Source organism: Schistocerca serialis, chromosome 4, assembly GCF_023864345.2.
Source record: "Schistocerca serialis cubense isolate TAMUIC-IGC-003099 chromosome 4, iqSchSeri2.2, whole genome shotgun sequence".
NCBI classification, from domain to species: Eukaryota; Metazoa; Arthropoda; class Insecta; order Orthoptera; family Acrididae; genus Schistocerca; species Schistocerca serialis.
In genome coordinates, this window is record NC_064641.1 from 689,757,548 (window position 1) to 689,901,726 (window position 144,179).

Here is a 144,179-nt window from a genome sequence, read left to right on the forward strand (position 1 = left end):
ACCGACAGGAAGAAGATGCTGTGATATGCAAATGATTAGCTTTTCAGAGCATTCACACAAGGTTGGCGCCGGTGGCGACACCTAAAACGTGCTGACATGAGGAAACTTTCCAACCGATTTCTCATACACAAACAGCAGTTGACCGGCGTTGCCTGGAGAAACGTTGTTGTGATGCCACGTGTAAGGAGGAGAAATGCGTACCATCACGTTTCCGGCTTTGATAAAGGTCGGATTGTAACCTATCGCGACTGCTGTTTATCGTATCGCCACATTGCTGCTCGCATTGGTCGAGATCCAATGACTGTTAGCAGAATATGAAATCGGTGGGCTCAGGAGGGTAATACGGAACGCCGTGCTGGATTCCAACGGCCTCGTATCACTAGCAGTCGAGATGACAGGCACCTTATCCGCATGGCTGTACCGTATCGTGCAGCCAATTTTCGATCCATGAGTCAACAGATGGGGACGTTTGCAAGACAACAACCATCTGCACGAACAGTTCGACGACGTTTGAGCAGCATGGACTATCGGCTCGGAGACCATGGCTGCGGTTACCCTTGACGCTGCATCACAGACAGGAGCGCCGGCGATGGTGTACTCAACGACGAACTTGGGTGCATGAATGGCAAAACGTCATTTTTTTCGGATGGATCCAGGTTCTGTTTACAGCATCACGATGGTAGCATCCGTGTTTGGCGACATCGCGGTGAACGCACATTGGAAGAGTGTATTCGTCATCGTCATACTGGTGTATCACCCGGCGTGATGGTATGGGGTGCCATTGGTTACACGTCTGGGTCACCTCTTGTTCGCATTGACGGCACTTTGAACAGTGGACGTTATATTTCAGATGTGTTACGACCCGTGTCACTACCCTTCATTCGATCCCTGCGAAACCCTACATCTCAGCAAGATAAGGGTTCAAATGGCTCTGAGCACTATGGGACTTAACTGCTGAGGTCATCACTCCCCTAGAACTTAGATCTACTTAAACCTCACTAACCTTTGGACATCACACACATCCATGCCCGAGGCAGGATTCGAACGTGCGACCGTAGTGGTCGCACGGTTCCAGACTGAAGCGCTTAGAACCGCTCGGTCACTCCGGCCGGCAGCAGGGTAATGCACGACCGCATGTTGCAGGACCTGCACGGGCCTTTCTGGATACAGAAAATGTTCGACTGCTGCCCTGGCCAGCACATTCTCCAGATCTCTCACCAATTGAAAATGTCCGGTCAATGGTGGCCGAGCAACTGGCTCAATACGCCAGTCACTACTCCTGATGAACTATGGTATCGTATCGAAGCTGCATGGGCAGCTGTACCTGTACACGCCATCCAAGCTCTGTATGACTCAATGCCCAGGCGTATCAAGGCCGTTATTACGCCCAGAGGTGATTTCTCAGGAGCTACGCACCCAAATTGCGTGAAAATGAAATCACATGCTGGTTCTAGTGTAATATATTTGTCCAATGAATACCGTTTATCATCTGCATTTCTTCTTTGTGTAGCAATTTTAATGGCCAGTAGTATACGTTCAACAGATGACGTTCCACTATGTATACAAAAACTTGCGCGTATTCAAATGCAACGCCGTGTCAAAATTTCAAAGCAGTCTCTCAGCTTTCGGAGATATAAGAATTTGATCAATCGAAAATTTACTTTCGTATTTATAAGATGATGTACACAACACACAGCTGTAGTCGATGTTTATTAATCTCCATCAGGACATATTGCGTTAACATCAGGTACATGTGCTGACATACTCTGAAATCGCAAAATACATTATTTCATAATCATGAGTCTTGATCAGGTATGGCTCTATGTGAACCTGAAATTTGTCTCTGATGTCCACATTTTCTTCCAGCAAGATTGAAGGAGTAAGACTAAACCGATCTGTTGTTGTTGTTGCAACTTCTATGAACGTTGATGTACATTGGAGCCATCCTTTCGTGCGACCCCCGCCTGTAGCGGGTAGCGGCTTGGCTGGTCGCTGCTCCACCGCGGCCGCGGTTCCCTACACCTGCCGCTGCCCGGTGGACTCGACCGCGCACGCGATCCGCGATCTGCGCTAAAATTATCCCCGCGCTCCGACTGCGGGATGTAAAAAACCTAAAAGTCGGATAACGCTGACGCCAGACATTTCCCATCGCCGCGGCCTCAGTAAACATTTAGTTATTTCAGGGAGTCGGGGAATCTTGAAACCGACCGTAAATCGAAACGTATAAACGTTGGGTGGACGCTGATTCCTCGGCCGGATATCGCTAACCCAGTTTACGAGAGCTGAAGTCCAACCCTCGTTTCACGTGCGATCCTGTGTCAGTTTTGTGCTGCAGATATACACTACGTGGTTGAAAGTATCCGGACACGCCTATGTAATGCGAAATCTAGCACTAGATGTCACGAGAGGCGGACCTGGGAGTATAAAAGGAGGCTGGGAATAATGTCTGGTCAGAAGAGAAGAGTAGGGAGTCAGGAGAGGTCAGTGAGTTCTAACGTGAACTATTTATCGGATACCACCTGAATAACAAGTCCAGCAGGGACATTTAAATCCTTCTAAATCAGCCCAAGTCGACAGTTGGAAATGTGTTTGTGAAATGGAAACGCGAAGTAAAAGAGGCAGCTAAACTAAGACTAGCTAGACCTAATGGTGCTAAAGTAATGTGGATAAAGTAATGCGGATAAAGTAATGCGGATTGTGGATGTGAAAAACTGCATTGTATCAGTGAAAGGGATTGCTCGTGAGCTCCACAGCCTACCACAGTCCATCTAGCACAATGGCTGCGAGTAGGGATTTAAAAAGAATGAGCCTGCCATCTCTGTAGCCAATACTAATCGACGCTTGGGGTGATTTAATGAGGCACGCCACTCGACACCTTCAAACAGTTGATGGATCACACTGTACCCTGTGCCAATCCGATGGCAGGCTTAGGGTTTCAAGATTGCCTTGAGTGCGGTGCGTGCTTTGATGTGTAGAGCCAACAGTGAAGTACGAATGAGGGTTTTTTTTTTGGTATGGAGCTGTTTTTCGCGGTTTGGACGTGGTCCTGCGATTGGGCTTAGCGCTGAAAGCGGAAGTATATGAACACCTCTTACAGCATTATATACCACAGTAGAGGAATCTTTCGGAGACGATGTTTGTATCAACATGACAATGCACGTTGCCCCAAAGCAGCATCTGTGAGGCAATAATTCGTGGGCAATAACATTCCTGAATGGACTGGCCTGTTCAGAGTCAAGACCCAAACACAATGGAGTACCTTCGGAGTGAGTTAGAACGTCGACTTCGCTCCAGACCACACCATCCCACATCACAACCTTCTCTGATTTCAGGAGAATGGGCTGCCATTCTTCCACAATGATTCATTTTGCATGATTCGCTTCGCTACTAGTTTTGGTCAAATGACCATTATCTACCATCAGTTGGCATAAACGGCTGGCAAGTTATACCGTAGTACGAGTAATTTGCTCTTTTGAGCCCACCATAGTAGTAAAAAAGTTTTACAATAATAGCTGTGTACAGTAGATTTCGTGAAGAAGCAAAGTCTACAGCGACATCTACACTCATGCTCATAAATTAAGGATAATGCTGATACATGGTGAAACAACGTTCTGGTGGGCGGTTTGCGGGTTTAAATCACCTCGGGGTATGACCATGCAGTGCATTTGTCCTGCGGTCGTCGCACGGTCCAGCGGTCCACATACACAGAGGTGTGTTGGTGCATGTCAGAGTACGGTGCAGCGAGTAAGTGTGCAGACGTTTTCAGACGTGCTAATGGTGACTGTGTGTTGAAAATGGCTCAAAGAACACATATTGAGGACGTTACGAGGGGTAGAATACTTGGACGACTGGAGGCTAGCCAAACGCAGCAGGTCGTACCACGGGCCCTTCGTTTGCCACAAAGTGTGATCTCAAGGTTATAGCAACGATACCAGCAGACAGGAAACGTGTCCAGGCGCTACGGTACGGGACGTCCACAGCGTACAACACCACAAGAAGATCGATATCTCACCATCAGTGCCCGCAGACGGCCACGGAGTACTGCAGGTAGCCTTGATCGGGACCTTACCGCAGCCACTGGACACACGGTCTACAGACGACTGAACAGACATGGTTTATTCGCTCGGAGACCCGCAAGGTGCACTCCACTGATCCCTGGTCACAGGAGAGCCCGTAAAGCTTGGTGTCAAGAACACAGTACATGGTCATTGGAACAGTGGTCCCAGGTTATGTTCACGGACGAGTCCAGGTATAGTCTGAACAGTGATTCGCGCCTGGTTTTCATTTGGCGCGAACCGGCAACCAGATACCAACCCCTTAATGTCCTTGAAAAGGACCTGTATGGAGGTCGTAGTTTGATGGTGCGGCGTGAGATTATGATTGGTCCCCCCAGCATGTCTTTGACAGAGGAACTGTAACAGGTCAGGTGTATCGGGACGTCGTTTTGCACCAGTATGTCCGCCTTCTCAGGGGTTCAGTGGGTCCCACCTTCCACCTGATGGATGATTATGCACGGCCCCACCGAGCTGCCATTGTGGAGGAGTACCTTGAAACAGAAGATATCAGGCGAATGGAGTGACCTGCCTATTCTCTAGACCTAAACCCCCTCGAGCACGTCTGGGATGCTCTCACTCAACATATCGCTGCACGTCTTCAAACCCATACAACACTTCAGGAGCTCCGACAGGCACTGGTGCAAGAATGGGAGGCTATACCCCAGCAGTTGCTCGACCACCTGAGCCTGAGGATGCCAACCCGTTGTGCGGCCTGTGTTCATGTGCATGGTGATCGTCTTCCATATTGTTGTCGGGGTACATGCGCAGGAAACAGTGCCGTTTTGTAGCACATGTGTTTCGGGACGGTTTTCTCAACTTATCACCATTATTGTGGACTTACAGATCTGTGTCGTGTGAGTTTCCTATGTGCCTATGCTATTTGCGCCAGTTTTATGTAGTGCCACGTTGTGTTACACCACATTCTGCAGTTATCCTTAATTTATGAGCATGAGTGTAGTAACACATATACAACTTGCTTGTATTTCAGCAAGATAATACCCGCGCGCATACGGCAGGGGCGGCTACTGTTTGTCTCTCTGCTTGCTAAACCATACCGTGGACAGCGACGTCGCCGGATGTCTCCTCAGTTGGAACGTTTGGAGCATTATGCGCAGGACCCTCCAAATAGCTATCGATTTTGACGCTAACGCGCCAGTTGGACAGAATTTGCCACGATATCCCTCAGGACGATATCCAGCAACCCTTTCAGTCAGTGCCACGCCGAATAACTGCTTGCATAAGACTAGAGCTGGACCAGCGCGTTAATGACTTTCTCATTTGCGAAGCTCTTTCTCTTGCATAAATCAATTTTTCTGCCGTTGTAAGCATTTGTGTGGATGTACATGTCCATCCCAATTCGCTAATTCCTTCGTGGTACGTCGTACTCGCAGGGCATTAAGACAAATTCTTACATGAAAAGCACAAATTTGTCGATATTTTGCAGTTTTAATTTATTGTGTTCAGACTTTAAATGAGTATCGTTTTGAGTGAGAGAGGACACAATACTGGAGAACAACGCTGAAAACCCTATTAGGTACACGTCCAAAGTGAGGTGCAAATATAGAGTAAACGTCATCTTTGACAATGTAGTGGTACCGGAACTGAAAATTTCGAGGTTAAACTGCAAATATAAAGGCAATAAACTAGATAAAACATTAAAAATCGAAAAAACAGTGTGTGTGTTGTGTGTGTGTGTGTGTGTGTGTGTACTCAAGCGCAAGGATAAGTTGAAACGGAGGAGGGTAACATTAGAGAAGACCGCCCCCGGTAGCTGAGTGGTCAGCGCGACAGAATGTCAGTTCTAAGGGCCCGGGTTCGATTCCCGGGTGGGTCGGAGATTTTCTCCGTTGACGGACTGGGTGTTGTGTTGTCCTAATCATGATCATTTCATCCCCATCGATGCGCAAGTCACCGAAGTGGCGTCAAATCGAAAAACTTGCACCAGGCGAACGGTCTACCCGACAGGAGGCCCTAGTCACACAACATTAGCAAAGAATTGGTAACAAGCTAATAGAAAATGTGACAATTTAAATTAAATTTGAAATCACAATGCAATAAAATAAAAGACAAGAGTACTAAATAATAGTTTGAAGAGGTATGAGGTATGGAGGGTGATGCAGAAAAAGAGTAACAGTTAGAAGTGATAACTGTAATTATCATTTATCAGTGGTATGAAGAATTTCTCTGGCTGTAGGAGAGAGGTAAATGTTAAAAATCAACATATTTTATAGAGCTCATATACAATTGTTATAAAAGAAATAGTACAGGAAAAGATGGGAGACCAGAATAGTGCAGGTAGTATGGGAAATGGTGAAGAAAACTGTGGCTTGAATGAAATTTAGAAGAGGGGAATTATTGGGCTGTATTTCATTATTTCGTATTAAATCAAGCATGCGAACCACATGTTTATCGATTTTTAGCGTTTTTTGCTACGTGGAGAACACGGGACTATGGCCCGCACTTAGTACATGCTCAGAAAACATCGTGTCAGGATTCCGCAACCTTCAGCTGTGCTCGAGTTCAGCCAACTTGACTTCCACGTCTTGCCTGATTGACGAATATATAATTTTTCGTAATGGCGATGGGTAATTTAAATGTCCCTATTTGTTGAGTTAAGTCAGTTTTCTGCGTAGGCTGCATTTAATTTTAAAATAACCGTTTCATGCTTTTGCTATTCGCTAATTGCGTCCCATCGGGCATTTTGAGCTACCGCTGTCTCAGTGACAAACTGCAGTCACAGAACATCTCCCACACGGAGGGAAGTAAGCTCCATTTAATGGCGTCCTTAATAAGTGTTTTTTACGATCATGATATTAACAGGCACAGCAGCCACAGATCAGTTCAGCGTACAAAATAAGAAAAAGAAACCATTATGCGGATTTTATTTCAGTGGGAGAGCAAGGTTCATTAAAATACGTTAGTTTCACATTTCAAATAAAGCTACAGATGACGTGATCAGTTTCTTAAAACCGAATTGCATACATGTCAGCGAATATTCACTGTGACAGAGACAGCTTGAAAATGCCCAAGGTGGAAACTAGCAAACAGCAAAAGCATGATAATGACGTGTTTATTTTAGATATGAAGAGTAGCATACGTAGAAAAGTTACTACCATCAAGAAATTCGAAGTGACTGTGGACCCATGTGTACAAAAGATATAGTTCACTGCTGGCCAGAAATTGGGTCTCCTCTTCGCTATTGAGTACACACTGAAGCACCAAAGAAACTGGTACAGGCATGCGTATTCAAATACAAAGATATGTAAACAGGTAGAAGACGGCTCTTCGGTCGGCAACGTATGTATAAGGCGACGAATGTCTGGCGCAGTTGTTAGATCGGTTACTAGCTGCTACAATGGCAGGTTATCGAGATTTAAGTGAGTTTGAACGTGGTGTTACAGTCGGCGCACGAACGATGGGACACAACGTCTCCGAGGTAGCGATGAAGTGTGGATTTTCCCGTACGACCATTTTACGAGTGTGGTAGTAGACGTAGTAGCTTTATTCTTCCGTATATCTCTTTTTACAAGGATATAGGACATGTCAAAGTGTTCACAAGTTTAGATCAACTTAAAAAAGGTAATTCGTGTACACATATATTTACAGACTTCTAGTTAGAGACAATTACTAGATTTACTCCTGGTATACAAGACTTTTTTTGCAAATAACTTATTAACTAATGTAATGCCACACTATTCACTCATATGTCACTATCAGTCACTGCACACACTATACACACATTGTTTCATAACACTTCACTCACTACACACACACACACACACACACACACACACACACAACTGGTGATCTCTGGGCCATTTTCTCAACCGCAACTTCCCATTTGCTATCCTGAAAAACTGAGTCAGCATCCCTCCATAATGAGTGAAATGTTGAGCTCAGAAAGAGGAAGAGATGTTAGTACTGAGATATGCACAGCTTGGGGGTAAGTATTTCTAGAAAGGAAAAAAGAAGGAAAAGAACATAAAGTGGTGTTATGTGGAATGTTGGATGTTTTATAATCATTCTTATTATTATTTATTTGTATAACATTTTTTTATCAACCTCCTACTCTGTTTTATCTAAGTAATTCTTCAATGTATAAAATGTATTGCATAACAGGTACTTTATAGCTGCCTTTTTAAATAAGTGTATTTTTGCAATTTCTTTAATCTCTTTTGGTAATTTGTTGTATTGTTTTATTCCTTGGTAGAAAATGCTGTTTTGAGTTTTATGTTTTTTTTTCCTTAGTAATTGTAAGTTGAGTCTATCTCTTGTTGCATGGTCATGGACAGAGCTGTTTGTGCAGTAATAACCAATGTTATTTTTGATGTGTATAACTGACCGCTAAATGTATTCAAATGGAGCAGTTAAAATGTCCAGTGTTTTGAACAGATTTTTACAATGAGCTCGACTAGTATTTTTGGTTATTATTCTTATGGCTCTTTTCTGGAATTTGAAAATTGTGTTCATACTTTGTGCGTTTGTTCCCCAAAAAAGAAGAATATCAGGAATCTGGTAAAACACCAAATCTCCGATATCGCTGCGGCCGGTAAAAGATCCTGCAAGAACGGGACCAACAACGACTGAAGAAAATCGTTTAACGTGACAGAAGTGCAACGCTTCCGCAAATTGCTGGATTTCAGTGCTGGCCTATCAACAAGTGTCAGCGTGAGGACCATTCAACGAAACATCATCGCTATGTGCTTTCGGGGCTGAAACCCCACTCGTGTACCCTTTATGACTGCACGACAAAAGCTTTAACCCTCGCCTGAGACCGTCAACACCGACTTTGGGCTGTTGATGACTGGAAACATATTGCCTTGTCGGATGAGGCTCGTTTCAAATTGTATCGAGAGGATGGACGTGTACAGGTATGGAGGCAACCTCATGAATCCATGGACCCTGCATGTCAGCAGGGGCTGTTCAAGCTGGTGGAGGCTCTGTAATGGTATGAGGGGTGTGCAATTCAAGTGATATGGGGCCCCTGATACGTCTATATGTGACTCTGAAAGGTGACACGTACGTAAGCATCCTGTCTGATCATCTGTATCCATTCATGTCCACTGTGGATTCCGACGGACGTGGGCAGTTCCATCAGGATGGTGCGAAACTCTATATGTCCAGAATTGCTACAGAGTGGCTTTCGCTACTCTTCTTAGTTTAAATACTTCCGCTGGCCACCGAACTCCCCAACATGAACATTATTGAGCATATATGTGATACCTTGCAAAGTGCTGTTCAGAAATGATCTCCATTCCCCTTACTCTTGCGGATTTCTCTACAGCCCTGCAGGATTCATGGTGTCAATTCCCTCCAGCGCTGATTCAGACATTAGTCGAGTCCATGCCACGTCCTGTTGCGGCACTTCTGCATGCGTGAGGGGGCCCGACACTATATTAGCCACAAGTACCAGTATATTTGGCTCTTCAGTGTACATTGGGTGTGGCGTGCTTTAAATTTGAGGGAATCATATAGCTATAGGATTTCAGTGTTTTGCTTACTATCAGTGATACCTGTCCCAGTTGGAGAGTAGTACACCACTTTATGCAGACACTGGAAGGGACAGCAGAGGAAGAATATAGGAAGGGTATAATTTTCAGTTTCTGTTTCCTGTGTATGATGTTGTCAATAAGGACGGGTCTATAGCTTTGGTTGAGGTAATACATTTCTTTTGTCTAACTCTGCTTTAAAATTACCTTTGGACACTGGCACAGATACGAGATGGTGCGCTATTGACTGGAAGGATACTTGCTTATGTGCTGCTAGATGTTGTGAGCATGAAGGTATTATTGTTTCTATAGTTGTAGTTTTCTATGTATTTTGAAACAATGTGTTGCCTTACTAATGTCAGTGGTTGAATCCAGAAAGTTTATGGATATGTTGCCAATCATCATTGAGAATTGAATGATTTTATGTTGATCTGTCTTGAGATGCCTGTCCATATATACTACGTATATGAATCAAGTGTTACAACATATTTTGCCAGTGTGGTGTGGCTCACTGTGTACTCAGGCCAGACCACGCATAACGTTGAAGAGTTCCGCGACCCAGCTGCCAACGACCGGCTGTAAACCCAAAATATCTTTGAACATTTTTCAGTGTTTTTCAAGAGTATTGTATCCTATTTGATGGCGATAGTTTGAAGATGGCCTTCTAAAAACGAAATAAATTAATACTGAAGAACATCTACCAATAAGTGACAGAAGAATCAGTTAGAAGAATCTTTAAACGTACTAGCGACCCGCCCCGGGTTCATACGCTTAGCACTAAATATCTACGACTGCACGACTCCTTTGGTGTAGCAGTAACAAATCATATACACACACCTTAATCGTGTATCAGTATATGGACTGGTGAACCCCTTAGAGTGGTCGTCTCATACAGATTGAAAAATCGACGGAGGACTTTAATTTGCGATACGAAGAGCTGAAATGTCAAATGCCACTTTTTCACAAAACACGTTTTCAGTGTTACTGTGTTCTTGATTTTCTGTTGCATATCCCTAGATATGTTGTAAGTTCCTTATCATGGACAACCAGATGGCGCATGGTCTTTGTGCCAAGCAGTGACAATATCTGGAATTCCAATTGCCATGTGTCAGAATCTACACTGTTTAGTTTTTAGTAATGTTTCTGGCTTGCCTGGTGGTCTAAAGAGGCAACACCAAAGTCTTTTGTGAGTGGGCACAGCTTTTTGGGCTGTGACAGAGGTTTTGCAATTACAAAGGAGCGAGAAAAGGTAATCAAGGTCTTTGTTCCACAAAGTTTAGCCAAAATTGTTGCGTCAGCTGAAGCTATGAACCCATATGCATAAAACCGACCTCTCTGATTTTAAAGATGCTGCTGGAACGTTGTTGTTGACACAGACGGGTATTATTTCGAAATACAGTATCATCAATGTGTCTCGTACCCAACCATCTCAAAGAGCTATTAAAACAGAAGATTGGAGAATGACACTGAATTCAAAAGAGGAATGACCGTAGTTGATGTATCCCATGCCCGTACTTTATTTGTGAGACCAGCCATGTTTATGAGTTGCAAAACAGAAAGACCTGTTGACGATGTAGATATTTCTTTGTCAGCATCACAGGGAATTGTATGGTAAACTTTGTAATATCTGATCCAATAGTGGACTTGTGTAAGAAACAGAAGTCGATACTGAGAGATACCTTTCTTGAATTCAAATTTGTTACCTTCTTCTAAAAAATTAAAAGCATGTGACCAACAGTTTTTGTTGACTAGCTAAAACATGACTTCTGTATTTCTGTACACTGTCTCCAACGTTAGCCATTCCTTACGTATCATTTTAAGCTTGTGCCGGCATCTGAGTAAGAGCGTGAATAGCGTGAACAGTAAAATAGACACCTATTACTCCATTCCCGACGTGGCAGATACAACATTCTGCTAATCTTTAGACAACGCCATTAATCGATAAGGACGCTCCTTGCACGTCAAACATCATCTTTCACACTATAGTCCATCAACATTTAACGGGTGATCAAAAAGTCAGTATAAATTTGAAAACTAATAAACCACGGAATAATGTAGATAGAGAGGTAAAAATTGACACATATGCTTGGAATGACATGGGGTTTTATTAGAACAAAGAAAAAACAAAGTTCACAAAAGTCCGACAGATTGCGCTGGAGAGCAAAACGTCAGTGACTGCGCATGACAATCGTGAATCAAAGGAGCTGTAATGAGAGAGAGAATCAGATGCACCAGCAGTCGCAGCATGTTGACGTTACCAGAAAAGGTGCGTTTAGTGAAGGTGTATTATCATAATGGGGAATGTGCTAGTTCAGCGTTACGATCCTATCGCCATAGGAAGGGGATTCGAACGGGTAAAGATCCGTTGACAATGCAGCTGTGGCGAGAATGATTTCCAAGTTCGAAGCCACGAGTTGTTTAGGCGATAGACTCCGTAGTGGCCGACCGAGCACAAGGCGTAATGCTGCTGAGACAGTTGAGGAAGAAATGGAGACTGCAGCGGGTTCGTCTATGCACGGGAAAGTCAGCGCTCGTGCAATCGCACGTCGCACCGGCATTCCATACACTACTGTTTGATTGGCACTTAGGCGTACCCTCCGAGGCTATCCGTACAAAATCCATCGGCATCATGAACTGTTACCTGGCGATTTAGTGAAGCGGAGGGCATTTGCGGTGTGGGCTTTTCGAAAGATGGCGGAAGATGACGATTGATTGAGTAACGTGTTGTGGACCAACGAAGCTCATTTCACGCTCAGAGGGTCTGTCACAACTGCAGAATTTGGGCTACCGAAAATCCTAGATCTGTCGTGGAAACTCCATTGCACGACGATAAAGTCACGGTATGGGTTGGATTTACCACATCTACCGTTATCGGTAGGTGTGGTTTTGTAACTGCTACCGTGACGGGTGAGAAGTACGCCGATATATGTCAGAATCGCATCATCCCCAGCCTGGCTGATAAACACCTGCTGGAACGTACGACATTTACGAGTATGCAGGATGGCGCTCCACCCGATATTGCTAGACACGTGAAAGATCTCTTGCGTGCGTCTTTTGGTGATGATCGTGTGCTCAGCCGCCACTTTCGTCATGCTTGGCCTCCCAGGTCCCCAGACCTCAGTCCGTGCAATTATTGGCTTTGGGGTTACCTGAAGTCGCAAGTGTATCGAGAGTGTCCTCGACCGACATCTCTAGGGATGCTGAAAGACAACATCGGACGCCAATGCCTCACCATAACTCCGGACATGCTTTACAGTGCTGTTCACAACATTATTCCTCGATTTCAGCTATTGGTGAGGAATGATGGTGGACATATTGAGCATTTCCTGCTTTGTCTTACTTTGTTATGCGAATTATTGCTATTCTGATCAGATGAAGCGCCATCTGTCGGACAAAAAAAATGGCTCTGAGCACTATGGGACTTAACTTCTGAGGTCATCAGTCTCCTTGAACTTAGAACTACTTAAACCTAACTAACCTAAGGAATCACACACATCCATGCCCTGTCCGAGGCAGGATTCGAACCTGCGACCCCAGCGGTTGCGCGGTTCCAGACTGTAGCGCCTAGAACCGCTCGGCCACCCCGGCCGGATCTGTCGGACATTTTTTGAACTTTTGTATTTTTTTGGTTCTAATAAAGCCCCATGTTATTCCAAGCATGTGTGTCAATTTGTGCCTCTCTATCTACATTATTCCGTGATTTATTCAGTTTTCAAATTTATACTGACTTTTTGATCACTCGGTATATTAATGGACTGTAGCATCGAGAATGTCGTTTAGTATTATATACGTACACCGGATGTCTCTCCTATGGGTCGTCAGGCGCATTTTCTCTTGTGCTTAAGCATATTTTTGCAATTCCATTTTTGCAACGTGTAGCTGGAGTCAGCCCATACAAACATTGTTCATTAGGTCTCTCATGTGACGCCTGGTTTCGATGGAAAGCGTCACTTTGTTCCCCATTACAAACAAGATGAGTTTTAAATTAGAATTCCACGTGTCCATTCGACAGTGTATTCCCAAATTAGTCTAGTGCGAATTCGTTTTATCAGTATGTTTTAACAGGAACAGTAAAATATAAAGTATAAGCAGTACGCCAGCAGCGACTTAGCAACGCTGATGCATGGCTGCAGCAGCCAGCGCGGACCAGGTCGGTTGTATGAAATATGTGACGAGCAGTGTTTGTTTGGGCTGACTCCAGCTACATTTCGCGAAAAAAAAAAAAACAAACATCTGCTGAAACACCTGGCGACTTTGAGGAGAGACACCATATATACGTATGTTTTCGCTGGAATTATAAAAAAAACTCTTTCGAAGGTCATTTTTCTACGTTTCTTTGAATAAATCGAAAACTACGGGCTTTAGCGAAAATGTAGCCCAGTACTAAATTTAACTACATTAAATTTCCTACAGAAAGGTCCTGCTCTTTTTTTTATAGGACTAATAATATGAAAAACTTGCGTATGGTTTCAGAAGGTGTTGAGGGTTGCATAAAACCCATACACATGGGCAGCTAAATTACCAACTGCCCGTGCCTAGGGATTTTATGCAACCCGGAACGCCTTCGGAAACCACACGCAAGTTTTTCATGTTATTAGTCAACAAAGTAATGCGCAACCTTTTTGTAGGAAATTTAATGTAGTTAAATTTTGTACTGGGAAACATTTTGCTGTAGGCCGTTGTTTACTAACTATTCAAGAAAAACGTAAAAAAGTAACCTTCAAAAGTGTTTTTCTTTAAATAACTCCAGCAAAAACATATCCTAAAAAAAGACCCTGTTCATCTTTTTTGTGGTTTGCGCATAACGAGCGGAAAATGCACACGTGGTTTTTGAAGGTGTTGCGGGCTGCATAAAACCCATCGATGGAATCAGCTGAATCATCCAGCGTGTAGCAAAGAGTAAAAGAGGATCCTGAAACAAGTGTTCGTGTATTTGGAGGTACTGAAGGATGAAACAATGAGCTTGCATGGTAAATTTCTGCAGTACTTCCCTTACCTGTAGCAATTACAGAGTGTGCAAGCTCCCAGGGCACGAGATTACTTTAGTATCTGAGTGTAATTTGTATTTCCCGCCTAGCCTGAGTATCGATACAGGGGAGACGACAGATATACTCGGGCTGCAGGCAATAGCCGCCCGCAGTCGCTCGTGAGGTATCACCGCCCACTGACGAGTGTCGACCAGTATACCGCAGTCCGCTGATTGCAGCCTGCAGCCATTCTCTCGCTAGGCACCGAAGCGTTACCTTGCCTGGTCAGCGTTTTGTGGTTTCAATTCTTCCCTGAATTCTGATATATGCTTAAACAATTTGGCTCCACTCTGTATTTAAGTTGGTTATTAATTAAGCTCGTAATCTCCGCTGTCACTGACATCCGGAACCTCGTGTTTCATTCGACCGGTATCTTCTTTACTACGAGTGCTCATAATCATAAACTCTTTTCTACCTACGCAGAGCAGGGTCGAAAAATTACCATGCCAGATTCAGTTCTGCCAGTGCATTTGAAGACGGAGAGCGGATGATTCGCAGATGACAGATAGGACTTTATTAGTGCCTGCACTAAGCGTCTGGTATTGTCTGAGGTAGCAATAATAAAATCTATGCGCTATCTGATCAAATTAAGTGGACTGATAAGGTAAGGAATGAGGAGGTTCTGCGCAGAATCGGAGAGGAAAGAAAAATGTGGAAAACACTGACAAGGAGAAGGAACAGGATGATAGAACATCAGTTAAGTCATCAGATACTCACTTGCATGGTACAAGAGGGAGCTGTAGAGGGCAGAAACTGAGGAGGAAGAGAGAAATTGGAATACATTGACCAGATAATGGAGATCGTACGTTGCAAGTGCTACTCTGACATGAAGAGGTTAGCACAGGAGAGAAATTCGTGGCGGTCCGCATCAAACCAGTAAGAAGACCGATAAAAAAAAACTGTACAAAAATACCTGCAGACCTGTCAGTAAACATTAATATGGGGCTGGGGACACTTTCCATGAGTCGTCTAGTTTTCTATGGAGGATGGTTCAAATGGCTCTGAGCACTATGGGAGTTAACATCTGAGGTCATCAGTCCCCTACAACTTATAAATACTTAAACCTAACTAACCTAAGGACATCACACACATCCATACCCGAGGCAGGATTCGAACCTGCGACCATAGCAGTCGCGCGGTTCCAGACTGAAGCGCCTAGAACCGCTCGGGTACAGCGGCCGGCTTCTCTATGGAGGAATGGCAGTCCATTCTTGCTAAACAACGGAGGCAAGTGAAGGTAGAGGTGTCCGATACTCGGCTCTGGAGTTACATCGATGTAACAACTCAACCCAAAGGTGTTCAATCGGGTTCAGCTCGGGACTCTGGGAAGGCTAGTCCATTTCAGAATTTTTATAGTCCACAGACCATTGCCTGACAGCTGCTGTTTTATGACAGGGTTCTTTGTTCAAATGTTCAAATGTGTGTGAAATCCTATGGGACTTGGCTACTGAGGTCAACAGTCCCTAAGCTTACACACTACTTAACCTAAATTATCCTAAGGACAAACACACACACCCATGCCCGAGGGAGGACTCGAACCTCCGCCGGGACCAGCCGTACAGTCCATGACTGCAGCGCCAGGTTTCTTTGTGCAAGCAGTCCTTCGTACTTCACTGTTGGTACAACACGTAATGGTAGGTGACATTTTCCAGACATGCTCCAATCCCATCTGATTGGCGCAGATTATAGCGTGATTTATCACTCCAAATCAATCACTCGTTTCCAGTTATCCACTGCCATTGGCGTCGCTGTTTACACCACCTCAAGCGACGCACTAACTTCAGAAATGTGCGAATTATGAGGAGCTGGTCGATCCTTGTACCCAGTTCTTTTCAACTCCCTACGCCCAGGACTGTATGGACTGGTGGTAGCACCTTGCAACTCGTCAGTGATTCCTTGCGCTGACTGCATGCGATTTTTTACGAGCATCCCCGGAAATGCTGGATCGTCCCTGTCCGTCAGTACATAATGCCTGCCTGGTCTTGGTGTACCTGTCGTTGTCTCTTCGCTTTTCCGTTTCATAGTCACTTCATTAACAGGAGTCTTCGGCGCTTTAAAAGGTTGAAATATCCTAATGGACTTGCTACTCAGGTGACATCCAATGACTATTCCACGGTCGCTCGAAGTCACTGAGCGCTCCTGATTCTGCTGTTACTGCTTCTCGATTAACAACACAATACTCCCGCTGCCTAGTATAATATTATGCCTCTCGTTAAAGCTAGTGGACAATTTTGCATTACATAGGAGTGTATGTATGCTTTTAGCCCGCCCGGTTGGCCGTGCGGTCTAGCGCACGACTTTCCGGGAGGGAAGGAGCGCCTGGTCCCCGGCACGAATGCGTTCCGGCGGATTTGTGTTGCGGTCCGATGAACCGGCCAGTCTGTGGATGGTTTTTAGGCGGTTTTCCGTCTGCCTCGGCGAATGCGGGCTGGTTCCACTTATTCCGCCTCAGTTACACTATGTTGGCGATTACTGCGCAAACAAGTTCTCCACGTACGCGTACAACACCATTACTCTGCCACGCAAACATAGGGGTTACACTCGCCTGGTGAGAGAAGTTCCCTGGAGGGGGGGTCCACCGGGGACCGAACCGCACAATAACCCTGGGTTGGGTGTGGGGCGGCGTAGGGGTGAAGTGGACTGCGGTAGTCGTCGTGGGGTTGCGGACCACTGTGGTTGCGGCGGGGACGGAGCTTCTCCGTCGTTTCTAGGTCTCCGGTTAACATACAATACAATACATACAATGCATGCTTTTCACCAGATTGTGAACAAAAACTTTCCTCGTGAATCAGTCTATCTTTCAGTGAAACGCTTATTAGAATCTCTATAGTGCCGGTCTCTGTGGCCGAGCGGTTCTAGGCGCTTCAATCCGGAACCGCGCTGCTGCTATGGTCGCATGTTCGAATCCTGCCTCGGGCATGGATGTGTGTGATGTCGTTCGGTTAGTTAGGTTGAAGTAGTTCTAATCTAGGAGACTGATGACCTCAGATGTTAAGTCCCATAGTGCTTAGAACCAATCCCTATAGTAGTTTCTCAGACTGGTCTTCACAAACAGACAGAAAAAGTCGACGGTAAATTTTAATTTTTAATATCTACTATTATTTGTAGATAGAATACGTGTACAGATTCTGGTCGAGCTTGGCCTCTCTCTGAAGCTGCGGCGGCTGTTTAAGGGGAGACGGAAAGCAAGTGCGCTTCAAAAATTCGATTTTTACATTTTATCGTATTTGAAATGCCTGGTCTTTCCTGTTTTGTATAAATATAACATTTTTTTTGTGAGATATGATGGTTTTCCTGACGCTCTGTGCAATCTGGGGACGGTGACAGCAAGGCTTATGACCGGGTATGTGCAGAACAACCCTATGGTCCTAATGTCACAATTTCTAAATTAGAGTGCATTGGGAATGTCCAGAAATGTTGAAATAGATAGATTACAGAATTATTATGGCCTGGCTATAAGAAGAAATCTAGGGAATTTAGAAAACATGAAAAAGCTGTATGGGCTATCTTTTTCCATAAGCTATCCACAAATGAAAATCCAGTGCACGGTCTTTGCCCGAATCACCCTGACACTAGGTGCAAGCACAGGAGTAGTGCCAGATATAACCACAAACATTCTTTCCCTGCATCAGTAATGAATGAAATTAAACCCATATTTAGAGACCTTTGTAAAGATACCTTGTTGAAGAAATATCTTCATGGTAAAACCAAAAATTTAAATATGTGAATTCTGTCATTTGGAATCGGTACCGGAAACTGTATTTGTTCAGCTTACAACCCTAAAATTTGGTGTTTATGATGCTATTTTATTCTACAATGATGGTGTAATTATAAAACTGTATGTTTTGGAAGTATTGGGCATAAAATCTAGTGGAAATGCTGCAAAATCCTTTATGCAAATAGATAAAGAGAGAATCCACAAAGCAGATATTGCTAATTTAAAATGCACAAAGGAAACCAGACGGAAAAGAAGAGGGACCAAGAGAAGAAAAGAAGATCAGTATGATTCAGATGATGCTCAGTATGGTACAGGAAAATATTAGTGGTAAGTAATTCTTATCAAATAAGTACATTAGAATTGCAATATTAAACTTTAAACGCATTTTTCTCAAAACTACATTTTTTTACTTTCAGGTACCATTATTTGATAAACTAATGGGGTTAGAATCATGAAATTTGGTCAGTTTGTACTGCAGATGGTAATAAGTTATTACAAGTAAATTGAGAACCACCAAACAATCAGAAACTGTTTTATAATAATTAATGTAAAAAAAGTTAAATTTTACTAGTGAAAGAACAATTTTTTTCTTCAAAACCATAAGAGGTATTATGTTCATTTTACTTGTAAATTGAGGCGTAAATGTTATACACTACTGGCCACTAAAACTGCTAAACCAATAAGAAATGCAGATGATAAACGGATATTCATTGGACAAATATATTATACTAGATCTGACATGTGATTACATTGTCACGCAATTTGGGCGCATAGATCCTGAGGAATCGGTACCCATAAGAACCACCTCTGGCCGTAATAACGGCCTTGATACGCCTGGGCATTGAGTCATACAGAGCTTGGATGGCATGTACAGGTACAGCTGCCCATGCAGCTTCAACACGATACCAGAGTTCATCAAGAGTAGTGACTGGCGTATTGTGACGAGCCAGTTGCTCGGCCACCATTGACCAGACGTTTTCAGTTGGTGAGAGATCTGGAGAATGTGCTGGCCAGGACAGCAGTCGAACATTTTCTGTATCCAGAAAGGCCCTTACAGGACCTGCAACATGCGGTCGTGCACTATTCTGCTGAAATGTAGGGTTTCGCAGGGATCGAATGAAGGGTAGAGCCACGGGTCGTAACACATCTGAAATGTAACGTCCACTTTTCAAAGTGCCGTCAATGCGAACAAGAGGTGACCAAGACGTGTAACCAATGGCACCCCATACAATCACGCAGGGTGATACGCCAGTATGGCGATGACGAATACACACTTCCAATGTGCGTTCACCGCGATGTCGCCAAACACGGATGCGACCATCATGATGCTGTAAACAGAACCTCGATTCATCCGAAAAAATGACGTTTCGTTATTCATGCACCCAGGTTCGTCGTTGAGTACACCATCGCAGGCGCTCCTGTCTGTGATGCAGCGTCAAGGGTAACCGCAGCCATGGTCTCCGAGGTGATGGTACATGCTGCTCCAAACGTCGTCAGACTGTTCGTGCAGATGGTTGTTGTCTTGCAAACGTCCCCATCTGTTGGCTCAGGGATCGAGACGTGGCTGCACCATCCGTTACAGCCATGCGGATAAGATGCCTGTCATCTCGACTGCTACTGATACGAGGCCGTTGGGATCCAGCACGGCGTTCCGTATTACCCTCCTGAACCCACCGGCTCCATATTCTGCTAACAGTCATTGGATCTCGACCAACGCGAGCAGCAATGTCGCGATACGATAAACTGGAATCGCGATAGGCTACAATCCGACCTTTATCGAAGTCGGAAACGTGATGGTACGCATTTCTCCTCCTTACACGAGGCATCACAACAACGTTTCACCAGGCAACGCCGGTCAACTGCTGTTTGTGTATGAGAAATCAGTTGGAAACGTTCCTCATGTCAGCACGTTGTAGATGTCGCTACCGGCGCCAAACTTGTGTGAACGCTCTGAAAAGCTAATCATTTGCATATCACAGCATCTGCTCCCTGTCGGTTAAATTTCGCGTCTGTAGGACGTCATCTTCGCGGTGTAGCAATTTTAATGGCCAGTAGTGTACTATCTTTGAATAAAAGTTTCATTTCTGTTCGTCTCATCGCATATTTCTTTCAGTTACCTTCTTTACTGTACTGTATTGTACCATACTGTACCAGTTCTTTCTGTGTATGCTTCAAGTTTCATCGAGCTATGTTACTTGACAATGACATTTCAGGCGAAAGTTAATTTCGTCTTTAAGTTTTCCACACCGGAGTATTTTAAATTTTTTTAATATAACTTAGAATGCACTAAGGGCAGCTGCATAACAATTTTGGATGTGTATAATATCATGGATAATCTTAAAAACGGACTAATAAACGAGAAGCAAGATGTATTCGCTGTATATGAAGTAGACAAAAAAATTAAAAAGTTCTCTTTACCTGTAGTGACTGGTAAAATTCACAGAGATGTATATTATTTACTGATAAAACGTTAGAGTTCCTAAATAAATTGTTGTATGTTTGTGACACAAACTGGCCATTTACACTAACTAACTAACTAAACTACACCGCAACAGGCCATGAAGGCTGAAAGGTACTGACTGGCCGCCGTATCATCCTCTCAGCTCATAGGAATCATCACAGGATGCGGATAAGGAGGGGCATGTGGTCAGCACACCGCTCTCCCGGCCGTATGTCAGCCACTACTCAATCACGTAGCTGCTCAGTTTGCCTTACAAGGGCTGAGTGCACCCCGCTTGCCAACAGTGCTAGGCAGGTCGGATGGTCACCCATCCAAATGTTAGCCAAGCCCGACAGCCCCTAACTTCGGTGGTCTGACGGGAACCGGTGTTACCACTGCGGCAAGGCCGTTGGCCTTATTTACACTAACCAATATAATTTTTAAAAGCAATGTAAAAACTGACAATAGGCTGTTTTCCTATGTTAAAAATGTGCTTCGGATTGTTGTTATTCTGATTTATTATAACATTTAAATAGCATTAACGGTCAATATTCTCACAAAATATCTGTTATTTTTATGTAATTAAAGCTTAAAAAAAAAAATCAAGATCTGGTCACGTGATCGAAAACGCTCTGTTATTGGCTGATGCTCTGGTGACGTCACAGACTAGGAGGAGGACGAAGATATGCGTGTGTTATAGGAGCGTCAGCCAAAATTGAGAGGTTTTCATGTACTTTTTCTGCAAAAAATTTAGCTCTTTAGTGATGGAAACGCAATTACAACTTTTAAGTAAAAATAGGAAGGAATTTTGTGAACCCTGGCAGTGGAAGCCTTGCTAAAGTTGATGCTCTTATGCTCCACATATTTAGAGCGGTGATATTTGCAACGACGGACATTCTTCCCCCTGCTCCCTATAACATCAATAAACGCGCTCAACACTAAGGATTGTATAACGTTTGCAAATGGGACCGGATATTATAACTAGATTGTCGACTATCAGCTAGCCCCCAAAACCACAATAAAATTATTCTTGGTAAAACTTAGTGATGATTCCCTGTGTAAAATACACCCATCAGGGATACTGCATTCTGCAGGCGTTCAGTGTCGCAACGTAATGCACATCCGACTGTATATAAAGAGCTCACATGTTCGAATGCTGTAAGGGTCATATAGTTATAAAAGCTTTAACGAAATACGAAAAACAGCGTTAGCAATGATTTTAGCAGTTGTTTCGATTGTGGTATGTATTATATAGAGCTTCACATTAGTCTTAGCCTGAGAAATGGACAACATAGGATAAATGCATTTCCTTTGCGAACAAACAATTCACTCTTTTGAATGCATTGCTAGCAGTGAAGATTTTACCATACGTCCACAGTAAAAGGAGGTGTTGGGCGAAGAGGCTATACGGAGAGATATTAAGCGTTTACAACAAGCAGGTGTCACAAACGTAAGGGCTCTGATAGTTTTGAGTGTAAACTAACTTTAGCGTCTGACACTGACTTACTTCATCTTTACGTAAGACGATAAAACTGCATATGTTTCAACTATAATGATCCTACCTGGACAGTACGAAGATAAAAAAGTAAAAAGTTAGTGGTCACATTAACTAGAAAATATTATTTTGAACGTGACGTGTCTGAACAGCGATTGCAAATGTATGCGCGTATATACAGCAAGGAAAACAGAAGATTATTCTCTGTTGCTATTGGTTATACGTCTTCAGCTGACAGCAATTTATTAAAAAGAATTACACCAGAAGCGTTTCGCTTTCATTTATAAAGCATCTTCCGTGGTTATTCTGCAAATTGGATACATACGTTTGAACATTTTGTTTTTGTTTTAGGTTGGAAACAGCGTTTTGTTTATAAAGTTCGTGTGCAAGTCACTTACGGTGTTTCTCTACGTATTCTGCTCCTTCCCTCCTTGCCAGTAGCGGTTGACGCCTAAAGGCTTCGATTCACATTTGCCCTTGGCAGTTTTTAATTTGAATCAAAGTCTTTAGGCGTCAGCTGCTGCTAGCAAGGAGGGATGGTGCAGAATATGTAGAGAAACACCGCAAGTAACTTTCACACGAACTTTATAAACAAAACGCTGTTTCTAACCTAAAACAAAAAAAAAAATGTTCAAACGCATGTATCCAATTTGCAGAATAACCACGGAAGATGCTTTATAAATGAAAGCGAAAGGCGTCTGGTGCAATTCCTCTCAATAAATTGCAGTCAGCTCAAGAGGGATTGCCAATATTAACAGATTTTAACATCTGCTGTGGAAGTTGGCCACGCAAACAACCGTACGATAATATTCCGTTTCTGGTCGGCATGGTGAAGTTTTGTAGTTGCCATCATGTGGCAGGGCTGCGACTCGTTTTACAAATAAGTTAAAACGTTCTTTCGTGTTAGATTCGAACCAGCTGTCTATAGACATTATCTTATAAAATTCGACGGTCTACCGCTCTGAGCTACCTAATAATTACGGAGTAGTTGGTGAAACGACAATTTTCACTAACAGTTTAATTTCGTTGAATGACTTCACACCAACTTTATAAACAAAACGCTGCTTTTAACCTCAAACAATATAAAGTGTACAAACCTAAGTATCCAGTTTGTTGTGACAGTGGGACAGCGTATCTCGGAGGTAAGTTAATGTTAACTTCACAGTGCAACACATTTTTAATTAAGTTAGTGAACTTGTGCGTCGACGTGGTGGTAATTTGCCGTTACAGTGCAACCAAATTTTACGTATCTTTTCATCCTCCGAACACTCAAAAACAACATTTCATGAGTTTTTATTGAAGTATTTGTGAAGTATGGTACTACACACCATTTATAACTCATTTTCCGAAACGTAAATTCCAAAACAAGACATCACTATGAATTAGCGTTATGACAGTAGGAGGAGCGAGCTAGCTAGTGACGTCACAGGCATCATGTGACTCGAATAGAGCGTCATAGCGGGCTTTCAGTTGAAAACTGTATTCGTCAAACCAGGAATCCACGTGCACTGTCACCTAAGCATCGGTGTTGTCATCTTGGAATATAAGAGTGTCCCCAGCACACTCATTATGAAGATATAGAAGAAAGGGGAATCGTAACTGAGAATGTTGAAACAAATAAACATCCTAGTCATGTCCACGATTACCTTAATGAGTGGATCAAATACACTGTACGAAAACACCCACAAAACATCGTAAGACCACTTGCGGCCTGAACTACACCCTCCACCCTCCACGCTGTATCCTGCATCAGGCAATATGGCGGTTCTTTCAGTCGCACTTCAAGTCTATAGTTAGCTGATGTCCGGCTTACTAAAGACGTGCAGTTATATGTGTCACTATGAGTAATTGCCTTCTGTGAGGTACTCGGACCCAGATGTCCACTGGAAGCAGTTCCCTTCCCACTGTACACTAGGAAACTCATTGACATGGACAACGGTATTTCCCATCGCTTTTGTAAAAGACTGACCATGACGAGGCGTGACACTCGTCTCCAGTCCTCGTCAGTTAAGATCTTTTTACAGCCATTGCACATACGCCGTATTTCAAGGTTACGAGTGGTACACTATTCTTTAAAGAAGCATTGGGTAACCCCTGGTAGCGGCCTTTCGCGAATATAGAAGCGTATCAATAGACAGACGGTTTCAGCCCACGTACAAAATCGGGACTCCTACCTATTGTTGCGTTCAGACTTTTTCGGCAGCTCAACGAAAACGGCTCAGAGAGTGTCGGTTTAGGTTGATTTTATTTTTCAACATTACATGCACAGTTACTTGGCAGATTTTATAGTCTATAACGATTGTTTTCGCGTTTTATCTATTGACAGTCTGAAAATGAACACTGGCTGATGAAAACCGGTTATGGAATTGTGAAATATTCATGTAACCATTTCGCAAAAATTATGTATCATATTCAAGTTTCGAGCTCAGCTCCTGTGCTTGCAGAAAAGTAATAATGAATTAAGGATGGATGCCCCTTCTTGCAAGTAAACAAATTGTTTGCTTTATCATCAAAACGTGTTTCATCACAGTTTTGGCATCCTTAGTGAATGTTTTTGTTATCTTTCTGATATACATACATACAGGTTGTTTTTAGGTTAAGGAATGTGATAAGTAAATTTTGTTGTCATTTAGATTGTGTGTGCACATTGTCTTCTATTTAACATTGTATGCAGTCTGTGACTGCCAACCAAAATCAGCTACAGGTCTAAATTAGTACACCATTTCATCTCCAAACGTGTGGGATGTTAGAAAACCGTCTGCATTGAACTGTTTGTTTACTATCCAATTTTTAAAATGTGCGTTCTACTAAATGCGTGTTCTGGGAAAAGCCATGGCATATGCCCAGTTTTACCTTTTCCACAGTAGTATTTTGCTAGTCCTTAGCTGTGAGAAGTTTGCTTTTATGTACCAAATGTGTTTCTATGTAGCCCCTTGAGTTTAGCCCATGGGTACCACCAGGAGTTTTATGAAGCTTATTCAAAGACATACGCAAAAAACTGAAGTCACACAATGCAGTAGTTACAAGGGCAGACAAGGGAAGACCTTTGATTGTTATGTATGAAAAGGACTGTACCGAGAAAACATTAAATTCCATAATAGAAAACCAAATAACGAAGCCAAAAATGATGCCACCCAAAAACTCCAAAAAGACATACAGTAACCACTGAGAAAGCCACATCTATACTCTCAAAAAGTCAAATAAAAAGAGCAACACCAAAGAACCCCAGGGCACCCACACTCAGAAGTTTACTAAAGATTAACAAGGCCAATACTGCGATCAGGCCTATGACTGATTTCACAACTGTACCAGCCTATCATTTAACCAGGTACATGCACATATTTTTACAAAAACACTACACTCATACAGACAACAGAAACTTAGAAAACACTACTGACCTAATCAATAAATTAAGAGATGTGAATGTGTTCAACATAGCTACAGTACTCTCATTTGACGTCACATCAATGTACACCTTCATATTAACTGAAGAAACCAGCAAAATACTTGAAAGACAACGAAGACAAAAAAATATTATCCCGAAAACACAGACACAAGAAGTCTGAGCTGCAATCACGGAACAAAATTATTTCAGAATTGAAGATGAATTCTACATCTAACTGGAAGGACTCCCCATGGAGTCACCCATAAATGGCCTGCTATCCAGTATCTTCCTTAACCACGTTGTGAACAAAATCTTCGAAGAGATAATAAAACAAAAACAGTACAAAGTAATATACTCGTACCATTATATTGATGACGTAATTTGCTTGATAGATGAAACACATGACTGGGTACTACAGTCATACAGAGGCATCAGTACTGCTCATCCAAAAAATACGCTTCACCTTTGAAAGCGAAAGAGACAAAAAATAGATTTCCTAGGCGTCACAGTAGGAAACAAAAACCACAAACACCGGATCTCAATGTACAGAAAACCTACATCAACAGTATAATTATTCACAATAGGGTAAACCACCCAACAGTCCACAAGCAGGCCAGCCTCAGATATCCTGCAGAGACTGAACCGAGTTCCAATGGACAAAGATAGCTACACACAAGAACTAAAGAAGATTGCCACATAGAAGGGCTGACAAACTAAATTATAAAATAAGAACATAGTCAGAGGTCCCATATTCCTTTACAGAGCGTAGGGGGTGATGAGGGAGACCCGCACCGCCGTACTAGGCATGGTCCTAGCGGAGGTGGTTTGCCATTGCCTTCCTCCGACCATAATGGGGATGAATGATGATGATGAAGACAACACAACAACACCCAGTCATCTCGAGGTATGAAAAATCCCTGACTCCGACGGAAATTGAAACCGGGACCCCGTGCTCGGGAAGCGAGTAGGCTACCGCGAGAACACGAGCTATGAGAATAAGATCATAACCGACACTGAACACACAGCAGTATTACAACGCAACACACCAGCAATTACAGCACAACATAGAACACACAAAGCACAGAAGGTGAAGAAACCTAAAACAACAGAAAAACATGGCACATCCTGACGTTCGACAGCAAAATAACACATAAAATAGAAAAGATTATGAAGAAGCAAGGCATAAATGTTGCACATAAAACAAACAACACTCTGCAGGAAAGATCAAAAATACATAACAGCATCACAGATAAATTCAACAAAGCAGGTTTATAGCAGCTAACCTGCAATTACTGTGATTCATTGTACATCGGAGAGACATGCAGAAATTTCAGGGTAAGATACTTAGGACACGTAAGAGCACTGCACGCATTCCACATTTGCAGACCACCTAATCAAAAACAACTACCATCCCAGTGGCACAGAAAGAGACCTCCAAATCATAAAAAGCAGTAACCACCTGTACCAGTTTTTAAGAATAGAAGAAAATTACAACATCTAGAAAGCTATCATTCAGGGCAAACATTAATCAATGACCAAACAGTGCTATGTAACGAAACACTGTTCAGCACTCTAAACGAATTATCGGACAACAAAGAAACACACACACACACACACACACACACACACACACACACACACACACAGGCATGCTCGTAATAGAAACAAACGGAACAGACTAAAAGTTCGTGGACGTCAAAACAAAACAAAACAATAAACAAACGACAGTCGGAAGCGCATCAGAGACGTAAATTTATGCAGTGAATCGTTTGTCCAAGTCACAGCAACATAACAAGACACAGTATTTACAAACGAGCAGGAGAAACGTGAGTAAACAAAAATGGTTCAAATGGCTCTGAGCACTATGGGACTTAACAGCTATGGTCACCAGTCCCCTAGAACTTAGAACTACTTAAACCTAACTAACCTAAGGACATCACACAACACCCAGTCATCACGAGGCAAAGAAAAATCCCTGACCCTGCCGGGAAGTGAGTAGACACTGTCAACGAACGAAACGTAATCCATGAACAAAAAACTACACGAAATTTTTTGCCATACCTAAACTTCACAACACTTTTATCGATGTGCATAGATTCACCTCAACTACAAGTATGTTACATATAACCAAAATTGTCACAGCTAAGTACTAGTAAAGTACTGCTATGGTAAGGCCAGAAAGGAGCGCGTGTCATGAATTTTACCAAACATACATTTACTGGAACATACATTTTAAAGATTGGATACTGGACAAAAAAATCTATGCAGACGGTTTTCTAACATTACTCATATTTACAGATTATATGGACGACTAATTAAGACCTGTTCATGATTTTGGGTGGCAGCCACAGGACGCACACAATGTTAAATAACAGGTGAAGTGCACATACAATTTAAATGACAACGTAATGTGATTATTGTATTCTTGAATAATACAACCCACTGAGGATGCGACAACTGTGGTGAAATGTGTCTGAGGCATAAAACAAAACAATAATTTGTGTACTTGCAAAACGGTGGACCCATTCTTAATTCATTAATATAGAAAATAAACAAACATTGGTGATTTACGTCTGCACGTTTTCCTCACTTTGTTGTCTGGTGGATGTCAAGATAGGTGCTTCACATGAAATGTCGTTGTGTTGTGGTTCTAAGTAACGAATTAGTTCGTGCCGCTCGCCTTGGAACCAGTTCCAATCACTCAAACTGTTTTATGGGCAACGGTTGAGCTGTCAGCTATCAAGATGACTCCATAAAATTTTCCGTGTCTCTCGGATTCCTTGTCATGTCGCGGGATGTAGAAGCTACTAGCGAGATAGAAAAAGAGTATTTATTTCCCCTCGGGTTAATATCACAAAATAAAACCGTTACGAAATATCATAAACCCTTCTAAAAATTTGCTCATTTGTTTACTTCTTACATACTTTTCTTATATACCGTACATCGCTGGCCGCGGTGGCCGTGCGGTTCTAGGCGCTCCAGTCCGGAGCCGCGCTGCTGCTACGGTCGCAGGTTCGAATCCTGCCTCGGGCATGGGTGTGTGTGATGTCCTTAGGTTAGTTAGGTTTAAGTAGTTCTAAGTTCTAGGGGACTAATGACCACAGCAGTTGAGTCCCATAGTGCTCAGAGCCAGCCATACCATACATCGACAAACACAATTGGCTGATGTATTACATCAATAATGAGAAGTTAGAACTGGAAGAGAATGACACGCCGATAAAATGGAGTTGATTATAAGCAGCGTAATAATTCTGTATATTTGAGCTGTTACTCGCGTACAGCTTGAGAGTGGCAGTTGCTATGATGGACAGCCTAACTATCAGGCGGGGCACACAGCTTCAAAAATGTGTGATTGTAAACCGTTATCAATGTTAACATTTCTGAAAAAATGTAGTAGTTACATATACATTAAACATATGAAAAGCAACTGTAAATATGAGCAGTAAGTTAAAAATATTGACTTGTAATTCGGAATTTGTTTATACTTCGTTTAACTACCTGGCCTAGAGAGTAAATCTGTAAGCAGTTGATTTCTATGTGTAGTACGAAAGAATGTACCTATAGCAGTTGCCTGTTAGTGACAGGATACATAGCGTTTAAATCTAATTTTCTGTGATGCAAGTCTGCAGGTAATGACGCAGGGATGGCTCGGTAATCGACACGTCTGCAAACTAATCACCTTCCAGAGGTGTTAACACTGAAATTAATAAACTTTGCATGGCATTAGTGAAAGATATTATCTTTGATCTATAAATGAAACATGGACACACATAGCAATTCCGCTTATTATTACCAAAATTCTTATGAATAACTACACTGACGCTTACAATTTTAGCTGTAGCAAGAGAGAGAGAGGCAGAAGAGAAGAGACAAAAAATAGAAGTCGAATCGTGCATCTGCTAAAAGGAATGTCGTAATTAATAGCAGCTATTGCTGCAGGAATGTAGTAGCAACGCCTTAAATTCTCAATCATCTTAGGTTCACAATCTTTAGACGAAATGTTTACATACATTAGGAAGGCTGCAAAGATCCATTTATGACAAAATAAGGCAGGAATAAGGCCTTATCATGCACGATGTTAGACAGCGCATTACGTCTTGTAGTGAAACTAACGTCTCGATTAGCGGACGGGCGGATACCGATTTCCAGGGTTCTTATGGAATAAACGATAATTTTTCATTGTATTTTGAGTCAAGATTATCTAATTATGATAATGAAGTTTTGTGCAGTTACTATACGTACGCTAAATATCCGAAAGGAAGTAATATCTAGTTGAACAGCAAAGTGGTTTTAAAACAAAGCAATTGTACTGACGCGATTTTCGAGATCAATTCGTTAAATTATAGGATGAACATATGATATGACATAGTTATCGACCAGATGCGCATGGTTTTCTGTTTTTCATTTATAAAGAGTAATTTATGTATGAACGTTACGAATTTATTGATGAAGATCATTATATATCGACATAAAAGTTTAATCGAAAATGTATTAAATATAAATTAGAGTGCCTTTCTTTTTCTCTATCCGCGATAAGATCTTCGCAACATCAACACTGATTACAGTTTTCTCACTGACGAAGTACGAAAATTATTTCCGTTCTTGCTTTGAGAAACTTATTTTTAATATGAACGACCACGGGAAGGCATACATATTTCTCCAATATGTCTTGACAGTGACTGCTCCGGTGCAGAAAGAATACTAAAGACAAATGTCGTTCCAAAAATTATTAGTTGTCGAGCAGAATCGTGACTACACAAATAACACTAATGCAGTAGCTCGCTCAGTTACGAGAACAGATTTCAGTTAAAAGCGAAAAACTTTGAGACTATCAACTCCATTTCGCACAGCACATGGGGACAGGAGTCCGGCCCTATACTACTTGTTGCGACGGACGAGTGTAAACTACAAGTGGATGATGCAGCATAAGATGAGATGATGCTGTAGAAGATGATCGCTGATTGCAGCATGGAATTATTATTATGACAAAACTTTTGTTCCTGTTATTCTTTGTCTTAGTTGTTTGTTGATTCGTTACAAGAATAAAGTACGAAAAAATTACTCACCTGTTTCTTTTGAAACATCCGCTTACAAAAATTTATAAATGACAGTGCTGGAAAACCTCTACGTTATTTGATTTTCAAACAGCTGAACAAAACTGAACGTACTCAGACATTTCTCTCTTTACTTATTCTGATCAACAGTAAACTGACACACAATTTTTTATTTTTTATTTTTGCGCAACGCAATCTGACTTTCAATAATCCCTACAAAAGAATGGCCCTGACTAACAATAACATATACCTTTCATGAATCACTTACCGCACAAAAATCTTCGTTACTCAAACTACTGCAATACAGCGTGCTCCAATACTGCCAGCTAAATAAAAGATTCTAACTACTGATAGGCATCATTAGCAAATGAAAGGTTTCGATGGAGAACAAACAATGTATTTACCTTAATAGTGTTCAAAAGTCATTATATATATATATATATATATATATATATATATATATATATATATATATATATATATATAAAATCAGTTCATGACATCCAGTCTTACAAATTTCCTTTTCCTGACGGACACACGTCCTGATCGTCCGCTCTGAAAACTCTGCCATCTCTCTCCCCACATCCACCAGTGCTGGCGGCTCACCTCCAACTGCACAACGCTACGCGCTGTTCACATCCAACTGCCCAACACTACAATAGCGAATATTCTAACAATGCCAACAAGCCACAGATTGCACAAAGCACAGTCAGTGATTTTCATACAGAGCGCTACATGGCGTTACCAACATAAAACCTAAACAGCCTACTTACACTACATTCTTCGTCGTTCGCACAGCTACAACATCGTGAGACTTTTAAATGGCAAAATATAACTAGTATTGTCATTACGTAGGCTTTACCGACGTAATAAGTCTTGAAAGTCTCTTCGGGTTTGCTGCCGGATCCTACAATCAACCTGACTCGATATTTCGGCGATCCAACTGGTTGCCATCTTCAGGAAAATGCTACTTCTGCTGATGAGTCCCGCTGAGAACACAGAGGGGACTCATCAGCAGAAGCAGCATTTTCCTAAAGATGGCGACCAGTTGGATTGCCGAAATATCGAGTCAAGTTGATTTTAGGATCCGGCAGCAAACCCGAAGAGACTTTCAAGTCTATGAATAATATTGTACAGGCATTACCCAGTTGCTTTCCTTTCATAAAGTGTGACTGACCTGAATAATAACCTGCACTAGTTAAAACTTTTGGGGCACTTGTGTTGTCATTACTCTCAGCTGGATCCCTTTCCTTTCCATGCAGTCACCGAATGTCGTAAAAATGTGAAAATTGATTAACAACTGACTGCCAGTTTTGTCTGTTTGCCAATGACCAGCTGCAGTCTAAATTTTCTGCCTCAGTATCTGTTCATTCTTGTACTGCATAACAGAGGCTTAACTAATTTGCTATTCTGAGTATTAAATTCACTCACTTAAACTAACGTACAATTTCACTGGCAAAACTAATAACTAAAGGTACAGCACAAATTAAGAGTGCGAAATTTCAGTTATTCTGTATTTAGCTTAGCAAGTGGGTTTTGATGGCTTGGTATGTATTTTATTGCTGTTATATTAAAAGTAAAATCATTTGCTCAGATACAGGGCACCACGTGGCGTTACCAACATAAAAACCTAAACATCCTACTTGCACTTTCGTTCGTTACTATACTCACGCTAAAGTGGCGACCCAGACGAAAGAGGCGAGAAAATTTTCAAGATAGCACACCTTTCCTTCTCCGAGATGACGGCAGAACGAGACATGCAAGAGGCAGAAGCCGACGTAAAAATGAGCTACCCACGCCTTCGACATCACCGCGTCAAACCATTGTGGAGATGATTCAATCAGAAAGACGTAAATAATACTACCCTCATCAAACTGACACCTTTGGTCGAGCCGACCGCTAACGCGATTTACAAAGGTTGAATGTATTTTTCAACAGCACGGTATGAGTACAGGTGAAAATAGGTGTATCACCACTGTGATGCATTTAGATGGAGCTGTTACAGAAATAGAAGACGTGTTATCACAGCGATGCTATTCGGCTCTAGAGGAAGCGTTGATACATTGACATACTTGTCACTGGAACTTTGGCTTTAGAAAATTTTCGAGGATGAACCTTCTGACGATAGATCACCGTCGCAAATGAGACAGGATGTGCGAGCCTTAGCAGGGCTTGACATACCACAACAGTCTCTAAAAGTACTGTGGCTACGAAAATTACCAGCAGACATTCGCGTGGCGGTTGCCGTCTATCAAGACCTGATACTACGTGAGTTACCACACGAGGCTGCAAAGTGCCTGTCAGTATTGGCAGGAATGTCAGTTTTCGCGGTGTTAGAGAACGCAAAGACTTCAAAAGTAGCTCATTAGCTATATCACGGTGGCGAGGAGACACAGAAACAGGACCAAAGGGTACAAAAGCTGTAACAACAAATAACACAAATTACACTCCTGGAAATTGAAATAAGAACACCGTGAATTCATTGTCCCAGGAAGGGGAAACTTTATTGACACATTCCTGGGGTCAGATACATCACATGATCACACTGACAGAACCACAGGCACATAGACACAGGCAACAGAGCATGCACAATGTCGGCACTAGTACAGTGTATATCCACCTTTCGCAGCAATGCAGGCTGCTATTCTCCCATGGAGACGATCGTAGAGATGCTGGATGTAGTCCTGTGGAACGGGTTACCATGCCATTTCCACCTGGCGCCTCAGTTGGACCAGCGTTCGTGCTGGACGTGCAGACCGCGTGAGACGACGCTTCATCCAGTCCCAAACATGCTCAATGGGGGACAGATCCGGAGATCTTGCTGGCCAGGGTAGTTGACTTACACCTTCTAGAGCACGTTGGGTGGCACGGGATACATGCGGACGTGCATTGTCCTGTTGGAACAGCAAGTTCCCTTGCCGGTCTAGGAATGGTAGAATGATGGGTTCGATGACGGTTTGGATGTACCGTGCACTATTCAGTGTCCCCTCGACGATCACCAGTGGTGTACGGCCAGTGTAGGAGATCGCTCCCCACACCATGATGCCGGGTGTTGGTCCTGTGTGCCTCGGTCGTATGCAGTCCTGATTGTGGCGCTCACCTGCACGGCGCCAAACCCGCATACGACCATCATTGGCACCAAGGCAGAAGCGACTCTCATCGCTGAAGACGACACGTCTCCATTCGTCCCTCCATTCACGCCTGTCGCGACACCACTGGAGGCGGGCTGCACGATGTTGGGGCGTGAGCGGGAGACGGCCTAACGGTGTGCGGGACCGTAGCCCAGCTTCATGGAGACGGTTGCGAATGGTCCTCGCCGATACCCCAGGAGCAACAGTGTCCCTAATTTGCTGGGAAGTGGCGGTGCGGTCCCCTACGGCACTGCGTAGGATCCTACGGTCTTGGCGTGCATCCGTGCGTCGCTGCGGTCCGGTCCCAGGTCGACGGGCACGTGCACCTTCCGCCGACCACTGGCGACAACATCGATGTACTGTGGAGACCTCACGCCCCACGTGTTGAGCAATTCGGCGGTACGTCCACCCGGCCTCCCGCATGCCCGCTATACGCCCTCGCTCGAAGTCCGTCAACTGCACATACGGTTCACGTCCACGCTGTCGCGGCATGCTACCAGTGTTAAAGACTGCGATGGAGCTCCGTATGCCACGGCAAACTGGCTGACACTGACGGCGGCGGTGCACAAATGCTGCGCAGCTAGCGCCATTCGACGGCCAACACCGCGGTTCCTGGTGTGTCCGCTGTGCCGTGCGTGTGATCATTGCTTGTACAGCCCTCTCGCAGTGTCCGGAGCAAGTATGGTGGGTCTGACACACCGGTGTCAATGTGTTCTTTTTTCCATTTCCAGGAGTGTAATTCAGGGTTGTCTTCGTCACGTAAAAGTTACCGACGAAAAGAGGAGCGTGTCCCAAGAGGCAGGGTTTGTTCCCAAGGAAAAAAATGGAGAACAGTGGTATTGGTATCACCCAAGATTCGGAGGAAGTTCGCGTTGATGCACGCAAATGCTATTGGCAGGGGTTAAAGAGAGCCGACGTCCACCAACGCTTCTAGATGCGCTCAAAGAAGAATGAAATAAAAGTGTACGTTAACGTGACGCTATCAATGATACGCAGAGCATTCGGACTTTTCGTGTATAACTGGGACAAGAATTTTCTGACCGACTCAGAGTCGGAAGGGAGTGTGTGCTCTAAAACGAAATCCCCGGTCGTACCGGCACAACATATTCTCGCTGTAGCGGATGGATCAAGAATCGCCACGTTACGAGAGCAGGAACGGATTGTAGACCTTGGACTTCTGCACGAACTTAAGTGGGACTTCATCATCCCTAGTGCCACAGATCCACTAGTCGGAGCTGATTTTTTGTTGCATTATCCGCTGGCACCAGATATGGTCAGCATAAAATTGGTCACAATTGATGCAGCATCTCAGCAAAGTAACGCAGCGGTGGGTATGACACTGCAAAAGCCTCGGGAAATAGATACACAAATTAAAACGCCAAGCAGCGACAATCAATTCAACAATCGCTGGCACGAATGTTTGGGGACGATACAACCATTTAGTACGGAAGATAATGCAGACACTCAGCGGTGCACATCAACCCGACACCCGGACAAACAGTAGCAGGCAGACTGTGGGGATTGCCACCGGACAAGCCACGAGCAGTACAAGCCGTTTTTAAAGAACGAATCACAACAGGTACCGTATCGCGTTCCAATAGTCCTTAGGCTTCACCATTACATATGGTACACAAGAAAGACAGATCTTGGCTGTTACGTGATGACTACGGGGCACTTAACGCACGTATGATTCTCGACAAGCGCCTGATACCTAATGTCACATACTTTAATAGAGCTATTGCACAGGCAGAAGTATTCAGAATAATATTCTGACGAAGGCATATTTAAGATACCGATAGCCAAAGAGGATGTACAGAGAACCTCAGTAACTACACACTTTAGATTGTTCCAGCATAACTTCACACCGTTTGGGTTCAGAAACGCACTTCAAACGTGGCGAAGATTCATGCATGAGGTACTGCGCGGTTTTTCGTTTCTCTTCTGCTACGTGGGTTACATATTCGTTTTCTCGGCGTCAGAGGAAGGCCATAGATCACATTTCAACAGCTGCAGGAGTACGGAATAGTGGTCGATGTCTCCAAATGCATACCAGGTAGGCTATCAGAAAATTCCGAACCGACTAGAAGCAATGCGAAACATGCGGCTACCGGCAACTTTCAAATAAATATGCAGATTTCTCTGAAAGGTCAATTACTACCAGTGCTACCTTCCGCGCCTAGCATAGCAATAAGTACCGGTTAATGCATTATTCACTGGCAAACAGCCATCAGGAAATCACAAAATTCCGTAGACTCCAGCTGGCGGAGAGGCTTTTAACATAATCAAATCGTGTTGAGCACAGGCTGCAACTCTACCGCACCCTCATAGCGTGGCTCAATTACCTCTCAAAGAAGACGCGAGCCAGACAAAAGTCGGCGAGTTGCTGCAACAAAGGGGTGCATGACAGCCGTTCGCCTCTCACAGCAACATACGAAACCGAGCGCAGTCGATTGCCAACTATGGGTGATTTTTGTGGTGATCAAACACTTCCGTTCAGCACTGGAAGCGACAGTCACCCAGCAGAGAAAACCTCAGGACAGGAAGAAGACATTCCAGCGCAGCAACCAGAGTGGGCCGTCGTATCAAGCACCAGTACCCCAATATACTTACAAGGGAACCTCCCCATCGCACCCCCCTCAGATTTAGTTATAATTTGGCACAGTGGATAGGCCTTGAGAAACTGAACACAGATAAATCGAGAAAACTGGAAGAAGTTGTGTGGAACTATGAAAAAATAAGCAAAATATACAAACTGAGTAGTCCATAGGCAACATAAGCAACTTCAAGGAGGACGGGAGCACAGGATCGCCGTGGTCCCGTGGTTAGCGTGAGCAGCTGCGGAGCTAGAGGTCCTTGGTTCAAGTCCTCCCTCAAGCGAAAAGTTTACTTATTTTATTTTTGCAAAGTTGTGATCTGCCGTTCGTTCATTGACGTCTCTGTTCACTGTAATAAGTTTAGTGTCTGTGTTTTGCGACCGCACCGCAAAACCGTGCGATTAGTAGACGAAAGGACGTGCCTCTTCAATGGGAACCGAAAACATTTGATCCAGGAAAACACGTCTGATATATTCTATACGACACTGGTGACGGCATGTTCGTCACATGACAGGAATATGTTGTCGACCCACCTAAATGGCACACTTGGCGAATGGGTGAAACGATTCTTCTACCTTGCCCGATTTAGGTTTTCTTGTGTATCTGATAATCACTCCCAAAAAAAAATGAAAACATAAGTGTGTGTTACATAAACTGCAATAAATGAATGCAAAGGTTTCACAGTCGCACAGTTTTCTCTGTGCTCTGTCAAAACATATGTTTTTAACGTTTTCAAATTTTTCCGTGTGTAGACCGTCAAATCCTGCATATCTCCAAGCAAATGTGAACATGTCCTGGAATTTTGGAGAGCGAAGTTGATTATGTGTGAGTGCCTGAACACTGAATTTGTCAGAAAACAAAAATTAAAATTTTTTACTCGAAGGAAGAGTTGAACCGAGGACCTCTCCTTCCGCAGCTGCTCACGCTAACCACCGGACCACGGCGCTCCTTATCTCAAATTGTCCTTGTTGTTGCATATGTTCGACGTGGACTACTCAGTTTGTTTATTTTACTTATTTTTTTCATAGTTCCACACAATTTCTTCCTGTTTTCTCGATTGATCTGTGTTCAGTTTTTCAAGGCCTATCCACTGTGCCAACTTATAACTAAATCTGAGGGGGGTGCGATGGGGAGGTTCCCTTGTTAGCACTAGTTTTTTAGAAGAAGGAGGGGATCGTGTAACCCTGGACGAATTGAATGACAAGTGGATGGCTCAGTAGAACATGATTGCTGGTTGCAGCATATCCTAGTTGTTTATTGGTTGGTTAAGTGAATCAACTATGAAAAGGTTACTTACCTGTTTCTTTCCTTCACTATTATTATTCACGGTAAACACTCGTTTCAACGCGCTTAGCGCGGTAGAAATAGGGCATGCTCCTGGCTTTGTCTATCTATGTTTTAAGGGGTTAAGAATTTTAATTACATCTCTAATGAATCAGCATCAATGCACTTTTCACAGTCAAGAGTACTTATAGGTAACTAAGTAACAATCCATCAGCAAATCGCTATGTAATGACTTCATTATTAACATGTACATATTTGAACGTTTCATTACTTTGTCTTTTCCTGTTTCCCTCTTAATACAACGTATATTAATTTGTCAGATCAGTTCTTGATACAATATGTAACTTACTATGAGCAAACTTTTCTGTAATTTTCAGTTACTTTTTGAAGAATGCAGTGGTTGTTACTTATTCCTTGTCTTCAAAAAATTATAGAGTATTATGTTTAGAAAGTACTGTCAGGTTTTAAAAGAACGACTGGTTAATGAACGTGCAAAGTTATCTTGTCCGTTAAAGCAGAAGAGACATCAGTGTCTTCTAGTAACCATAATTGTTTATCATTATTATTTGCAACCAAAGAGAGAGAGAGAGAGAGAGAGAGAGAGAGAGAACTTAGTAATATTTATGGCATTTCAACGGATCATCACCATACTTGAAATGTTATACCACCACTGGGAAGAAATTTATGCCAAAGGGTATATCCACTAAGTGTCTGAATATTCCATTTCAATTATTCCAGCTGGTAGATTTAGTGCTTTAATGATCACATGGTATTCGTGCATATACACTGTCTTTTAAATTAATTTTAGGAGACCGGAGTACCTCGGTAAATGTTGTAACGCCGCGAAGATAAGTTAATAAAGGATGACACGATCACTATTCGACTTTGTATCTAACTCCAACTCTTTATCATCGACTGTGTCTTTGTGAGTAGTAGAAAAACATGTATTTTGTACTTCAAACGACGTTGCCTAACGTGCTGGTAACTCAGTGTTCACACGTAGTTAGGTACTCCTCAAGATATTGCACGTTGCATGTCGGAGGATGCTTTGCACTACCAGTAATATAACTCAATACGTGTTCTGTTCCATTCGAACTTTGGGCTAGACAAAACTAACTACTTGCCTCGATAAACAGCTTAATCTCTCTCATCTTCTCTCCTCGTCATACAACACTACCATGACACGATATACACGTGCACACACACACACACACACACACACACACACACACACACAAACACACACACATTACACTAAAAGAATGAGACACATTAGTGTTTAAGGTTCCGTCCACAACGCGAGGTCATTACGAACGAAGCACGGACTCAGGTTATGGAAGGAAACCAGCCATGCCTTTTCGGAGGAACAATCCCGGCCTTTACCTAAAACTGTTTACGGAAATCACGGAAAATCTAAATCTGGATGGTGAGACCCCTCGTCCTTACGAATGTGCCATCATGATCGGTCCTTAAATCAACAAATACAAGTAAAACTGATTAGCTGTGATGAATGGGTCCATTCTGTGCGGAGGAAGAAAACCCTCATATTAGGTAGCTGAATCACACTTGCTGCCTGGCAACCAACAATCACATAGGACTGATTCTTTTTTGTATTGCTGTAGTCTTTGCTGTTGTTGTTGTTCCTGCTTCTGCTGTTGTAGTCTTTAATCCGAAGTATGGTCTGATACAGCTGTCTACACTAGTCTATTCTGTGCAAGCCTCTGAAACCTACATCCATATGAACCGTCTTACTGTATACATCCCTTGGTTTCACAGTACAATTTTTACCCTCTTCCCTCCACCCCCCCCCCCTCCACAAAAAAAAAACTTTAACTCGTTACCAAATTGATGATCCCTTGATGCCTCAATGTGTGTTCTGTCAACCGATCCCTTCTTTTATTAGGGTTGTGCCATAAATGTATTTTTTCCTAGTTCACATCTCTTCATTAATTACCCGGTCTACCCATCTAACCTTCAGCAATCTTGAGTAGCACCACATCTGAAAAGCTTCTACTCTCCTCTTGTCTGAACTGTTTTCCTCTTCATACTCGGAAAATTACCGTTGCGCAACAAATATATACGCCTATCCATTCAGATGGGTACTAACTGTCGTTGGACACACACCGAGTCTTATATAACGAGCTCACATTTCTTTCTCATATACAGTTCAAATCTGTTTACCTTTTTCCATTTCTTTTGAAAGCAATCACAGAACATGTTTGCAGTTATGACTTTTCTCTTCCATCCATTGGCTATCTTCTTAACCCAAGTGTCTTAAGAGTCATATGGAATTTATTTGTATATGAAAGCCGACTTCGGAATTTTCCTTTATGGGAGACCGCGAGTACAAGATTCGTTTGCAGATTTGAAGTTCTAGATTCGCACATTTCACTGTTCACGTCGCTTCTGCATAATATTTCATTGATTGTATTAGTACTCGTTTGTATTGAGATATATTGTGAAATTTCGAACATTCGCAAGTGTAGCGATAAACATGTGCTATTATTGTCAGCTTAAACATACCTGTGATTTTAAAAAAAATTGAGGATTGTAGGCCTACTCTCGTTCCAACAATCGTTCTCTAATTTCACTGTATAATTACGTGAGAAATAAGCTGTTTCCGTAAGTGTTTTGGATAAGTAACTTATTTCGTGGCTCACACTTACTGCCAAAGAATATATTACCCCTGAATTTCATTTATATCAGCGCCAATAAACGCGAATTTTTGAGAATTTTCAGTAGCTGCCATTATCCTTTGCCTAATCTACGAATAATTCGTAGTAAATCGGCATTTGTGAATTAGTTACTGTAGCAGATATTTTTAACATTTTTGTGTTACATTTAGTTTCCCCTTAGATAGGAGCAGCCCTATGTATTATCTACTTTTATCGTAAATTAACTCTATTTTCACTCTTACTAACGACTGTAATTAACCTCAAAATGCTTTAGGAAACTAGTAATCTTTGCCACAAGGTTTTGTGTTGCGGCAATAGAAATCTCGTTTTATGTGTTTGCTTAAATTCTTATTGGCAATTAGCAACGTTTTAGCTCAACAGGTTAAAAGATAGCGGGATTCATTTAAAATTATTTGTTCCCTGCCCTGTAATACATTGCACCAGCCAAAGTGCAGTCCATGTTAATGCAGTTCTCAAACACGGAATGAGTTGGTTGACTTTCATAAGTAACTGGAAATCGCCCTGACTACTCTCAAACGATTGGCAACAGATGCGAATCAGTGTTTTGGAACAGCTCCCGAGAGTCGTATACCTATGATAACAGTACCAGAGGCATCTCAGGTACTAGCCTCTCCTGTGAACCCTGTATCCTCAGCAGAAAGTGCAGGATCTGTCACTACTCGACCACTTGTGAGTGGCATGCCAAAGGTAGATCAAGGCCCCCTGTAGAGGATGGATGGGGAACAGAGAGGACTTAAGGCTTTGTATCAGTTCTTCTAATCAGGAGGTGCTGCCTTTGACTGAAACTGAAACTGAGTCGAACTCACTTCACCTGTTTTTGGGAAACCCGTTTTGTCCGGTGTGAAGAGGAGGTCAATGCGAATGGGTAGGGGCCTATCAATTGTCGGCGGTTCAAACGTATGGAGAATGATGGTAACCCCTAGGAAAATAGCAGCGAGGGACAGGAAAGAACACAAGCTACACTCGATGTGTATGCCTGGGGGCCTCATTCAACGTGTTAAAGAGGCTATTCCAGCAGCCATTGAAGGAATAAGGTGCAACCAATTGCAGATTGTGGCGCACGTTGAAACAATGATGCATGTCGTCTGGGCTCTGAGGTCATTCTGGGTCATTCTAGCGACTGACAGAGGAAGCTGAGGAACAGCCATATGCAGTGAGTTTCAACGAAACTTACGATTTGTAGCATTTTAGCCAGAACTGATCGTGATCCTCTGGTTCTGAGTCGAGTGGAAGGTCTGAACCAGAGACTTCGACAGTTTGATAGGTCAAGTGTATACTACATATCAGAGGCTGCTACTCAGGTACCAGACTGTGTATGGGGTGTACACAGGTGGTTTTTATTTTTTTATTTTTATGTTTTGTTTATTTTTTGTTTTTAGATTAGGTGACTGTCCATACAATCCAGATAACGATAGCTGTAGGAAACCAAGAAGTATCAGTGTAAGAGCGAAAGAAATGCCTTCCACCGGTGAAAGTATTAAAATCCTTATCGTTAGTCCGCAGCTCGTGGTCGCGCGGTAGCGTTCTCGCTTCCCGCGCCCGGGTTCGATTCCCGGTGGGGTCAGGGATTTTCTCTGCCTCGTGATGACTGGGTGTTGTGTGATGTCCTTAGGTTAGTTAGGTTTAAGTAGTTCTAAGTTCTAGGGGACTGATGACAATAGATGTCAAGTCCCATAGTGCTCAGAGCCATTTTTTGTAACCTTATCGTTAACTGCAGAAGAATTCGCAGCAAAGTGCCAGGAATTTAAGCTCTCCTGGAAAATTTGTTGTATCTAACGGCAACGAATAGTCCTGACCTCTCTCACGATGTCCACATCGCAACTGGTATCACTGACCATGAAGCGGTTGTGATAAAAATGTTTACCAAATCGCAAAGAACAACTGAAACAAGCAGTAAGATATATACGTTCAGTAAACCAGATCAAAAGTCACTAGTGTAATATTACAATGAATCGTTAAAATTGAACAAAGCCTCAGAGCCAATGGAATTCCTGTCAGATTTTATACCGAATTTGCCGCTGAGTTAGCTCCTCTTTTATCCACAATCTGTCGTAGATCACTCGAACAAAAAACCGTGCCCAGTTCATGGAAAAAAGCACAGGTCACACCCGTCTACAGCACGGGTAGTAGAAGTGATCCACAAAACTACATCCTTCCAGTATCCTTGGCATCGATTTGTTGTAGAATCGTAGAACATATTCTGGGCTCAAACATAATGAGGCGTTTTGATCAGAATAACATCCTTATTGCCTACCAACATGGATTCAGAGAACGTCGATCATGTGGAACGCAACTCGCACTTTTCTCACATGACGAACAGAGAGCTGGGATCAACGCAGTCAGATAGATGCAGTATTTCTTGACTTCCGAAAAACATTTGCCACATTACTAGACCTAATTTACTGTCAAAAGTACGACCATATGGGTATCAAGCGAAATTTGTGACAGGATTGAGAATCTTTTGGCAGAGAGGATGAAGCATGTTATCTTGGATCGAGAGTCATCATCAGATGTAGAACTAACTTCAGGTGAGACCGAGGGGAGTGTGTTGGGACCCTTGCTGTTCATGTTACAAGTATGTATTAAAGACCTTGCTGACAATAGTAATAGTAGCCTCAGAATTTTTGCAAATGACGCAGTTATCTATAATGAAGTGCTCTCTGAAAAACGCTACATAAATATTTCATCAGATTTCAGATTTCAGATTAAATGTTCAGAAATATAAAATTGTGCACTTCACAGAACGAAGAAACATAGTATCCTATGGCTACAATATCAGTGAGTCACTGTTGGAGTCAGCCAACACATACAAGTACCTGTGTGTAACTCTTTGTAGGCATATGAATTGGAATGATCATATAAGCACAGTCTTTTGTAAAGCACCTGGTGGACTTCGGTTTATTGGAAGAATGCTGGGAAAATCCCATAAGTCTACAAAGCAGATTGCTTGCAAATCACCTGCGCCACCGGTTCTAGAATATTGCTCAAGTGTGTGGGACCCGTGCCTAATAGGATTAACAGTGTATATTGAAAGTATGTAGAGAAGGGCAGCATGAATGATCACAAGTTTGTTTGATCCGTAGGAGAGCATCACAGAGATACTGAAGGAACTGAACTGGAAGACTCTTGTAGACAGACGTAACCATCCCAAGAAAGCCTAGTAACAAAGTTTCAAAATCGGCACTAAATGATGACTTTGAACAAAGTTTCAGGAATCGGCACTAAATGATGACTCTATAAATGCACTACAACCCTTAAGTATCCCTCACGTAGAGATCATGTAGATAGGATTAGAATAATTAGCACAGAGGCAGTCAAACAATTATTGTTATCGCGCTCCATATGTGAATTGAACGGAAACCCTAATAACTGGTACAATGCGACTTACAAACACTTTAAAGTGGTTTGTAGTGTATAGATGTACACTATGTGATCAAAAGTATACGGACACCTCCCCGGAACATACGGTTTTCATATTAGGTGCATTGTGCGGCCACGTGCTGCAGGTACTCCATATCAGCGACCTCAGTAGTCAGTAGACATCGTTAGAGAGCAGAATGGGCGCTCCGCGGAACTCACGGACTTCAGACATGCTAAGGTGATTGAGTGTCACTTGTGTCACACGTCCGTACGCGACATTTCCGCACTCCTAAACATCCCTAGGTCCACTGTTTCCGATGTGATAGTGAAGTGGAAACGTGAAGGGACACTTACAGTAAAAAAGTGCACAGGCCATTCTCGTTTATTGCCTGACATTGACCGCCGATAGTTGAAGAGGGTCGTAATGTGTAATGGGCAGACATCTATCCAGACTACCACACAGGAATTCCAAACTGCATCAGGATGCACTGCAAGTACGAGTACCATGACAGTTAGGCGGGAGGCGAGAAAACTTAGATATCACGGTCGAGCGGCTGCTCTTGAGCCACACATCACGCCTGTAAATGCCAAACGACGCCTCGATTGCTGTAAGGAGCGTAAACATTGGACGATTGTACAGTGGAAGAACGTTGTGTGGAGTGACGATCAACGGTACACAATGTGACGATCCGATGGCAGGGTGTGGGTGTGATGAATGCCCGGCGAACGTCATCTGCCAGCGTGTGTAGTGCCAACAGTAAAATTCGGAGGCGGTGGTGTTATGGTGTGGTCGTGTTTTTCATGGAGGGGGCTTGCACCCCTTGTTGTTTTAGGTGGCAATATCACAGCACAGGCCTACATTGATGTTTTAAGCACCTGCTTGCTTCGCACTCTTGAAGAGCAATTTGTAGATGGCGATTGCATCTTTCAGCACGATCGAGCATCTGTCCGTGAGAAATGGTCTGCCATTCCCCAAGAAACCTTCCAGCACCTGATTAAACGTATGCCTGCGTGAATGGAAGCTGTCATCAAGGCTAAGGGTGGGCGAACACCACGTTGAATTCCAGCATTACCGATGGCAGGAGCCACGAACTTTTAAGTCATTTTCAGCCATGTGTCCGGATACTTTTGATCACATAGTGTAGATGTAGATTGTCGCCGGCGCTGTGATCCCCTTGTGGCACCTGTGACGTTTGGATGATGAAGATTGGCGATGGATGGCAGAAAACATTGGTTACTGTAAAAATGTTCTGCAATTGTGCCTAAAACAAAGAAAATGTGTACGTAATACTTCAGTCTCTTTTCTCCGTAAGTAGAATACAGTTTTTCGAAAATCTCTTTACGTCAGAGATCATATTTTGAACACACAGATTCATCAATATGACGAATGAGAAAGTTTGCACATGTTACTTTGTATGTCTCTCTTACGGATGCGAGATGAGCGTAACTGGCGCTCATGTTTCATTATGTGTTTACTTAATTAATAGTGGCGTGTTGTAGATTACAGCATGAGATACTGTATGCAACATTGTTTTAAAATCTGAATTACAGTTATATATTAGTCCAAAGCAGAATATCATCAATCGTGATGTATACAGATAAATTAACTCGGAATATTATTAGCTTGTCGGTAGCATTGGTCTGAGGAGCTAGGCTGAAGGTAAGAACATCTTCAGCGCATTTCTATAGATGAAGCTATACACACAATTTAATATATTATACATGTGAGTGAATTAAGTACAGAGTATGGAAAAAACGGGTAATATCTGACCGGAGGGAGATCATTTTTGGTTCCGTAGAAATGTAGGAACATGTGAGGCCACACTGATCCTACGACTTATCTTAGAAGATAGACTGAAGAAAGACTGGCTTATACTTACAGCTTTTATAGATTCAGAAAAAGATTTTTACAATACTGATTGGAGTAAACAGGGGTAAAATACAAGAAGCGAAAGGTTATTTATGACTTGTGCAGAAAAGCAGACTGCAGTCATAAGTGTGGAAAGACATAGAAGGGAAGCGATACGTGAAAAGATAGTGAGACGGGCTTGTAGGCTATCCCCGGTCTTATTCACTTTGTACAATGAGCAAGTAGTAAAGGAAGCAAAGGAGATGTTTGGAGAGAGATTTAATTTCCGGGAGTAGAAATAAAAACATTGAGGTTAAAAGGTGCCTGTTGATCCACCCTACATTTGGATCACGTAATTTTTGCATCGATTGCAGGAGAGCTGTTTGCCTTTTTTCCGATTGCAAGTTGCTTGATTTATATATTTATCTGTGCTACAGGGGAAGTGCTTAAGTTTTGCTTCTGGTTTTTGTAGTAGGAACCTCGGCCAAAGAACGGTTGGGGAGAAGGTCGCGCATTTGAGCAGGTAGAATTTGAAAGAACGAAGGAAATGGAGTTGTACGGAGTCAGCTAGTCTGCTGTGATCAGACGTGGACGGTCCTAAGTGGTCTCACCATGTAATACAGTACGTTGTACAGCCGATGCTGAGCGGTTTTACCTATGAAGTCATGTTACTTTGAGTTTGTGCGGGCAGGCAGCGCTGAGCCGGAAGAGGCTGTTTCAAAGTCGTTTTTATCAAACAATCTGTGGTCTGATAATACTGCTGCCACTCAGTTGAAGTGAAGGACTACGTAATACACTGAAGGGCCAGAGAAACTGGTACAGCTGCCTAATATCATTTAGGGCTCCCGCGAACACGCAGAAGGGCCGCAACACGACGTGGCATGGACTTGACTAATGTCTGAAGTAGTGCTAGAGGGCACTGACACCAGGAATCCTGCAGCGCTGTCCGTAAATCCGCAAGAGTACGATGGGGTGGAGATCTCTTCTGAACAGCACGTTGCAAGGCATCCCAGATACGCTCAATAATGTTCATGTCTGAGGAGTTTGGTGGCCAGCGGAAGTGTTTAATCTGAGAACAGTGTTCCTGGAGCCACTCTGTAGCAATTCTGGGCGTGAGGGCTGTCGCATTGCCCAAGTCCATCGGAATGCACATTGGACACGAATGGATGCAGGACATCAGGCAGGATGTTTATCTAAGTATCACCTGTCAGGGTCGTGTCTAGACGCCGTGCAAAGTTTGCCAATGACACTGTAAATCTGTCACAGACAGCAAAGACATGAAAGAGCAGTTGAACAGAATGGATAATAGTTTGAAAGGAGGTGATAAGATAAACGTAAACAAAAGTAAAAAAAGAGAGAAATGGACTGTTTTCGAATGAAATTAGGTTACTATGAGAGTAGGAAATGAGACACTATTAGTGTTTGGGGAGTAAAGTAACTGATGTTGGCTGAAGTAGAGACGGTGTAAAGTGCAAACTGATAATAGCAAGGAACGCATTTTTGAAAAAGAGAATTTCCTTAATATCCAATATAAATTCGAATTATGGTAATTCTTTTCTGAAGGTATTTGTCTGAAAGTGGGCGATAGACAGTTCAAACAATGATAGCGGCTTTTCTAATGCGGTCCTACAAATCAGGGCTGAAGACAGTTGGTTAGATCGAGCAACTTATGATAAGCTACTGAATCGAAAAGGAGGAAAAAAAAAAGATTTTTATGGCACAACCTCAATAAAAGAAGGATCGATTGATAGTACACACCCTGAGCCATCAAGGTATCGTCAGTATGGTAACTGGTGGATGTGTATGGGTGGATTTAGGATGGGGGGGGGTTAAATTGTAGGGGGGGGCAAGAGCTTGAATATAATAGGCAAGTTGAAGTGGATGTATGTTGCAGCAGTTGTGTAGAGATGCAGAGATTAAGAGGCTTGCATAGGACAGACTAGTATGTAGAGTTCCATCAAAGCAGTCTTGAGACAGAAGACCCCAACAACAATAGGTAGGTGGTGTGGTGGTTCTTTTATGTTTTGGTATTTATACGTTATGAAAAGTTGAAGTTAGTGTTATTCTGGCTGCTTCACAACTGGAAAATTATTTACGTCAGTGACTCAGTTGTGGTACTTCTCGCAGTTAGTTTGCCCGACACGATGTTTCTATATTAAAAGACACCACTTACACCCATAATTCGAGGTATATGGCTGTATTTATAATTTTAATTGATTTTATAAATTATCATTTACTTTCATGAAAATGAAACGCTAAGGTGATTCTCACAATCCCCATTAAGCGGGAATAAAAAAAATTACTGAAGTCACTTTACCCAAATGCCATTCAATATTGGAAAAACTGATTACTTTTACTGTTTCAAAGGAAGAACCGCTAACCAAGGGAATTCTCCTACATTTACATTTATTTTTGTCAATATATTAGCAAATATTAAGATATTTATTAAGACTCTGGGCCGTTATCATTTAGAACAATGGTGCTGACCTCTGCACCAATGTTCCCCTATGAAATTTTCATAGAAACGTTGATACTGCCGCTTCATGAATATAGGAACTGCTACATATAAAATTTTACAATACTTTTAAGTAATATTTGATTATATTTAGGCTGAATATTATATGGAACTTACATGTTTTCGTGCCTCGTCACAAAATGGTTTCTTGCACTACGAAGAAACAAAAGGGAAGAGAGAGAGATCCTTTTCCAAAAGGAAAAGAGATTGCAATTACATTCACAGACCATATTAATTGATTACATTCTTTGTTAGTTTTCTGCGGTGGTATTTATTTCGATACGACGTCAGTTTTGTTATATTTGCGAAGTTATTCAATATCATTTTTATCTGGTTACGTGGCGAACCGCCACAGTGGGTGTGAAGTATTACTTGGGTTGATCAAAAACTAAAGCTCTCGCAATTCTATGCAGCGACGATACTCAAGATCTGTCATTGAGAACATAATAATACGTGAAACATCCTATGTTTTCCTACATTCTTCGAACAGAGATGGCAAAATAATACGAAGTATCGATGTATCTACTTTTCGAAAAACCAGCTGAACGATATTGATGCTGACGCTATATAATTTTTTTCGAGATATCGGATTTCGATATATCAGAACGTCTGACAGCTTGTTTAGAAAAGAGTTGTTAATTTTGAGACAGGAATGCGTTATTATTTAACGTAGTTGTATTAAAATCATGTGATTTCTAATTGATTCAGAACATTTGTTTTCTTTTTTTACGTTGAACACCGTAATTTTTCATTGTTTTTAAATTTATAGCGTTACTTAATTATACCGAACTTAATTAATTTAGTTTCTGCAGGAAATTGGGGCCCTAAATTCCAACCAACAATATCAAGATTACCATATACATTTATTTTAGCTGAGATGTGAACTAAGCTTTCCTGTAGTATGTCTGAGGCAATTAATTCAGATAAGTATAATGTCACACAATCTACTTCTTTTCTTTTCTGTTGCCGACTTTTGAAAATATTCTATTAGGTGGCCCAATAGTCGCAACAGCACTTAAATACTCTCTTCTTTAACAGAGTATGTATCTAGAGGATTCGCTGAGTGATTGACGATTACAGTTTTTCTGTTAACTCAAGGTTTTCAGCACGGGACAGAGGCGCCCACAGTTTCTCCCACAGTGTTCAGTGCGAGCGGTTTGTGACGTGATCGTATATATAGTCCCTAAAGAATCTCTTACTGTTACCATTTCAGTCTCACTCCCACGATAATGCCTTTTCAGACAGCGCTGCAACGAGATTTTGAAGTGACGATCCTATTAATTTGGATGCAAATCATAGGCAGAACAAATAAATGTATCTGCTGATTGGTTTTAAACATCCTATCAAATTCTTTCCGAACAGTAAATCTCATGCCTAATTTTGGTGAGTGTGCAAATATTGTCTGGACTCCGGAGGAATCAATTTAACACTGGAATTGCTCCACTTATCACACAGATTTCTCCTGATAGTTCTCCTGTCAAACACACCAATTATAGAGGGTTCTTTCCTTCAACAGTTCCAGCTCCATAACCCAGCATGGGCCGAGATTAAGACCTGGAAACAAGAATGATTCTGACAATGTTGACAAAGCTAAAAATCGTTCCGTATACAAAATTAGTTTCCGTCCTCGGTCCAGTGTAGCTTTTAACGCTTCTCCTTCGAGAATTCCTTTCACGTTTTGCTCTTGTTTCAAATGATCACTGGTATACGGGTATTTACCACCTGTCTTATTAATTAAAAGTTTCTAATCTTCTTTATTACCTCTCATGTATATCTAATACTGGCCAAACCATTATGACTCTACCTTTTGCTAAGTACTTCCAAAATGTAGGAGGAGTATACGGCAAGTAGGATCCTGAAAACCCGATATATCAGTAGTATAATATCGATAACATTACGATCATCGACTGATTGTAATATGTTTCTGCAGACAACACTATCGTTTCCCAAGAATTTGAAATTGCTGCTGGTCGTTTTCAGATAATTCCTTCGCCCAGTTTGGTCTGATTCGCCCTAAGCTGTAAAAAGAGGGCTTAGCGTGCAGCCACGGGCAAGCCGAGTTTGCGGCGCGAGAGGCGTCGGACGTCTGTGGGACGGTGGCTGCTAGCTTCTGGCTGGTGGCGACCGCAGAAATAGACAGCGTGGCGACTGCAGACCCCCTCCCCTACAACAGTGAGAGAAGAGAGAGAGAGAGCGGCGCCGACGTCAGCCGAGGACGGATTAAAAACGCCAGTCCAGAATGCTGCTACCTGTCCTGGCGGTCCGTGCTGCCTGCCTGTACAGCGGGTCCAACTTGACGAGGATGAGATGGTCCACGTTGACGAAATGTTACTGGCATTTGACTGATGGAAACCGAAGCTTCTCAACCCTAATAAACTAGTAACTGATGTGAAGTTTTCTCTGGTAACTGACTGGGTTCCAGCACTCACCCTGCATGTTAACTGCACTAAATATCTCCTATAGGAAGATTAGTTTTAGTAAAAAATGAACTAAAAAATTATTTTATCACATTTTGATGATATGTCCAAAGAAAGATTTGACATGTATAAGCAATGCTGTAGACGTTGGCTTAATCTATTCTGCGTGCTATTTCGGATCTACTATTCTCACATTTAAATTTAAATACTAATTTAGTTACCCCCAAAACATTGTAGTGAGTATTATAGCATTTTTATTCACTTGAAGTTACCACAAATTATACCACAGTTTTTAGTTTTTTTTTTCTTGGAAGGGGTTCCTCATCAGTCTTCCAACTAGTTTGATGTGGGACCTCTTCTCTGCCAACCCCTTCATTTCTGAGTAGCAGTTGTATCCTATCTCCTCAATCATTTGTTTGAAATATTCCAATCTTTGTCTGTCTCTATAGTTTTTCCACTCTACAACTGCCTTTAACACAGTGATTCCCAAACTTCCTTGACAAGCGATCACTTGTTAGCAGGGACCAAAAGGTTCAAGAAAAAAACATCAATCTATAAATAAGCTTTTATCAAAACTTTTAACATTTATTACATGTACTGATATAGTAGAAAACACAACATTTTAGTATAAAATTAAATTCAGTTTGCATCAGTGTTATTTTTTAGCTTTCTTCCTCTGCACATTTTTGGTATTTCTGGGGCTAAAAGTATTGCTCAGAGCTACACGCATATCATTACTTACTTTCAATCGATTCCCGGACATGTTTCTAATTACCAGCAAAGCAGAAAACTCTTATTCTCATAAATGAGTTGCGGACAAAAGCAAAAGATAGCGCAAGTCAATTTTTTGAATTTTAGTGTATCCTATTGTTTTTTACGCCGAAACTGCTTAAGACAATCAGATTCAAATGCGTCCTTACACTTTCCGTCATTTTGGAATTTAGTGAGTTCTTTCTGGATTTCTTCTGCAACTTCTCCAGCGTTTGTGCTAAAACGGCTGAGAATCAGTTTTTGGTTAACTTTAGCTGCTGTCTTTTATATGCAGGGATATAATGAGCTAACATTTGCTATTGATGTTTTTTTGTATGTCTGCCTTAATCGTGTCATAATTTTGATTATCAACTGATACTTTTGCTGCCGCGAACGGAAAATAATTGTTTTCGCCTATTTTACCTATCCGTAATTGAAGTTTGCAATCAAGGACACGAAATTTACATTCAAAGGTAAATATATTGGCAACGTCTTCTAAATGTATATTTCTGGAACCTTACAATTGCAAGTTCAACTTATTCAAGTGTGTGGAAATATCCAAAAGATAAGTCAAATGCGTCTTAGATGTCAGGTCAGAAGACTGCGCTAGCAAGTGTTTCATTCTCTTTCCCTAGAAACAACTCACCCTTTCTTTCGAGTTCGTATAACCTTCCAGCATGTTACTTGTCGACAGCCAACAAACTTGTATCTGAAAGGGAAGGGACTCATGATCAAAGTACATTCCAGTGCACAGTTTTCAGTTTTATAAAAAGACGTGTATTTAATGTACTGCTTCTGCTAACATATCCCACATTTATGGCCAATCGTATTACTGAGACGTTTAGGGAGCAGTGGTTGAGAAGGAAATAAGAGCCGGCCGGGATGGCCAAGCGGTTAAAGGCGCTACAGTCTGGAACCGCGTGACCGCTACGGTCGCAGGTTCGAATCCTGCCTCGGGCATGGATGTGTGTGATGTCCTTAGGTTAGTTAGGTTTAAGTAGTTCTGAGTTCTAGGGGACTGATGACCTTAGAAGTTAAGTCCCATACTGCTCAGAGCCATTTGAACCATTTTTTGAAGGAAATAAGACACGGTTGTAGACTATCCCCGATGTTATTCAGTCTGTATATTGAGCAACCAGTAACGGAAATAAAAGAAAAATTTGGTATAGGAATCAGAATCCGTCTTAGATGTAAGGTTAGAAGAATGCACTAGCAAGTCTTTCATTATCTTTCTCCTAGAAACAACTCAATCTCTCCTTTGAGTTCGTATAACCCTCCAGCATGTTACTTGTCGACAGCCAACAAACTTGTATGTAAAAGGGAAGGGACTCATGATCAGCAGCCGATGACATTGTGCTTATGTCAGAGACAAAATGGTTCAAATGGCTCTGAGCACTATGGGACTTAACATCAGTCCCCTAGAACTTAGAACTACTTAAACCTAACTAACCTAAGGACATCACACACATCCATGACCGAGGCAGGATTAGAACCTGCGACCGTAGCGGTCGCGCGGTTCCAGACTGAAGCTCCTGGAACCGCTCGGCCACACCGGCCGGCTATGTCAGAGACAGCAAAGGACCTGGAGGAGCAGTTGAATGGAATGGACAGTGTCTTGGAAGGAGGATAAAAGATGAACATCAACAAGAGTAAAACGAGGATAACGGAATGTAATCGAATTGAATCAGATGATGCTGAGGGAATTAGATTAGGAAATGAGACACTTTAAGTAGTAGATGAGTTCTGCTATTTGGGGAGCAAAGTAACTGATGATGGTCGAAGTAGAGAGGATATAAAATGTAGACTGGCTATGTCAAGGAAAGCGTTTCTGAAGAAGGCAAATTTGCTAATATCGAGTATAGATTTAAGAGTCAGGAAGACTTTTCTGAAAGTATTTGTATGGAGTGTAGCCATGTATGGAAGTGAAACACGGACGATAAATAGTTTGGACAAGAAGAGAATAGAAGCTTTCGAAATATGGTGCTACAGAAGAATGCTGAAGATTAGATGGATAGATCAAGTAACTAATGAGGAGGTATTGAATAGGTTTGGGGAGAAGAGAAGTTTGTGGCACAACTTGACTAGAAGAAGGATCGGTTGGTAGGACATGTTTGTTTCCTTTACTGCTTGCTCAGTATACAGATTGAATAACATCGGGGATAGGCTACGATCATGTTTCACTCCCTTCTCAACCACTGCTTCGCTTCCATGCCCATCAAATCTTATAACTGCCATCTGGTTTCCGTACAAATTGTAAATAGCCTTTCGCTCCTTGCAATTTAGCCCTGCCACCTTCAGAATTTGAAAGATAGTATTCTAGTCAACACTGACAAATGTTTTTTCTAAGTCTACAAATGCTAGAAACGTAGGTTGCCTATCCTTAATCTATCTTTTAAAATACGTCTTATTGTTAGTACTGGCTCGCGTGTTCCTATATTTCTATTGAATCCAAAGTGATCTCCCCTGAGGTTGGCTTCTATCAGTTTTTCCGTTCGTCTGCAACGAATTCGTGCCAGTATTTTTCAGCTGTGACTTATTAACCTGACAGTTCGGTAATTTTAACATCTGTCAGCGCCTGATTCTTTGCCATTGGAATTATCCCATTCTTCTTGAAGTCTGAGGGTATTTCGTCAGTCTCATACATCTTGCTCACCAGGTGGTAAAGTTCTGTCATAGCTGCTCTCCCAACACTATTAGTAGTTCTAACGGAATTTTGTCTACTCCCGGGACATTGTTTTCACTTAGGTCTTTCAGTGCTCTGACAAATTCCTCACATAGTGTCATATCTCCCATCCCATCTCCATCTACGTCATCTTTCATTTCCATAGTACATCACCCTTGCGTAGACCCTCTATATACTCCCTCCAGTTTTCTGCTCCCTCTGAAACTCTTTACAACCTCTGGTTCTTTCAGTTCCTTCAGGTCCCATTTCCTTAATTCCTACCTTCTTGCAGTTTCTTCAGTTTTAGTTTGTACTTCATATCCAATAAATTGTGGTCAGAGTCCACATCTGCCCCGGAAATGTTTTAGAATTTAAAATCTGCTTTCTATGTCTTACCATTATATAACCAATCTGAAACCTTCCGGTGTCTCCAGGTCTCTCCCACGAATACAACCTTCTTCCACGATTCTTGAACCAAGTGTCAGCTATGATTAACTTAGGCTCTATGCAAAATTCTACCAGGCGGCTCGTTCTTCCATTCCTTACCCCCAGCCCATATTGACCTACGACTATTCCTTCTCTTCCTATTCCTACTATCAAATTCCAGTCCCCCATGAGTATTAGATTTTCGTCTCCCTTAATTATCTGCATCATTTCTTTTTCTCATCACGCCCTTCTTCAATCTCTTCATCATCTGCGGAGCTAGCGTGCATAAAACTTGTACTACTGTGGCAGGTGTGGGATTTGTGTCTATCTTGGCTACAATAATGCGTTTACTGTGCCTTTAATAGTAGCGTATCCGCGTTCCTATTTTTTTATTCATTATTAAACCTACGTCTGCGTTATGCATGTTTGATTTTGTATTTATAGCTCTGTATTCACCTGACCAGACGTCTTGTTCCTCCTGCCACCAAACTTCACTAATTCTCACTATATCTAACAGTAGCCTACCCATTTCCCTTTTAAAATTTTCTAATCTACCTGCCCGATCAGGGGATCTGACATTACATGCTCCGATCCGTAGAATCCTAGTTTTGTTTTTCCTGGCAACGACGTCCTCCCGCCCATAGATCTGAATGGGGCTATTTTACCCACGGAATATTTTATCCAAGGGGATGCCATCATCATTTAACCACGCAATAAAGCTGCATGCCATTAGGAAAAATTTTGGCTGTATTTCCCCTTTGCTTTCAGTCATTCGCGGTTCCAGCACACCAATGATATTTTGGTTGATGTTACAAGGCCAATTCAGTCAATCATCCAGACTGTTGCACCTGCAACTGCTGAAAAGGCTGCTTCCCCTCTTCAGGAACCACACGTTTGTCTGGCCTCTCAACAGATACCCCTCAATTGTCGTTGCAGCTACGATACGGCTGTCTGTGTCGCTGAGGCACGCAAGCCTCTCCACCAACGGCAAGGACCACGGTTCATGGTTCATAGGCACTAGGCACTACGTAAGGCACTGTTGATTTGTTTAAATCGTGTGCAGACAACTAAATATACATCTAACTTTTCTTTGAAATAAAAGTAGCACAGACAATGTTCACATACGTCAGTGGATCTACAATGAGCATTAATACTACTCTATGCTAGCTTCAACAAGTTTTTTTATACAAAAGAATTGAAATATTATCGACCTGAAAGATTAATAAATTTACATATTACTCGTGACAGTGTTTTGTAATATGTAGTGGTAAAACTTGGCATTTTTTGCCATTTCTTTTGTCTCCTGGAGTCATACATTCATTTGGCAGTGTTGACTAGAATACTATCTTTCAAATTCTGAAGGTGGCAGGGGCAAAATGCAGGGAGCGAAAGGCTATTTACAATTTGTACGGTAACCAGATGGCAGTTATAAGATTTGATGGGCATGGAATACTGAATGTCGCAGAAGCTTACAGCGACAACTTCATTCCGTTTTTCGAATGGGTTCACATGCTTCAGCAGCAATAAATGTTTCGTTGGGGAAGTTTGATTTGATTGCATATTGCCAATATTTAGACTCACACTCTACATGCTGCCTGGCAGTGTATAAACCTGGTAGAATTAACCACCTGAAACAGGCATTAGCCATTGACTTAACGTTTATTATGTGCATATGCAGACTGAAGCGACGAATGAAAATTTATAACAAGGCGAGCATTCGAACCTGGGTCTTCTGCTCATTCGGCAGAAGCGCTATCCACTAAGCCACCCTGGTGTGGCTCTACCAACCGCAGGGACTACCCTATCAGACTTATCCTTCAGCGAGCTTCTTCTTTGCCGATCGGGTGCTAACCGCTGCAGAGCCTCCGATGCTCAACGATCGATCAGTTTCTTACTTGCAGATCCTACAACATGGAATGAGAAAAAGGCATGCCTTAGGAAAGACTGTACCTGCACCCATATACGACGACTTCTGAAACTTAATCATCATCGAAATAAGTGTCCAAGGAATAGAAAAGCATCTGGAATCACTCAACAGAGGAAAGTCCACTGGACCTGACGGGATACCAGTTCGTTTCTACACAGAGTACGCGAAAGAACTTGCCCCCCTTCTGACAGCCGTGTACCGCAAGTCTCTAGAGGAACGGAAGGTTCCAAATGATTGGAAAAGAGCACAGGTAGTCCCAGTCTTCAAGAAGGGTCGTCGAGCAGATGCGCAAAACTATAGACCTATATCTCTGACGTCGATCTGTTGTAGAATTTTAGAACATGTTTTTTGCTCGAGTATCATGTCGTTTTTGGAAACCCAGAATCTAATCTGTAGGAATCAACATGGATTCCGGAAACAGCGATCGTGTGAGACCCAACTCGCTTTATTTGTTCATGAGACCCAGAAAATATTAGATACAAGCTCCCAGGTAGATGCTATTTACCTTGACTTCCGGAAGGCGTTCGATACAGTTCCGCACTGTCGCCTGATAAACAAAGTAAGAGCCTACGGAATATCAGACCAGCTGTGTGGCTGGATTGAAGAGTTTTTAGCAAACAGAACACAGCATGTTGTTATCAATGGAGAGACGTCTACAGACGTTAAAGTAACCTCTGGCGTGCCACAGGGGAGTGTTATGGGACCATTGCTTTTCACAATATATATAAATGACCTAGTAGATAGTGTCGGAAGTTCCATGCGGCTTTTCGCGGATGATGCTGTAGTATACAGAGAAGTTGCTGCATTAGAAAATTGTAGCGAAATGCAGGAAGATCTGCAGCGGATAGGCACTTGGTGCAGGTAGTGGCAACTGACCCTTAACATAGACAAATGTAATGTATTGCGAATACATAGAAAGAAGGATCCTTTATTGTATGATTATATGATAGCGGAACAAACTCTGGTAGCAGTTACCTCTGTAAAATATCTGTGAGTATGCGTGCGGGACGATTTGAAGTGGAATTATCATATAAAATTAATTGTTGGTAAGGCGGGTACCAGGTTGAGATTTATTGGGAGAGTCCTTAGAAAATGTAGTCCATCAACAAAGGAGGTGGCTTACAAAACACTCGTTCGACCTATACTTGAGTATTGCTCAACAGTGTGGGATCCGTACCAGATCGGGTTGACGGAGGAGATAGAGAAGATCCAAAGAAGAGAGGCGCGTTTCGTCACAGGGTTATTTGGTAACCGTGATAGCGTTGCGGAGATGTTAAGCAAACTCAAGTGGCAGACTCTGCAAGAGAGACGCTCTGCATCGCGGTGTAGCTTGCTCGCCAGGTTTCGAAAGGGTGCGTTTCTGGATGAGGTATCGAATATATTGTTTCCCCATATTTATACCTCCCGAGGAGATTACGAATGTAAAATTAGAGAGATTCGAGCGCGCACGGAGGCTTTCAGACAGTCGTTCTTCCCGCGAACCATACGCGACTGGAGCAGAATAGGGAGGTAATGACAGTGGCACGTAAAGTGCCCTCCGCCACACACCGTTGGGTGGCTTGCGGAGTATAAATGTAGATGTAGATGTATAACAAATGCGTACGGGAGGAAAGGGAAGACTGGACGAGGGTTTGTGAACGATCTGGGTAATCAGAAACGTTCCAGAAAGAGAAAGAATCAGTAACTGTAAGATGTCAGACTTGCAATTTTTTCTGTGGAGACTTGCTGCACGTGTCGAATTTTCTGGTATTTGGCGGCAGCCGCAGCAGTTTTTTAACCACTGCTCTGATTTGGAAGTATAGACGCCAGCAGATGCAGATTCTGCGACACTGAATAAAAACAAAACGTGCCTCAATTACAGCAAGTAATCAGTAGGTGAAATCCTATAAGATGATGATGATGATGATAATAATAATAATAAATATTATGTTACCTTACATGTTTTTGCAGAGTTTCCAACATGTTCCAAGTGAAAGAAAAACATCGTTGATGGTTTGAATGATTTGTCAATGCCTTACTCGAGTAGTTGCTTACATTTCTTAGTCCCGTCCCGCAGTCAGGAATCGCAGATGTCGGCACATGTGCATTGATGCATTTAATATTTCTCCAGCTCGGCAAAACGCAGAGTCAGGGAGTTTAGGGCTTGTCAATGTATCAGTTAAATATTTCACAGACTCGAGACAAATTGAGACTTGTAAAATGCTTAGTTTGCGAGTTCAGTTTTGTCATTCCGTAAATTCCACATTCCACCGACTAAATACCAGTGGGGGCCTGGCAAACGCTTTGTTACTAAATTCAGCATTGCCACTGCCTAACTGACACGTGTGTGCGTATTACACTACTCCGAGAGTGAAATACTTTGGCAGAATGGTAAGCCTCATAAGAAAATGAAATAGTTTATGAGAACAAAACAAACGAACATCGTCCGAACAGGCCTTGAAGGCCAAACAGTACCGACCAGCTGCTGTGTCATCGTCAGCCCTAAGGCTTCACCAGACGAAGATATGGAGGAACATGGGGTCAGCGCATCGCTCTCCCAGCCGTTGTCAGTTTTCATGACCGGTGTTGCTACTTCTCAGTCAAGTATTTTCTCAGTTGGCTTCACAAGGGCTGAGTGCACCCCGCTTGCCAACAGCACTCGGCAGACCCGGACCATGACCCAGCCAAGCGCTAGCCAAGCCAAGCAGCGCTTAACTTTGATGATGAGACGTGAACAGCGTTACCACTGTGGCAAGGCCAGTGGCTGTTTATAAAAACATCAAATATTATTTCGTCAAGAAAAATATCATTACCTTACATCCATAGTGCGATGGTTGAATATGATAAATAATGGAGCGCCGGCCGCGGTGGCCGAGAGGTTCTAGGCGCTTCAGTCCGGAACCGTGTGACTGCTACGGTCGCAGGTTCGAATCCTGCCTCGGACATGGATGTGTGTGATGTCCTTAGGTTAGTTAGGTTTTAGTAGTTCTAAGTTCTAGGGGACTGATGACCTCAGATGTTAAGTCCCATAGCTCTCAGAGCCATTTGAACGATTTTTGAAATAATGGAGCGTTATTAAAACAAGGAGAAATCGTCTGGAAAACTGTTGAACATGACGTGAAATTCTGGAAAGTTCGAATATGATATGTCATGTGAGCCCGCACAGCGAAAGAAGTCAGCATATCTCGTAGTGTGCTACAGTGCGCAAACTGAGCCTTGTGTCTGTCAGATTTGCTATTTAAAGGCGCCGTGCGCTCGCCTCCAGTAGTATTCCTTGAGTGGTGTAAAATTTTATCTCAACAACCACCTTATTATGCTTGCAAATGCATGTCTTATCATTTCGAAATTCAACCAATGGCTTCTCCATTTGTGCCTTACAATGCAAGTAGGATTAGTTGCAAGACACATAGATTTCCTGTTGTTTGCAGGAAATTTTCCTTCTACCATTTACGAAAGCTATGGCAGTCTTAAGAGCCGAAAAAATATGACACATGCAAGAGCTAGCAATAATACAAATACCTGGGAAAGATATAATACATGGGTTTTCGTACTTTCTCTGGAAAGAATATATGTATGGTTGAATATATTACGGCAGTGTACGTATGTTGTGATGAAAATTTGTAAATAGTAGTTATTCGGTAATTGATAATATATTTGGTTAGTATGTACCATCACAAGTTTCATACGGAAGTTAAAAATTCGTTAGCATGTCTTCAAATCCGTTACTTTATGATTGTCGTTCAGAAAGTAATGCCTTCTATTTTTATTCATGGAAACTACAGGAGATACATAAATTACCACAGCAGTATTTCAGCTATAGACCGTCACGTCTCGGCGTAGTCACCACCATTCATTACGCACTTTTGCCTACGATGGACCAGAGCCTGCATGCCGCGCTTGAGAAAATCGAAACGAGCTGACGCTACTTCTTTACAGCTTTGAAAAAAGCTTTCTCTGCGTAGTCTAGCTTTCAGAGGCCCAAAGAGATGAATGTCTGAAGACGTTAAATCGGAACTGGATGTGGTAAGGCAGTCCAGGGGAATATTGCAATGAGTTGAGCTGTCGCAGAACTGCTATGCGGCTAGCGTTCATGTTGCACATGAAAGCTAGTCTTCTTCTCTGGCCTTACCCTGGAAATTAGGGTTTTCAGCTTTGTCAGTGTCGTCTTGTGCTGAATTGACAGTTTCTCCAGGCTCCAGGGCATCCAAAAGAACCGCACCCTGGCTATCCCAGAAGACTGTGCACGTCACTTTGCTTGCAGACGATTGTGACGTAATTTTCTTCTTTGACGGAGAATTCGCGTGTCGCCATTCCGTGGACCGTGTTTTGGATTCCGGCTCGTAGTTGTGACACCACGTTTTATCTGACGATACTGTTCAGAAAATTGTCATCGTAAGCTTCATATTGGTCCGGATGATCCTGACAAATTTCCATTCCATGAGTTTTCTGTTTTTCTGTCAGCATCCGCGGGACCCGTCTCGAACAGAGTTTGCGATAACCAAGATGTTGCAACGTTGTTTCCAAGGCATTACAGCCGATATTCAGCTTTACGCACAATTTTCTGGTCGTTATCCGCCGATCAGCAGAGATGAGTTGATCAAGACGCTATTCATTGTGAGGAACGACAGCTATGCAGGGTTGACCGGGCAGTCCTCGTCAAGCACACCCTTTGCACCACCTTGAAAGTGCCTCACATTGCTCACAACTGTTGTATCGTCTCCACACACCTTTAGCAAGCGTCGATAGATTTAAATCAGTGCAAGTTCTTCAGCAGCGACGAATTCAATGACACATGGCTGTTTTATACTTGCGTCCACAGATTCCATTTTGGAACACTCCGCTGCTGGCGCCACCTACCGCAGAACAACGGCACCACCTGAAAACGAAAGAGGAAGGTTCAAACAGCAGCACATTGCCAACGACGTATGGCGTGGACATCCATAGTCACCACAAAAAAATAGGAACCTTTTCTTTCGGAACGACCCTAGTAGTTTTATGGTGAGGTTTCGTGAGGTGTAAGACGATGTGATTCCCACATGAGATGTTGTTCGATATTAGATCCTCATGGTTCTTATCTATGGAAAGAAACCTTGACTTGTATCGATTTTGGTCATTTCTATTAACAATGGAATTTTAGAGTTTGGCTCTTAGCACAACAAACAACTTTATATGAAGGTCACACAACAATCTTAGTTTAATATTGGTGTCGTACGCAGTACACTAATAGAGCCGTGGAGCCACTGAGTTAGCAGACTGTTCTGTCTGGCGCCACTGGCTCAGGTGTAGTATCGACTATCCCTCTTGCGGCCCCATTGCCAATATCTATGAGGAAGAGTTGGTATCTGTGGGTTGTGCCCTTAGAAGGTCTTTGATTGCCGATATATCGGGGCATGAAGTCGCGTCGCGACAACAGGTGGTCACGTGGTCCGAGCGGCCGAGGCCACGAGCTGCGCAAGGTGGGCCTGCGCAGAGCGAAGATACCGGAGTACTTCACCGGGGTCAGCATCGACTACAAGCAGCAGGCCGACATCCCGTCGGTTGGTTGGCAGCATTCGTGTCGGACGACCGCTCGTTGCCTGGCTGCCGCCCTCTTCTACCTGGCTTTCATCGGCACCACGGAGTAACCGCTGCGACACACCATGGATCCATGGAAATACTTGCTGATAAAGGGGAATAACATTCTGTAGGCCTTGTGGTGATTTGTGTCATTGTCTACCTGCCCTCCTTAATTTTTTGGTTTGTACCCGACCGCCGACCGCTGGGGCCGAGCGGCTCTAGGCGCTTCAGTCCGGATCCGCGCTGCTTCTACGGTCGCAGGTTCGAATCCTGCCGCGGGCTTGGATGTGTGTGCTGTCCTTAGGTTAGTTATGTTTAAGTAGTTCTAAGTTCTAGGGGACTAATGACCTCAGATGTTGAGTCCCATAGTGCTTAGAGCCATTTGAACCATTTTTGTACCCAACGCTCAGGGTTTTACTCGGTCGGCTCTTTGGTCGTAAATATAGGCCGAGTATTGTACTAAGACACAAGTTGTCGTTTGAAAATTTGTCCCGCTATTATATTGCCTTTCCTTTCTGTCTTGTAACCGATCATTAATGTTCTAATGGATCAGCTCCTGGTCGTAAGTACAGCCGGAACAATTGTACTGGCCGCTGCCGTCTGAGGTTAGAGCCCCCCCTCGGGCATGGGTGTGTGTGTTGTTCTTAGGATAAGTTAGTTTAAGTAGTGAGTATGTCTAGGGACCGATGACCTAAGCAGTTTGTTCCCTTAGGAATCCACACACATTTGAACATTTTGAACAACTGTACTAAGGCACAGGTTGCCGTTAAACAAAAGAGGGACCTTTTGGTTAGATTTAGATGTTAATCCGGTTCAAGTCTTTGATTGTAATTGCGTTTCCCAGTCATTAGTTATAATCTGGGCAACCTGTTGTACTAAGCTGTTCATTGCTGTGTTTGAAAGACCGCGTAATTATTGCTGTAGTTTAGCTGGATTTTGTGGTTCCGCCGAGTGAGTTCTCTTGCAATAAGTGTTCACAAGTAATGTTTTAAGACTTTCCTTCAGAGCGGTCTTAATAACTGACAATCCGTTTAACTTTCAAAATATTAACGGCAAACTCTCACCAGGGCTTTAGTCAAAATAAAATCGTCAGAAGGGACGGGTTGGGATCCAGTCGCACCTTGGCTGCCGATTGAAACTAAGAGGTTGTTTTCTTTGAAGTAATCCTTATCATTGTCATATTGTTTGCTGATTTGTTTAACCTTTGAGCACAGGTGCGCATCTTAACCCTGAATCTTTCCACATACAGCTTTCAAATTAAATGTTAAGTCATCTGTTTTGAGTAACTGAATCACTCTTATCATAAATGGTGCTTATATAGTTTTCATGTGTTGCAGAAGGGCATTTAACAAGGCAGACTGTCTCCAGCGCAGTAGTAAACACCGCTGTTTCACCCGATAACGGGTGGACTGCAGAAAATTTTATGGTTATATATTGTTAAATAAACAGGTTGTGCGAAAAGAAAGTGATATTGGTGGGTCCTCTCTTCCACGTTTTCCTTAATTCCAGTAAGTACCACGTATCACTAAGCTCGGTCGACAGATGTTTCGGGTGAACACTGCCTCCATCTATATGGTTTCGTTACTTCTTTATTTGTTATTTAAACACTCTGGCCTGCCTCCTCCCCCTCCCCCTTCCGCCTATATGTAGTACAGCATTACATAATCTAACTGACATAACAAACCATTTAACTGTTTAACCGTAGAACCAATTATCACTCACTTTTTTCTGTTTATGTTTGCCACTAACCGTTTCCCACTTACCGTTTACCATTTACCCACTAACACCTTGCAGTTGACATCTGTAGTAGATCCCTACCATAGATGACATGCTGTAGCAAGTGCAGTAAACTCCACAAAGTTCCCAAAGACAATTGTTTCCACTGGATGATACCATGAGTTAGCATTATCATCAGTATATGAAAACATTTTGTACTGCAAGGTAAACTTAATACCCTTGCGTGGAGTTAGTGACAACAACGTTGTGTGTGACAACAAGAGAGAGGCGAAATACAGAGGTGCAACTACTTTACGCAATGTATATTTGCAGTGTGTTTGTGTGCGTGTGCGTGTGTGTGTGTGTGTGTGATCGCGCTCAATTTGAGGCAAGTACCTTAGTGACTAAAGGTTATGTAATTTTTTTCTGGATAACTTTGAACTGACAACATTTAAAACGTGTGGATAAAAATCCTAAGTCAATATCGTAAAAATTCCTCATTTGTTAACTAGTTACAGCTGATTGACGAGCCATGTTCAGGCCTAAAATACAGAAAATTAGGTGTAAGCAGTGAACAATAAGAAAATTCATTAAACATTTAAACTTTTATTATGTCACACATAAAATTAAAATCATTAGCGAATTCAGAGTGTATCAGCTATCAGACATAACACATCATCATAACCTGTTGAGCTGCATCGCTGTTTGTTGTCAAGTAAAAAGTGAACAACATAAAAGGAATGTGACAAAAATGAAGACCCACCAAAGTGTATTTTGTAGGCGGTATCAAGCTATGATCTTACCTGAAGTAGAAGGTGGTCATGGGTACATAATTTACAGCGTTAGCCACATATGTCATATGCACAGTGGCGCAAAAACATTGTAAAAATGGTTCAAATGGCTCTAAGCACTATGAAGACTTAACATTTGAGGTCATCAGTCCCCTAGACTTAGAACTACGTAAACCTAAGTAACCTAAGGACATCACACACATCCATGCCCGATGCAGGATTCGAACCTGCGACAGTAACAACCACATGTTTCCGTACTGAAGCGCCTAGAACCGCTCGGCCACGGCGGTCGGCAAAAAAAAAAAAAAAAAAAAACTTGCAGCGTCAGGAAGGAACCGTGTGATATAAACGAAATTTGGTAGGCGTGTTTCTGCATCTGAATGTTAATGTCTATTCAAATTGTACTTCAGTCGCATAAGAGCGGTGCTAGCATTATGAAGATGCAAATCAGGTTAGCTTTAAATACGCGGTGTAACTGTCGAGAGCGTTGTTTATCTTTTAGATTGGACGTGGTGAGCTGATGTTAGTCAAGAACGCCTTCAAGGCGACAAAGACGCTATCACCAAGACCTCACTGAATTTGAACGAGGTCACGTAATAGGGCTACGAGAACCTCGATGTTCCTTCTGCAATACTGCAGAAAGTTTTGGCAGGAATATAACCATTGTACATGACTGCTGGCAGCGGTGGTGACGAGAATGTATGGTCGCAAGAAAACTGGGCTCTGGATGGCCACATGGCACTACTGAGAGGATACACCGTCGTGTTCGACGTATGGCTGTAGCTCACCGTAATGCATCTTCAGCATCAATCTGAGCAGACAATGACACAACGAACTGTTACAAATCAGTTACTTTAAGGACAGCTGCAGGCCAGACGCCCTGTGCCGTGCGTTCCACTCATCACAAACCATAGCCATTTGCGACTTCAGTGGTGTCTACAGAGAACTCACTCGAGGGCAGGGTGGAGGTCTGTTGTGTTTTCTGATGAAAGCTGATTCTGCCTCGGTGCCAGTGATGGCCGTGTGTTGGTCAGAAGAAAGCCAGTTGAGGGCCAGCAACCAACCTGTAGGCGTGATAGACACACTGGACCTACACTTGAAGTTATGGTCTCAGGTGCGATTTTGTACGACAGCAGGAGCACTCTCGAGATTATCCCACGAGCCTTAACTGCAAGTTAGATTCGACCCTTTGTACTGCCATTCATGAACAGCATTCCAGGGAGTGCTTTCCAATAAGGTAGCGCTCGCCCGTACATATCTCCGTTGTAACCCAACATGTTCCACAGAATGTTGACATGTTGCATTGGTCTGCTCATTCACCAGATCTGTCTACAAACGAGCACATCATCAGGCGGCTACTCAAGCATCACCCACAAACAGCATTAACCCTCCCTGTATTGACCCAGCAAGTGCGACATGCATGGAATTCCATCCCAAAAGCCGACACCCGGTACCTGTACAACATAATTCATGCACATTTTCATGCTTGTATTCATCATTCTGGTCTTTACGTCCGTGATTAGTATACCAGCATTTCACATTTGCAAAGGCTTATCTCGCGCTTCCATTAACCTCTGGTCCTACAATGTCAATCAGTATGTTACCTGGACAAATGTATTCCCGAAATTTCACTACTCTACATTAATCATTTTTTGGTGTTGCAATTTTTTTCCTTCATTGTATATCCAGTGCTCGTATTGCCACAAGTATGTTTTATTACAAGGCGACTGACAGTGGTGTGGATGTTAGTAGGTTGCACCAGTCAGAACGCAGCCTACAGGAATAAGGAACTACCTGCAATACCGCTGTCAGAGAACTGAGCACTGTAAAGCGTCATACACGGAAACACTTTCTGATAAGTGGTGCTACTAACAAACAAATATTTTTATACAGTTGTGGCTCTATAATGAAACAAAGAATTATAGCGTAACGAACTTTATAGCATATTTACGGTATCTTAGATGTAATGAATTATGATCAATTTCTAGGAATCTGTAGTAACCTTATATCGAGTATAAACTGTTCGTTAAGTAACACAAAACAAGGACATACTGAAAGAGGAGGTAATTAATGTACGGTCACAACTGAAAGCAGAAGAACATTTTAAAATATAGGAAAGTATGTACGGTGCCAATTATAAAATATTGTAAATCCATAATATCGAATAATGAAGAAAATTACTAATGAGACTGGAAGTGACTTTAATTACAAACTAATAAATAGATGGATAAAACCTAAGTGGTACAATTGAGCTATTTTTGTTACATTAATGACGGCTGCAAAGATCGAACTTAATGAATATAGTCATTGTGCCTTATGCCTAGGTATCTATTATAAAATATATCATCAAATAATATCACGTACGATACATATCAAAATACAAGAATTACTTTTGTTTACTTTGTAATGTACGAGAGTTGAATGAAAAGTCATACCTCCACCTTCGTTAATTGGGTTTGTATGGGAATATTTTAATAAATTAAACCCAGAAATAATCCTTAGAATGTGATCCTTAATACCAATATTCAATTTTCCACATAATCACCAGCCAGTCGGATACATTTCTGCCAACGTTGAACAAGTTTTCTGAATCCGTCACGGAAAAAGTCGACACTGTTTCCACAATCACAGTCTCACAGTTCTCTCAACGTCTTCATCAGAATCATAGTGATGTCCCCGCAGATCGTCTTTCACTATCGGGAACAGATGGAAGTCAGACGGTGCTAAATTTGGACTGTATGAAGGATGCCGTGCGATGGTGAGATTCAGTCTCTGAAGTACTGCTGTGGTGGCACATGAAGTGTGTGGTTTGGCATTATCATGCTGCAGGAAATCATTTCCCTTTTCCTTTCGGACCTTTTTTAGCCGTCGTTTCAAGAGTTCAAAGCGTTGTGATGTAACGCTCTGAATTTATTGTTGTTCCACGATCAAGGAAATATGACATATGACAAGACATGTATAACATGTATGACATGACATGTATAACATGACATGTATAACATCATCTGCGTCCCAGAACACTGTGGCCATGATTTTTTCAGCTGAGGGCTGCGTTTTGAATTTCTTTTCCTGGGGCGAGTCTTTGTGGCGATACTCCATAGTACATTCATCATCACGATCACCATAAACTGCTTTCATTCTCTGATGAATCTCCTTTGGGACGACACCTTCTGCTGTCAAGAATTCAATGACTGCACGTTGCTTAAATCGCATTGATCGACCGTCTGCGCAGGGTTCTATACTTTCCACTGTAACAACACAATCGCTCAATGCTAAGGCTTCCCGCCAACTGGAGCAGTAGAGAAGAGGCTGAGGAATAAACCAGTATCTGCCGCATACCAATGCTGCCAACTATTAAAGAGTCACGAAGGTGGAGGCACTACTTTTCAGTCAACCCTCGTATGTTCGTGAAGTCAATCATATTCGAAAATCAGCATGCAGAAGACTTAGACAAAATATAACCCAAATGAACCAGAAGGTCTAGGTATTACATAATGACGTATCGAGTACGATAACTTATAATTTTAGTGTTCATATAAAAGAAGCAAACAGCTGAAGTTACGTAATGTTGTAGCCTGAAGTATAGGTGCCAAGTATAACCAGCATTATATGTTATGACTAATAGGCAATGAGGTTGGTTGGTTGAAAAATGGTTCAAATGGCTCTGAGAACTATGGGACTTAACATCTGAGGTCATCAATCCCCTAGAACTTTCAACTACTTAAACCTAACTAACCTAAGGGCAGCACACACATCCATGCCCGAAGCAGGATTCGAACTTGCGACAGGAGCGGTCGCGCGGTTCCAGACTGAAGCGCCTAGAACCGCTCGGCCACACCGGCCGGCGGTAGGTTGGTTGATTTGGAGGAGAGGACCATACAACGACGCCATCGGTCCCATCTGATTAGGGAAGGATGGAGAAGGAAATCGACTGTGTCCTTTCAAGGGAACCATCCCGACAATTGCCCGAAGGTATTTAGGTTATATGAGCACTGAAGATATATGTGATAAATGGCTAATGTTGTAAATTATGTTACCATGACGATCTTCTACTGTAGGTAGGACGACCTACCAAGTATGCTTTTATACGTCTGTTTTTTTTTTCACTATCTGTTATATTTTTCGGTATGTATATGACAACAAGAGCGATTCGTCTTAAAATATGACTATATGTAATGCCTGTTGGGTGGCATACACTGAATTAAGTAATAATTTTATGGTATTTTTCATATAATGGAAGTTTAAATATTAAATGTATTTTGCTGTTGTAAATATCGTATACGAAATTTTCTGTATCTTAGATCAGAAGCTGGCTCGTCAATGAGCTGAGACTAGTTATCAATACAGGAATTTTTTTTGGTCTTGACTTAGGGTTCTTATCCACATATTTTAACGTGCAGATCGCCTGTTTCCCTGTTTCACAAAGTCAAATAACAACGTTAATTGACGGTATTATTACACATCAATTTAATGTTACACTGTGATTGGCCGGAAAGGAGAGGGAGCCATATACAAACCATGACTGGGCTATTTAAATTTTTTTTACTTAATTTATTTATTCCTTGAAACTGCCTTCTGACTGATTGCCTCATTTTAATAGTTGCTCTGCTTGATTGCTCCAACAAAGCAGAGCGAACTATTAAAATGAGGCAATCAGTCAGAAGGCAGTTTCAAGGAATAAATAAAATAAAGGAGGAGGGCGGTAATGTCCATATCGGCTTTTTTTTTACTTAATTTATTGCTTATTACGTTTCTAAATTTCCCACCAGTGCTGTCTTGCATTTTTTAGTTCCTAGCCAGCGTCGTCTTGAATTTTGAATTATTCTCCCGTCTTGATGACGTTATTGATCCTGCACGTAAACAGGCCTCTGCTCGGTATATACGAGGGCTGTCCAGAAAGTAAGTTACGATTGATCGCGGAATGAAAATCACAGTGAAAATCAGAAATGTTTCATTTGTAGCAGTTAGCTACACCTTTCAGCTACTTCTCTACGTAGTCGCCGTTCTGACTCAGACATTCGTCGTAGCGTTGTACCAACTTTCCAATACCCTCATCATAGAAGGCAGCCGCCAGTGCTTTCCGCCAACTCTCTACGCTGGCCTAAAGCTCGTTGTCTGTACCAAAATGTTGTCTTCATAGCCAGGGGTTCGTTTGAGCAGAGATGAAACTCAGTGGGAGACAATTACGGGCTGTATTGTGGGTAACCAAACATTTCCAATTGAAACGATGCAGGAACATCTTCATTGGCCCTGCAGAATGAGGCTGAGAATTGTCTTGAAGAATAAACCGCACGACAGTTATGTACTGTTGGTTGCATAGCTTCAGAGGAAAATTCTCACCAGGCCCTCGTACTTGGCGGGAGACACTATTTTCTATAACATCTTTAAGCGCTCACTAAGAGCTCAGGAATGAAAAGAGCGACATAATTCTACCTAGAGTCATACTAGAGACACTGCCCAACACATCTTTGCAAAGCTTTATCGGATTTTCATAGTCGTTTCCATTTCGCGACCGATCGTAACTTACTTTCTGGACAGCCCTCGTAAGTCGTTCATCCCAATCAGTGTGGCATGAGCCATTCGCATGCAAAACTGCAAGTCTTACCACGATACACATTTGGATGATTACCTATTCGAGGTCTAAGAGAGGAACTGTTGTAACACGAAGAAACAAAATATCGACATAATAGGACAAAAGGCCGGCCGCGGTAGCCGAGCGGTTCTAGGCGCTTCAGTCCGGAACCACGCGGCTGCTACGGTCGCAGGTTCGAATCCTGCCTCGGGCATGGATGTGTGTGATGTCCTTAGGTTTAAGTAGTTCTAAGTCTAGGGGACTGATGACCCCCAATGTTAAGTCCCATAGTGCCTAGAGCCATTTGAACCAACAGGACAAAAACAGACATATATCAGTGTTTTGAAGTATTGCACTGTTTCCCTCTACTTATAACCAATATTCTATCTGAACAACGAGCCTTTTGCACTGTCCTTATAGTTTTACACAAATGTTCAGCCTTCAGTGTTTAGACGTGTGAGTTCAACGAGCTGGCCAAAGAAAAGTGGATGAGGACATTATGCACATCTGGCTGAAGCTACATTTACAAATGTTGGCAAAAGGCAGGCTGGGATACTGACATTCGAATATCATCGTTTGAAAAGCTAATTAGAATGGCGTTTGAACTGCTTGAAAGCAGACATGATGTTGAATGTGAAAAAGTGTCTTACGTCAGATGTGCATGTTGTTCTCTTTCACTTTGTTTTGACCACACCTGCACTTTGAAGGCTGAACGGCTGTGTAATATTACCAGTACAGTAGCGTGATTATTTTGAACAGAGATCAGTATAGCAGTATGTCACGTCATTGAAATGTGTGTGTTGTTGGCCGTATTATATTGATACTTTGTTCCTTTACGTTACCAGAGTTCTCCTCTTACAAGGAGACAGCGCCTACTCGTCATTACCGATTTCGATCAAATTTGTGGCAAATGCTGGGCTTGGCCAGCAATGAAAGTGACAGAAGTGGGCGATCGAGATGGCCAAACGTTTAGAAAACCTAGCATTTTGGTCCCGACTCGGGCGAGGCATGAGTCATTAATATTGGCCTTCTTCCAGGGAGCGGTTGGCGCCAGGTAAGAATAGGGAACGATAATCCGAGAGTCGTACGGTCGGAAACTCTTATTTTCAGTTTTTACGTTACTTCCACTGCAAATAAGCCTACATCACGGTCAATATATTTGCTTTATTAATATTTTCGTAAAAGACATGTAAATAAAGGCAAAGGAATATCTGCAATTGTAAATAAATTTCCGGGATGGGTGTACACGAGAACTTCATGTAAAAATATATATATATATATTTTTTTTGTAGTTGATGATTTACATATGATGGGGTGAAATTCGTCGTGAAAAGGAGTGAAACATAGGTTTTCCCGCAATCTTGTACATGCTACAAACTCCGCATTTTTGCAATTACATCTTTTCTGTAAAATATACAGGACATAAAATCACGTCTGAGGCCTTCGATCATTTTTATGTTAATACTTGGCAACCAATGCTGTACAATCGCAATAAAGTCATGAGATGTTCCGTTGACTCTTTTATTAGAACATGTTAAGCGTTTCGGGATTACACCTATCTTCAGACATCTGTTACAAAAAAGTACAAAACATAAGTGAACAGCACTCTCAACACGTCTTAACGTTACAGAAAATGAGATATTGTCATATGAGTTACACACCACAAACTTCAACTCCTTCCTAACGAACCAGGCGTGCAGCCTTGACAACTCAAAGAAAGTGTTGACTAACATATGACTGTGACACCAGCAGTCTTGAAGCAGAGCGTATACTGACGCTAAGCAAGTGAACTAGCAGCGAAGCGCCCTCGGTAGGGGGCGCTGCATGGTCATGTGCTCCATGCGTTCACATGTAATTTAATAATAAATTTTTTTCAAAAACTCCATAATTTTTTACATTGTGTACGTAGTGTGGCAATGAAAAAAATTATGGAGTGTACATAGTGTGTACACAGTACGGCAATGTAAAAAATTATGGAGTTTTTAAATTTTTTTTAAAAAATTCTCTAGTTTTAACGTGTATGGAAGTACTATTACGATTGCTAGTCGTAATTACACCCTGTTAGATGTTACATTCTGAGTATATTATTATTAAATTACATGTGAACGCATGGAGCACGTGACCATGCAGCGCCCCCTACCGAGGGCGTTTCGCTGCTAGTTCACTTGTTTAGCGTCAGTATACGCTCTGCTTCAAGACTGCTGGTGTCGCAGTCATATGTTGGTCGACACTTTCTTTGAGTTGTCAGGGCTGTACGCCTGGTTCGTTAGGAAGGAGTTGAAGTTTGTGGTATGTAACTCATATGACCAGATCTCATGTTCTGTAACGTTAAGACGTGTTGAGAGTGCTGTTTACTTTTTTGTAACGGATGTCTGAAGATGGGTGTAATCCCGAAACGCTTAACATGTTCTAATAAAAGAGTCAACTGAACATCTCATGACTTTATTGCGATTGTACAGCATTGGTTGTCAAGTATTGGTTTCTGTAGAGTTACTATTAAAAAGAAAAACTTGGTTTACCTTCATAAAAGGTTCTCTTTCTTCTGCCCGTGACGCGTCATTTCGCCAAATAATGGCGAGGGCAGTTAATCTTAAGAATAGAATGTATTTTGATGCAGTGTTATCGGGATGATGTGTCTTTTTCTCTCTCGATCAGATATCAGTTTTGAAAGTTTTTTATAAAATTCTTTACCGGACGATAAAAAAGAGTTTATGAATGACTCCACCTTACGACCCTCGCCTTATGTGCTTTTTTTCGTTCCGCCAACCGCTGCCTGGGAACCAAGCTAACGTAATGGGCTGATGCTTCTCCCTCCCCACACCAAATGCTTGGCCATCAGGAACTCTCATTTATGTCACTTTCATTTCTGACAAATTTGGTCGAAATCGGTGATGAAGTGCTCTCGTTAGATCATGAATTCAAATTTTTTAAGTGAAACTATATGTACATCAAATACTGGCACAAATTGTATATTTATCTGCGTATTTTAAAGCATTAACCAATGTATTACCCCAACCTTTAGGCAGCTGATATATGTAGCATGTAATCTCAAGACGCCTTGCCTTGTAAATGTTTGCTCTAATACAATCACTCTATCCACCCTCTCTCTGTCTTCCTTTCCTTCTGCCTCCAACCTCTCACATCTGTCTATTAATCGCAATCAAATATTGTAATCTATGTATAATTTTACTGCTGTAGCCAATATGATTATTGTACTTAAAGTCTGTAACATTTCAATTCATTGTTATTAACAAGTATGAAATTTAAGCCATTTTAACATTTCACCTGATTGTATAAACGAGCACGAATGTTAAGCTGTTTTAACTGGTCAAAATCATATTTACATGCCACCTGAAGTACACACACATATATTCGACACCTCAAAACTAACACCTCCAAATCCTTTAAATAATTATTCTGTAATAATGGTGTTACGATGTATATTCTATGTACTTTGCGATTATGTCTTCTCTTCTGCTATACGAACCTTGCACCCAGCAGATTACAGACGCCATATTTGTTTACAAATGTGACAGTATAGTCTGCCGGAGTGGCCGAGTGGTTCTAGGCGCTTCAGTCTGGAAACGCGCGATCGCTACGGTCACAGGTTCGAATCCTGCCTCGGGCATGGATGTGTGTGATGTCCTTAGGTTAGTTAGGTTTAAGTAGTTCTAAGTTCTAGGGGACTGATGACCACAGATGTTAAGTCCCATAGTGCTCAGAGCCATTTTTTGACAGTATACATGTGATGTCTTACGACAGCGAATAGGAACCTGTGACCACTGGAGGTACTCTATTTTACTTATTTTATGCTTACCATTAGATATCAGTTTAATTTTTTGTCAGAAGAAATCCAAAACCATATTCTGAAATAGTGTCTTGTTTCTCCACTAGGCAGTGCCACAAGTTCCTGCAAAAATCGTAACACAACACACATACAAATGTCATACTAAACAATGTAAATCCACCCGATGGAGGTTTAAACCTTTGAAACGCGTCGTGGAAATAAATAAAACGGTGGCTGGTAAGAGTAAACTTGTTTCATTTAATGATAAGAAGCAGTTTTGCATGCGAACGGCTCATACCACAATTTTTGGGATTAATGATTTACATTCTAAGCACATTTTAGTGTTATTTTGATCGTTCGAGGTTGCGCACATCCCTAGCAAATAAATAAATGGATCAATATGTATTGTGATGCGTCTCAGGTGCCGCACATCGCAGCGAATGCGAGTGGTACATCACGCGACACAACGGCAGCTCTGAGAACGGAGGTATCGTACCTTTCAACGTACTGAAAATTGTATCTATTCATCTTAAGTTGAAATTTATGTTGTTCTGCGGGACGGGCGCGACGAATCCGTACTGGCCCACCTCATAAAAACGTCCGAGTTGTCACGCTTCACGCTGTCGGCTGGGTCGGTGCCGCCGCTCCCGGGAGCTCTTGAATCTGTTGCGCAACTCGTTTAAAAGCCAACGATGTTTTCTCTCCGGCCGGCCCATTTCCCCGGCGTCTCGAGTGGGTGTCGACGGAGCGCCTCTCGGGACAATTACCCCCGTGAATAACACGCCGGACGCTGCGTCGGAACTGGGCCACGGCGGGCGACGCGTTCGGCGACAAGCCATAAATCCCGCGCTGGATGTTGCTGTTACTGCTTCCGGCGAGGCGTCGCGACGCGCCACGACGCCGTGCGGCTGATTAAAATAATCACGGCGGGGCCGACTTTTATCGCTCTCACGTTACACGCGGCGGGCCGCTGAAATAGATCGCCTGACGTCACGGGCCAGCCGAGTGTCGAGCTGGCGCGCTGCCTCATCGCTTCCTTCCGCCGCGGCCGGCCACCGTCCAACTACAGTACACTGCCCGGTCAAGACTATCCGGACACCTAGTACCGGACATCAATAAGGCGGTATCTCCACCCTTTGCCTTTATGACGTTTTCAATTATGTTATGGACACTTTCAGGCAGGTATCTGAATGTATGTGGAGGAATGGCAGCATATTCTTCCGCAAGAGCCAAAACCAGACAAGGTTCAACACTCCCCTTGCGTTAGCATGACCCGTCACAGAACCTATTCGTGATGGATCGTCTGTACTCGGCTAGGTTGCTGGTGGAGAGACGCACATCCGTCGTATCTGGTTCAAATGACTCTGAGCACTATGGGACTTAAATTCTGAGGTCACCAGTGCCCTAGAACTTAGAACTACTTAAACCTAACTAACCTAAGGACATCACACACATCCATGCCCGAGGTAGGATTCGAACCTGCAACATTAGCGGTCGCGCGGTTCCAGGCTGTAGCGCCTAGAACCGCTCGGCCGCCCCGGACGGCGTCGTATATCGCTGTAGATACCAGAAATACACTGACTTGTGTCTTTCAGTTCATGATGTACCCTCTGCACAGTAGAAGCTCTCGTCGGACTCAAGATCTGGCTGTAAGGGCGTAGAATGATATGAAGTCTGACAGGAGTTAGCAGTCGAACAATAGCGCGCACATGTTTTGAAGGGATCTCCTTTTTAATTCTGGTTATTTCCTTTGTGATGATTTAAACACTTTCCCACAATCACTTATCATCCATCTGCACGTATGCAGATTACATCGGACTTACACTAGCGTGTCGCGCCAAAAGAATGACAGTTGTATTTAACAAATTCCAAAGAGTGCCACGATTTATCTGATAAGGCATATTCTACCGTGATGTACGCCCGACACGCAACCGCTCATCTTTGTCGTCGCTTGCCGACTGCCACTCCGTTACCTTGACAGGAAAGCGCCTCCTTGTCGTTTGGACCAATCAGAGCCCTCCGTTTTGTTGCCTATACAGGGTGCCGGCCGCGGTGGTCTCGCGGTTCTAGGCGCTCAGTCCGGAACCGTGCGACTGCTATGGTCGCAGGTTCGAATCCTGCCTCGGCCATGGATGTGTGTGATGTCTTTAGATTAGTTAGGTTTAAGTAGTTCTAACTTCTAGGGGACTGATGACCACAGATGTTAAGTCCCATAGTGCTCAGAGCCATTTTTTTTATACAGGGTGTTCGGGGAGGAAAGGTCAATGCTATAAGTAATTTTGAACAAAAAATGTTATATGAACATACGTCCGCAAATGCTTCGTTAGGGAGGTATCGGTATTGGAAGGAACTTTAATTCTGCAAAACTGACGTGCACAACATGAACGTATACGCAATACAAGTGGACTGTAACTTGATTTTCTTGCAAACAGTGCACAGGTACATGCCATGTTTACGCTATGCATCCTACCACGTATTATGCTCATGTGATGTACGTAGTACAATCACCCGTTGTTTGCGCAGTTGTGCCGTGTAAGCTGCGTTGTGTAGTATGAAACATCCTCTCAGAAAAATTAGTGAATTACAGTGCTGATAAACCTCTTACGTTATTTGATTTTCATACAACTGAGCAGAACTGAACGTACTCAGATATTTCTCTCTTTACTTATTCTGATCATCACTAAACTGACACACAATATTTTTAGCGCAACGCAATCTGACTTTCAATAACCCCTACAAAAGAATGGCCCTGACTAACATTAACCTATACCTTTCACGAATCACTTACCTCACAAAAATATTCGTTACTCGAACTACTGCAATACAGCGAACGCCAATACTGGGAGCTAAATAAAAGATTCTACCTACTGAAGGCACTAACTACTGATAGGCATAGTTAGCAAATGAAAGATTGTGATAGAGAACGAACAATGCATTTACCTTAATAATATTCAAAAGTCATCATATATGTATCAGTTCATGATATACAGTATCACAAATTTACTCTTTCTGATGGACGCACATCCAGATCGTCCGCTCTCAAAATTCTGCAATATCTCTCCCCACATCCACCACTGCTGGCGGCTCACCTCCAACTGCCCAACGCTACGCGCTGTTCACATCCAGCTGCCCAACACTTCAATGGCAGACAACAATGCAAACCAGCCACAGACTGCACACAGTACAGCCAGTGATTTTCATACAGAGCGCTACATGGCGTTACCAATGAAGAAAACCTAAACAGCCTACTTACATAGCCCCCATGCTCCCCACAAAAAATTTTACAAATTGTTTTGGGCAGTGGCCAATAATGATTTGATAAAATTTTTCATAATTACAATAACAAAGATATCAAATGCACACACTTATTCATACAATGTTGGTCAAAAGCTAAAATTTTCTCACAGTCCATAAAGACAGTCCTGATCGTTCATCACAGTGTTTTTCTGAATGTCTGAGCAGTAAAAGAGAATGCACACAGAAGTAGTGGATTTCCATGCAGTCTTGAAGAAATAGTGTTGTCCTTCCAACGGAAAGACAGTGCTGACTCTTGACATGCAGACAGGTAATGGGTCACAACAGAGCAAACCCACCACAGAGTCAGTCGAAGTTTTGAAGAATATTGGTAGGTAGGTCATCACAGAGTAGACCCACTGTAGTCCTGGTAGAGATTACGGTATTGGTGGGCCATCAAAGACGCAGACCCACTGTAGTCCTTGTAGAGATGGCCAGCAGCCATCTGTTGCAACTGTACAGCTGCACAATCACCGTCGAAGAGTCTTGCGGACAATATAGCAAGTCCATAAACCACCACTTGTGCACTCACAAAATTTTTGGAATTGTCCTTAGAACCAGCAATGCTGTCATCCAGTCCCTTGCTGAATTATTAACACACGTGGAAACACTAACAGTCCCTACTTCTCACATATTGTCCATATACTATGACCAACAGAAACGTGTGTAGTGAAATGTAACTTACAAGTTACTTAATTTGATGAACTGGTGTCAATTACAACTTTATAACATAAGAATACAATAACAAAGGTACAAAATACATCATTAAAGAACATAACAATACAGATAACATTTGTGGTATTGCAGGCTTTACAGAAGAATCGAAATAACATGTACATCAGTGTTACAGGAATTATGACACAAGTAAATATATAAAATAATGAGTATAGTTTTCGAAACATTAATTTCACACATGAGCATTGAAACAAAACAGAATTAATAATGTCTATAAACATCTTTACAAAGAAAATAACATATTATTAATGCAAATTATATTTGAGGATAACAGTATTCCTCATCATAGTGAATGTAGCTTAGTACTAGAAAAATTCTACAACATAAATCTTATTAGCTAAACTCATAAAGACAGGAAAAACACAAATACACGAGGATACACAAACATATAGCGGAATAATAAAAAAGGAAAGGACAGGGTTTGTTTTACTGCAGTATTTTGCAAACAAAACTTTCTTTACTTCTTTGAGATCTCCCTCCATTCATCATTATTCCCAAAAAGGCCTATCTGTACCTCCTTTCTGTATTCTATTCATACTTCTTTCAAAATAATTATTTCTCATTGAACAATACTCATTTTGGCCCAAATCTTTTTTATATAACTTCTCAATGCATTTCTTCCAATTCATCACAACTCGTTCTCTCATATAGCCTACCCCATCTTAAGCTAACTTAAATCTACTGAGCTCAGATGATAAACTAAGGGACGAGGCAATGCAGGAGCACAAAACAATTAACACAAACAGCAATGACAAAAAAATGGAAATTGGCAAAGCGAGCTACAGTAAATCTAAATTACCAAGCAAATGCAACATTGCAACTAATATGAGCCAATGTTCAGCAACAAGAAAAATAAATCAGTAGTAAAACTAGCTTAACAGAGTAATACAAAGTCAAATTCAGTAACATTATGCCTGGCAAACAGCAGCAGCAAATGCAATAACTTATATCTAAACATGACAAAGCTCAAGCAGAAAAACTATTACAGTAAAAATGGCCATGTTTAATACCTATGTCACATCTTAACACTAGAGTGATGAATCACCTTGATTTATGTACGAATCAAGGTACCCAGTCATTGACAAAAATTATGTATGCAATTCCTGTGAAGGGAAATGTCATTTTGTGCTCCCTCGTTTTTTTATTTACTGGATCTGTAGGCATAAAATATCTATATTAGTACATCTATTAAATTTTATTTCAACCAATGTTGCAGTGCAGCTAGAAACTAGATATTAAACAAAATGAGCAAATATGTACAAAGGAAGGCATGAAACATCATTCATTAGCCATATGACATTTCATAAGGTAGTAAAAAAAATCTCTCAACTAGAAAGACAGTAGTCATAATCAGGTGTATAGACATAAAAATATTTCTCGTCATTCCATTAGGCATTTCAGTAAATATCATAAATTAAGAGCTCCATAGTGTTATCATATGTTTTCAAGTTTGAGCATGTCATATTTGCGATGCTTTCGACAAAGAAATGTTAATAGCGAGGATAATGACACTTTTTTTTTCTTTCTCCACCTAATGGCTTTCTTTTGTCAGACGACTATCTCTCAGCTGTCAAGGTGACATACCTTCCTTACCAAAATATTTACGACATCAGTTTGCACTACAATGACAGTCTCATATAAAATTTCACAGGTCGAGAATTTGCGTTACAAATGTGTAGAAACAAAATCCTTTAAATATAATAGTGTCCAAAAAATTTTAGTCGGCATTGTGATACATTCACACATTTACACACATTTCATAACTATTTAAAAGTACGATTCTTGGTTTCCATCATCCTTTTTCGCAAGTTGGAGTCCCTAACCACTACTCCTTATTCCTTACCTTATTACACATACATACACATATTCATCATCACGTCTTCAATATTTCATCATAATAAATACATATCATAATAAACATTCCTCAACAGCATAATACACATCGTCGTCGTAATAATAACATCATAACACCTCAGTCAAATCTCAAAATCGTCGTAGCTTTCTGCAATAATTTCAAAACCTAAAAAAATTCTCTGCTCATTTCAATAGCGTCATCTACCTCAAACGTACTTCAAAAATCATGATCCCATACCAAATACATCATTCAGAGCTCTCACAGTATCACAATGGTTCCGAAAACATATGAACAGTTCACAAAGTACAGACGAAATACAATTTCATAAGTGTGAAGTTATCCAACTGTGTAATTGCATAAATATCTGTCACTGACATAGTAAAAAAAAAATGTTTGTTTCTCTGTTAAACAATCAGATAGCTGTGTAATTCTGTGTTAGAGGAATATGGTACCGATATCTAAAGTTGTATAAGCAAATACCATATTAGCTAGGGCTCCTTGTGCTTGCCACACAAATGTACACAAAGTAAGCGTGTACCCCCCTGAGGATCAATGTAATTATACCCTCAGGTGTTACAGATTATTGCAATGGAATGAAATGTATCATGGAAAAACTTTGTATCATTGTACTTCAAATATCTTTAAAAATAAATGTTTTAAGTACAAAATTAATCACTCAAATACGTGTACTGTAGCGCTAAACTGTGCGTCTTGTAATATAATCTCTGTGGAAGTGTCGTAGTTATCGTCCTCCGAAAGCTAAGTTCTGCAGAAGTCAATGTACTTACCTCATCATAAACGAAAGTGAAATTCTTTGCATATAGATATCGTAGTTATTACGTACCTTACCGTGATCAAGAAAGTACTATAATGTAACATATTGTTGTGCTACGGAAAAGGCTGTCTCATTGTAGCTACACCACAAAATTTACTACTAAAATATGTTTTACTTTCCAGAATAATACAGAAAAACTGTGCAGGTATAAAACAGCAACACCGCAAAAGCAACATTGTAAATGGTCACTCATTAGTAGCGTCGTGATAAAATCGTGTAGCTGTCACATAAATTAACCACTGTGTCATCTGGTATCTCACAGAAAGTACTTTAAATCCAGAATGTATTTTCAAGTAAACCAAAATGTTGCATTAAAATCTCATTAGCAGTACCAGTATATGTTCTAAGTATGTGAACCTTATAGTCGTTACGTGATCATGCAACTAACAAGTAAGAATGTACAAATAACAACACTGTGTCGTCTGTTCACTATAACAATGCATTCGTAATTTCTGTTTAAATAAGTTCTCTTGGTTCTTGACTGGATATTTAACTTCAAACATTGTTGCATGTTAACAGATTCTAAGTCTGACGAAGCATACTGGTAATGTAAAGTGAAAAATTATATGGCAAAGACAAAGTTAAAAAGCAGATTATCTTTCAATAAACGGTTTTACATGTGAAATGTGGTGCAAGCCTTTACTCTTACTACTATGCAGAGCTCCAGCTTCAACGGAATCATCGTGTGGTATATGTCGGTAAAGAATACTGGGATTTTTCTCAAGGTTAGCATCTATGTTATTTTTCTCTGAGCCAGCTGGCGCACGGGGCTCCCTGCTGTGCGAGTCATTGTCTGTCTCTTTGTTGGCGCGCGTCGTTATTAGGATTAGGAGACCTAACTTCTACAAATTCACCTTGTCGAGAGTGCCCTGCTCTGTTTGAATCCCGCCAGTTCTGATAAAATTCAGGTCTGTCGTTATGTCGGTAGATTCCACAGTTTCTTTCTTGTCGGTCACGTGGTGGAGAATTTCTCCCTGAATCGTAACTGTGCGCTGAACTGTTACGTCTGGAATTATTCTGTCTCCCTTGATAATAATAGTTTTGGTTACCATATTGTCTGTTTCTATGATTGTCTCTGTCATATTCATTACTACGGAAAGGTGATCATTCCCTGTAGTTATTACTACTCTGCCAACGGTTGTCATATGGGTGGTGTCTGTTTTGGTCACGATTTGTGTTGTGAGAATAGCCTTGTCGTGTCCAGTTATTATTTCTTTCACCGCGGAATCGGACGGATGTGACCTGCAATTGTTGTGCTCTTGTTTTCACGTTCCGCGATTGTCAGTGTCAATTTCTAATTATTGTAAGAGTCCCTGAAAAGCTTCAATGTCGTCTTTGCAACGTCCTGCTAAAATTATGTGTCGTAAATGTTCAGGCAATTTGATTAAGCAAATGCGGATGAGTTCTGAGGGGCTTTATGGGTTTGACAGGTACTGATTCTTGTGCAACATGTCTTCAAAATATTTCACAAGACTGGAAAATTCAGATTGTTCGAAATGTTTCATCATTATGATGCCATGTTTTACTCGGTCTTGTGTGGCTTGAGACCAATATGCTGAGAGGAAGGCATGGTAAAATTCTCCTTCACTGTGACAATCGTGAATGACCGATCGCATTCTTACAGCTGGTTCATTCTCTAAGTAGCCACACATAAATTCTAATCTGTGCTGCAATGACCAGTTGGGAGGAAAACAATGAGAGAATTGATGAAGCCATGCTTGTGGATGAATGTCGTTGTCAGAATTCTTAAATGTTTTCAATTTACGTGTAGTAATGAATAGCTTATAGTCAAAATCAACATGTCGGCGAGTCGCACATCGCTCATTGTTCCATCTCAAAATTCAATGCGTCTTGCCAATTTCTTTCATAATTTCCGAAGTGTCCTGTGTTATTATTTTGTGGTTGCTCCGTATTTCTATGTCCCTCTTCCCGTACTGGAGCGCGAGTGTCCTCTGAAATATGTAATTCTTGTATTACTTGTGCCAACTGATCTTGTACTTCCTGGATTTCTCTTTTGTACTGTGTATTGATTTGATTTTGATTTTGTTTGAATTTTCTAATTTGTTCATATTCTTCAGTGTCAGTGAAAGCTACAGGTCTTGTGTCATTCAGATCATCATCTACCTTTGTAGATAAGTTAGTGAACTGATCTGAAAGTTCAGCTACTTTACCCGATAGTGAAATTATTTCCTCTGTGTGTTTGTCTGAACCAAGTTTCAGAGTTTCCATTTGTGTTGAAATCGTATCTACTGTGTCCTTTAAGTTTTCCTGAGTTCTTGCAAGTTGTGTAACCGAATCGGTAGATGCAACTGAGTCAATTTTAGCTTGCAAGGTCTCATGATTTTCATGAACAATAATTTGCAGTTCTTTTATGGCTGCTTCATGATTCTGTAATGCATTTTGATGCCGCGAAAAAAATAGGTTGAAAATGCTCACAAATTTGTGTATTTACGTCATTACAGGCTTTTTGACATTTCGATTCAATGTTATGTAACTCAGTAGTTAAATCTTCACGTGTTTCTTCAAGTGTGATGTCTAACTTTTGAAGCTTTTGCTGTGTTTGTCTCTGATTTTGTTCCATTTGTTGCATTAGTTGCAATAATAATGTATTAGTGTCTGGAATGTGTTTCTCTATGCTTTTTGGCAGTGCATTGTCACTGGCAACATTCGCATTTTGAAAAGCAGAAAATGTGTCTTGACTTACTTGAGAAAACGGTGAGGACGCAAAACCTGAATCTGCAGTATTTGCAAGTTGTGTCCTGTCATTTCGGATTCCTGAGGCGAGCTGTTGCCGACCGATCGATCGATAATGCTTCCCTGTTCACTATTTGTTTCACTGTCTACGCCATTATTTGCAGCCCGCTCCATTTCCCTACGCACAATTACCAAATTACTACTTTGAACATTAGTTAATTCATTACTCTGCGGCGCTAACACACTGCTTTCGTCTTCACTGTCATTTATCACTTTACTTTGAAGCCTAGTATTACGTTTTTCACACGCCATTATTGTCACAATATTTCACACGACAACACTGAAAAGCACAATTTGAAGAGCAAAATAACAAAACACATTAACATAGCATTGAAAATAATATCTAGTTAATTGCAAGCGCAGCTGCGAAATACTTGGTGCAAATCTACATGCATGCCACAACTGTGTACAACAATGAAAAACTACAACTACAAAAGAAATTCTCTCTATAAGTACGCGCTAGCAATAAACAAAAGCTACACTAATTACACAAACTACAAGAAAAAATCAGAAGATTCCAGTGAGGTATCCTCGGCTAAGGGTCGACATATGAAACGACCCCTAAGAACAATTATACATGACTGTGCTTAAACTGACACACAGTATTTTTAGCGCAACGCAATCTGACCTTCAAAAATCCCTACAAAAGAATGGCCCTGACTAACATTAACCTATACCTTTCACAAATCACTTACCTCATAAAAATCTTCGTTACTCGAACTACTGCAATACAGCGAGCGCCACTACTGCCAGCTAAATAAAAGATTCAAACTACGGAAGGCACTAACTACTGATAGGCATAGTTAGCAAATGAAAGATTGTAATAGAGAACAAACAATGTATTTACCTTAATAGTCATAATATATATAGCAGTTCATGACATCCAGTCTTACAAATTTCAAAACTCCGCCATCTCTCTCCCCACATCCACCACTGCTGGCGGCTCACCTCCAACTGCGCAACGCTATGCTCTGTTAACATTCAGCTGCCCAACACTACAATGGCAGACAACAATGCAAACCAGCCACAGACTGCACACAGTGCAGCCATTGATTTTCATACAGAGCGCTACATGGCGTTACCAATGAAGAAAACCTAAACAGCCTACTTACACACTTTGCATGCAACAGCCTCTCTTCCGAGTAGACATTTTTCGTCCGAGCATGCACGTCAACAGACTTTTCAAGAACACGAAGAAATTATCTCAAGTGTTGAGCGAAGTCCTGGAACGAGCACGCGAAGAATGTCCCTGTGCATGAATGTCCCACAGACACGGGTATGGGAAACATTACATGCGGAAAACCTGTATATATTTCGCTTACAGCGTGTCCAAAATCTCCACCTTGGCGACAATGCCCAACGACTTCAATTCCGTCACTGGGTAATTGAGAGTAGTCATTTGCTTCCATACATACTATTCTCTGGCGGAGCCAAGTTTTCACGACACGGAATAAATAGCACACTCGATAATCATCGATGGTCACGGGAAAATACACACGCTTCAGTGGATAGCAATTTCAAAGTTCGATTTGCCATAAGTGTTTGGTGCAGCATGATCGGTAACCTTTCGATAGGTTCATTTATTGAAACTTCCTGGCAGATCAAAACTGTGTGTCCGACCGAGACTCGAACTCGGGACCTATGCCTTTCGCGGGCAAGTGCTCTACCAACTGAGCTACCGAAGCTCGACTCACGCCCGGTACTCACAGCTTAACTTCTGCCAGTACCTCGTCTCCTACCTTGCAAACTTTACAGAAGCTCTCCTGCGAACCTTGCAGAACTAGCACTTCTGAAAGAAAGGATATTGCGGAGACATGGCTTAGCCACAGCCTGGGGGATGTTTCCAGAATGAGATTTTCACTCTGCAGCGGAGTGTGCGCTGATATGAAACTTCCTGGCAGATTAAAACTGTGTGCCCGACCGAGACTCGAACTCGGGACCTATGCCTTTCGCGGGCAAGTGCTCTACCAACTGAGCTACCGAAGCACCTCTCACGCCCGGTACTTACAGCTCTACTTCTGCCAGTACCTCGCCTCCTACCTTCCAAACTTTACAGAAGCTCTCCTGCGAGCAATATCCTTTCTTTCAGGAGTGCCAGTTCTACAAGGTTCGCAGGAGAGCTTCTGTAAAGTTTGGAAGGTAGGAGACAAGGTACTGGCAGAAGTATCTCTGCTCCTCTTTTATAGTGGCCAGTCCATTTCTCGTGACATCTAGTGGTGAATTCCGCATTACAGAGGGCTGTCCAGACACTCTTAATCAGATAGTGTGTGCGGTCACTGTACGAATATCCATATCGGATGGTGACCCCCTCCCTACCTCCGTGGTGTGTTCTTTACTCTCTGTACTTATATCTACATGAAGATTCGTAGTTTCCAGTATATCTGAGTAATTGGGCACTCAGAACTACAATGGAGATGTTGTAACCTTCCCCTTCCTATTCGGCCTGCTGGATTGCGATATAACTGACAGTGATCGCATATGCCTATGAAATTTTACAGTGAGTGAGGCTATCGTTAGCCAGCTCGGCTAGCTGCGCGGTCTAAGGCGCTGCTTCCCGAGCGGGAAGGCGTGCCGGTCACCAGCACGAATCTGCGCGGCGGATTAGTATCGAGGTCCGATGTGCCGACCAACCCGTGGATGGTTTTTAGGCGGTTTTCCATCTACCTCGGCGAATGCGGGCTGGTTCCCCTTATTCCGCCTCAGTTACGCTGTGTCTGCGATTTCTGCGCAAACAGCGTGTCCATGTATGGGTACACTATAATTATTCTACCACACAAACATTTGTGGTTACACTCGTCTGGTATTAGATGTTCCCAGGGGGTGGTGGGGGGTGGCGGGGGGGGGGGGGGTGGGATGCTCCACTGGGAGCCGAGATGCACAATAACGCTGGGCTCGGTGTGGGGCGGAGGTGGGGTGGGTCGGTTGCTGTGGCCTGTTGTGGGGTTGTTAACCACTGAGGCCTAGGGTGGGACGGAGCCTCTAGGTCGCGTCGTTTCTAGGTCCCCAGTTTAATATACAATACAATACAAGGCTATTGTTACCAAAGGAAAATGACACTGGTTAGTTAGAAGAAAGTGCACAACAGACCCTTCTGAAGGAAGAATCTATTCTAAATTTTAGCTGAATACTGATGATAATTTTGAAATGGCTGGAGTATAGTGCAATCGCTCCTGAGCCACACGGGGGAGAAAAAATGTACAATGGAACATTTACTAAAAAATCACTGATAACACAAACAAAACACTGATGAACTAAAAAAGGGCTAATTAAACGGTCGCCATCCCGCAAAGGCAAAGAATCTCCAGAATCTTGAGAAAGGTAATGGTAAAGAAATTTAAGCAAATATTCACAGGCGTGGCAACAGAAGGTTGTCACGCTTTTCCACAGCACAAGAGTTCACGAGAAAATAAGTGAATCAGGAAGCACTCGGTTTGCAGTAACTTATTCTGAAATACTAAATTTCGAAACTAAAATTAAATGAAGTTACTCTTTAATTGAATGACTGGCTTAACTTAAACTTTGTTATGCTAAAAAAAAGAAAAAACTTTCAGTAATCTCAGTGTAACGTAATGCTAAATTTAGATAAAGGCAAGCAATTTAGTTTTGATTATTGAAAGATTGAACTGAATTTACTTTAATCAAATAACAATTTGTTTTACTTTTAATATAACAACAATAAAATACATACCAAGCCAGAAGAAGTCACTCACTAAGCTAACTACAGAACAAATGAAGTTGCACACATCTAATTTGTAATGTACATTTAGTTAGTAGTATTGCCAGTGAAATTATACCTTACTTTAAGTAGCCTCTGTCATGATATACAGGTCTGAACAATTATTGAGGCAGAAAATTTAGACTGAAACTGATCATTAGCAAACACACAAAAATGGCAATAAATATTTAATCAATTTTCATATTCTTATGATACTCGGTGACTGCATGGAAAGGGAAGGGAACATGCACGGCAATAATGTCTGAGGGCGATGACAACTCAGGTGCCTTACAAGTTTTAACTACTGCAAGTTATTATTCAAGTTATTCATACTTTGTGAAAGAAATTTTGCTGGGAAATGTCGATGTTAGTTTATAATTTTTCAGCAAACAGTGTTCCGATGTTGTATCTGTACGGACGACGAAAAATGTAGCCGACGACAATGCTGAGCTGCTATTGTCGCTGCTGCTTCTGCCGTTCGATGAGAACCCCGAGTCGTCTCCAGAGCTACAGATAATTATCGGATTGGCAACAGTTGGAATTGCAGGTTCCTCCACCTGTCCACTTCTATCGTGCTCTCAATACCCGCTGGTTAAAAAATCTGGCGCGAGCATAGCTGCACACCGCGGCGGCGGCAGCGCTCCACAAACACTTCCGCACTCTTTCAAGACTCAAGCTGCCTCTCTACTCGCAACGCGACCGAGACTCTCTATGCGCAAAGAGAAACAATCGCATAGCAACCACCATTTCGCCATTGCTGTCGATATACACTCCTGGAAATTGAAATAAGAACATCGTGAATTCATTGTCCCAGGAAGGGGAAACTTTATTGACACATTCCTGGGGTCAGATACATCACATGATCACACTGACAGAACCACAGGCACATAGACACAGGCAACAGAGCATGCACAATGTCGGCACTAGTACAGTGTATATCCACCTTTCGCAGCAATGCAGGCTGCTATTCTCCCATGGAGACGATCGTAGAGATGCTGGATGTAGTCCTGTGGAACGGCTTGCCATGCCATTTCCACCTGGCGCCTCAGTTGGACCAGCGTTCGTGCTGGACGTGCAGACCGCGTGAGACGACGCTTCATCCAGTCCCAAACATGCTCAATGGGGGACAGATCCGGAGATCTTGCTGGCCAGGGTAGTTGACTTACACCTTCTAGAGCACAATGGGTGGCACGGGATACATGCGGACGTGCATTGTCCTGTTGGAACAGCAAGTTCCCTTGCCGGTCTAGGAATGGTAGAACGATGAGTTCGATGACGGTTTGGATGTACCGTGCACTATTCAGTGTCCCGCGACGATCACCAGTGGTGTACGGACAGTGTACGAGATCGCTCCCCACACCATGATGCCGGGTGTTGGCCCTGTGTGCCTCGGTCGTATGCAGTCCTGATTGTGGCGCTCACTTGCACGGCGCCAAACACGCATACGACCATCATTGGCACCGAGGCAGAAGCGACTCTCATCGCTGAAGACGACACGTCTCCATTCGTCCCTCCATTCACGCCTGTCGCGACACCACTGGAGGCGGGCTGCACGATGTTGGGGCGTGAGCGGAAGACGGCCTAACGGTGTGCGGGACCGTAGCCCAGCTTCATGGAGACGGTTGCTAATGGTCCTCGCCGATACCCCAGGAGCAACAGTGTCCCTAATTTGCTGGGAAGTGGCGGTGCGGTCCCCTACGGCACTGCGTAGGATCCTACGGTCTTGGCGTGCATCCGTGCGTCGCTGCGGTCCGGTCCCAGGTCGACGGGCACGTGCACCTTCCACCGACCACTGGCGACAACATCGATGTACTGTGGAGACCTCACGCCCCACGTGTTGAGCAATTCGGCGGTACGTCCACCCGGCCTCCCGCATGCCCACTATACGCCCTCGCTCAAAGTCCGTCAACTGCACATACGGTTCACGTCCACGCTGTCGCGGCATACTACCAGTGTTAAAGACTGCGATGGAGCTCCGTATGCCACGGCAAACTGGCTGACACTGACGGCGGCGGTGCACAAATGCTGCGCAGCTAGCGCCATTCGACGGCCAACACCGCGGTTCCTGGTGTGTCCGCTGTGCCGTGCGTGTGATCATTGCTTGTACAGCCCTCTCGCAGTGTCCGGAGCAAGTATGGTGGGTCTGACACACCGGTGTCAATGTGTTCTTTTTTCCATTTCCAGGAGTGTATTTCGATAAAGATCTCTTGGCTATTACCCAACAACCTACTATATTTTATTTATAATTACAATAATTTACATACAGTCAAAAATAAATGCACTAGTAAATTGATTATGTATAACATATAGTTTCTGTAATACAGCTTCAGAATCAAAAGTATAGTGCAAGTTATCAAAGGATATTAAACGACGAAAATTTTGGATGGTGCAGAAGGTATTTTATCCGTATTTTCGATGTTACACAAGACCCACATTTCATAAGTTTTTTCCTGAAGGCAGACAAAATAAAGGAATGTCTGAAGAAATACAAAAGGAAATGCAGATGCGTAAATGCATTTAGTTTTTTCTACATAAATTTTGTTAATCAGTCATTAAGCTTCTCATTAATCATGTGTGAGCACGTAATAGCGGGACAATATTGTGTCATTATAAGTCAGATCATCATAGAGTACCATAATATATTTTAAACAACAAAAACAGAAACGATTACATTTGAAATGAAATTTTCATGTCAGTGCTATACAAAAAATGAGTAAAAGGATAAGAAGTGAGATAAGAAAGTACTAGTTAGAATGTTTACTTTACATAGTTTTTTTTCATAAATCTTATAATCATTAACAAATTCAGTTTCTCATTATGAGAGTTTGTGTGTTCCAGGCAAGCGCTCCGGTAATACTTAAACGTTTACAACAAAGCTTTACACTGGTTGCGCTGAAAAGAAAAAAGAAAAAAAGAAAAACGACGCGTTCGACAGGTGTATTATAAACGATGCCGCAGCGTTCTAAGAGTAGGCAGGCTCAGTCAGTTCAATTCGCTACCAACCTGCACAGTGCAAAATCCGTGCCAAGAACAATACCTAATTGATATTGTCCTGGCACTAGCGTCGCCACGTGTAAACCCCCCCCCCCCCCCTTCCTAATGGGCCCACTGGATTGCTATATAACTGACGATGGTCGCATATGCCTAATGAAATTTTACAGAGTAAGGCCATCGTTACTGAAGGAAAATAGCACCTGTTAGTTGGAGGAAGGTGTACAACAAACCCTTCTGAAGGAAGAATCCGTTCTAAATTTAAGCTAGTAAAAAAATTCTCTTGAGGGTTTAGCTTTTTGAGAGATGCAGTTAAAAACAATCATTAAAAAGATTCTAGAGCGTAATTATGAGCACAGTTTGTTGAGCTGAGCACACAGACACTGTACAGATGCAAGTTTACTCCAAGTACAAATATTACGGACGTAACACAGAGAGGATTAAGCAGACTGGAAATTAAGTTCAGCGAAGTCCTAATTCATAACCATGGGTTGTAATATGGCGGCAAGTGTATTTAATGTTCCGCGAACACAATCCTATGAAAGAATTATCGCTCCGGGCTGAAACGTACAGTTACCCGCAGGCTACTGGTCTGCATGGTACGGTTAGGGCCGGCTACGCCACTAGTTATGCAGCCCGCCGCGTCGAGTCTTATGATCAGCAATGCACCCTGTTTACCGTCGACTATGCACAAGAGGCGGATCTCTCGGATATATATGGGTCTGAGCGGGTACGGTCGAAATGGCTGTCGAAATGTTACATCGTTCAGCGCTGTGTGTTGAAGAAACAGTGGGCGCGCTGCTCGTCCATTCGCATATTTCGGGTTTTTGCGGTTATGTAACGGAGAAAATGCTCCACGGTGTCCACCGCCACGGATAAGTGCCTTTTTTTTCGCGCAGTGTTCATCAGTTGGCGATTCTTACGTCATTTGTTTACACTCTTGGTGTTTCTTTTATTATTTTTGTTATTCCAATAACTTTACTTTAGACTCTACTAACAGTGAGAAGCAATGGCTGCGTTATCCAGTTTGCAAGTGGAGGGTAATCATATTAAGAAGAGAGAGTTAACACCTCTCAAAAATCGAAGTCCGAGGCCAAAAGCAAAATTCTGAACAATTTTAATGTATCAAGGACATTTTTATATACTGAAAAGTGAGACGACGTTATTCTTCCAGGGTTTGTTCGTTGCGTGAAATGCAAGCACGTACTAACACGAGTCATCATCGGGTAATGGGAATTTGATAGGCGCTTTGACTCTAAATTCTGCGGAAAAAAGCGTTTACCAACAAAGGAAGAGCATGTTAAAACAGATGAAACACACATGAATTACCTGTTAATGCTGACTCAGATTTAATCGTGATCACGTGGGGTATGAATAGAGACATGCAGTTGTCTGAGTATTATCGACATTAATTTTGAACCATTTACTCTTTTTGCAGTTTTGTATCTGCGCCATTGGAAGTTGACGATGGTTGAAGAAAGCCTTTGTGCAGTATGTAGAACTAGACGTACATATATCACAATCTGTGGATAGGCGAGAATTCGTTCTCACCCAGGAGGCTGTCACCGTGAGAGCAACAGCGCCCGAAAGGTGAACTCCAAAGAACGTGCACGTCACCCTATGACAATTTACCGAACTCTTACTAACACTGCAGAAATTGCAAGAAGAAACTGATTCTCCGGAAATTATTGCAGGAATCAGACAAAGTGGATGCTCAGCCAGCACGTATATGTGGACAGACGATTTTAGAGAACTACGCTACGCTACAGCGTCAGTTCCTTACGTTAACGAGACGTGTTTCGCTATGAACGGACTACTTTTTACACATTTCTTTGTAGACGAGCCCAAGATAGGAGTAGCTATTTTACAGGAGCTGCCTCTTCACTTTTCACTTCAGGGGATAATCGAAGAACACTTCTCGATACCATTGTACGTGACGGTCAGGAGTCTAATATAGCGAGTGACTTAAAACGGCACTAAAGAAAGTGATATTTTGCCCATGCATAGGCAACGATCTACGGCCACACATTCGATACAGATTATTGGTTGGGGAGAGGCCTTTGTGAACTGATTAAAAAAATATCGATTTGAAAAAAAATTTGTAGCACATGTGAAATGTTAAAACAAGAAATGTTACTGCACCAGGAATGTGACTCGTTTGATTCAAAAGTAACCGTGTTGGAGTCAATCTTGTGTCAGAACAGATGAAAGAGATACTGTAGTGAAACAGCAACATATTAAAAGTAGATGTAGTGGACAATGACCTCCTCTGAAATTTGGTACTTTTTCTAAAACAGTTTCACCATAAATAGACAAATTGAAACAGGAGAAATGTCCTACATACAGTATTGCTCTGAATCTTACGCGGGTATAACGCAACGCTTTGGGGGGGGGGGGGGGGGGGGTATTCCCAGTGGTGTGTACGGGTTTGAAATAATGAAAAACTGCCATCGAGAACTTGTAAAATGTATGAAATTAGTATATGTGTATAACAAATATGCCTATGTTCGTCAGTGAAAATCGACTCGACAAGCAACCTGAGCTATCAGTAAACGGAATCTAACCTACATAACACTGAGTGCGTGTTGTATGAATGTCAGTTTCACTGTCATTTAAGCCCTGAAGAGATCGTTACATGAAAAACTTAAAACTAGCATTTGGATAAGCTATCTGACTACGTATTTGAATATGAAAATCTAAAGGAACAAATGAACCTGTAACAATGAATACCTAAACTCTCTGACTACGTTTATGAACAAGAATTTACAAGTGATACAGAATCTGGCTTGTGCAATGGAATTTACTGCATTGGAGGACATGGCATGTTATGGTGTGTCAGCGTCTCTGTACTGCCCCTAAGTTTACTACTCAACTCTTTAGGTGACTGCCCTTTTCCACGTGGTTTACAGCATTTCGCTGTAGCATGCAGCAGCAGCGGCTAAAGCTTATTGTTACTAAGAATGAATTTAATAAAAAGGAGTCTGCTTCCTATTAACTACTGAACAACTTGTGGGAAAGGATTTCATAAATTAAGTCTATTTAAAACTTCAGGATCATCATAACCCAAAACCAATAATAGACAACGATAGTTACAATGCAATAAGTATCAATAATGGCTGAGTGCCAGATTAACAAGTTATTACAATTTCCAAGTTACATTAACATTTAATAACCACAGCATATTTATTAATTAACTGCGGTGAATAATAATTATTATTTGGAGGATGGGGAAGCTCTTTTAAGTGACAAGCAAAACATGTAATTATTGCAAACTCTGACCAACAATCACGAAACCTAACCCTGCAATTTCTTTTGCGCTATGCTTGCGAATTTTAACTTGAATACCGTCTTCTATGGTACTTAAGCCGTCTTAATCTCTCCCGGCCATATTAATGAAATCAGGCCTTGATGTGGTAAGATCTGCCATCACCGACGTGAGCGCAGCGTGACACGTCTTCTGTCTCCAAGCTCTGGATCGACACTAATACTTCCACTCTCGCAGACAGACCTCGTCTCACAACAATATTTAGAATTGCGCTCCCATGTTTCGCCCACAGATTGTTACTATGGATATCTGAGTGCTTACGTAATGCAAAGAATAGTCTTAAGCTGGCTATATTGCTTTCGGTGTAATGGAGCGTTCTGACATACTCCGCACATAGCCTCCCTCTCGCTTCTTTAAGAATTTGAATGGGACTTAAGTACAAATAGGACAAAAGGAGATAAATATTCTTAAATGTGTATATATAAAGGTATAGGTTAGACAATAAATATTGTTTTCACAAAGAATATAGTGAAGCATTTCTTCCTTACTAAAATGTGCAAATATTTAAACAAAATACATAAAGATGTAGAAGTTGTATTTATGATAGAAGGATTGTTCATTATTGGCTCAATAACCTTGAGACAGTTTTGGGACATTTTTGAATAAGTAATCAGGCACATTTTGACACACGAAAAATTTCAACCTATAAAGTTTAGAAAAATAACAAGAAAAACATGTAGAGTGTTTTTGTTTTGTAAAAAAAGGGAATGTTCACTGCACCAGAGGTTTCGTATTGTTTTGCACTTTGCACACTTGTAGAAATATGAGAGGAGAAGCAACGTCATAAACTGTGTATGGAGGTATGTTTAGAATATTTATCTCCTTTTGTCCTATTTGTACTTAAGTCCCATTCAAATTCTTAAAGAAGCGAGAGGGAGGCTATGTACGGAGTATGTCAGAACTCTCCATTACATCACTAACACCTCAACACAGAGGGTAGTACAATCATGCAGCAGTGTGTACAGTGTCTACCTCACTGACACCTTTACTTGGAGAAACTGCATTTTTGATGACACAGTGGTTTCTGTTGTCAGTGTCCTTTCACTGAGACAGCACTGAGTAATTGTGGCTCTTGAAGACAAAGCTCAGAATTGGTCGCTGATTGCCTCTCAAGAACAGGTAATAATTGCAGACTTCCTTCATTATGACAGACCTCCTTGGTTGCTGCAATGATTGGAAGTGACATCATAGTTGCAGACATCACGTGTGCATGTGCATTTTGTAATTTGTTCGTGCACTGGCAGATCCCAGTTACTTGGTACTCTATGGACAGAAAATACTTATCGTAACAACTTTACAAAAACTTTTACATATTCCTGTAAACATAAGTGAAAATAGTTAAATAAGTAACTGCACATGCAGTGTATATGAATGAAAGTTTGAAAATTGTTTCATATGAGACACAAATACGTTAACATGAATGTAAAATTATTGTACATAGAACTCATATGTGTGGCATTATGAGAGCTGTTTGATTACTAATTAATATATCTACTCTTGGTTTAATTAAGGTAAGCATATAAAATATAATGAGGATTAAGTAATTATGAATGGGCAGTGTATGCTTTAATATAAACATCAAAGTGTGCTGCATTGTACAGTGTTATTCACAAAAATAACACAAAAAGATTTCATAGGCTAAGAAATTCTTTGCATATTGCAGCGTCATACACAAAAAAGAGACACAAAATTTTATATTGCATTACAAATGCTTTGTATATGTGGATATAGGATATGCTGCTTGGATTTCCTCCTTTTTTTCTGAGGTATTTTATGTGAGACAATCACATGGCTCCATAGAATAGTTTGTTTAACCTAGAATCATCGCAAAAATGACGATTCATTAATAATATAATAATCGAAGTGCCTCCCACAGACCTTCTTACAAAATATTTAGTATTGGAGGCGTCTACAATGTCCCTCAAGGCATCTTACCTTTATTTACTTACTTTAATATGGAGGAATTCCTTTGAATCCTCTTGTATTACTTGACACTAATCCTTTTCTGGGAGTGGTATCATCTTGTTATTTTAATTGTGCTTTCCACATCTGTTCCTACCGGCAGCTCAAACAATTGATAAGTGTTATTATGCAACTTCTGGAGTGTTCTGAAAACTAGCATTATGCTTTAGCAAGTGGAAATTTCTATACATAACATGTTATACATAACATGTCTTGTCTTTTCATAATCTGTGAGAATACCATTTCATCACTTTGTAAGCGCTGGATTCTATCATTAAGCAAATAATACAACAATGGGTATCGCTTATTTAAAAGTGGAAGGACAGAGGAATTGGTTTTGTTTCCATGGAGGCAACAGCGACCACTTCCTTTCACAAGGTTGTAAATCTGTTTCTCTCTTAAAAGGGACACTTCAAAGAGGGCTGTGACATATTTTTACGACATGTCCGCTGTAGGTACACACAGAAAAAAGTGAACTGGTAACAGCGTACCAACGGCCTTGCGCAGTGATAACACCGGTTCCCATCAGATCACAGAAGGTAAGCGCTGTCAGACTGGGCTGCCGAGCATTGTTGGCAAGCGAGGCGCACTCAACCCTTGGGAGGCAAACAGAGGAGCTACTTGATTGTGAAGTAGTGGCCCCAGTATCGTAAAACTGGCATACGGCCGGGAGAGCGGTGTACTGACCACATGACCCTCCATATCCGCATCCAGTGACGTCTTGGGGCTGAGGATGACACGGCGGCCGGTCGGTTACAATGGGCCTTCTAAGACCTGTTTGGATGGAGATATATATATATATATATATATATATATATATATATATATATAGAGAGAGAGAGAGAGAGAGAGAGAGAGAGAGAGAAAGAGGCGTAACAGCGTCCTAAGATGAGCGACGATCTCCCGCTAATGCTTTTGGCCTTGATCTACCTTGTGGCCAGCTGCGTCATGCTAAAGGAAAAAAATTCTTCACTCTCGCTTTGCTGTCTCTCGAAAGCTTATTGCGACGTCATAGTTTCTTACCTTGAGTAGACACTAATTGTTAACATAATGAAGAAAATACATCTTAAAACTAACATTTTGATAAGCTATCTAACTGCGTATTTGAATATGAAAAACTACAGGAACAAATGAACCTGTAACAATGAATACCTAAACTCTCTGACTACGTTTTTGAATAAGATTTTACAAGTGATACAGAACCTGTCTTGTGCAACGGAATTTACTGCATTAGAGTAAATGGCATGTTGTAGTGTGTCAGCGTCTCTGTTTTGACACTAAGTTTTCCACCCAACTCTTTACATGACTGCCCTTTTCCACGTGACTTACAGCAATTTGCAGCAGCAGCGGCTAAAGCTTGTTGTTAATAAGAATGAATTTAATAAAAAGAAGTCTGCTTGGTTCCTGTTAACTACTAAATAACTTGTGATAAGGGATATCATGAATTAAGTCTATTTAAAACTTCAGTCATCATAACCCATAACCAATAACAGACATTGACAATTACAATGACATAGGTATCAAAAATGGCTGAGTACCAGATTAACAAGATACTTCAATTTCCGAGTTATATTATCATTTAATAACCACAGCATATTTATTAATAAGATGCAGATAATAATAATTATTATTTGGAGGATAAGGAGGCTTCTTTAACTGACAAGCAAATCGCCAGCCGGCGTGGCCGAGCGGTTCTAGGTGCTTCAGTCTGGAACCGCGCGACCGCTACGGTAGCAGTTTCGAATCCTGCCTCGAGCATAGATGTGTGTGATGTCCTTAGGTTAGTTAGGTTTAAGTAGTTCTATGATCTAGGGGACTGATGAGCTCATCTGTTAAGTTCCATAGTGCTCAGAGCCATTTGACAAGCAAATCATGGGATTATTGCGAACTCTGACAAACAATCACGAGACTAGCTCTGCAATCGCTTTAGTGCCAAGCTTGCGAATTTTACCTTGAATTCCATCTTCGAGCGTAGTTAAGTCATCTAAACCTCTCCTGGCTACATAAATGAAATGAGGCCTTGAGTGTGGTAAGATCTGCCATCACCGACGTGAGGGCAGCGTGACACGTCTTGTGTCTCCGAGCTCTCGACCGACACTGCTACTTCCACTCAGTGTTGCCAACTCTAAAAAACCCGAGTTGCTAGATTCGATATCAAAAGTCGCTAAAACTGATTTTACTTGGTGTACTGAAAATTTCGTGCTGTGAATGGTGCAATAAGCCAGTGGGGGAGGGGGGGGGGAGTAAAATAATAAAAACTCTCATACATAATTGCTATATTGTCTTAATTAAACGACGCATCGCTTGCAACAACATGTATATAAAATACGCTAACGTTTAATTAAACTTGTTATGATAATTGACACAACACATAAATTGTTGTTTCAATCACAGTAGTCAAATATACTTGAAATATAGAACTACATTTGTAACAAAAGAAAGCAAAAACTCAAATTAGGTTACAAAATATATACATACCGGTATGTGAGCTATTCATCGTCGTCACTCAGAGGATCGATTAACTCTTCTGTTTCATGCTCTGACAGAACTGTAGTTGATGTAGAGGGTTGAACGTCGCTCAAAAGATGATGTTGCAGTTCGACTGGTTTTGCCGCAAAAGGGTAACTTTTGTTCGTTCCAACAAGCGCCAATACGTCTGACGGTATGTCAAAAGATGCACAATCTTTATTTTGTTTCTTCAGCTGGTTTCTCAATATGATCAAAGCATTAATTGTCTTTAACGATAATCTATTACGTTGTTTAGTTTTTATGTTCATAGAACTGAATATTCTTTCCATTTGTGCATTTTAATGCGGTAGGCATAGAACAGTCATTGCTAGCTGTGAAATCAAAGAAAAAGGATTCTCCCCTGCGGTATTTTCATACTGCAAAATCTCACTCCAAAATAAAACAGTGTTAGTAATGTTATTCCACCTAATGAAGTTAATATTGTGCCATTCTTGCAACATACAGTCTATGAAATTGCTACTAAAACCCAGTTCTTTGGCTACATCCGCTACAGCATTATTTTTATTCTCTTTTAGTGTTTCTTCAACACTCAGCATTGACATTTTTTTCAGGATCGTAACTTTACTTGGCAGTCTTTGTTGAATTTCTTTTATGAGTTTCAGGCTAAACTGAATGCATCTCTTCTTCAAATAAACTTTATTTTCTTCAGACAAACTTGACTCAGACAATTTCTATAGTTAAAATCTTAGTTTTGTTAATGAAAATACTGGCCCAAAATAGTTTTGAATCGTCAGTACTCCAAAAGTTGCCATATAAGTCGCTAAATAATTTTTGTCGCTAAAAAGTTTTTTTTGTGGCTAAGACGAAGGCAAAAGTCGCCATTTCTAGCGACAAAGTCGCTAAATTGGCAACGCTGCTTCCACTCTCGCAGGCAGACCTCTCACAACAATGCTTAGAAACGCGCTCGCATATTTCGCCCTCAGATTGTTACTATCGGGCAGACGGGGCGAGCTCTGGGTCTCAGGTATAAAGAGCATATTCCTACCAGAAGCGGTGACGGTACTAACGAGCTCTACTTACGTGGAACACCTTGTGCAAACGGCTCATGCGCCAAGCCATCCAGCTAATATCGAGTTACTTCATGCCGCGGTTAAGGGCTTAAAACTGAATGTTTAGGAAGAAATGCAGATCTTTAAGCATCTGCAACATGTTAAAGACAATATCCTCAATGACCAAGTCCTACCAAGAAATAGACATTTTTTTTAAGGTTTCGCACCTTTACTTTGTTCTTCATACTTGTAAATCTGATGATCTGGGGATTTTCACATGCGTGCGCTGATTGGCGAGCGCGGTTGGTCAAACTGTTCATCTTATTTCTTATTATCCTCATTTTCCTTTTACGATAAAGGTGAAATGGTTCAAATGACTCTGAGCACTATGGGACTTAACATCTGAGGTCATCAGTCCCCTAGAACTTAGAACTACTTAAACCTAACTAACCTAAGGACATCACACACATCCATGCCCGAGGCAGGATTCGAACCTGCGACCGTAGCGGTCGCGTGGTTCCAGACTGAGGCGCCTAGAACCGCTCGGCCACACCGGCCGGCGATAAAGGTGATTTTAGCACGTTGAACACCTCACGTTTTGTCTCTATATATTAGCTCGTCTCTTGTTCTACCCATTTCATTTTTTTTATATACGTTGATCCACAGTTGTGAATATATGGGCTATTCAGCCCCCACCAATGTATAAATTTTCTCGTATTCATATGTGCATGCGCATTCAAGTAACTTCCCTTGTGTTGCGCACGTGCATAGATAGCGGGTCAGGCTTGTAAGTGAGCGACCGTTTGTAGCTGTAGTTTAAGGCGGGTCATGGCCCATCGAACATAGGCCGGTGTGAGGTGGGTGGCTGGCTCTGACCACTATGGAACTTAACATCTGAGGTCATCAGTCCCCTAGAACTTAGAACTACCTAAACCTAACTAACCTAAGGACGTCACACACATCCATGCCCGAGGCAGGATTCGAACCTGCGACCGTAGCGGTCGCGCTGTTGCAGACTGTAGCGCCTGGGCCCGCATCTCGTGGTCGTGCGGTAGCGTTCTCGCTTCCCACGCCCGGGTTCCCGGGTTCGATTCCCGGCGGGGTCAGGGATTTTCTCTGCCTCGTGATGGCTGGGTGTTGTGTGCTGTCCTTAGGTTAGTTAGGTTTAAGTAGTTCTAAGTTCTAGGAGACTTATGACCACAGCAGTTGAGTCCCATAGTGCTCAGAGCCATTTTTTTGTAGCGCCTGGAACCGCTCGGCCACCCCGGCCGCCGGTGTGAGGTGGAGCGTACACCATTAAGTTAAGTAGTGGTTTTGACTTTGTGCATATGTGCTGTTTGTGTTTTCCTTTTCTTTTTCGTTTATAAATGTATAGCTATGATGGTTTTTTTAATCATTGACAAAGGTCTTCTTAGGCACTTGTGGGTTTTATTGTTGTTCTGAAGAAGGTGTAGCTATCTACGCCGAAACCTGGGTTAACACTTAACACTAGGTGCTTTTTTCGCAAACGAGGTGGGGTTTTTAGTTTTTTAATATATTAACCAACGATTGCTGACGCTCTGCGATGTTGAAGGTTCGTAAACACATACGAAAGTGTTTATCTTCACCCTGCTACAGAGAATGCTGGAATTTTCTCGTATTTGCTTTCGAGTTCTGTTATTTATCCCTACATAGTTTGTAAACACATTACGTACTTTTCTATTGTTATTTTCAGCAATTTACAAAGCTTCTTGGGATTACAGGCAAAAGAGCATAACCATCAAATAAAATGTGTCTGAGTCGGAAGTCGTGTGGATATGGGTGGGTATATGCTTTCGGGTACAAAACCGAGTCTTCCGGCCACACAAACATAACTGAAATCCCCCGGTACCGGGCCATACTCGGCCGTTGAAGGCCTCTGTCCGCCACGTGATGTGACGAGAGGTCGGAGAGCGCCGGTTTCGGTGAACGCTCGTTGATAGTGGCGCCTCTGGTGGTGAGGTCCGCGAGTGACGTTCGATCTCCGACAGCTGCAATAATTCCATGTCGCTGTCGGAGGCGGTTACGACAAGAGGTGAACGTTCTGGGGTACTGCTCCTGCTTCTGTCTGTTGCTCAACGAGACTATTACATGTATAAAGATGGTATCTGTTCCTTCGGACATGCCCGAAAGAACAAATACGATCGGTGACCATGCAGCTCTATTAAAATCAAATAATTAAATCAAGACCCTAAACTGTCGACAGGCGTTGATATACATCAACGGGACAGTTGAAAATGTGTGCCCCGACCGAGACTCGAACCCGGGATGTCCTGCTTACATGGGAGACGCTCTATCCATCCGAGCCACCGAGGGCACAGAGGATAGTGCGACTGCAGGGATTTATCCCTTGCACGCTCCCCGTGAGACCCAGATTCCCAACGTAATGTCCACACACTACATTCGTAGTGCCCCTGTCCATAACACTCATTACTCGGGGAAGACAATCTTACTGAGTCCCGTAAGAATTCGGGCAATGCGTGTGCATCCAGCACAGAAGAAGAAGGTCGATGGCTGGTTAGCCTTAACTATATGAATATGGTATCTGTTCTTTCGGAAATGTTAATTATCATTTCAGACTATTACAAGCTAGGATTGGAGCAGAATGATTCCCAATTGCAAATATCTGGGAACGAAATTCCAGTACCGATCTGTAACTTTCAACGAAGGAGAACCTCGCGTAAACCTGAATCTGAACTGGAAGATTGGAGGTATTTTTAATTTCGTTCTAGGACAAGAATTCGAACGCCCCGTGTATGTATGTGTATCTATTAGTGTCTCTGGGAGAATAATGACAATGACTTGCTCAACATATGTGTGATCGATATGCCTCGTCGATCAATTAAATTAGTTTCTTTATTGTCTACTTCATTTCCCCCCCCCCCTCCCCCCTATATGACAGGTGGGGATTGAGGAGAATGTAGGCTGGAACAGTCAAATTGCTGCTTCTCAGGCTAATGATATTAACAAATCGACACGCAGTATAAAATAAACAAAAAAATATTTCTTATAATGATAGAATAAAAACCACAGACAGCCATGTTGCGGCTGGTAGTATATTGTTTGACGTAGATGACGATGCTGCTTGGGCCAGTCAATAAGCCACCACTAAGTGAGCACTGCAAGAGTATGGAAACAGGATAATGGAATGAGCGGCAATGGATGAATCGTAGTGTCTGAGGGAGATCGGCTAAGATGTTGGGTTAGGAGGCTGGAACAGGGTAGAGCAAGGGTCAGGAGACAGGGAGGGAATGGATGTCAGCACGCTATTTTGCGTTATGTTCAGGGAGCCCGTTCAGTTTTCTTTCAAATGGTTCAAATGGCTCTGATCACTACGGGACTCAACTTCTGAGGTCGTAAGTTCCCTAGAACTTAGAACTAGTTAAACCTAACTAACCTAAGGACATCACACACATCCATGCCCGAGGCAGGATTCGAACCTGCGACCGTAGCAGTCGCGCGGTTCCGGACTGAACGCCTAGAACCGCTAAACCACCGCGGCCGGCTCAGTTTTCTTTGCGTGGGATGTAGTGGGCATGGACGTCTAGGGAGCAGAGGGGGAGAAGTGGCCAACCCAGATTTGGAGACCATTGTGAAACATCCCCTTACAAAAATTTATAAATGACAGTGCTGGTAAACCTCTTACGTTATTTGATTTTCAAACAGCTGAGCGAAACTGAACATACTCAGACATTTCTCTCTTTACTTATTCTGATCAACAGTAAAGTGACACACAATTTTTTTTTTCTTTTCTTTTTTTTCTTTTTTTTTGCGCAACGCAGTTTGACTTTCAATAATCCCTAGAAAAGAATGGCCCTGACTAACAGTAACCTATACCTTTCATGAATCACTTACCTCACAAAAATCTTCGTTGCTCAAACTACTGCAATACAGCGTGCGCCAACACTGCCAGCTAAATAAAATATTCTAACTACTGAAGGCACTAACTACTGATAGGCATAGTTAGCTAATGAAAGATTTTGATGGAGAGCAAACAATGTAATTTCGCTTTTCTGACGGACACACGTCCAGATCGTCCGCTCTCAAAGCTCTGGCATCTCTCTCCCCACATCCACCACTGCTGGCGACTCACTTCCAACTGCGCAACGCTACGCGCTGTCCTCATCCAACTGCCCAACACTACAATAGCAAATATTCCAACAATGCCAACCAGCCACAGAATGCACACAACACAGTCAGTGATTTTCATACAGAGTGCTACGTGGCGTTACCAACATAAAAACCTAAACAGCCCACTTACAATTGGTGACATCTTTGTGTTTTGAACTTCGATTTTATCTGATGTATTTGCAGAGAGCAAAGAATTTATTTAGAGGGATGAGCGAGATGGATACAGAAGATGAGACAGGATGGATGGATCTTGTTCACAGTGGTAATGTTTTAAGCGTGCAGTGTTCCAAGCTACATTTTTTTTGAAAGTAACAAGGGAACGGATAAGGCTTTTGTAGGAGTAGAGTATGTAAGACACCTGTTCTGCCTGTCAGCAGATTTATTTTTATTAGTCTGTTGTGCACCTATTCCTGGATGATTACGAAATGGGGAGCCAGGTTACTTTAAGGTATTTTACTGCGTTCCTAAGATGGGTGGGATGATTATGAAAACATGGAAGTCGGCTAACAGAAACGATGGGTAAGTCCAGATTTTACACCAGGAAATTAAGTTATTGCGTTCGATCTGGAGCGTCAGATAGAAATCCTCTATGGCTAGCTGGAGGGCAAGGAAGGCCTGCACGATGCTCTCCACGGTCTTGTATGTGAACCGTGTGATTTTAAGTGTCACCAAGTTCTCCACGTGGGGTGTATTATGATTTCAGCTGCTCCATATTTCTGAGGCTTGTAACAGAGTTGCACTGTGCAGCGTTTCGAAACGCGTGGACAGTTTTAGCTCGCAGAATTCCGCGGTCCGGCACATCACTGGGGAACAGAAATTGGCAGGCGACGCCAGCGGCGCAGCTGTGCTGTGAGCCACTGGGCGCGCCGGAGCGGCCTGGCCGGTTCCCCCTGGTCTCCCCGCCTGCCCTGGTCGCCAGCCAGCTCTGGACGCGGAGGCAACGCCTGGTTTACAGCCGGCGCTATTACCGCGGCGCGAGGCAAAAGTAAATAGCAGACGCACTGTCATAATTATAACCGGCACTGCGGACGTGCAGCCAACTACCACCTTCAACAAGTTGCAGGTTCTGCGCCTCGCGTGAAAGCGGAAGCATACAGACTCTAGGTATTAAGCTACTACCCACGAAATTTTATTTTTATATTTTTCTCATCACTTTGCCGGCCGGAGTGGCCGAGCGGTTCTAGGCGCTACAGTCTGGAACCGCGTGACCGCTACGGTCGCAGGTTCTAATCCTGCATGGATGCGTGTGATGTCCTTAGGCTAGTTTTCAGTAGTTCTAAGTTCTAGGGGACTGATGACCACAGTTGTCCCACAGTGCTCAGAGCCATTTGAGTCATTTCTCATCACTTTGTATACATAAATTTTGCCCGCGCGGTTGGCCGTGCGGCTTTCCGGGCGGGAAGGAGCGCCTGGTCCCCGCCTCGAATCCGCCCGGCGGATTTGCGTGGAGGTCCGGTGAACCGACCAGTCAGTGGATGCCAGAATGAGATTTTCACTCTGCAGCTGAGTGTGCGGTGATATGAATCTTCCATCTCGCAGGAGAGTTTCTGTAAAGTTTGGAAGGTAAGAGGCGAGGTACTGGCAGAAGTAAAAGCTCTGAGGACAGGGCGTGAGTCGTGCTTGGGTAGCTCAGTTGGTAACAGTTTTAATCTGCCAGGAAGTTTCATATCAGCGCACACTCCGCTGCAGAGTGAAAATCTCATTCTGGAAACATCCCCCAGGCTGTGGCTAAGCCATTTCTCCGCAATATCCTTTCTTTCGGGAGTGCTAGTTCTGCAAGGTTCGCAGGATAGCTTCTGTAAAGTTTGGAAGGTAGGAGACGAGGTACTGGCAGAAGTAAAAGCTGTCAGGACGGGGCGTGAGTCGTGCTTGGGTAGCTCAGTTGGTAGAGCACTTGCCCGCGAAAGGCAAAGGTCCCGAGTTCGAGTCTCGGTCCGGCACACAGTTTTAATCTGCCAGGAAGTTTCAGTCTGTGGCTGGTTTTTAGGCGGTTTTCCATCTGCCTCGGCGAATCTGGACTGGTTCCCCTTATTCCGCCTCAGTTACACTATGTCGGCTATTGCTGCGCAAACAAGTTCTCCACGTACGCGTAGACCATCATTACTATACCACGCAAACATAGGGGCTACACTCGTCCGGTGTGAGACGTTCCCTGGGGGGTCCACCGGGGGCCGAATTGCACAATAACCCTGGGTCCGGTGTGGGGTGGCGGAGGGGTGAAGTGGACTGTGGTAGTCGTCGTGGGGCTGTGGACCACTGCGGCTGCGGCGGGGACGGAGCCTCTCCGTCGTTTCTAGGTCCCCGGTTAACATACAATACAACACATAAATTTCAGTGAGTATGGAAAAAAAATTCCTACACATCGTGCTGAAAGGAGTCGAATATATGCATTACATTGAACGATATTCGTGCTCTGGTAAATACACTTAAAAAGCACGAAGGAAATATTTGAACGGAACAGATACCTCGATATCGGTAGATGTTCAGACAAAGGAATGTTTACAATTTCAGAAAAAAACTGGACGATCTGTTCAAGATAATGTTGAAACTTCCCCTGTGGATGTAAAGAATGACGGTACTGGTAAAGCTTCTACGTTACTTGGTTTTCAAACTCTACAGTGAAACTAAACGTACTGAGACTGTTTTCTCTTTACTTCTTCTGATCATTTCTAAACTGATACACAATATTTTAGCGCAACGAAATCTGAATTTCAGTATCCCAACAAAAGAATTGCCCTGACTAACAATTACCTGTGCTCTTCATGAATCACTTACCTCACAAAAATCTTCGTTACTCGAACTACTGCAATACAGCGAGCGCCAATACTGCTAGCTAAATAATTCTATATACACTACTGGCCATTAAAATTGCTACACCCCGAAGATGACCTGCTACAGACGCGAAATTTAACCGACAGGAAGAAGATGCTGTGATATGCAAATGATTAGTTTTCAGAGCGTTCACACAAGGTTGGCGTCGGTAGCGACACCTACAACGTGCTGACATGAGGAAAGTTTCCAACAGATTTCTCATACACAAACAGCAGTTGACCGGTGTTGCCTGGTGAAACGTTGTTGTGATGCCTCGTGTAAGGAGGAGAAATGCGTACCATCACGTTTCCGACTTTGATAAAGGTCCGATTGTAGCCTATCGCGATTGCAGTTTATCGTATCGGAACATTGCTGCTCGCGTTGGTCGAGATCCAATGACTGTTAGCAGAGTATTGAATCGGTGGGTTCAGGAGGGTAATACGGAACGCCGTGCTGGATCCCAACGGCCTCGTATCACTAGCAGTCGAGATGATAGGCATCTTATTCGCACGGCTGTAACGGAGCGTGCAGCCACGTCCCGATCCCTGAGTCAACAGATGGGGACGTTTGCAAGACAAAAACCATCTGCGCGAACTGTTCGACGACGTTTGCAGGAGCATGGACTATCAGCTCGGAGACCGTGGCTGCGGTTACCCTTGACGCTGTATCACAGACAGGAGCGCCTGCGATGGTGTACTCAACGACGAACCTGGGTGCACGAATGGCAAAACATCATTTTTTCGCATGAACCCAGGTTCTGTTACAGCATCATGATGGTCGCATCCGTGTTTGGTGACATCGCGGTGAACGTACATTGGAAGCGTGTATTCGTCATCGCCATACTGGCGTATCACCCGGCATGATGGTATGGGGTGCCATTGGTTACACGTCTCGGTCACCTCTTGTTAGTATTGACGGCTCTTTGAATCGTGGACGCTACATTTCAGATGTGTTACGACCCGTGGCTCCACCCTTCATTCGATCCCTGCCAAATCCTACATTTCAGCAGGATAATGCAGACCGCATGTTGCAGGTCCTGTACGGGCCTTTCTGGATACAGAAAATGTTCGACTGCTGCCCTGGCCAGCACATTCTCCAGATTTCTCACCAATTGAAAACGTCTGGTCAATGATGGCCGAGCAACTGGCTCGTCACAATACGCCAGTCCCTACTCTTGATGAACTGTGGTACCGTGTTGTAGCTGCATGGGCAGCTGTACCTGTACACGCCATCCAAGCTCTGTTTGACTCAATGCCCAGACATATCAAGGGCGTTATTACGGCCAGAGCGGGTTGTTCTGGGCACAGATTTCTCAGGATCAATGCACCCAAATTGCGTGAAAATGTAATCACATGTCAGTTCTAGTATAATATATTTGTCCAATGAATACCCGTTTATCATCTGCATTTCTTCTTAGTGTAGAATTTTTAATGGCCAGTAGTATATATATTCGTGATATCCAGATTAACAAATTTCTTTTCCTGACGGACACACGTCCAGATCGTCCGCTCATATTAACATATCAAAACTCTGGTATCTCTCTCCCCACATCCACCACTGCTGGCGGCTCTCCTCCAACTGCCCAAAGATACTGGCTGTTCACATCCAACTGACCAACAGTACACTGGCGAATAACTTACAACAACGAGTCCAACCAGCCACAGACTGCACACAGAGCAGTCACCGCTACTTGGCGTTACCAACATAAAAAGCTAAACAGCCTACTTACAATATGCTGTACAAATTCATTAAGTCAATAACGCATTGGTCCACCTCTGTACTTTGTGCACGTAATAATTCGGCTTGGCAGTGATAGACAATATTATTGGACGTCCTGTTGAGGGATATCGTGCCAAATTCTGCCCAACTACCGCGTCACATCGCCAAACTCCCGAGCTGGTTGGCGTGCCCTGCTCGTAATGCACCAAACTTTCTCAGTTAGGAAGATATCCGTCGGACCTGCTGACCAAGGTAGGGGTTGACAAGCACGAAGACAAGAAAAAGAAACTCTCGGTGTGTCTGGGCCGCCATCAGCTTGTCGATATGTACGCACAGGATGGCTTTTCATGATGGACAACAAAACGTGGCGTAGGATGTCTTCGAGATATGGCTATGCTGTAAGGGTGCCGCGGATGACAACCATAGGGGTCCCGCTATGAAATGAAATGTCGCCTCCTGGTTTTTATTCCTACGGCGGGCGACACACGTTGTTACCCCATCGCTACCTTGGGCGTCTCCAGACAAGTCTTCGCTGGTCATCGGGGCTCATTTTGAAGCGGGCCTCATCACTCAATACAATCCTGCTCTAGTTAGTGAGATCCCATGCCGAATGTGCCCAAACCGCTGCAAACGGGGATACAGAGGTGAATGGTAGTCGGCACTGTGACCTCAGCCCCCTTTCTGTGAGCCACCAATTAATGGTCTTCATGGTGACCGGAGCACCAGTTGCACATCGGATCGATGACAGTGATGAATTTGGGGCTCTGAGTTCATCTCTGACGATTGCTCGATCCATACTTTCTATCGTCTATCTAGGTCGACCGTTTCCTTCGTGTGTTCGGCCACGGTTCACCCGTTCCTTCCAACATCGTCGAAGAGTGACGTCGCTCTTATTTAAATGTCGAACGGTTCGCCAATCAATGTAACCAACTTCTTTGAGGCCAACAACGCGACCTCTCTCAAATCTGCGTATATCGATCACGCGCATCTCTGCGAGGCACGGTTACTGGCCAAATGAATACATGGAATGAAATGCTCAAGACTTTATGTCCTGGTATCGACATGTCCTCCGTTTATTATCCTTTTCAGCTGCGCGGTGAAATTGCACTGCAGCATCACACAGTTATCCACCGGCCGCCAAAGTTTATGTTTTGCATTTTCCTTCGATACCTGTAAAAATATCAATTTGTGACCAATTTGAATAACTGTCTCTTAATTTGTTGTTTCTTTTTACCTTAAAGTGCGTGACCAAAATTGAACCACCCAGAGTATGAGCAGGAAACGATACTCACGAATTGAGAGGGTATTTGATTTTATATCAGTAATTGCAAAATCGAGCCAAACTTGCAAAGAACTTGGTATACGAGCCTGTTTGTCGATATGTTACACCGCATTTGGCCTTGATACCGCGATACATGCGCTGGTCTTATTGTGTCTCACTGTTTAGAGGCACAAACTGCGTGGGTGTTTCCAGCTCGTTACTAAACGCAAATAAATAGGAGGCCGAGTTGATAGGAGCTGAAGGAGTCCAGGTTGCAATAATATGCGGTACGGCACACTGTTAGAGAGAAGGATTATTATTCAAGAAACACATAGTACAATGAAATTACTTATCTTCAGTAGTTTGTAGGACTGCAGCTGCGGCTATGAACTGACAATCTCGTAACATGGAATACCATGAACTAATACAACATATTCTGATGGGCCCTCCTCAGAGAATCAATGAAAACATTAAAGAACTGGCTGAGGACCTATTATGAAAGTGCGTCTGCCTAGGTTGAAATCTAGCTAAGAAGTGAACGAGGCACACTCCGGTTCCGTCGAGCTGCACAGCCCGCTAGAGTGCGCTGTGCTCGGCAGACGACGGGCTGCCAGCCTTGTGTTGGCGCGGCGTTGCAGTAGTATCTGTGGCAATGATACTACAGGTTTCGCTTGGGAAAGGTGTCATAATGCCGTTGTACCCTCTCCTGAGGCAAAATGGCTCACAACTGCTTTAACTGGCCCTTCTCATCGCGGATACTGGTTCTGGGGCAGACTTTACGTCTGAGATGGCCCCTAACTGAGGGGGCAGATATGCAGAACTTGCTGGCCGCAGGAGTACCTCCGCATCACGCAGACAGCTCATGCAGACATGGCTTGTGTGGACGTTCGGTGACCTGTTGAAAAATCACACCACGATGTCGCATGGGAGGTAACGCGAGGACGCAGGATTTTCGTGATGTACCGTTGTGCCATCATAGTTCTCTCAATCAGCTCAATCACTACCAGCCGTGACCTGAAGCTATGCCCGATAGCTCCCCACATCACGACCCTAGGTGTAAAACCGCTATGTCTCTTCAAAACGTTCTGAAAATGGAACCTCGTGCTAGGTCGCAGCCATACTCGACGACGATGGCTCATGTGTGGAGATACAGAGCTGTGATTCGTCACTCTACAAAATGCGGCGCCATTCATCAGCAGCCCATGATTCCCAGTCACTACAGCACTCAAATTGCAGCCGTTTCTGTCGTAGTGTTACCTGAACCTACTTGTGTTTATTATGGTCTTCAGTCCTGAGACTGGTTTGATGCAGCTCTCCATGCTACTCTATCCTGTGCAAGCTTCTTCATCTCCCAGTACTTACTGCGACTTACATTCTTCTGAATCTGCTCTGTGTATTCATCTCTTGGTCTCTCTCTACGATTCTTACCCTCCACGCTGCCCTCCAATGCTGAATTTGTGATCCCTTGATGCCTCAGAACATGTCCTACCAACCGGTCCCTTCTTCTTGTTAAGTTGTGCCACAAACTCCTCTTGTCCCCAATTCTATTCAATACCTCCTCATTAGCTATGTGATCTACCCATCTAATCTTCAGTATCCTTCTGTAACACCACATTTCGAAAGCTTCTATTCTCTTCTTGTCCAAACTATTTATCGTCCACGTTTCACTTCCATACATGGCTACACTCCATACAAAAACTTTCAGAAAAGACTTCCTGACACTTAAATCTATACTCGATGTTAACAAATTTCTCTTCTTCAGAAACGTTTTCCTTACCATTACCAGTCTACATTTGATATCCTCTCTACTTCGACCATCATCAGTTATTTTGCTCCCCAAATAGCAAAACTCCTTTACTACTTTAAGTGTCTCATTTCCTGATCTAATTCCCTCAGCATCACCAGACTTAATACGACTACATTCCATTATCCTCGTTTGGCTTTTGTTGATGTTCATCTTATAGCCTCCTTTCAAGGAACTGTCCATTCCGTTCAACTGCTCTACCAAGTCCTTTGCTGTCTCTGACAGAATTACAATGTCATCGGCGAACCTCAAAGTTTTTATTTCTTCTCCGTGGATTTTAATACCTACTCCAAATTTTTCTTTTGTTTCCTTTATTGCTTTCTCAATATACAGATTGAATGACGTCGGGGAGAGGCTACAACCCTGTCTCACTCCCTTCCCAACCACTGCTTCCCTTTCATGCCCCTCGACTCTTATAACTGCCATCTGGTTTCTGTACAAATTGTAAATAGCCTTTCGCTCCCTGTATTTTACCCCTGCCACCTTTAGAATTAGAAAGAGAGTATTCCAGTCAACATTGTCAAAAGCTTTCTCTAAGTCTACAAATGCTAGAAATGTAGGTTTGCCTTTCCTTAATCTATTTTCTAAGATAAGTCATAGAGTCAGTATTACCTCACATGTGCCAACATTTCTGCGGAATCCAAACTGATCTTTGCCGAGGTCAGCTTCTACCAGTTTTTCCATTCGTCTGTAAAGAATTCGCGTTAGTATTTTGCAGCTGTGACGTATTAAACTGATAGTTCGGTAATTTTCACATCTGTCAACACCTGCTTTCTTTGGGATTGGAATTATTATATTCTTCTTGAAGTCTGAGCGTATTTCGCCTGTCTCATACATCTTGCTCACCAGATAGTAGAGTTTTGTCAGGACTGGCTCTCCCAAGGCCGTCAGTAGTTCAAATGGAATGTTGTCTACTCCCAGGGCCTTGTTTCGACTCAGGTCTTTCAGTGCTCTGTCAAACTCTTCACGCAGTATCGTATCTCCCATTTCATCTTCATGTACATCCTCTTCCATTTCCATAATATTGTCCTCAAGTACATCGCCCTTGTATAGACCCTCTATATACTCCTTCCACCTTTCTGCTTTCCCTTCTTTGCCTAGAACTGGGTTTCCATCTGAGCTCTTGACATTCATACAAGTGGCTCTCTTTTCTCCAAAGGTTTTTTTAATTTTCCTGTAGGCAGTATCTATCTTACTCCTAGTGAGATAAGCCTATACATCCTTACATTTGTCCTCTAGCCATCCCTGTTTAGCCATTTAGCAATTCTTGTTGATCTCATTTTTGAGACGTTTGTATTCCTTTTTGCCTGCTTCATTTACTGCGTTTTTATATTTTCTCCTTTCATCAATTAAATTCAATATTTCTTCTGTTACCCAAGGATTTCTACTAGCCCTCGTCCTTTTATCTACTTGATCCTCTGCTGCCTTCACTACTGCATCCCTCAGAGCTACCCATTCTTCTTCAACTGTATTTCTTTCCCCCATTCCTTTCAGTTGTTCCCTTATGCTCTCCCTGAAACTCTGTACAAACTCTGGTTTAGTCAGTTTATCCAGGTCCCATCTCCTTAAATGCCCACCTTTTTGCAGTTTCTTCAGTTTTAATCTACAGTTCATAACCAATAGATTGTGGTCAGAGTCCACATCTGCCCCTGGAAATGTCTTACAATTTAAAACCTGGTTCCTAAATCTCTGTCTTACCATTATATAATCTATCTGATACCTTCTAATATTTCCAGGATTGTTCCATGTATACAACCATCGTTTATGATTCTTGAACCAAGTGTTAGCTACGATTAAGCTATGCTCTGTGCAAAATTCTGCCAGACGGCTTCCTCTTTCATTTCTTATTCCCAATCCGTATTCACCTACTATGTTTCCTTCTCTCCCTTTTCCTACTCTCGTATTCCAGTCACCCATGACCATTTAACTTTCGTCTCTCTTCACTACCTGAATAATTTCTTTTATCTCATCATACATTTCATCAATTTCTTCATCATCTGCAAAGCTAGTTGGCATATAAACTTGTACTACTGTAGTGGGCGTGGGCTTCGTGTCTATCTTCGCCACAATAATGCGTTCACTATGCTGTTTGTAGTAGCTTACCCGCACTCCTATTTTTTATTCATTATTAAACCTACTGCTGCATTACCCCTATTTGATTTTGTATTTATAATCCTGTATTCACCTGACCAAAGGTCTTGTTCCTCCGGCCACCGAACTTCACTAATTCCCACTATATCTTACTTTAACCTATCCATTTTCCTTTTTAAATTTTCTAACCTACCTGCCAGATTAAGGGATCTGACATTCCACGCTCCGATCCGTTGAACGCCAGTTTTCTTTCTCCTGATAACGACGTCCTCTTGAGTAGTCCCCGCCCAGAGATCCGAATGGGGGACTATTTTACCTCCGGAATATTTTACTCAAGAGGACGTCATCATCATTTAACCATACAGTAAAGCTGCATGCCCTCGGGAAAAATTACGGCTGTAGTTTCCCCCTGCTTTCAGCCGTTCGCAGTACCAGCACAGCAAGGCCGTTTTGGTTAATGTTACAAGGCCAGATCAGTCAATCATCCAGACTGTTGCCCCTGCAACTGCTGAAAAGGCTGCTGTCCCTCTTCAGGAACTACACGTTTGTCTGGCCTCTCAACAGATACCCCTCCGTTGTGGTTGCACCTACGGTACAGCCATCTGTATCGCTGAGGCACACAAGCCTCCCCACCAACGGTACGGTCCATGGTTCATGGGGGGGGGGGGGGGGGGGTTAACCTACTTACTGGACGATAATTCTTTATCCACTTGCTACAAGTCTCCGAATGATGGTGCCAAATGATACAGAATATTGCAGATGGTAGCAGGTACAAATGTGGAAGGTTACAATGTGCTTGGTGCGCAGTTCAACAATCTTCCCTTGTAGTAGTCAGACGCGATCAAGCAGAAGCTTACCCATGCAGCCCAACATTGCGTCTCTGTCACATCCAAATGCCCAAAAATGTAGATATTGTACGATCCAACCAGTCAACCAAATGAAGACCGTCAATGATGTCCCTTTCTGATTGGTAGGTGCTGATAGCGCTGTCTCACACAAACACGCGGTACCTCCGTGGACTTCACACTGATCACTCAGCATCTGACGCTGTTCACGGACCTTGTATAACCTACCAGTGCTGGTAACAGCACCGAACTTGAACAACACTAATGCAATCTCGATGGCCTTTCTACCTGTCACAGACAATTGTATCATTGAAAGGTGGCTACACTGAGCCACAGCGGCAGAGATTGCACCAAAGAGTATTATTCAGCCGCCTCCACTGGCAGTGCTTGTCGAGAACTCGTAGTAGTCAGTGCTTGCTGAGATGTCGTAGTGAAGAGTTCTTGTCGAGAAGTCGTGGTGGAGAGTGCTTGTTGAGATGTGGTAGTAGTGAGTCGGTGTTGATATGTTGTAGTAGGGAATGCTTGTTCCATGTTTTATGCAGTTGTTTGATGGGCTAGACAGCAGATGTTGTTCGAATGGAGATATTGTAATGATCAGAGTGCTTTTCGTCAATATATATGAAGGTAAAATATTCCCTTTTTTTCATTATTTCCGTGTCTTAAATAATGCGTCATTACAGGTTCAGTCAACAAAGCATCTGGCTTGTGTTCTTGTATTAGAGTGTAATTCTGGTTTTCTTGCGCAATTATAGAATTTCTATTTTTTTTAAATTACTTCATTATAAATGATATTTAAAATTTCTTGTCTTGTTGAAGAAGAACCGTGCCAGATGTGTACGTTGAATCACACTCCCACACACAGAACAATTACACTTGTGTTTTGGTTGCATTGGATTTATAGCTGCTGGGGACTTAATTAATTAATTGTGTTAACGGGAAATTTCATTCCTTTCTTTGTTGTTATTCTATGCAGTCAGATTGCGTACTAAAACTAGACAGGGCCAACCGTTTACGAGACTTCGTAATCGGACATACAGTCACTAAAAAAATAAAAAACTATTTGCATTAAAATAATAATTAAGCCCCCATGCACGTGGCGACCGCTGCTTCGGATCGTCCCTTGGAATTCTTCTGATTGTAAAAATAGTAGACAGTAGTATTGTTGTAGTAATTTGTAGTTTAGTAGTTGTAGTCTATATTGCATGTGTAGATTTGGTAATTGTCATTCTTCTAATGGTATTTTTTGTTTGTTTGTAGAATTTAATTTTTGTTGTCTTGTCTACGGGTTTGACAATTTAGTGCAATTATTTCAATTGTTCGTTAATCGTGTTTGAGGGAAACATTTCGTGTGAATGGTATTGTTGAAGATAAGGGGTCATTGTGTATAATTTTCGTACAGTGACGAGTTTTGTACATTTTGTAAATGATTACGCGATCGATGAAAAAGGCAAAAATGATGAATAGTGAGAATGACGAAATTGTTAACATGGCGAACTCGCCAACACAGGAGAACAGTATGATGAATGAGGAAGTTGAAAACAATTTAATAAGTCGAGAAGATAGTCCGGAACCGTTTCAAAATTTTTCTCAATCAGAAAATTCACAGAATACGAGATTAATGACAGAAGATTCTGGAACAGTATCGAACACAGATAGCTTTACAGCTATGACGGTAGAAGTTGGTTTTACGGGAAATGTTAGGAGCGAAAATAATTCTGAACCAGTTAATATGGAGCAGTTGATGAGTGCAATATTAAATTTGGGATCTGAATTAAAAACAGTGGGATCACAAATAGGAAGAATTAACACGAAGATGGAAACTTTGACAATACGGTTAGGCTCACAAATAGGAACAATTAAAACCGAGATGGAAACAGTGGAAACACAGTTAGGCTCACGAATAGGGACATGTTTCAAAAACATGAAAGATGAATCAAAGAAAGAAATTAGAGAAGAAGTACAACCGATTTTGAATGCTCACAATAATAGATTAATTGCAGTAGAGATTAGACAAAAGGAACAGGATAGAGAACAGGAAGAAAGAGATCGCGTGATAGTACAAAAATTTTCAGAGTTAAATTTACAATGTGCACACGATATGGAAGAAATATTTGAGAGAATCGAGGAATCCATACCAAATGACAGATTAAATAACCTAACACAACAATATGAACAGTTAACTACCAAATGTGTCAATACTGAAACCCGAGTCGCGACACTTACGGAAGACGTAAATAAACAGAAAGAACAATTAGGTGACTTATCGGAAAGAGTTGAGGAGATTTCAGATAAATTGACAAGTCTTAGTTTAAATGGGGACAGAGATTCAGATGATACAGCACCATTGCCATTTGCAGAAACCAAAGAGTACCAGAACATAAATAAGCGTGTTGAAAATCAGGGAAAATTTAATGAACTCGTCAAAAGGGAATTTGAGGCATTACGAAAGCAAGTCAAACAAATTGAAGGCGAAATCGTAGGAAAAGGCAGCAGAAGAAATTTAGAATCACAGATAGCAGAGGGCTTTGAAGAAAATAATTTGTTTCATTTACGGGATGCAACAAGAGAGCGCCAGGCGCGTGAACTTGCCAATAATCGACATTCGGACTGGAACAGTCGCGGTAGGTCTTTGTCGCCACGAGGCGAAAACTTTGACTATAAACACTTTTTGACTGTTCGGAAGTTTAAGATCTTTCGCAATTCTAAGAATGACATACATCCATGTTCATGGTTAGATCAATTTACGTACGCACTTCCACCAAATTGGCCACTAAGTCACAAACTGGAAATTATGTGCGGCTATTAAAATTTTCAGGGGATTCACTACTCTAAGTGAATATGTGCCGTAGCGTGCATAGGGCCCCGAGCTGTAGTGGTGCTATTACCCTTTTAGTTTTCTGCACCGCTGCCTACTCTTTTACTATTCTTTGCATTTGTCAAAACAACTCTTCAACTATCAATCTATCTAGAGAATCGTTAAAGAATATCCGAATATGACTAATTTACCCAAAAGTGATTTCGGAAATTACCGTTTGGACTTACTGTACCTTCAGCAGCATTCATTCGTAGTTTAAACGAAATTTTACCTGTTCATCTTCGTGACAATATTACTTCATATGTTGACGATATTCTTATTGCTAAACATTCTTGGAGTGAGCACAACAAAATTTTGAATGTGTTATTACGTATCTTTGCAAGAGTTGGCATTACAGTGAACTTGGAAAAATCTGAATTTGGTCGTTCTCAGGTGAAATTTTTTGGTCACATTATTTCTACAGAAGGTATTCTTCCTGATCCAGAAAAACTAGACGCTATTCGTAATTATGCTGTTCCTACCACAAAACGTGATGTTCGTAGTTTCCTTGGAGTCTGTAATTTTCTTAGACGCTTTGTTAGATTGGACAATTTGGCCACACCTCGTTTTTCCCAACTATCTGGAAAGTTCTTTTTAAATGAAAATCGGTCGACAACTCTGTTTGGTTAGTTTGTATTCCTGATGAGTGGGTTAATAAACTGATTTGATATACGCATTTCAGTTATGCACACTTTGGTCCCAGAAAATGCTTTCATAAATTACGGGAAAATTGCTGCTTCAGTAATACGGAAAAATGTATTCGATCTGTTCTTGCCAAATGCAAATTATGTCAAAAGGCTAAGCCGCCAACTATTTCTCACAGAGCACCGTTGTTTCCTATCATTCCAGCGGAATTAAAGGATATGGCTGCAGTCGATTTGTTCGGTCCAGTGGTTCGTTCTACTAATGGTTTTGCGTACATTTCGTAGCAGTGGAATTAACATCAAAATATGTGTGTCTTACACCTTTACGCAAAGCAACAGCTCTTTGAGTTTCTAACGTTTTCATCAAACATTTTCTTAAGGAAGTGGGTCATGTTGATAAGGTTATATCAGATAATGGATCACAGTTTCGTTCTAAAATTTGGCTTCGTACTCTACGGCGTCGTAAGATTAAACCAATTTTCATTTCACTTTTTCACCCTCAATCTAACGCTTCAGAGAGACGGATGAAGGAAATCAATAAATTGTGTCGTCTTTATTGTCATCACAATCACAGAACGTGGGATCAGTATCTTCATATTTTTCAAAACATTCTGAATGAACTCCCTAATGACTCAACTTCTTTACCGCCTATACTGATATTAAAAAACAAAGCACCGACAAATCGCATTTCTGAAATCGTTCCTTTTCCGCCTACATGGTAACTGCGGCATTCTGAAGTTGTGAACCTGGCTCTACGAAATATTGCATCTGCGGCTGCTAGAAGAAAGAAATCAGCTAAACGTCCTGGTTGTTTAAAAAGCTTGTCAGTTGGTCAAAAGGTGTTAATTAAGTCTCATCGTTTGTCTCACAAAGGAAAAGGCTTGTGTCGCAAATTTTTTCTGCTTTATAACGGTCCATATAGAGTTCGCAAAATTATTCATGATAACACTGTCGAAGTAGAAACTCTCAAATCTCGGCGCTCTAAGAGAATACATCATATATCGAACGTTAAAATTTTTGTGGAACGACATACTTTAGTGAAACTAACAGTTACATGTAAACATGCAGAGAATACAAGGATACCGCGCTGTGTTTTGGCGGCGGCACATACTCAAAGCAACAGTCAAGTCTGCGCGCCGCACAAGGCAGTCGTTGACCGCAAACAATTACTTCCTACGTCACGCGCCTACAGCTGATCGAGCGCTCAGTGCAAATGCACTGACAGCCGTAAACAAATACACAGCCTAATTTCTCTGACTAAATTCAGTATAAAGCTATAGTGACTTGATAAATTATGTTATTAACGTTCAGTATTTTTCAGGATACGGTTGTATAAAACATTTAAGAACTTCAGGTAAATTCTGTGTGTCTCTGACGTTAAGAGGACTTGCTATCGAGAAAATTTCAGGAAGAATGTAATTTCCAAGAAGAAACTAATAAACTAAAAAGGTAACGATTAATTGAGTTTATTTTTCTAGTAACATATTTCCGCTTAGGTACGTACTTTAGACGTAATTTGCTGCTCGCGATTACGTGCTTCAGACTTTGTGCTAAATTTTATGTTCTATGAATTTACTTGTGAAGCGACGTGCTTGCGTACATTTGCTGATTTTTGTCAATGTTTTATTAATGAACAGGGTTGTTATTTGTATATGTTATGCATCGCTTGACTGCTATGCTTTTTCACTGATGTCACATTATTTTTTTTATGTGCCTGCTGTGCTTATTTATTTAAATTATAATTGTCACCTGATTAATTGTGCTGACTATGGTTATGTGTGTAAGTTATACTTTGTGATTTATCTGTTTGCGCCTTCATGTTTACTTATTAAGATTACATATGAACATTTTTTTGCTTATGCTGATATGATGCTAATGACCTGTTTATTATGTTAGATAACATATTTGCTGCCTTGCTTATGGATTGCATATTTACACATTTCTGTTTTGTTCTCATAACTACTATTTAATTTGGTATATAGAAATGCTGATATACTGTGTACAAACATAGAGTTTAGGTCACACTATGGTATTAATTATAGATTATTCGCTTGGCAGAGCCTTGTTGTAAGAATTGTGCTGCATCCACTTGTTGACATTCTGTTCTCCACTGGTATATTTACTCGCTATTGCAGGTTTTGCTTACGCTCAGTGCCTTATATTTTTAAGATAAGAAAATGAACTGCTATAATTCGACGAACGACATTAGTACAAGAAACTTCATAGAAGTCACATGAGCTGAGGTTTTATGGAAGCTGTATAAATTTATGCTAATAGGAAGGAAGCTAACGACATGACATACCAACACTAGGGTTAGACCATTGACAGTTATTACACTGCATTCTTCGTGAGCAATTGAAATAGGAAGTGACACTTGACACAAAAAATACTCCACATGTTTGCTTCTGCCATGATTCTTGAAGTGGTGTACACACTGTGAAATATTATGATCATTCACACTCCGTAATCGTACTTAATTACTGAGAGTTATTCAAACTGAAGGCTGTTAGAGGTCATGTATGCATTTCTTTTGTTTAATGATGGACAAGGTAACCAAAATGTATTTTATAATTCATAATGAGTAGAAGATTTGGCTCAGGTGGACTACACAGAGGTTGTGTGTGGACATTGTGTCTTCGGATTGTATGGGATGATGAACTGAAGTTTGCACTAGGATTTTATCTGTACTTGTTCGAGGAGACTGACTAGAGGAAAGAGTTGTTATGGAAGTGAAATGATATTGGTGCTAAGGTTTATATGTATCGACGTATTGAAGAGGTATTATTGAGGTATTGAGATTATGTGAAGTTGATGATTATTGGAGTTTTGGTGGACAAGAGGTAAGGTAAATGATATTGATGATAAGGTTTATATGTATCGACGTAAGAGGTATTATTGAAGTATTAAGATTATGTGATGCTAATGATTATTGGAGTTTTGGTGGATAAGAGTTAAAGTAAGTGAGGAGCATATTTTTTTTGTTGGTTTTATGTAACAAGGAGGATGAAGATAGCAGACTAGAACACTAAAGTGGAAGGAAGGTTGTCTACACACACTTTGTTAAATCAATAAGCAGTACATTTTTTTATTTATTTATTTATTTTTTTTTTTTTGGAGAGAGGAAGTAATTGCATATCTTGGCTCACTGACAGTTGTTCAGCAACCGTACATTTTGATCTGGCTTGGCAAACATTGGTCTTGAATGATGACTATGACGTTGACTAACTATTATGGACTGTTATACATTGCTGCCACTACTACTTGATACACATGATGAACATCAAATTTTGACAGAATTGCATTTACACAGTTAACACTATTCAATTACACAGTAGTACTTAATGTGGATGAAAGATGAGTGAGTGTGTTTTGTGTGTTTTCCCTTCCTAATCCCAGATAAGTGGTACCGACTTATCTCCTAAATATTATTTTAGTTGCTTGTTGTGGCTTGCACTGACACCCACAAATATTATAGGTTTACTGATATTTGTGTATTCGTAAGAGTTAACATGACAATTATCTGATATCATTTGTGTGTTTCTTATAATTTGTATGTTTGGTGTAAGAGCATTGATAATAATTTTGTAAAAGCAGTTGTGTGTGCATTCAAACTGTTGTTCACACCCGCACCTGTCCAACATTGATGTGTGACACTTAGAAATGTTTAATTTCTGCTGATGAACTGTGTGATTAGTGATAGTGGATATTATGGACTGTTACCTGCACTTTTTCAACATAATGGGTGCCACTTAGAAATGATTAATTTCTGCTGATGAACTGTGTGATTAGTGATTGTGAATATTATGGACTGTTACTTGCACTTTTTCTACATGATTGGTGCCGCTAGGACATGTTTAATTTCTGTTGATAAACTCTGATGAACAGTGTAATTAGTGATAGTGAATATTATGGACTGTTACGTGCACCTGCTCAACATTGCTAGGTGCCACTGATGAATTGCATCTACTGACATAATGTCACTTGTTGGTGTCTGCACCTGCTCAACATTGCTGGGTGCCACTGATGAACTGCTTCTACTGAAATAATGTCACTTGTTGGTTTCTGCACCTGTTCAACATTGCTGGGTGCCACTAATGGAACTGCTTCTACTGAAATGATGTCACTTGTTGGTATCTGCACCTGTTCAACATTACTGAGTGCCACTGATGGACTGCATCTATTGAAATAATGTCACTTGTTGGTGTCTGCAACTGTTCAACATTGCTGGGTGCCACTAATGGAACTGTTTCCGCTGAATGATGTCACTTGTTAGTGTCTGCAACTGTTCAACATTGCTGGGTGCCACTAATGGAACTGCTTCTACTGACATAATGTCACTTGTTGGTGTCTGCACCTGTTCAACATTACTGGGTGCCACTGATGGAACTGCTTCTTGTGAGATAATGTCACTTGTTGGTGTCTGCACCTGTTCAATATTGCTGGGTGCCACTAATGGAGCTGCTTCTACTGACATAATGTCACTTGTTGGTCTCTGCACCTGTTCAACATTGCTGGGTGCTACTGATGGAACTGCTTTTACTAAAATGATGTCACTTGTTGGTGTCTGCACCTGTTGACATTGCTGGGTGCTACTGCTGGAACTAATCATTGAAAGCATTTTATGTGAACATTTGTATAAACTGATTTTTTGTGTATTGTGTGAACTATTACGTAAAGTCACATGTATGAAAGAAGTTGTATTGCTTACTGTATTTCATATATTAGATTATTGAAAGGTCAGTGCAAAGCCAAAAATTTTATCTAATTATGTGATATTTACGTATTAATATTATCTTTTATTTTTGTCTGTATTTTTGTGGACGAATTTGGTGGTATTTTCACCACCAATGCTGGCAAAAATACCATCAAATTCTGGACCGTGGAGGAAGGGCATATGAAAGGTGGCTACACTGAGCCACAGCGGCAGAGATTGCGCCAAAGAGTATTATTCAGCCGCCTCCACTGGCAGTGCTTGTCGAGAACTCGTAGTAGTCAGTGCTTGCTGAGATGTCGTAGTGAAGAGTTCTTGTCGAGAAGTCGTGGTGGAGAGTGCTTGTTGAGATGTGGTAGTAGTGAGTCGGTGTTGATATGTTGTAGTAGGGAGTGCTTGTTCCATGTTTTATGCAGTTGTTTGATGGGCTAGACAGCAGATGTTGTTCGAATGGAGATATTGTAATGATCAGAGTGCTTTTCGTCAATATATATGAAGGTAAAATATTCCCTTTTTTTTCATTATTTCCATGTCTTAAATAATGCGTCATTACAGGTTCAGTCAACAAAGCATCTGGCTTGTGTTCTTGTATTAGAGTGTAATTCTGGTTTTCTTGCGCAATTATAGAATTTCTATTTTTTTTAAATTACTTCATTATAAATGATATTTAAAATTTCTTGTCTTGTTGAAGAAGAACCGTGCCAGATGTGTACGTTGAATCACACTCCCACACACAGAACAATTACACTTGTGTTTTGGTTGCGTTGGTTTTATAGCTGCTGGGGACTTAATTAATTAATTGTGTTAACGGGAAATTTCATTCCTTTCTTTGTTGTTATTCTATGCAGTCAGATTGCGTACTAAAACTAGTCAGGGCCAACCGTTTACGAGACTTCGTAATCGGACATACAGCGACTAAAAAAAATTAAAAAATATTTGCATTAAAATAATAATTAAGCCCCCATGCATCATTTATATACCAGCTGATTGTGTGCGTGTACGATGTTACATTACATCCTGTCATGTGTTCTGGGTGCATCACTTTTTTTGTCAGGTAGTGAAGCTGGTCATTATTCACAGCCCATTTAGATCTCAGTCACTTATAGAAGATCGCATGGCAATATATAAGATGAACATCAACAAAAGCAAAACGAGGATAATGAAACGTAGTCGAATTAAATCAGGTGGTGCTGAGGGAATTAGATTAGGAAATGAGACAACGTAGTAAATGAGTTTTGTTATTTAGGAAACAAAATAACTGATGATGGTCGAAGTGGGGAGGATATAAAATGCAGACTGGCAACGGCAAGAAAAGAGTTTCTGAAGAAGAGAAATATGTTAACGTCGAGGATAGATTTAAGCGTCAGGAAGTCTTTTCTGAAGGTATTGGTACGGAATGTAGACACGAATGGGAGTGAGACATGGACGATAAGCAGTATATACAAGAAGAGAATAGAAGCTTTTGAAATGTGGTGCCTTGTTTAGCACGTACAGATTGTGTTCGGCGAGGGCTTCATTGATTCTCCCTCTATCATCTGTAGTGTTTGCATGCCAAAGGGTTGATTTCGCGTTGATATCAGCTGCGGTGAGCATTTTTTCTCCTCTTGCATAGTCCGCCACCATTTTAATCCAATCCGCATATGGTTCTATGCCATGGGAGTATTGGGCGTACAGGGATGCTGTTATCCACGTATCGTTTCCTCTTTTCAGTTCTAATGTTGTTGCATTAGTGATGGTTAGCTGGGTAATTTTAGTTATGGCTAGATGATGATGATGATGATGATGATGATGATGATGTTTGGTTTGTGGGGCGCTCAACTGCACGGTTATTAGCGGCCGTACAAATTCCCAACCTTTTCTCAGCTCAGTCTCGCCACTTTCATGAATTATGATGAAATGATGAGGACAACACAAACACCCAGTCATCTCTAGCCAGGTGAAAATCCCCGACCCCGCCGGGAATCGAACCCGGGACCGCGTGACCACGAGCTGCGGACAGTTATGGTTAGATCTGCTGGTTTTACTATCATGGCTGCCACCGATTGTGTATCTCCTGTTACCACTGTATTGTTACCAAGGATACGTAGCAGTGTGCTGTTTCTTGAGTATAGTTCCTGCAAACGTGTTATATCAACGCATGTCTCCTCCGTTGTCTTAGGAAGCTCGTTGCTCACCATGATGCCATTCAATATTTTTAACTGTATAATACTCAGTTCTCGTCTCTATTCATACTGGATTTTAGCGATAAGTCTGTCGTGCAGTATCTTATATGTTGGGCACTCTGAGCTTTATTGCAGACTTTGATTCTTCTTTTACACGGGATGCAGCTTTTGTATGTCCCTTCCCCCCACACTTGGCGCAGGTTATTTGTTCGTCATCACAATATTTGGTTGTGTGGCCTAACCCACAGCATTTAAAAAATTTGTTCACTGCATTGTAGTCCTCCATATACAGTGCCAGGAAATTTATAAAAACTCGAATTTCACCTTCGCCCCTTCAGAGAATTCTTCTTCAGTGATATTTTCTTCTACATTTAATTTATAAAGCTGAGAGAGAAATTCACTCTCCCTTACTGTTGTTGTGACCCCATGAGTTACAAGAAGTGGTCGTCATTTTTCGGTTTCTTCACACCTGATGTGTTGTATCGTTTCTGCCTTTGTCTGTACCTTTTTGCAGTCCTCTTTGGTTGCTCCCAGAGTACTTCATGGCGGGTCAATTTTGGAGTGCTTCTGGTAACGTTTCTCCAGATGTTGCAAGAACATCCTAATTTAGCAGGCCGGAAAACCCTTGGATAAAGCATGCTGATGTGTAAAGGCCTCTCATCACTTTAACACGCGGAAACAGTTTTTATACAGAAGAAACTGAATTCTTAAACTGCGCGTCGTAGTACAGCATAGTTTTTAGTGGCAAGGCAAACAGACGCATGCGATGTTTTAAATACGGCACTCTTGGAATAGCTGACATCTTTCAGCTGCTCAAAAAATGTTCAAATGTGTGTGAATTCCTAAGGTACCGCCGGCCGCGGTGGTCTCGCGGTTCTAGGCGCGCAGTCCGGAACCGTGCGACTGCTACGGTCGCAGGTTCGAATCCTGCCTCGGGCATGGATGTGTGTGATGTCGTTAGGTTAGTTAGGTTTAAGTAGTTCTAAGTTCTAGGGGACTGATAACCACAGCAGTTGAGTCCCAAAGTGCTCAGAGCCATTTGAACCATTTGAACCTAAGGTACCAAACTGCTGAGGTCATCGGTCCCTAGACTTACACACTACTTAAACTAACCTATGCTAAGAGCAACACACACACACACACACACACACACACACACACACACACACACACCCATGCCCGAGAGAGGACTCGAACCTCCGGCGGGAGGGGCCGCGCAGTCAGTGACATGGCTCCTCTAACCTCGCGGGCACTCCGCGCCGCTCTTTCACCTGCCCACGTTCCTATATTTGTATCAGTGTATGAGTAACTGTCATTGGTGGTGTTTACTTGACTCCACGTGTGAGTCTGAGTCTTACTCCTGCCTACATCGCCTGTCACAGAATAGCCGTTAAGCTCTGCATGGTAAATGAAGGGTGTCGGTTCAAACCTAGGAGGCAGAAAACGTTTCATCAGTGGGATCTGGTTTGTGAGAACGACAATAAAAATATGTATTATTAACCCCAGGTAATCCACAATCTGTGCACAGAGTACGGGTATTTCGCAGTGATGTTCCCGTCAGTACGATTCAAACCAGTTTACCTTCATGAGAGATGTGTCACTCGAGTATTTAACACGCTACTGGAGGAAGTGTATGGCATCGAAAGACGACGGTAACGCCCAACAGTCTAGTGTGATGATACAATGTCGCTTTAGACAGCGGGTGATGCATGGGACTATCAGTGCTCGTATGGTGTATAGGACGATAGCGCCACGAAGTTTACTTCAGTTTGTAAGTACAAAATTAGGCTTGAATGTTGTTAATAGTCCCGATGGAATAATGCATGGAGAGCAGTGAGATGCATCTGCAGTTCCACAACAGTTGTTGGTTGGGATATGCAGTATAGCGCCACCACGTTGTAGAAGTAGTTCTTGGGAGTCGTTCTTGGCCATGATATAATTGTTGATAAATATAATCTGTTTTTAACCCTTAATAGGAATGTTCACATTAGCATATAGCATTCATAATGACTATAATGTGCGACTGAATGCATATTCTCTGCGTTTGGATTTTTTGACCACGCTACACTCGTGTTTTAAAGGTACTTTTTTGGTGCGACTAGGCAAATCGGTTTTTGCATATCACCGTGTGACGTGTCATTTGCTGTCAGATGGACACATACATATGTAGGTACTGCTTATTTTTAATTTGCATTAATGGTTTTACTTAAAATTGTTATACGTTGGTCACATCCGTTCACCGTGAATACACTTCTGACAAGCGACAAGATATTATCCCCAGATACCACAATCTTTGTACTTCCAAGCTCACAGTCTGCGTTCACGTGCTTGTCTCAGTTTACCAACCACCACGCTGACTGTTCGAACGATTCGCTTCAGTGTATATTGTCGATGAAGTTTTTATCTTTACATAAATGAAATTCTGTTTTTGTGCTCGACGTATGGCTCGTGTTTGCATAGTATGCCGATGGATTACTGCAAACTACGTTACAGCATGGCACGACTTAATGTTGTAGAGATAGTTTTAACATTTCCTGTAAGTACTACTTACGTTTTCAGCGTAACCGTTCTGTTAGTTTATTTTTACTTAGCGACCTACACGGGCTTCGTACGGGTGGCACTAAGTGTAAGGATAGGCCGGCCGCTGTGACCGAGAGGTTCTAGGCGCTTCAGTCCAGAACCGAGCTATTGCTAAGGTCGCGTGTTCGAGTCCTGCCTCGGGCATGGATGTGTGTGATGTCCTTAGGTTAGTCAGGTTTAAGTAGTTCTAAGTTCTAGGGGACTGATGACATCAGATGTTAAGTCCCATAGTGCTGAGAGCCATTTGACCCATTTGTAAGGATAGTCGGGTGACTTATTTATAATACACTTGTGTCCAAAGCTTAAGATCGAAAGTAATATTCACAAGATAGGTCACAGGGAAGTTACAAATCTCGATGATACTTGGACCACACACAGAGAGATCTGCTACGTTACAAAGGGCGAGACATGGTTCTTAGTAAGTCGAGTTATCACCGCGGACGCAATACACGCTCTGCAACGTGTTGCCATGTTGGTCACAAGATTAGTAAGGAGTTGTTGTCATAGCTCATTCCATTCCTTAACCATCGTGGCTGATAACTGCTGAACAGCCGTTGATGTGTGTGGAGGTGCTGAGGTACGTCCCCCTAAACCCATGCCACACGTACTCGGCGCTATTTAAGTCGAGGGAAGGGACAGGTCAGTCCACTCACCGAATATCCTCTCGTTACAAGGCCTTTATCTGCGCTGTTCGAGAATCGTCACCCACAAAGTAAAAGAAGCCAGGACGGAACGTACCTCTGAATAGGCGCGCCGGCCGTTGTGGCCGAGCGGTTCTAGGCGTTTCAGTCAGGAACCGCGCTGTTGCTACTATCGCAGGTTCGATTCCTGCCTAGGACATGGATGTGTGTGCTGTCCTTAGGTTAGTTAGGTTTAAGTAGTTCTAAGTCTAAGGGACCGATGACCTCCGATGTTAAGTCCCTTAGTGCTTAGAGCCATTTGAACCATTTGAACACACAGACATGGGAGAGCATTACATTGTCACATTAATGTCGATTTGTGAGTGAACCGCGTTTATTGATTTTGAGGGCAGCATGCCCATCCAACGTCATGCCTCCCAACACCACAACACCTGGATCACCGAAACGATCATGTTCGCAAAGTTCCTGGATGTATTACGTGTTCCCTTCCACTAGCCGTACGAGGCTGCGTCCATAATCACTTCTCAGGTTCAAGAGGCTCTCATTCGAGAAGCGCACGTAACCAAATTCCTCGTTGTTCATGTTCCTATGTTCTTGGCACTAACATAGACGGTGCTGTCAATGTGCGAGTCTCAATGGAACACAAGGTACTAATCGGCCGACAAACGTTCCACCTCCGTGCAATCAACATGCCATTATGGCGCATGAGATTGTGTGCTTAGTAATTCTGTTAAATGTGGTTACAATTACACCCGCTTTTTGTGTCATACGTCTGTACGCGAGATTTCCACACTCCTAAACATCCCTATGTCCACTGTTTCCGATGTGATAGTGAAGTGAAAACGTGAAGGGACACGTACAGCACAAATTCGTACAGGCAGACCTCGTCTGTTGACTGACATAGACCGCCGACAGTAGAAGAGGGTCGCAATGTATAATAGGCAGACAGCTATCCAGACCATCACACAGGAATTCCAAACTGCATCAGGATCCACTGCAAGTACCTTGACAGTTAGGCCGGAGGTAAGAAATCTTGGATTTCATGGTAAAGCGGCTGCTCATAAGCCACACATCTCGCCGGTAAATGCCAAACGACACCTCGCTTGGTGTAAGGAGCGTAAACATTGGACGATTGAACAGTGGAAAAACATCGTGTGGAGTGACGAATCACGGTACACAATGTGGCGATCCGATGGGAGGGTGTGGGTATGGCGAATGCCCGGTGAACGTCGTATGCCAGCGTGTGTAGCGCCAACAGTAAAATTCGACGGTGGTGTTATGGTGTGGTCGTGTTTTTCATGCAGGGGGCCTGCACCCGTTGTTGTTTTGCGTGGCACTATCACAGCACAGGCCTGCATTGATGTTTTAAGCACCTTCTTGCTTCCCACTGTTGAAGAGCAATTCGGGGATGGCGATTGCATCTTTCTCCACGATCAAGCACCTGTTCATAATTCACGGCCTGTGGCGGAGTGGTTACAAGACAATAACGTTTCTGTAATGGAATGGCCTGCACGAGTGCTGACCTGAATCCTATAGAACACCTTTGGGATGTTTTGGAACGCCGACTTGGTGCCAGGCCTCACCGAGCGATATCGATAACTCCCCTCAGTGCAGCACTCCGTGAAGAATGGGCTGCCATTCCCCAAGAAACCTTCCAGCACCTAATTAAACGTATGGCTGCGAGAATGGAAGCTGTCATCAAGGCTGTGGGCCATATTAAATTCCAGCGTTACCGATGGAGGGCGCCACGAACTGGTAAGACATTTTCAGAACGGTGTCCGGATACTTTGTAACACATAGTGTAGGAGCCGTCTTGCCCGTTGCACAATGTAGCTGTCCTCTGCTGCTACATTCAACCATATTCTCTCCTTCTGCCAGCAGTGCCTGTGTTTCGAGATGCTCCATAAGCACATGAAACTATGCTGTGAGGAGTGCCAAAATCCTGGTGTGCACTAGTCACACTTTTCTCTCCTCCCGGTTTCCGGATGATTCTTCCCCGTCTGAAATCAACCAAACGTTATCTTCGGGCCATGTTGCAATGAAGGGCACCACCACATAACTGATCTCTGATCGACACACACTGTCCTTTTCTGGCACTGCCTCGTGTTGCGATGCAGCCCTATTTGACGATGTAGTCAAGCTGAACTTCAGTCCATATAGCGTCCACTTTTATGTGCAGGACGGGGAGACCTCCAGCAACATACCCCCACACTTTCTCTCGAATAGTTAATACGTTATGTTACTTTACCTATTCCGTTCTTATCTTCGGATGAGTAGTTCATGTAGTGATACCCACAAAGCTTCGACGTGAGTTTGTGAAAATCGTATCAAAATTTCTACAGTAGTTCCTGAGATTAGTTACAATATACAGACAGAAGAACGTGGTGGGTAACTATTTCATAATAAGTGTAGGTGCCAACATATTTCACACGATGACAATCTTTGCTTTCCCTATACTTTGACAAAATGTCAAAATTACAGTCGCAATAAATATTTTTAACTACCATAAGCGGTACGGGTACATTGAAGAATGTGAAATATTGTTGACCTGGCAAGTAAGGACGAGTCTTTTTAGTCAAACATACTTAAATATTGACGGTCTAGAAATAACCTTTCCATTAGTAGGAATACGGTTTCAAACTACAAATAGTGTTAGTTGGGTAAAAAGAGGGAAGTCAAAGGATTCCAAGCAGAGTTAATAGGTTTGAAGCTGCAACAATTTTTATTTGAAAACCCTCAGTTTAGAATTCCTAGTGGACCGTTCTGGTCCTACAAATATTCTGATTTTTTAAACTCCAGTCGTCTTATTCTGTACTTAAAAGTAAGACCAGAGTTAAACGTCACGTCGACGCCGGAGTCATTACAAGCGGAGCTCGAACTCTGAGTGGATAAAAATGTGGACGTTCGCCCCATTTCATATCGGTTCTTGGTACCGCCGTAGACACACTATGTGACGTGCTCAAGATGTTCACCACTAACCTTGTATTCGTATACTGTCCGGTTCTATCTCTTTTTTATAGCCATTATCTAGCAGTTACACTAATTTAAAGATGGCTGTCGTTCGTTACATCAAACAATTTTACACTTCCTTATGACAAACCTGGTTTATTTACTCGAATCAAAAGCTTACCTTCACAGTACATTGAGTTATACGCGGTACGTGTAAAATGCTGTCAAATGGAAACGAGGCATATGGAAGGGAAGAAAGTAAACTGCTTATTGTTTCGAAAGTAATCGCCATAACTGCTAGTACATTTGTCCCACTGTGTAACAAGATGGTCCCTACCTTCATGGAAAAATGTTGTGGATACCTATGAAACCATGATTGTACCTAGGCATGCACTTCTTCATCCCAAGCAGTCTAAGTCGAAGCAGCATGGTGCCGTGTGGACCCACCCACGCAATGCCAACGTTGTTTCGAATACACTGCAGAAGTTTCGCTGGAATGCCCTCCCACATCCTGCATACAATCACGATCTCTCTCCACGCGATTTTCATATTTTTGGAGCCCTGAAGAAAGACTTGCCTGACCGTCGATCTGATGTGGACAGAGGTGTGCACGCCTGGGTAGGCAACCGGAAATATTTTTCCATGAAAGCTCTGACCCTCTCGTCTCACACTGGCGATTACTTTTGATATTATAAACAGTTTAGTTTTTTACACCTGTCTGGTTTTCATTTGGCTGTCCCTTTTCTTATTTAAAACTGCTGAAATAAAATAAAGTAAAAGAACATTCAGATATACCATCGACCAAATTTTCAAATCATGTGTTACGAGCCACATGTAGGGCACTATCGTTTGCAAGAATTATATCCTGTGTTGAACAGATAAATAGACAGAAATGGGACTTTGTTCTACACACAAAAAACACGCACACACACACACACACACACACACACACACACACACACACACACATCCTATCCTCCGATGCGAAAACACCCCACTACTTGCTGTGAGTGGCTGGAAAATGTTCTCGCAGTTCCATACCATACATATTTCACGGGCATGACTGTCTGAGAGGCTTAACAACCTGCTTTCAGAAATTGGAAATGGTCGCCCTGAAAACACAGGATCTCTCTGCAAACGAGGGACTGTGATCCTGTCTAAGTAGATGTTGTTTTTTTTTGCCAAAACATGGCCATGCTTACCATGAGGACGACGCCTTCCTAGTCTAAAATCTTTTTTCGGGCAAGAGAGATTTGGAGTCGCTTATTGGCTCCTCTCAGGATGTGCAAAGTGGAGGCTTGCTCCTCCAGCATGGGAAACCCAGTGCTGTGTCTGGATTGGCTATCAGACCAACAAAACATTCAAGGGAAAATATTTAATGGGCAGAGGACAGTTGTATTTGTTTGTGCAAAATGGGGATGGTTTTATTCTTGCTAATTCGACTCCGATACTGAGGCTTGGAGAAGAGTGGTGGTGATTCTTTGCCTTCATCTTCTGGTGCTTCTCTGGTGGAGAGCTTCAGGTCTTTCCTTATGGGTGAGCGCGCGATCGCTACGGTCGCAGGTTCGAATCCTGCCTCGGGCATGGATGTGTGTGATGTCCTTAGGTTTGTTAGGTTTAAGTAGTTCTAAGTTCTAGGGGACTGATGACATCAGAAGTTAAGTCCCACAGTGCTCAGAGCCATTTAGTGGGTGAGACTTGTGGTTTGTATCTTGTGGTGGACTAAGAGCCAGTGGCAGTTTCCAGCGTACCAACTGTGGAATTGCATATTATATTGGACATATCATGTTTCACGAGGGTGAACTTATTCGTCCTGAGTCGGCCATCTGACGTTTGACAATTCCAGCACACTTCGTCTTGCCGGTAAGTCAAATTGGTTTGGCCAGACCAGCGAACAGGTGCATGTCACATTGAAATCTACCGGATTTTCGAGGCTCTGATAGGGAAGTTTCCCGCGTTGTGATAATCAGAACGCCAGACCGCCCAGTTTTCAAATTTTCGTGGACGCGTGAGAATATTATAGGTATCGCAGCTCGCCGATTGCTCGCCGACAGCACGCCATTTTCTGCTGCCGACTGAATCAAGGTGAAGAGGTAAAATACTGCTGCACCGGTGTAGGGTTGTTAAATGATATTCCCATCTCCCTGTTCTCAGGTGAACCAATGTTTGTGGTATACTTGGTCGTAGCTGATTCCATTTGAATCGAGTTGGGCCTCCAGTGGATTCATGCAAACAAAGTCATATTGTTTTGAAAAAAGGATCAATTCAGGGGAGAATCTGTATAGCTTCCACCCCAATGTATGCTTTGACGATCAAACACCAACTCGTTTCTGATTTGTGTTTGTCATTTTTTGTGTAAAACTTACCAGCTCATTGTAGTTATAAAAAGAATTAATAAAACTTGTCTTTTGTAAAATTAAATACGCCACTGTTCTCATTCGTACTCGCTCAACGATTCACTGCTTTTATTTCATTGTTGTAGTATATGGGTACACCTACAATTTGAGCTTCAATCTTATTAAATTAATTAATTTGATTATTAATTTGTATTCTGAAAATGGCCAAAGGCGTAGGCAACAAAATTGCTATGAGTAAATTTACTAATTTCATATATAGATATTCTTGGGTGCAGCTTATGAGAAGATAATACTTTTTAATGTAAAAATAATAACATTTAACGTGGCTCAGACGTATTTATGATTAAAGCAATAGATGGCTTTCAGGTTCTGCGGTTCGAAGGAAACATTTTCTTCATTTCAGCCAAGGCTTAGGTAGTTCATAGCCAAAAAGTGGATGAGCTTCAACGTTCTCAGCCTTTCATGATCGATGAGAACTTCTCGATGAATATTAAGAGGTGTGATACTGGCAAGACAGTAAGTCCTCTCAACAGATATAGTTTTCAAGCATCCTGCAATCAATCTGCAAGCTTCGGTCATAGTCGGGTTCATGAGATGATTTATGTCAGGCAGTGGAGGCATACTCTGCTACAGAATAGAACAGAGCCAAGCAGTGGTTGTAACAAGTTGTGGCTTAGCTCCTTAACTTTCTCAAGTTGTGATTCAGAGAGCTGGTTTTCTGTTTGATGTTGGTACAGTGTTGTCTGATAGTGAGAGAGCAGACCAGCGTCGCTTTTAGGTATTTTGGAATGAAGCTGTATTCCAAGAGAGAGCTGTTCCAAGATACATTCAGGTTTCTTGAGGCCTCCCTGTTCGTGAGGTGGAAAGCACAGAGTAGAATTTTTGCGGGGTTGGGCTTTAGGTGGTTTGCCTTATAGTAAGTGCTAGTTCTTTCAGAGCATCTTCAAGAGAGAATTCTGTCTCTTCAATCGCTTCACCTTAGGAGACCGCGGTAAGGCGGGCACACATTGTTGTTTCTTTTCTGTTGAGCAAGCGTCGTCCAGTATAAAGACCTGAGTTCTGTTGCCTAAATATACAGAAAGACAATCTCATATCTGCAAAGAGAGTCCGTGTGATTGACGTGATTTACCTGTTCACCTGCGTCTATTGTTTGCAAGGCATGTGTTAATTAAGCAAGCAATAACAATTGTACTATTGCGTACCGCGTTTGTGTGATGCCACAAGCAACTATGAGCAATATTTATGTGGACATAGCCTGTTGCACAAGGTGCTTTACGTTTTTAAATATTTGAGCCATAACAAACCTTTTATAATGTGCTATTTTTATCCACTTGACATCTTGTGCGTGAGGCCAGCTTAAAATGAACATATTTTACAACAAAAGATTTTAAGATGGCAGCATAGTCTGTTAAATCCGACTGGCTTAAATAAAGAAAAAAATAAAAAGATATGTGGTCTTGGCTGTTGAGTGGTTTGACGAAGGTCGCCATGATTCCTCCAGTTGGCCTTAGAAAACTGCCAACGCAGATGTGGTAGGAGGCAGTAAACGTTTTGCACGAAGGAAATGGTCGCTGGGGCCCATGGCAGCCATGTATGAACATACCAAAGAGTGGTGCATTAAGTTCCAAGAACGAATATTCCAAGAAGAGCCATTTTACTTTTTCACCACACGCAGGGTGTGTACTAATAGCGAAGGTATACGATGTTAAATGCAAGATTGTTCTAGTAAAAATGCGGCCATAGATGAACCATTTGAAAGATAACTGTCGCTGACATCGGTATGAAATATTTTTTTAGTTAGTATAAATGTGTTTCAAATGTAAAGCTTTAGTTTAAGTTCCTATCTTATTGGGCTGAAATTTCACCCATGGCTTCCCTTAACAAGAGTTACAATATTACTTCGGCACGTTACAGGCGGACATTTACTACAGGGTGCAACAAAAAGGTATAGCCAAACTTTCAGGAAACATTCCTCACAAGTAGAGGAAGAAAATGTGTGACACGGACATGGGTCCGGAAACACTGTATTTCTATGTTAGAGCTCAGTTTCTGTAGAGGTTCAAAACAACCATCTCCTTTTTAAACGAAACCTCATCAGTGAAGAGCACCTTTTCACTAAAGTGAGGGTTGACACGTTGTTGAATCATTCGCAGAAGTGTATACGTCCAGAAAAAGCAGCTGATAGTGCCTGCACGTGCTGTAAATGGTACGGACACAGCAGTATCTCAGGTGTCACTCTCCAATTATGCTTCCAACATTTCTTGTCGCAGCTGTCTTACGCTAGCTCTACAGCAAGCTCGTCCAAACGCTGCCCCTGGGGCGCCAGCGCCCGCGATTGCCCCCGGCCAGCGCCCCAGGCGAATACAGGCGTAAGGCTACAATGGATCCAGGTGGATGGTCAACGGCAGCAGACAAAAAGAAAGAGGAGCGGTGCGTCCGCACTATTTAAACCCCAGTGGGAAATTAATTTCCTTTGTACTGCTGTCATCGGAACCTCAAACATTTAAAAAAGTACTCGCTTGAACGGCACTTTAGTACCTGTCACAAACATCAGTTTGAAAATTTGTCCCAAGAGGAACGCCAATCAAAGCTTGAAGAACTGAAAGAAAATTTCAAGCAGCATTACAGTGAAGTAAGCGTTTCCTATCGTATGACTCTTTATTATTTATAAAGATGATAAATAAAACTATATTTTATAGTGTGATATGTCAGCAATGTGCCAGTTGTCGAATATCAGATTGTCAGCAACAAGGAAAATTACTTTTCGGCTAATTTTTATATTTGTGTTGCATTTAATCGCGTCACACAGACATAAGAAAACGATTCAGGTGCGTTATTTTTTGCCACTTTCTGAAAAGCCGTCACAAACGCTCTCTCGGGCAGCAAAGCGTCATTAAGAGTCATTATTTGTTTTTATATATTTGTGTTTTTATGGATGAAAACATATGTTGTAGTTTCATTTTTTTCAATTAATTAAAATGCTAATATTCCAACAAATTATTTTATGACCACATTTCGCTGTCCTTGCTAGCGTCTAAGGCTGCAGATGTAGAGGTAATTTCGGGAGTACCGCAGGGAAGCGTGATAGGACCTTTATTGTTTACAATATACATAAATGACTTAGTTGACAACATCGGTAGCTCCGTGAGGCTATTTGCAGATGACACGGTTGTCTACAAGAAAGTAGCAACATCAGAAGACTCGTACGTACTCCAGGAGGACCTGCAGCGGATTAATGCATGGTGCGACAGCTGGCAGCTTTCCCTAAACGTAGATAAATGTAATATAATGCGCATACATAGGGGCAGAAATCCATTCCAGTACGATTATGCCATAGGTGGTAAATCATTGGAAGCGGTAACGACCGTAAAATACTTAGGAGTTACTATCCGGAGCGATCTGAAGTGGAATGATCACATAAAACAAATAGTGGGAAAAGCAGGCGCCAGGTTGAGATTCATAGGAAGAATTCTAAGAAAATGTGACTCATCGACGAAAGAAGTAGCTTACAAAACGCTTGTTCGTCCGATTCTTGAGTATTGCTCATCAGTATGGGACCCTTACCAGGTTGGATTAATAGAAGAGATAGACATGATCCAGCGAAAAGCAGCGCGATTCGTCATGGGGACATTTAGTCAGCGCGAGAGCGTTACGGAGATGCTGAACAAGCTCCAGTGGCGGACACTTCAAGAAAGGCGTTACGCAATACGGAGAGGTTTATTATCGAAATTACGAGAGAGCACATTCCGGGAAGAGATGGGCAACATATTACTACCGCCCACATATATCTCGCGTAATGATCACAACGAAAAGATCCGAGAAATTAGAGCAAATACGGAGACTTACAAGCAGTCGTTCTTCCCACGCACAATTCGTGAATGGAACAGGGAAGGGGGGATCAGATAGTGGTACAATAAGTACCCTCCGCCACACACCGTAAGGTGGCTCGCGGAGTATAGATGTAGATGTAGATGTAAGGCCGCTTTTGAGAGGAAGTGGGGGAGAACGCACCTAAAACCAATATTTTTTGTTAGTTTTTTATTTGAGTTTCAATGAATGAAACAATTAATTGTTAAAATGATACAAGTGTTTTAAAAACAGGATTGTACAAAATTAATGGTATGTTCTTTTTTGCCGTGGTAGGAGCAGGGAATAGGTGTGCAAAATTTGCGCACAAGTTACAAATGCTCGCTGGGAATTGCGAAACCAGGGAACACCTTTGCGGCTGGGAATCTCATCAAGGGTTGCCTGGTCGACTCTGCGGCTTGTATTTGTCCTGCAGACCTCACGGAAAAAATATGAGAAAAATAGCTCTTTCACCTGAAACTGTTGCTCGCCGAGTCGAAGATATGTCCTCAGATATGGAGCAGAAATTAGTGGAGAGAGCGGCAAACTTCATTTTCTGTCGCTCTTGACGAGTCCGCGCATGTTGCGGACATATCTCAGCTCGTCATATTCATTCGAGGTGTCGACGACAATCTGCGTGTCACAGAAGAATTTCTCGACCTTATACCATTAAAAGACACAATCACGGTTTGGATATTTTTCTAGCCATGGAAAACGTGTTCGAGTCAGTGGGTTTAAAATGGGAACGCCTGACCAGTGTAACAACGGATGGAGCCCCTGCGCTACGAGGATACGCACTGGATTTCTGAGTTACGTCAGGTCGAGAATGGCAGAAGTTGGTTGTTCCTTATTCGCGGCAGCCCATTGTCTGATACACCAGGAGGCACTTGGTGGAAGATTGTCAACATAAAAAATGTTATGGACACAGTTCTTCGAACGGTTAATTATTTTCGATCGCATGGACTCACACATCGCCAATTTAAAGAATTTCTGGCTGATATCGAAGCGGAATACCCGGACATCCCCTACCACACCGAAGTAAGATGGCTGAGCAGAGGAAAGGTGCTTCATCGGTGTTTCTCCTTGAGGGGCGAAATAAACACTTTTTTGGGAATGAAAGGACGTCCAGAAGAATTATTTTGTGATCCTAACTGGGTGGCGAATTCGGATTTTTTGAGTGACGTCACTTTTCATTTAAATGCTTTGAACATTTCACTCCAGGGCGAAAATCACTCTGTTGTTGATTTAGTGCAGACGATTCAAGCATTTCAAAAAAAACTTATTTTGTGGGAAAAACAGTTGCACGAGAAAAATTGTGGACACTTTCCTGTACTAGACAGCGCTAAAGAAGATGTGGATTTTTCAGATTATGTTCAAATCATTCGCGAATTACAAGAACAGTTTAAAAACAAATTTTTGGAGATAAGTGAGCTTCAACCGGCCTTAGATATATTTGTTAGCCCGTTTTCCCTTCGGGCAGAGGACGTCTCGCAAGTGTTTCAACTAGAGCTGATTCACCTGCAGTGCGATATCCGCGTGAAGGACCGCTTTCTTATGTGTAAAACTCTGGATGACTTTTACAGCTGTCTTCCACGAGAGAAATATCGTCTTTTGCACAAGCATGTTGCCAAAGTTCTCTCAGTGTTTGGTTCCACGTATATTTGTAGCGCTTTTTCTCTTTTATAGCTTGGTAAAACTAAGAACCGTTCATTACTTGGCGATAAAAATTTGACTAATTCTTTGAGGTAAGCAGTATCATGGAATGTTGTACCACACCTAGACAAAATCTTTTCCTCGAAAAAGATAAACGTGTAAAATGTTAATTGTCTTCTTTAACAATGTTGATTGAAAGAGTTAAAGAACTTTACAACCTTAATTTTATTTTTAATAAGTTTTTAAACTTGGTCAGTTTTAATTATTACGTACAAAACAGCAAACTAAGCATCCGTTTTCTAAACTCTGAAAAGGGATACAAAAAGCCGTAGCACGAAGTACAACAGAAAATATTTACTTGTAAGTCTTAACAGTAAGAATGAGACTCTATATCCCTTACATAAAATTATTTCTAAAATAGAATATTTATGACTAGTTCATTTAAGAAACTGATATGTTTTTCAGAAGACGCCTATGGTACATATGACGAGTGTGCATGTGCAGTACTAATAGAATCAACGTGTGGGTCAGAAAACTACTAAGTTATTCTTCGATTCTTGTTTTGGATATTGTTTTCTATCGCTTTGCGTAGTAATTCTGCCACACGAACACTAGTTGTTACCTAAACGGTAAATGGTTTGCTTGTTTTACCGCTCATGGGCCTCTTTTACCGTGGTGCGCTTCCTCTGTTATTTTGTTTACGTTGGATCTGACCGCGGGACAGTCCAGCGCAGAGCAGTGCTGTGCGGTCTCGCTCGCTCCGCAGCTCTCTCTCGCTCCTATGCCGACACTAGCGTTACACGGTGCGCGGGCGCGCCCGCCGGGCGCAATTCTTGGACGAGCCTGCTCTAAACTGTCGTCGACTGTAATAAGTTGGCTTTCGGGACATGCCCCTATAGACATCTCAATAGTGGAGTGGAGAAAATATCTGACCAATCCAGGAATCGATCCTGGGGCCCTTCGTTTAGCAATGCACCGCGCTGATCGCGCAGTACCGAAGTGGACAAGGAAGAAGTTCCTCTACCAGATGAGATGTTCTCCTCCTCAGAGGCCTTCCTCAGCCTGAAACGTCTCATGCCCCTAAGACTACGATTAATTGTTGCAAACGTCCATCTGAAGGCGCTGTCGTTCTGAAGATCTATCGCGATACGAAAAATGTGCGCGACGGCCATTACCATCTCTAATCCATACAGCCAAGTTCGCATTCGAGTACACTTTTATCGCACTGTGCCCTAAACCAACTCCGTGATGAACACTACACAGCTGATGCTACGTGCACGCTGCTAGTAGACCAATTAAGTTAGTCGCATGTCAACACAAGCAACGAAGTTAGTCACAGGTCAATATTACCTTCGTTCAATTGGAACAAAAAACACAAGCAGTGTACCTAAGAATTACAAGAGGGTATTTTGAACATTTACTGTAAGGAAAAGTTTCATGTAATGTGGGCGCGTTCTGTTTCTGTGTGGTTCCCGTGACTAATGCGATTATGAAGAGAAGTACCTCCATGAGCTCTAATATGGAAATAAAGCATTCCCGGCGCGATTTCCACATAAAGTATCTTCTTTCCCTACGCGTGAGGAATGTTTGCTGAAAGTTTGGCCATACCTTCTCGTTACACCCTGTATAAACTTCCAGAATGAGAATTTCACTCTGCAGCGGAGAGTAGAAACTTAATTGTTAAAGGAGGTGTTTCACAAGTCATTCCATTTGCACGCAATACTGGACACACTCCGCAGTGAATTACAAATTATTTCAAAAGCCTCCGGATCACCTCGTAAAGCTTGACAGCATTGTACACTCATGCTCATAAATTAAGAATAACTGCAGTATGTGGTGCCACACAACATGGCACCACACAAAACTGGCGCTAGTAGCATAGGCACATAGGGAACAAACACGACCCAGATCTGTAAGTCCACGTTATTGGTGATAAGTTGAGGAAACCGTCCAGAAACACATGTGCTACAAAACGCCACTGTCTCCTGCGCATGTACCCCGACATCAATATGGGATTTGATCACCATGCGCACGTACAAAGGCCGCACAACGGGTTGGCATACTCTGGATCAGGTGGTCGAGCAGCTGGTGGGGTATAGCCACCCATTCTTGCACCATTGCCTGTCGGAGCTCCTGAAGTGTCCTAGGGGTTTGGACGTGCAGGGATACGTCGACCGAGAGCATCCAAGACGTGCTCGATGGGGTTTAGGTCTGGAGAACTGGCGGCCACTCCATTCGCCTGATACCTTCTGTTTCAAAGTACTACTTGTAAGTAGCCTGTTTAGGTTTCTATATTGGTAACGCCACGTAGCGCTCTGTTTGAAAATCACTGGCTGTGCTGTGTGCAGTCTGTGGCTGGTTAGCATTGTTGTAATATTCTCTATTGTAGTGCTGGGCAGGTGGATGTTAACAGCACGTAGCGTTGCGCAGTTGGAGGTGAGCCGCCAGCAGTGGTGGATGTGGGGAGAGAGATGGCGGAAATTTGAGAGCGGACGATCTGGACGTGTGTCCATCAGAAAGAGTAAATTTGTAATACTGGATGTCATGAACTGATTATATATATATATATATATATATAAAATCTTTCATTTGCTAACCATGCGTATCAGTAGTTAGTGCCTTCAGTAGTTTCAATCTTTTATTTAGCTGGCAGTAGTGGCGGTCGCTGTATTGCAGTAGTTCGAGTAATGAAGATTTTTGTGAGGTAAGTGATTTGTGAAAGATATAGGTTAATGTTAGTCAGGGCCATTCTTTTGTAGGGATTTTTCAAAATCAGATTGCGTTGCGCTAAAAATATTGTGTGCCAGTTTAGTGAATGTCTGAGTACGTTCAGTTTTGCTTAGCTGTTTGAAAATCAAACAACGGAAGATGTTTATCAGCACAGTCATTCGTCAATTTTTCTAAGGGGACGTTTCATACTCGACGATGGCAGCTGGTGGGGCTGTGCCTTATCATCCATCAGGAGGAAGGTGGGACCCTCTGCATCCCTGAAAAGGTGGGCATTCTGGTGCAAAATGCCTTCCCGATATACCTGACCTGTTACAGTTCCTTTGTCAAAGACATGCAGGTGTGTACGTGCACCAATCATAATCTCACCTCACACCATCAAATCACGACCTCCATACAGGTCCCTTTCAAGGACATTAACGGGTTGTTATCTGGTTCCTGGTTCACGCCAGATGAAAACCAGGAGAGAATCACTGTTCAGACTATACCTGGACTCGTCCGTGAACTTCACCTGGGACCACTGTTCCAATGACCATGTCCTGTGTTCTTGACGCCAGGCTTTACGGGCTCTCCTGTGACCAGGGGTCAGTGGAATGCACCTTGCAGGTTTCCGGGCGAATAAACCATGTCTGTTCAGTCGTCTGTAGACTGTGTGTCTGGAGACAAGTGTTCCAGTGGCTGCAGTAAGGTCCCGAGCAAGGCTACCTGCAGTACTCCGTGGCCGTCTGCGGGTACTGATAGTGAGATATCGGTTTTCTTGTGGTGGTATACACTGTGGACGTCCTGCACTTTGGCGCCTGGACACCTTTCCCGTCTGCTGGAATCGTTGCCATAATCTTGAGATCACATTTTTTGGCACACGGACGGCCCGTGCTACGACCTGCTGTGTTTGACCAGCCTCCAGTCGCCCTAGTATTCTACCCCTCATAACGTCATTGTAGCGAAATGCAGGGAAATCTGCAGCGGATAGGCACTTGGTGCAGGGAGTGGCAACTGACCCTTATCATAGACAAATGTAATGTATTGCGAATACATAGAAAGAAGGATCCTTTATTGTATGATTACATGATAGAGGAACAAACACTGGTAGCAGTTACTTCTGTAAAATATCTGGGAGTATGCGTGCGGAACGATTTGAAGTGGAATGATCATATAAAATTAATTGTTGGTAAGGGGGGAGAGTCCTTAGAAAATGTAGTCCATCAACAAAGGAAGTGGCTTTCAAAACACTCGTTCGACCTATACTTGAGTATTGCTCATCAGTGTGGGATCCGTACCAGATGGGGTTGACGGAAGAGATAGAGAAGATCCAAAGAAGAGCGGCGCCTTTCGTCACAGGGTTACTTGATAACCGTGATAGTGTTACGGAGATGTTTAGCAAACTCAAGTGGCAGACTCTGCAAGAGAGGCGCTCTGCATCGCGGTGTAGCTTGCTCGCCAGGTTTCGAGAGGGTGCGTTTCTGGATGAGGTATCGAATATATTGCTTCCCCCTACTTATACCTCCCGAGGAGATCACGAATGTAAAATTAGAGAGATTCGAGCGCGCGCGGAGGCTTTCAGACAGTCGTTCTTCCCGCGAACCATACGCGACTGGAACAGAAAAGGGAGGTAATGACAGTGGCACGTAAAGTGCCCTCCGCCACACACCGTTGGGTGGCTTGCGGAGTATAAATGTAGATGTAGATGTATTCTTTGAGCCATTTTCAACAAACAATCACGATTAGCTCGTCTGAAAACGTCTCACACTTACTCGGTGCACCGTACTCTGACATGCACCAATACACCTCTGTGTATGTGGTCTGCTGCCAGCGCCACCGTGTGACGACCGCAGGACAAATATACTGTATGGTCATACCCCGAGGTTATTTAAACCTGCAAAGAGTCAACCAGAGCGTTGTTTCACCATGTATCAGCATTATCCTTAATTTATGAGCAGGAGTGTAGAATTCTCTGCTCCAGTTCTTCAAATGTAGGAACGGGTACCAGGTACCTTAGGTTCATTGCTTGTGTCTTTCTTTCCAATAGAACAAAGGTAATATTGACCTGTGACTAACTTCATTACTTGTGTTGACAACACTTCTGATGTGTCATCAGAAAAATCCGGGGGATAGGTACCAGGTAACGTCAGAGGTCAATTTACAGTCTTGTTCAACGTATCCATCTTGGATCACATTTGCGTATTAGATAACGTCTTTCATCAACATCGAAATGAGCCGGTGCCTCATGTTCAACATTCTTCAGCATTGTGCAAGAGGAACATCCTTAAACATCCTGGCAGAAGCACAAATTCTCAAGTCACCAGTTAATTCGAACTTCTGAATGATGTTCGCCAATCCCAGTGCGAAAAGAGAGCCTCTTCGCATTTCTTTACTCCGTCGATACGTGCGATGAGCAGCAGCACTGGTGCTGTTGTTGTGATGGAAAATGGAAATGCCGTGTGGATGGGCCTCCAGTCGGGTAGGCCGTTCGCCTGGTGCAAGTCTTTCGAGTTGACACCACTTCGGCGACTTGCGTGTCAATGGGGATGAAACGATGATGATAAGAACAACACAAGACCCAGTCCATGAGCGGAGAAAATCTCCGACCCAGCCGGGAATCGAACCCGGGCCGTTAGGTATGACATTCCGTTGCGCTGACCAGTCAGCTACTAGGGGCGGACGTTAGTGTGATAAAACAGCTTATGACACGAACACGACTAACAAATCTTGCAGCGTACAGTCTGATCATCAATAAATTTTGGTACCCATGCAGTAAATAGTTTTCCGTCTCTACTGGTTTAAGTAGCGAAAGTTTAATGATAACCACACTCTATTCATTTCTTTGCGGTAAGTTCCCACTGTAACTACATATGACACTACCCAGACAAGTGACGCTAGGTCGTTAAAATCCAGAGATGTGTGGGGGTCCCTGCCCATAATGCTTCAAACATTCTAAATTGGGGATTCATCCAGCGATATTGCTGGCCAAAATTTGCAAATAAGCTTCTCATACGGTGTATCACGGTGCCCGAAATCATAGCCACGAAAAACAACTAAATGCGTTGACGACCACAAACACAGATTTGCTACAATTCCTAGTACGCGGTGAAGGACTCAATCAATCAATAATTTACCCATAGGCTTTGTAAGTAGGCTGTTTAGATTATTATGTTGGTAACACCACGTACTGCTCTGTATGAAAATCGCTGACTGTGCTGTGTGCAGTCTGTGGCTGGTTGGACTCATTGTTGGAATATTCGCTATTTTTTTTTATAGTGTAGTGTTGGGCAGTTGGATATGAACAGCACGTAGCGTTGGGCAGGCAATTGGAGGTGAGCCGCCAGCAGTGGTGGATGTGGAGAGAGAGATGTCAGAATTTTGAGAGGTTACTTACAAGCGGACGATCTGGACGTGTGTCCGCCAGAAAAAGGAAATTTGTAAAGATGGATGTCATGAATTGATATATATATATATATATATATATATATATATATATATATATATATATATATATGATGACTTTTGAACATTATTAAGGTAAATACATTGTTTGTTCTCTATCAAGATCTTTCATTTGCTAACTGTGCCTATCAGTAGTTAGTGCCTTCAGTAGTTAGAATCTTTTATTTAGCTGGCAATATTGGCGGTCGCTGTATTGCAGTAGTTTCAGTAACGAAGATTTTTGTAAGGTAAGTGATTCATGAAAGCTATAGGTTATTGTTAGTCAGGGCCATTCT